Source organism: Ammodytes marinus, assembly GCF_949987685.1.
Source record: "Ammodytes marinus genome assembly, chromosome: 9".
Taxonomy (NCBI): domain Eukaryota; kingdom Metazoa; phylum Chordata; class Actinopteri; order Uranoscopiformes; family Ammodytidae; genus Ammodytes; species Ammodytes marinus.
The window spans coordinates 9571509-9696539 of NC_137213.1; the positions used below are offsets into that span (position 1 = coordinate 9571509).

Here is a 125031-nt window from a genome sequence, read left to right on the forward strand (position 1 = left end):
GGGTAATGTGAGCCACCCCCTGTATCTAGGCAACGGAAAACATTTGTGGTCATGTGAGATATACGTTTTCAAGCCCCTCTCATTTCCCCTTGGACCTGAAAGAGAGGACCTCATGTTGCTGTGGTAAGCATGTTTTTTCACCAAAATAGGTATTTTGCATGTAAAAGTAAATGTTCTTGCTGTCAACTTAATCAACTGTTGTGCCAAAGCAAATGTATTCATGTAGAAAAACTTCTATCATACGTGTTGATGAACTACCAACATATGAAACCATGTGATGCTGATAACTGAAGATTAGCCTGAAATGCTAAGAGAGGTAGTTTTTTCTGTGGTGGTGGGGGAAAGTGAGCCAAATGCTGTCTCACTTTCCCCCACCATGAGGCACAAGTTAAGTTTAGTCTTACAGTTTTTTTCGATCGCTAAACCACAGTGGGCTCAACTGTAGCTCAATGTGCAAAACTCTAACTACAGTCTGCACTACCAACAGTCATTGGAGATGAACAGTTCACTTCACCTGCAAAACAGGTTCAGTGCAGCAAACACTATGAACCAGCCTCATTGAGATAACACACACTGTCACTCAGAACCTGCTCAGAGTACAAACACTAGCATCAAACCCCAATACACAAATTACAAACTTTTAATCTTTTCAGTTTGAATAATATAAGTTATTTCACACAAATTACATAATATTTTCTTTGATGAAAGGGTGAAATTCTTTCTCATGAAATTGTTTATTTTATAACATACCATTTTTTTAGGAAAACAAAAAGAAATGAAAATCAGAAGTTTGCTTCAATAGATACACATTTTGTATACTTTATTGAAAACATTTCCAAATGTAGTATTTATCTGTGTAAATATTCTAAAATTGTAATACAGAAATCAATTCCTGTAATGTTGTCATTTACTGTAAGGATGCAACTCTAAGCTGTTTGTTTGCTGGAAAATTCGTATTACAGATGCAACTTTAGATTTTTGCAGATTGGGTTGCACTCTCAACCCTGCCTCTCTCAAAGAGAGACCATGATTCACAACAGGGTCTATCAGTGTAGCCCTTACTGTATTTCATCAGACATTACAGCTCTATGTCTTCTAGGTCTTCCCCCACACATCCACACTCTCACTGCCACTCTTCTACCTCCAACAACCTGTCTCCCTGGGTCCATTTCCCCAAAAAAAATATATTTTTGAGCTTTCCCTTTATACTGTATATATGTTCACTAACAAGTCTAAACAAGACTTCTTAGTGTTTGAGTTGAAATTGCAATCCGCAGTGTTTGAAAGGGATTAATTCTGTTTTGAATGTGTGGTTTATAGTTGTGGCAGCAGTGTGTTAGCATTTGAAAAAAGTGCTGGAAATCCACAGTGTTGTGCAGGCTGTGGTTAAGCCATGAGATAGGTGTGTAGAGTTTTGAAGGTGTAGTGTAAACAATGTGTTGTCATCGTGGCCGAGGGGGCCATTTGTTCCACTACATTTGATATTACTTGAGAGAGAAGGAGACATCTCACAGGCTTCGAGATAGACACGGAGGAGAAGGAGATCGGTCTAACGGGTACTTTATTGAAGGGTTGACATAACAGGATATCAGCTTAGTAGACAACTTCTACTATAAACACAAAGGTACTTATTCATTACAATAGTTCAGATCTTATCTCACCCTATCCTGGTTCTCTAGCCTCAACTTTGGGGGTAAGGAGTACCCCTCAGCAGTCTTCATTCCCCGGGCGTAAAGGCAAAGGCCAAGGCCAAGGCCAAGGCTTAAATACACTATCTGTCTGTGTGTGTGTGTGTGTCTGTGTACGTGTGCATGTGTGTGTGTGTGTGTGCATGTGTGTGTGTGTGTGTGAGTGAGAGTGTGTGTGTATGTGTGTCTGTGGGTGACTGTGTGAGTGTGTGTGTGTGGGGTGGGGGTGTGTGTGTGTGTGTGTGTATGTTTGTGTGACTGGGAGTGTATTGTATTACATTTCTAATGTCAGATGTGGGCTATTTAGAGTAAGATGTGGCAAGATGTGTCCCTACTTTCTGCTGTGTCTGCAACAGTTGTTGTTGCAGTTCGTGTCCTAAAAGGTCATCCTGTTCTGAGTGCTGCTTGTCTAAGTCAGTCTGACCTGTGTGTGTTGTGGTGCAGTTATTGCTTTTCTGTATTAACTTATCTTTAATATAACATAAATGTTGGAGAACACTACATATTCCCTCCTTGCACCGTAAACACGGTGCACCAAAGAATTTCAACATTTATCCTGCATGAAAAATGCACAACCCTTAAACCCTACCAAAAATCACAAACCAAAAATGATAAACTTTGACAAAATAAAACGACAGTGGCCACTGTTAACTATATAGTATGAAACTTAATAAAACCTATTAGACCCTCTTAAAATTCAACAACAATAACAATAATTGAACAGCATATAATGACTTTCACGATTGTCTTTCATTCTTTGTTCTTCGGATCATTGTCCAGTCCCGCAAATACCCGCGCACTTGCGAGAAACGACACGAGCATATGTTTAGAATTGCTTAAACAGGCAATTCTTTCTGTGCGAAAAGCACAACACAACAGCCTCCCCCCATTTCTGGGGAGGCTGTGGGGAAGCCCAGTGCACCCATGCATTGGTGCCTTAGCTGGGTATTGATGACTGGTGCATGACTCGAACGTTTTGAAGGGGAGACGAGAGCGACCCCTCTCGAATTTCCAGATGACGACATTGACGACTGCATCTCGATTCTCTGTTGTTGGCGACGCTGCCGGTGGTGGAACGGACTTCTCGTCGACCAGTGTCGAGTTGCTCCTCCAAGCGACAGGTGGCACCCTTCTCGCTGGTTGTGAAGATGTCTGGACAGCTGGATGGGACGAGTTGACGACCCCTGGTTTCTGGCTGGGATTGGGTTGGGCTGTGTAGTTGCGAAAACGACCCCCTCTCGGTTTCGGCTGTCAGTTGTCCTGTGACATCACGACTTGGACACGGCAGTGACATCACGCTGATAGCACGAGTTGAGAGCGTAGTTTAGCATCAGATTACAGCACGACATTTCTCCCAATCTGCACAGCAGGAATCAGGTTCTGCACCTTGTTTTTATCGAGGCCATCGGAGAAATAGATATAGACAGAGAAAAACAGATAGGGAAAGAGTCCTACCTGACACAACTTCTAAATAACTTCTGGGGAGTTTGTGTTTGTCTTACTTAATTTTGTTACCTAGGTTTACTGTATCAATACACGTGTAATGTAATCACACTTGATACAAAGCTTTTTTGGAAAGGCTAACTGTGCAGTAATACTTTTTGGAACAGCTATGGATTATGACATTAACAACACACTACAAGTATGTTTCGTTCTTACTTTATTTAATAGAGTGTTGATCCTGAACCCTAAATAAATTACTTATAACTTACTTATTAACTTAAATGGATATTAAGTATTTTGATCATCCTCTCTTCTTAAACTTACTTTGTTGTAGTGTTTTCTCTATGTGGCCTTCTCATAATATTGTAATTATTACCTTTCTTTTTTAAGAACTTCTATTATTTTTAAATTAATGTGCTCTCTCCACCTCTCCCTCCTTTTTCAAATTCCTATTTGAAACACAAAAAGGAAGCATATTAAGTTAAAAATTCAGCTAAAATAAGATTCTCACTTTTTGTGTGAGCAATTGTATTCAAACAGGAACAAACAAACATGTGGCTTTCTCCCAGCCCTCTTATCAACAAAACCCCAAAACGGTTTATAAATTTAGAATGCTAACCCTTTTTCAAAAAATCCAATTTCTTGAATCGGTAAAATGTACAGAGCAACCCTTAAAAACTCAGGTATTCCTGAAAGTGTGAGAATAAGATTGGTTCAAAATCCTACTTAATCAACAATTATTTCATCAATATTTTTAATACCTCTTCACTTGGGAATATCTATTCTTTATTAACTTTAAACTTCTTTACTTGGGAATATCTATAAACACTAAATCTCTGTCTGAAAAATCATTAAAGTGATAATTCTCAGTCATGCTTGCTTTCCTCTTGGCTGAGAAAGCAACAACACAATCTTTTATTGATTTGAAAACGGTAAACACTAGTTGTATTTTTTATTTGGAAACAACCCTAAACATACTTTTCTTCAATGCATAAAAGAGGAAACCTATTAGTTATCAAAATAGTCCTTTAAACTTTTAATCTTACATACTTCTTTTTACAAAATCTTATGTTGTCTTAAAGGCATAACTAGATTAGTTTATGTCCAAAGCAGACCTATTTCATTTGCTTGCACAAATCTAACTTTAAGGGAAACACCATTAATCAGAAAATTGTCACAATTTAAGTACTTGCACTTTTCTTTTTAAGTGGAGCAGTTGAATCCACCCTCCTTTTACAGAAGGAATGTCCACTTTTTCAGTTCAGAAGCAAAGGAAACCCCTCTCATCGGCTCCTTCAATGTCTCTTGCTTTCCTATAACACAAGGCAGAAAGTCAGCAATGTCATTATGGCACATATTTCTTGCCATTCTTGTATTCCCTCCATCCTGTAGTCCCCACACAGGGCATTGAATGTCACTTTTGGCACGGTGTTACTTAGCCACGTGCATACACGCCTCCATCTTTGTAGTTCAGTCTGGCATTGGCAGAGCGTTCTCTGTCGGTATGCGTTGGCTCCAGTCAGACTGTTGGCTCCAGGACCAAAACTGAAACTGGAAACTGCTCTTGAGCTGAGCAGACTTCAGGCTAAGTGTCTTTTTTGCATTTCAGTCCATCTGTTTTTCAAATATTTTTTGTAAATTGTCCTTTTGCGGCATCGGTAATGCCAGGCAACTTGTCTTTTCGTCTTTATACTTTCTTTCCTTCTTTCTTGATATTAAACACATTCTGTGTTCTCCTCTTCTTTTTTGGGCAGAGAAAAGGTATTGTGACTTGTGACAACCTTCGAATTTTAGTGCCCCAAAACCAATTGCAAGCATAATCATTTTTCTTAGAATAGACTTCAGATAATCTTTTATCAATAGTGAATTCTTACTAAAAAGGGGATTTATTTGTTTATCTAACTCTTCAACCCAAATGCTAAACCTTTACATTGCAGTGCACTGTAATCGTTTCTTCCAGTGCACTCTCAGTTAAACAGCTTCTGGAAGAGAAAAAAGAAATGTTACACATTTAAAATAGAACCAAGGGATTCTCAAACCTTCAAAACTGTTGCTCCCAAAATCTCTTACTCTTAAAGCTCCCATATTATACACTTTTCGGTTCTATTATACACCATATTATATGGTCTTAGTGGTCCCTAATACGTTTTTCTTTAATTGTTTGCTGAAAAAAACTTTCAGATAATTTATTGTACTATGCTGATGTTCAGCTAATCTCACAATGGCCTATTTTTTAAAAAAGAGTTGCAGGTCCCCTCGTAAATATACAATCTTTGAGCTCCCCCCGCCCCCTGTCCGGAAGCGAAGCCAGATACGCCTCGCCCTCTGTCTGTCAGGGCCGTGGACCAATAAGAAATAGGGGTGTGGGCTGCACAGTGGAAGCTTCTGGCTTTACGGTTTGTGAGGTCAGAAAAGGGGATAATTCTGACTGGAGTGTTTTTGGGGGGAGGGGTGGGGGTTTCAGAAAAGGGGAGAGTGAGAAAAGGAGAGATTGTTATTTTTTTTGATATTTTGGCAGTCTCTAGGCACACCGTGGACGCATGGATATGTTGGAACACATTTAAAAAGTGCATTTAGCATAATATGGGACCTTTAAATTACTCACGATGTTATTCAAAAGATTTTATTACTTACCCAAAAACCACAAGGTTTACTGTTTTTTACTGTAACTGAGAGCATGCTTTCTAGCCTACTCAGATGTAAAACTTAATTAAAATCACTTATTAACTTAATTTTTTTTTTTTTTTTTGGTTAATCTTAACAGGTCAGTAACCCTTTTCTAACAATTCAATCTAGCTCTTTTTTAGACCTACAAAATCAAAGATTCTGTTTTGGTTCTTTTGGAAATAAATGTGGCAAATCACACTTCAATGATTCTTACTAGATTTAAGAGATCATTTTTACTTAAACTTCAACACTGAACATTTTTACAAACAAAACAGACATTTTCATCCTCTTTCAATCACATGAACAACGTACACTCACGTTTTCACACATGTTTCAGAGAACTATGTTTCAAATAACAGGTGACAATGCAATTTAACGCTTTTAACAGCTCTCAAATCCCAATTGAGAAACAAATGGTTACATATCAGTGGAAAGAACTCCACTGTCTCTATTTTCCGTATATCACTGAAACCCCTGTAAGGTATTTTCACAGTTCCAATAAAACTTATGCTAACTTAGTTTAATTAACACCTGTTCTCACAGAGTTTAATAAACCCAAATCTCTTTCTTAGTTTAATTCTTACTAAACACATGTCACCTCTTCTTTTATTTTTTATTATCTCATATGTCTCTTCAGTGTCTTAAGGGCACAGGCAATTTAACTTAGATGTTTCATTTTATCATATCTCCAGTGTCTTAAAACACAGGCAATTTAACTTAGATGCTTTATTTTCAGTACAAACCCAATTCTTATGTTAAGCCAAATCAACGAATGTACCATTAGATTTTATTTCCTAATCAATTTATTTACTTTAATGCTCTCTTACAGATTTTTAAATGAAAAAATCAGAGCTACTGTTCACTGTCTCTCCCTCCGGCTGCAGGCCGCTAATAATAGCCTGGCCTGCATGTGAATATGATACACAGGCTTCAGCTTGGCCGGCGAGAGCAAGAGGGAGGGGGGCGGGGGTTTTTTAACGAGGAGAGAAGACTGCCAAAAGACTCGGTCCCCTACCCAACACGATGAAATCAACACTTTTGACTGCTCTGTCCTTTAATCTGGCAACCATGCCACATAAATTTTCAGGCTCAACACACAGATTCAGAAACCACTCTTTTGCTTCAACAATATGGCAACACCACAGCTGTATCATAACACAAAATTCAACGCAACAAACAGCATACAATAATTTTACTTGTTATTCCTTTTTCAAATTAAATTATTCTCTTTAATTTTCAACTCTTTATTTTTTATTATTAATCACATTTAAAGCGCAACCCTTCATCTGTCGGTAATCAACGTCCTAGACTCTGTGTAAATGTCTATATGGAGAGAAGACCTTGATCAATTGAAATCTCGATAGACAAGAACCAGATATATGCTGCTTACCTTTAATACGCTAAAGCAATCCCAGACTTTAACTGGAACTACTTTGACGCAGTAACACTGTCATTTATTAGAACAGCAAATGTCTCTCTCCCGAATTGTATAATTTATTTATTTTTAAAGACATTACGGGTGTAATAATGTCTTTCATGACGTACTGTCCACCGTGGAAAACGGATCTCTCTGTACCAGTCAGAGGTTCGTGTGCTCATGGACGGGCCCCAACTTCATCGACAGGTATCTCAGTACTTTTATTATTTTTTTCCTCTTCCTCAACGGGAAGTACATCACACTGCAGCGATATTTATTACGAAATGGAATGTCAAAACACGGAACCAAACAGCAAGAGTGGCCAGTACGGGTAAAACAACACAACCATTTCTTTCTTCCCAACTAAACAAGTTTCTTAACAATTTCCAGAAAAGCCAAGATTCAGTTATAACGACTAGCAGATACTTTATCCTGACAGTCTATGATTCTGCTGGCCTTATACAAGCACGCAAGTTTAACAGACCTTCAAAGAAAAACCACAGACAGGTTGACATTGGTTTAGGGCAAAATATACATTACCCAGATGCCGCCGTTGTCTGTCTGCTGCAACTTCTGAAGGTCTTCCGTTTCGACAACGCCATTTATGTGGTGGAAACAAGGAGGTGTCACCGTGGCCGAGTGGGCCAATTGTTCCACTACATTTGATATTACTTGAGAGAGAAGGAGACATCTCACAGGCTTCGAGATAGACACGGAGGAGAAGGAGATCGGTCTAACGGGTACTTTATTGAAGGGTTGACATAACAGGATATCAGCTTAGTAGACAACTTCTACTATAAACACAAAGGTACTTATTCATTACAATAGTTCAGATCTTATCTCACCCTATCCTGGTTCTCTAGCCTCAACTTTGGGGGTAAGGAGTACCCCTCAGCAGTCTTCATTCCCCGGGCGTAAAGGCAAAGGCCAAGGCCAAGGCCAAGGCTTAAATACACTATCTGTCTGTGTGTGTGTGTGTGTCTGTGTACGTGTGCATGTGTGTGTGTGTGTGTGCGCATGTGTGTGTGTGTGTGTGAGTGAGAGTGTGTGTGTATGTGTGTCTGTGGGTGACTGTGTGAGTGTGTGTGTGTGGGGTGGGGGTGTGTGTGTGTGTGTGTGTGTATGTTTGTGTGACTGGGAGTGTATTGTATTACATTTCTAATGTCAGATGTGGGCTATTTAGAGTAAGATGTGGCAAGATGTGTCCCTACTTTCTGCTGTGTCTGCAACAGTTGTTGTTGCAGTTCGTGTCCTAAAAGGTCATCCTGTTCTGAGTGCTGCTTGTCTAAGTCAGTCTGACCTGTGTGTGTTGTGGTGCAGTTATTGCTTTTCTGTATTAACTTATCTTTAATATAACATAAATGTTGGAGAACACTACAAAGGTTGTGTTAGTATAAGCAATGAAAAACTAGCTAAAATGAGCTACAGTTTGGTCCGAATGAACCGCTGCTCAGCATACTGTTGTTAGAGTTTTGCACTTGTCGTTCCAGTTGTGCCCACTGTGGTTTAGCAATCGTAAAAAACTGTAAACATATTTTAATGTAATATTACATGACATATGTTTTATTTTAATGTCATACACATTGTAGAAAAGCCATCATGCCAAGGAAATACACCAGGAAGACGACCTGGGGCAACCACACGGAAAGAGCACCTTCTCATCTTTCCCTGTAACCTTCAGGGCTGGAATGTAGAGTAGGCCTAGTTGTAGAGTATGACAGGCTGATGTTATAATCCAGTTGGGTCTTCTCCTCTGTTCCGAGTCCCAGGCTGTTCTCGCTGGTTCTGATTTTCCTATGCTTTGACCCCCAGACACTAGCTGGCTCTAAGGGTCCTGTGTTCTGACCCCCAGACTGTGTTCTAATCTAACTGGTTCTATCTTTCATTTGAATCTTATTAAAACATTTTGAATTATAATATGTTGTATTTGATTTTGTTCAGAGTTACTTTCAAGTGTTTAGAAAATGTGCTTTGCTTAATTGACCAAACCCCATCATTCTTTTACTAGTCCGACATTAGTTCTGGAATGTGTGGCTAGCTTTCAGGATTCTTATTGTTACAATATGTGTTGTTATGGTAGTTTCAGAGTGGAAAAAGTAAGTGGATCAGTTTACCCCACAGCTGGGGTAAAGTGAGCCACATGACAACTTTTTTTTAAACAATCATATTTTCACTGCCCTTTGTCTTGAAAAAATTCTGCTAATGCCCATTTCTAGGAAACATCCTGAATTAATGGGAAATGTGTAAATTTGAGTGATAAATCATTTTAGCTCGCTTAGAGGGGAGCAAATGTAAAAAGTGGCTCAGATTACCCCGTTCTCCCCAATATACTGTATATTATATTTTATATATATATATATATATATATATATATATATATATATATATATATATATATATATATATATATATTAGTGGTGGGCCGTTATCGGCGATAACGTGCTGCGTTAACGCAAAACTCTTATCGGCGATAAAAAAAATGTCGCCGTTAATCTCTTATTCCACCTCCTGTTCGGCTCAGGGGAGATACTAATAGCCGGGGGCCGTTGTTGACACTTGAGGAGCCTTTATTCTCTCACACACCCGCCGCTCTCTCTCTCCATCACTTGCCCACGACACAATCGGGTATTGGAACGCAGGGTGGGTGTGTGTGGACACCGGTCGCCACGTGACTATAAGTTTCCAAGTTTTAAACACTTCTATCTCTTCAACGTCAACGTCACCGTACCCGAATCCTAAATATCCCCATAGCAGACGCTATATTTCATCGGGGGGGAAACTTTGTTTTGCGCCACAGTTCGGCCGTAATGCTGCTGCACACACACACACACAGACACAGACACAGGCGCACACACACACGCTGCATGACAGAGACGAGGGGCGCTACCAAAAAGACGAGAGGAGCGGTTGGAGCAGTTGGTGCGTTTAGAGCAGTGGTGTCAAACATACGGCCCGCGGGCCGGATCCGGCCCGCGAGATGATTTAATATGGCCCGCGACTTGTAGAGCACACATTTATGAGCATTTCAAAAAAAAAAGTAAGTCTCTAGAGACACATGCGTGCACATTTATTTACATAAAATCGCAATCGCAGTCATTTGTGCAGTTACGTAAAATGTTTCACTAAGGAAAATTACAGAAAAAGTAACGCACAGTGACTTTGATGAGTAACTTTAATCTGATTACTGGTTTGGAGATAGTAACGCGTTAGATTACTTGTTACTGAAAAAAGAGGTCCGATGCCGGTAACGCGTTACTAAGTAACATCTTGTTGAACATTATTTATTTTCATCACCAATTATCATAGTAGAACAGCTTCCTCAAGCAGTTTGTGATGCATGTTGGAAACAGGAGATGAGCCCCTGGTCTGATGCGCCACCTGGCTTGAGAAACACGTTCTCAAAGACTTACTTTGAGTCATTATTTAGGGAGCACACACATATTATGAATGAATTCAAATGAGCCATTTTAATCTAGATTAATCTAGATTAATTCCAAAATTAATCTAGATTAATCTAGATTAAAAAAATTAATCTATGCCCACCTCTAATATATATATATATATATATATATATATATTCAGATTTTAATGTTTTGGTAAATGGAAATTCATTTTGAAGGACATAGAAACAACTCAACATATAGGGTTGAACTATGAGAGACAATTGGGGCTGAAGCGAATATCTGATTAATTAATTAGTCGATCAGTTATTATTCGGCAACCATTTTGATAACTGTTTAATCTATTTCTTTCAAGCAAAACTGTTGAATATGCTTAAAGAGGATTGTATGATGGAGAAGTTCAAATATACATGAAAGCAACAATTACTGATGATTCTGGTAAATAAGTGGACTTGTGTGTTACCTCAACTTAAGCTTGCCCTGAGCAGATACACACTTCATTCCTACTGTGATGTTGTCTAATTTAGAGTGTTGTATACAGTATGTTTCCCATTCTTTTTGCACTAGCTTTGAACCTCACTGACAATTGTAATGGAACCGTCTTCTTTGTGCTGATGGACTGTCAGAAAAGAGCATGTCTGGAGTAGAGGAAGCAGAGAGAGAGAGAGAGAGAGAGAGAGTAGTCACACACACACACACACACACACACACACACACACACACACACACACACACACACACACACACACACACACACACACACACACACACACACACACACACACACACACACACACACACACACACACACACACACACACCACAAACCTTCAGAAGTATTCTAGTGTATGTAAAGGCAGATGAATCAGTGCGTTGTGGTCGTGTCACAGGGGAATACCGGCCACCCTGCTGGCTGCTGCTGCTGCCATTCTCACACACAGCAAACAATCTGATGTGATCTTGTTCAGCCCTCAAGAGTAGGAACACACCGCTCACAGATGCTTGTGAATGCTATGTTTGATGCATTGATGCAAAGATAGCAACAAAAAAAACAAAAAAAAAAGATTACTACTATATAGACTACTAACCATTTTTTTCTACTGTTTTTACAAGGACACTGAACAGATGTATGTTCTATGGAATACATACACACAGTGATATTGAGATGAATATACTGGCGGTGGTGATACAATATTAACTAAAAGAAGTGTCATAACTGAACAAGGGCTTACTTTTTGAGATCCCTAGAATTCTGCCCCTAGGCATTGTGGTTTTTTTTTTACATTTGGGGCCCTTTTAGTTCTCTGGACATGTATACTGGATCTAAAGTTCACATAGCCTATATTTTCTGCTACCAATAACTAGTTTTGACCGTGTCTTCCTGTCAAACAAAACAACCTGGAGAGAGCTCAATTTGCAATATTTGTGGGACAGGAGTGGGCTGCTCTCACAACACCCACAAGTTTACCCTCTCGTCACTTCTAGTGCGACCAGGTGCCTCCTCAAATAGTAAAACCCCGCAGGTCCAACAGATCGTTGCGCGCGCGTGTGTATGTGAGTTTGTGTGTATATGAGTGAGTGAGTGTGTGTGTGTGAGAGAGAGAGAGAGAGAGAGAGAGAGAGAGAGAGAGGGGGGGGGGTGATGGAGAAGAGACAGAAGAGGAAAAGAGCGGTAAAGAGAGGTGTGCAGTGTGTGTGTGTGTGTTTGTTCGTGTGTGTGTGTGTGTGTGTGTGTGTGTGTGTGTGTGTGTGTGTGTGTGTGTGTGTGTGTGTGTGTGTGTGTGTGTGTGTGTGTGTGTGTGTGTGTCGGATGGAGGTGTGGTAACGGGGTGAAAGAAGGTTTGAGGAGGCGTGGTCCTCTTCGTTGCGCGTTGCTAAACACAAATTTGGCATATAAGCGCAAAATGAGCAGCAGTCCCATACATCCAGTAACTAGCGCACTGAAGCGAGCTGCGGAATTCAACAGCTACCTAGACATTTCTGAGCTCTCTTGTCCTCCAGCGTGGATGCTCAGCCCGAAAGAGAGGACGGCTGCCTGCAGTCACTTTTGTGTGTGTGATGGATGGAATTAAAGGTCGGACAACTGACACTCATCTGCAATAATCTCAAGGCGTTCTGGCATCTGGAGTATTGCACCTGGGACATTTATTATAAGGAGTTTGGCGGAATATAAAGGTACATTTGTATCAAATAATATTTACTTTAAATAATATCCGACTGGTTACAATTTTTTTTTTTTTACTACTTGTAAAAGTATTACCATGGTATCACTAGAATCATTTCACAATATAGCCTATGCTTTATTATCATCACTGCATCATTTTGGTTTTCGAAGTTGTCATTAAAAGTGCATGTCATACTCTATCCTTTGTTGTTGTATATCACAAATATAAATGCTGCAATGCAAGCCTCCCTGCAGTGCATGTTAGTGCTATTAAGAGTAGGCCTATAACCGCTCACGCATGCACATTAAATCTCCCTCTGTGTAACCCTATTATTTGCTATCTATGGTGTAACCCAACGTGCGAAAACTCAGTGAGTTTACACTGGTCCCACTGTGTGTAGGGATGCGGTGACCTGCAGATGCACTCATACTGCTGAAAGCTGTATTGGCCTGACTGCTTGAAGGCAAGTCCCACTACATAATTACCGCATTATTAAACAGGGACAGAGGATAGATTCAAGCAAGGTGCCTTTTGGGCTCTCTAAGATGCTGTAGTGTAAGTACGCTTGCTAAGAAGGGACAAAAATGAATATGCTTGCTGATGTCAATGGTGAGGCTTAGCCTGGATTAGCAAAGTCCATGTTCTTGTTTTATTTTGTTTATTTTATTTTTATAGCAAATAAGATTTTAATGAGCTCTGCATTGGTCCATCACACATTAATCCTCTGCATGGACACATCGTTCTCATAATCAGCAACAGTCTGACTTAAAGGTGCAGTCAGCCATTGTGGAGAAAACCTGTTGTCAAAATCATTTTTTGTCAAAATCAGTGAATATCTCCTCACAATCCGCTATCTGTCTGGTGTTAATTCACAGCCTATAGGCTCTGTAAACCGGTAAGGGTAAACAAAGGAGGCCCTCCGTAGCTAGCAACATGCCCGTTTACAGAGCCCGGGCTGTGTATTAACGCAATTTATCTTCAGCGTGCACACAGTAGGACGAAGTAGATGATTGTTAGGAGATATTCACTGACTTTGACAAAAAGTCATTTTGACAACAAGCGTTCTCCAGCATCACTGACTCCACCTTCACACACATCACACTCTCTTTGTTTTTTTCAGACCACAGAAAGTATTCTTCACTCACTCAGAACGGCAGTATTTCCCCCCCCCTCCTCCCCACATCATGAGGAGCTCCATTCCTTTGCCGGGCTTGGTAAGAGTGGCAAGCCTGTTCCTGTTATTGACCCAGTGCGTTCTATCCGCGGTCCTCACCAACTCCACGCCATTCGAGTCCATCCTGGAGAAGTACACGGACAGGGAGGAGGAGTGGTGGAGAGCCAGGTCCAGAGGGAAGAGGGCTATCAGCCAGGAAGACATGCACCTCATCCTGGACCTTCACAACAAACTGCGGGGTCAGGTCCACCCTCCGGCCTCCAACATGGAGTACATGGTAGGTCCTGAAGTTCACAGCTGTCCGCCATACTATACTCTATAAGTCAGTGGTCTTCAACCTAGGAGTCCACCAACCATACTGCAGAGGGGAAGTTCCCCAAAATAATTAAAAAGGTTCCTGGAAATGTATGGTATCCATTGAAAAAGAAAGCTGAAAAGCAAGGCAAGGCAAGGCAAGGCAAGTTTATTTATATAGCACAATTCAGACACAAGGCCACTCAAAGTGCTTTACAGGGGCAAGATTAGAATACATAAAACACATTATAAAACATTTAAAAGCGAATAAAAGAAGCAAATAATAAAAAAAAAAAATTTAAACTCGAATTAAAAACATAATAAAAGAAGCAAATAAAATGAAAATTGCAAGTTAAAAAGGAAACAAAAAAAAAAAAAAAGCAAGTCATTGACTGTTCTGTTTTTTTCTATCGACCAAGTGGTCCTTGGGCTGAGAAAAAAGGTTGAAGACCCCTGCTAGGTTGAGCTTATCACGCTGGAATACTTCTTGTCATTCGAAAGACTTTAACCAAGCATGCATTTCTGTTATTCAAGTATATCACTTGGACCAGTATTAGTTACAGAGTTTTAATAAAAAGAGTCACTATGAAGTTCCTGGAGAGCTAAGCTGATCCAAAATCAGTTCATTCGGATTGACTGTTTTTGCCAAACCCTGTCCAATCATAGTTTGATTTTAACTAGGCTCGGCAGGCCTTTCAAGCTTTGATTTCTAAGCATGCTGAAGCTATATGCATGGGGCTTCTAGAAACAAGCAATGTCCATGTTTAATGAGTTTTCAGAGTGGTGGCCTCTGTTTTAGCCTTTCAGGGACTAAACCAAAAACACACAAGCAAAAATGCAAGGAATGGATTTAACATGGTCACACACGTCAACCCCGATATGGCATAATGTACGCCAAACCCATGGGATTGACAAAATCCAAAAGGCCTCTTTCGCTTCTTTTTCTCAAAATCAGTGAATATCTCCTTACACTCCGCTACCTGTCGGCTACAAAGGGGCCCCAGCATAGCTAGCAACATGCCCGTTTACAGAGCCTAGGCTGTGTGTTAACTAGGGCTGCAAAGGGGTGGAAAGTTCCCGGTAAATTTACGGAAACTTTCCACGGGAACTTCCGGTCTGGAATTTTGGGAATATTCATAATTGGGAATTATAGGAATTTATTAAATGGCAGTTATTTAAATTATATTTTTTTCATATCCAAAGATAAATCTAAACATATAAACATTATGTTTTGTCATAGGCAGACATCCATGCAAACTAATACAATAAAAAAAAAACATTACATTTGAACAGATTTATTTGTAAGTAGAACTTTATCAAGTTTTGATTATTTTATGAACAATCAATAATTTCACTGAACAACAAAAAGATGAATGTTGAGTAAAATATAACTCATCTGTCTGACCCAACCCATTCAATAAATTAAGTAAATGCCCCCCCATGTGATGGAGGAATGCTCAGTGCATGTAGGGGGCATGCCTTCAGTACCCCTGCAGTAGGATATGTGCTATGTGCAACTTGCCAAGTGTACTTGCATGAAATCTGGTTGTTTTAGTCAAGATTATGCTAAAATATATTTTCCCCACCTAAATGATTATTTTAATTAATTAAAATCACTGTTTAAGCCTCTGTAAACCTGGTCCAGTAAAAAGCAATATATGATATCAAGTTGGGTGTCTCAATAAGCTTTAAAAAAAAACCTGATTTGAAGTTAAATGTTCATAAATATTATACAACGTACTGTAGTTGAAATAACTGCTTTTTATTGTCTAGAACGTTTGCCAGGGCTGAAATAACATAGTTTAGTGCATTTGGGTTGCTTTAAATTAAGTAAATTCCCGTTTTTTCCCGTTAATTCCCAAAATTCCTGTTAACTCCAATAAATTCCCGTTAATTCCCATGGAAAGTTTCCAATTTTGTAAATTCCCGAAATTTTGCAACCCTAGTGTTAACACTGGATATTTTTTCAGCGAACACACCGTATGGACAGGTAGCGGATCGTGAGGAAATATTTGCTGACTTTGACAACAAGCATTCTCCAAAACTGCTGAATTCCACCTTGGAATCAAGGATCCATTGTTTAGAAACGTTTACAATTACAGTTTTGAACGGTAGATCTGCCAACATTTTGACTTTGAAATTGCATTTGTCCCTTGGTAGAACGGAACGCTCGACAGGCATTGGCTATAGGTTTGATAGTAAAGTCATAAGATTCTTCTCATGGGATCGCACTTCCCTGATGCTCTGCCAGGTAAAGACAGTGGAGCAGACAAGGAAAGACCACGGAGAGAATGAGATCTGAAATCCAAAGCCACCATTTGGCAAGCTCCAGCTCCTGCCTCCTCCTTGCCCGCCCTCACTGACCCTGGCACACATCCAGCTTTCACCCCCGCAGTGTTGTCCTCCACTCTACCTCAACCATCCTACCCTCCCTCCCTTCCTGTCCTCTCACTCCATTCCTCCTCCTCCTCCTGCAGACTCTCTCTCTCTCTCTCTCTCTGCGCCTTACTCTTTTGCTTTTTTGTTCTTGCGCCTCACAAGCGTTTCCTCAACCCTCCTGTTATGTTCCTTTGTCAGGAACAGCATGTTTATTATCAAAAAGATGTCCTAAACCAAAAAAAAATCCTAACAAGCAGTGTGAACATGTCATTACCAACTCCATTACTAACTATTCTATCAATATTTAGTGCAATTTAGTGTTCCTTACCTCTAACAATAAGGATGATTCACTCGTTTTTAATTTAAAAAATACATGTTCAAACTTTTTTTTTAATGTTTCATCACTTTATTACTTTTGAAAGACCAACATTACTCTATAACCCAGGCCCTAATATCACAGTGTATGAAATGGTGGCATTCAGAGGTCGCTGCCCATTAAGGCAATACATGCCTTCCAAACCAGCTAAATATGGGATAAAAATGACCACGGCAAACGTTAACTTACCAGTTAACCCCCGCTGGGGCTTAATACGTCACCTTGTTCATTGCTCTGCTTGGTTGTAGTGCTATCCAATTGTGTACAGTGGTATTTGAAATGCACGCGTAGGTGCCGTCCCTTGAGTTGGGAAGGTCTATTGATCGTGGCCAGACCCTATATCGTTCTAGATATGGGTCTGGATTTCCAGGCTAGTAGAATGCTATAAAATAATCTCTAGTTAACACAAAACCGATTTTTCTTTTCAGTTCCATGCTGACTTGGGCTCATGCGGCACACTTATTTTGATTTGTAATGTGTAATTCAAAAATGTTAACAAATATTTAAATAATAAATAATGGATTTCTCTTCAATTGCTTCCACGTTATGCGGTCCAATGTCTGTAAATTATCCCAGAAAATAGTTTCTACACAGGAGGACACATAGGCTGACCTCTTTAAATTGGATTTCAGTGCTTTAAATTGATATTTGTATATCCATTTGTTTTAGGTGATTGTCCATATAAACTATGTACATTTTACAGATATAGCAATGCATGATATATATATTTTTTAAGGTTTTTTTGGGCATTTTTATGCTTTTTATTGATAGTGTAGAGACAGAGTTGAAATGGGGCAGAGAGGGGAGTGACATGCATAGAACGACCGCGGGCTGGAATCGAACCCGGGTCCGCTGCTGGCCGAGGCCCATGGGGGGGACGCCCTACCAACTGAGCCAAGGGCGCCCCTAATGTATGATATCTTGAGCAAGTTTTTTTTTAACCATATACGTATACTATTTAAAGCTTTGGGGTCATAGAAAAGTTGAACTTTTATTTTGAAAGTTCTGAAAAAGTGCTTGAATTGAACTTTAAATGCAGTGTGAACCCTGCCTTAGGCTTTTCTTCACCCTACGCTTTCACTCTCTCCCTTGGCCTCCTCTCTCCCCATCCATCGCTGTTCACTCAAACCCTGGCTGAGGCCAATGTTATCTTTTGTTTGAAACCCCACGCATCTCATTTTGGGTGCCGCAGTGGTCAATCTATTTCAAACGTGTGGAGCCTCGCCTTTTGAAGTGTAGGGCAAGGTAGTATGTTATGTGTACTAATCCAGTGCTTCTATAGCGAGGGATACTATTACTGATGATAATGATGTGGTAAGACCGGCGGGCCTGATGAGGCCCAAGTATTTTTTGGATTGCAGGATTTGGAGGCCATAGGGGCTCCATTTTCATTGGAGATTCGACTCCTTAATTTTATTTAAAAAAAAAAGTAACCCAGCAAATGCCTTTAAAGAACTGTTTACACCTGTTAATCTGAAGCACGTCATTTCATGCCTAACATAAGACCTCTTGAAGGGTTCCCATTATCACAGCCACTTTCCACACTGTAGGTTCTAACAAGCATTTACGCGAAGCATTTTGCATACTTTAAATTCCAAAAGCACTTCGGCTTCTTGATTTCTCCCTCAACGTTTTGTTTTTACAAAGAACTACCTTTAGTGTTTGCAGTAAATCACTTGACGCAAGACTGCACATCTTGCTCCGTAGTAGAGGTGGTCCGGGCAGATGGCTGATCTCAGGTCTATGGTTAGCGTTCTTAATGCTCCTTGGAATGCAAAAGGGGTTTGGAAGTTGTTGCCGTGACCCTTTCTCCAAAGGCTGACGGGCGGTTCATCTCAGCCTCATGCTGGATAATTGAGGTTGAAGAATAACAAGAACATGGAGAGAATAATGATCTAGAAGGGATCATTAGTGTCTGCTGTACTGTAGATTGTTTGCAGTGAAAGCTTCATGCTGCACAGGAATGTCATTATTACCTGCGAAAGTAGTGACACGTGGGCTGTGCAAGTGCTGCCCTATGAGTAGGGTCAAGAGTGCAGTATGCTTCAAACAAACGAGCTGTCCTAATGTGTCTAATGTTAAGCGGGAATATGAGGTGAAAGCTCACCATTGTTGATAAGATGATAACACCTCACATTAATTGCTCCAGTGTATGAATGGAAAAAGAGAGCTTGAGAGATAGGTTCAATTGTTTGACGATCTGTCGAAGTGACATACATTGTCTGATGTAGCTAATTGGTTCGTGTAGTCGTGAATCTAGCCTCATGAGACCAGCCTTATCTCACAAGCGTCACATTAGTCGATCCATGTTGACGTCAATGACTACATGAACCAATCAGCGGTTGTCGTCCACTAACGGACGAATAGTGGTCAGGGCCCAGGTCTGACTGGAGGTTGATGACTACATGAACCAATCAGGGCCTTCTATTCCACTAATGGAGGGTCTTGCCAAGCTACATTTTTGCACCATACGGATGTCTTCAAAACAAAAGTGGCTTGAAGGAAACAAGTAATGCTGCATGAAAATGCTGGTCATCTGACAAAGAAGTTGAACCTGGACTTTTTTTTCCCTTACCTAGTCAAATATGTGCAAATTATGGAGGATTCTATTATTGTCAGCGTGATCACTTTGCCATGATGATGATATTAAAGTTTTACAACTGCTGGCCATCTTGTTTTGACCGTTGTTTTGAAGCCCTCAAATTCATGGATTTTACTCAAACCTGCCTTCATAGATCATATCTTATTGTTCCCTCAAATGTTCGCTCTGTCTCCAATTCACTTCAATTGAATTCCTTATAAGGCTTGATATCAAGCATGAGTTTCTTGTTGTGGTTGACTTTTGCTGCCATTTTTCTTCTGTTTTCCCATAGTATTAGCCTGGAAATCCAGACCCTGATATCTTGAACGATAGAGGGTCTGGCCACGATCAATAGTAATTTCCAACTCAAGGGGCGGCTCCTACTCGTGCATTTCAAATGCCACTGCTCACAGTTGGATACAACCAATCAGAGCGATGCACAAGGTGATGTATTAAGCCCTGTTCGTTTAGCGAACAGCTGTTAAACTGTTAAATTAAACGTTTGCCATGGTCGGTCGGCAAAACAGAACATTCCACTTATTTGCTAATGAAAGATTTGAGTGCCGTCTTCCAAATCGTAAAGGGTCGAGGCCAAAGCAGTCTCAAACTCACACAACATTTCCGCAGCCATCTTTGATGTTTACTATCACGGCTTCGACGTCGCATGCACGTCACTGTCGTCATCCGGTTACGTCCGCCCCAGAGCACCATACAAAGGGCTCTGGCGTGCCCATATTAGATAGAACCAATTGAAACTTGAGTCTGGATTTCTGGACTTTCTGAAAAAGCTTCAATGGAGAGTGTCCAGACCAACAGGCGCAGCAAATTTAATTTACCAGCGCCTAGTGGCAGGTCTGGGAATGCCAGGCTACCATAGTATCAGAAATGCACGCTAAGATAAAATCGGCCACATTGGAATAATGAAAATTCGACTGAACAACAACAAAATGGCAATCGTGCAAGGAGGTCAGAGGAAAATAAATCACCTCAGTGTTGCTATCGCGGCCTCAAGCTGGATCGTGGCCAAAGAAGTGTACAGTCAAAATATCCCTTCTCCAGTCAGGCCTGAACAGTAAGCAGCACCACAGTAGTGAATGGGCAACAGTGGGCACAGTGTATTATACTTACCAAACATATGGAACGCATTATGGTGGTCAATCGGAGCAGTTACAACCCCACACTTAAGCATTATCCTATTAGTTTTGACATGCGATAGCCGTAATGCAACCAAACAGTATGCCAACAGCAGAGCACACTGCACCTATTCTTCTCCCTCAACAAAGTCAACAAGTAAATTAACTACCGCAACGTTTGACTTTGCTCAACCCCTGGACCCCTGGTCTTGCTTTCCTGCTTTGTTCAAAACAAGAGGTGTGTGAAACGTTTTCATGGTATTTGACTGTCAATTTTAGGTTAAAGACTTACAGTAAAGCGTCAAGCATCACACGTCCAAACAGAGACTCTGTTTTGGTTACCATTTTTTTTTTTCTGCTTTTTCTCCCTCCACTTGTTTTATGAGACCAAAACTTACTGGAAACAAGCTATGAAACAACCACATTGAATAGTAGCACAAAGCTGCAAGCGATGTGGTGGTGGCGATACCTCTCTTTTTTTCCCGCCTCTCTTGTGTGTGTGTGTGTGTGTGTGTGTGTGTGTGTGTGTGTGTGTGTGTGTGTGTGTGTGTGTGTGTGTAAGACAGCAAGCGTGTGTGTGTTTAATAGGAGAGGCCTAGTTTTCACTATACTGTGTTAAATTTGCGAGAGGCATGCGTACTGCCATTGCGCTTCAAAGTAAAGTGGAACAGGTTCCGCTTTCGGGTTCACTGTGGCTCAATTGTGCAGGGTTACCTTCGTATGTGTTTCAGTGGAGGGTTTTGGTAGTTTGGTTCCCTCGAAGAGGAGGACGAGATATCTGAATCATGTAATGAGTAGCAGTTAAGAGCCACAAGTGTAGTAAGTGACCACTTAACCCACTTCAATCACCGGGGTTATTCAGAGTGGAGCTTCAGATCTTCAAACATCATTCAGTTTAACCTGGAGGAAACCAATCCTACAAAACCTAATGCTTTAGCTGCCAGCTGAAAAATGACTCTAGCTGACCTTCACAGTTGACCTAAGTTCATTTTCATGCCTGTAGCAAATAACTTTTTTGTGTGTTGTGTGCTGATCTGTGTGTGTGTGTGTGTGTGTGTGTGTGTGTGTGTGTGTGTGTGTTTGTGCATGCGTGCGTGCGTGCGTGCGTGTGTGTGTGTGAGTGTGTGTGTGTGTGTGTGTGTGTGTGTGTGAGTGTGTGTGTGTGTGTGTGTGTGTGTGTGTGTGTGTGTTTGTGCATGCGTGTGTGTGTGTGTTTGTGTGTGTGTGTGTGTGTGTGTGTGTGTGTGTGTGTGTGTGTGTGTGTGTGTGTGTGTGTGTGTGTGTGTGTGTGTGTGCGCTCCCCCAGGTATGGGATTATGAGTTAGAGAGGAGCGCAGAGCACTGGGCACATTCCTGCCGATGGGAACATGGACCGAGCCACATGTTGACACAAATAGGCCAAAACCTTGGAACGCACTATGGAAGGTACGTATGTATGTGCAAACGAGGGTTCTATACAATAATGACTTTATTATGATCATCTCAATAGTGTTCTGTCTATGTAAAATACAAACATCACCCTTCTCCACATTAGTGTGTTCTGTTGTTCTTTGTCTTTCTGAAACATGTGTTCAAAAACCCCTGTCAGATTGTTCTCCCCTTATGACATCATAATGGGAGGAGCCACCTTTTGGCTTTCCAGGAAGCAATTTTCTCAAATCAAATCAGTTTTATTTGTATAGCTCAAAATCACAAATACATTTGTCTCAGTGGGCTTTACATTTCATACAATATGATATATGATACAATATGACACCCTGCCCTTACACCCTTAGCTCGGCTGAGAAAAAACTCCCAGTAAAAACCCTTTACCGGGAATAAAAAAAAATTGAAGAAAGGTCAAAGGTCTTTCAGCAAAAAAAAGCTCTGATAACCCCACTGTATAGCACATGTCGGACACCAAATAGCAGACCATCACAGTTAGCGACTAGCTGGAGAACATAGCAGAGCATTTAGCAGCTAAAGAGCACGATGATTCCATCGGGAGCTGCTTTAAACACAACAGGGCTTAAAGCGGAGTGAATATTGGTCAGGTGGTCAGAAAACACAATTCCAAATTTGGTAATAAACCTTTTTTCTTGCACGTTTTGCCTTTAGAAGGTCAAACTATGCCAGTGTTTTCTTTTTCAGCTGCCTCCCAGGTGTCAAATGATGAATGCCGCTTTAATGACTTACTGTTCACACTTACTGTATGATTTGAAAATGCATTGGTTCTCACAGAGGTTGTGTCGATGATGGCTGTGCTCCATTAAGTTGGTGAACAATTCCAGGAGCCCTTGCTTACCTCATCTGAATTCAGCCATCCTTAATGTTAACAAGAGGTTATATTGAGATGATTACACTTATAAGGCAATGACCTTCAGGAAATGTATTGTCAAATTGTTGTTTGGGCTTAATATGCAAGGATACAAGTGAATACAGTTTCTGTGACTTTAGGGACCGTCCCCCTACCTACCACGTCCAGGCCTGGTATGACGAGGTGAGGTGGTTCAGCTATCCATATTCCCAGGAGTGTAACCCACACTGCCCATTCAGATGTTCAGGACCTGTTTGTACTCACTACACTCAGGTAAGAGCTGGTTGATTTATGTGTCTTAAAAGGTGCAGTGTGTAGAAGGTATTGACATATTGACCTTTAAAAAAATAATAAAGAATCTGCTAAAAGCTCAAGCAAATGTGAGAGTACTGCTGAATGCTTTGTTTTTTGTGCGTGTGCGTATTTACATTTTTCAGTTGGTGTGGGCGACCAGCAATCGCATCGGCTGTGCCATCAACGTGTGTTACAACATGAACGTGTGGGGGATGATCTGGACCAAAGCTGTCTACTTGGTCTGCAACTACTCTCCACCGTGCGTCTTTGCTTGTTCCAATACCGTGTGACACAACTCCTCTCTAAATAACAGAAATCTCAACTAAAATGTATGTCCCGTTTGAACAATGCCCTAATCACATTTGTTTTGTTTTGTTTTTAGGGGCAACTGGTGGGGTCATGCCCCATACAAATATGGAGCTCCTTGTTCTGCCTGCCCCGCGAGCTATGCGGGAGGCTGCAGGGACAATCTCTGCTATAAAGGTACGCTTCCTGCAAAGTCCTACCTACTTTCTGTCTCCTTACAAAACATATGACTACCAAAACGTTATTAATTGTATTACTGAGAGTGAATCGCCCATTGGTATTCAATCGTTCTCAACATTTGTCCAAAAAATAGAAATTCCCCCTCACTATTGTAGTGTATGTGGATTTCCATTGGCATCAATGTACTGTAAATGTAGACGAAAATGATACGAATGGGTAGCCTGGAAATCCAGACCCTGATATCTTGAACGATAGAGGGTCTGGCCACGATCAATAGTAATTTCCAACTCAAGGGGCGGCTCCTACTCGTGCATTTCAAGTGCCACTGCATGCAATTGGATAGCACTACAACCAATCAGAGCAATGAACAAGGTGACGTATTAAGCCCCGTTCGTTTAGCGAACAGCCGTTTAACTGTTAAATTAAACTTTTGCTGTGGTTGGTCAGCAAAACAGAACATTCCAATTACTTGCTAATTAAATATTTGAGTGCCGTCTTCCAAATCGTAAAACGTCGAGGCCAAAGCAGTCTCAAACTCAAACAACATATCCACAGCCATCTTTGATGTTTACTGTCACAGCTTCGACGGCGCATGCACGTCACTGTCGTCATCCAGTTACGTCCGCCCCAGAGCACCATACAAAGGGCTCTGGCCCGCCCATATCAGATAGAACGATTTGATTGGTAGCTCAGGATTTCATGACATATTTAATGAGCTTCAATGGAGAGTGTCCAGACCAACAGGCGCAGCAAATTTAATTTGCCAGCGCCTAGTGGCAGGTCTGGAAATGCCAGGCTAGCGAATGGGTTAAAATGTAGTGAAACAACACAATGAGAGTCTGGTCTCCATGTTTTTTTAGATGGGGGTGTTGACAGGCGTCCTGCTCCGGAGACTGAAGAGACCAACTTCATTGAACCTGAACCAGAGCTGGTCAGGGACAGGGAGCCCCCACCCAGGGCCCAGACTCCAGACCCCTCGCCCAATGACAACCTGGAGAGAAACCAGGTTGTTAGCACAGAGCAGATGTGTAAGGACTCTCTCCCACAGTGCCTGCATAGTATCTCTAAATGGTGCAAGTTTTGAGACTATACATTATTTATCCTATTAAAAATGTGGTTGTGGAAAACTATTGTCTGTTTTGTTACTTTAGGCCAACAGATGGACTGCGAGACAAAGCTGAGGGATCGGTGCAAGGGATCGACCTGTAACAGGTAAATGCAGAGCAATGTGGGAACGTTTGATCGGACAGAATGGGATATTTTGAGGAAAGTTCAGAATATTATGTGCATCTATCATTTTGCTTTGTCGTTGTTCCCCTCCACAGATATGAGTGTCCACCTGGCTGCCTTGACGGCTTAGGAAAAGTGGTTGGGACTGGACACTATGACATGGTAAATGATCCCCCATAACCAATATTGTATGGTATACTCTATAATCCGATTCTGTAATGATAAAAGCCTAGAAAGTAATCTATAAAAACTAGAAGAATGAGCACGAGAGTTAGAGTTAGCTAACTGTCATGTCTTTGTTTGCAGCAATCCAGTTTGTGCGGAGCCGCTTTACACGCAGGTGTTATTGACAATGACGGCGGGTGGCTGGATGTGACCCGACTGGGCAGAAAACAACAATTCACCAAGTCATACAAGAATGGTATTCAATCACTTGGGTATGAATCACTCTCTGTATTTAGTTTCCTTTATTTGAAATAGGTTTAGTGTCATACAGTTTAGATAGATATGTATTCCCTTAACACAGGTTGTTTAACTAAAGATCAGTGGCTATGCAGCAGAGACCTTTAACTTCATGCAGTTTCCTTTTGAATTTACAGAAAAAACAGGAGTGCAAATTCATTCAAAGTAGAGACGGTGCCTGGTAAGGAGCAACAATTTTTTCTTATATTGAGGATACAGATACATGTTACAAATAAATAAGAAAAACCAAGTGGTCTTATTTTGCTGTTCCTTTTTTTGTCTCCCAGTCAAGGCAGTAACATGTGATACTACAGTGGCCCTTTTCTGCCCTTTCAAGAAACCTGTGCGCCACTGTCCCAGGTAAGTCTGCTGAAGAAGTAGTCCCCTAGAGATAGCTGAATATTTGGTGTTGGCTGAAAACATCTTACAAAACATCTTACTTTGAATTAAAACCTAAAAAAAAGTCAAAAAGCCACAGTCATTATAACTAAATGTGTTCAGCCATTTGGTACATGTGACCTTCCAAATTCAAAATAAGGATATTCTTGCCTATAAGCAGAATAGGCTTAGATACCATTAACTACCCAGATAACCTGTCACCAGCATCACTGAAGTAAAATGTATGGGTGTAAATCTGGACAAAGGTTAGCTACCGTGTCATCTATTTTGACAATCCATCAGCCTGTGGTTCTAAAGCTATAGTGCATAACTTATGTTGGGTAATTACAACATTGTCGGCGCATCTACAGTACATAGGTAAGCCTTCGGTGATCACGCATACATTTGATACCTCCTGCTGTCCAGGTTTTTTCTTAGCAGTAGAATTAACAACTGAAACATTTGTTGGGCGCTTCTTTTTTCTGAGCTCCTGCGCCAGTGTTGGGGGGGGGGGGGGGGGGGGTGACACCGGATTTGTGGAGCTGATAGGCTTATCAACTTTGTGTCAACTCGACGACATAAATAGTTTGAACCCAATCAATGAGATCATTTTGCAGTGTATGCGCTGAAAATATCTCGAGTGAGTTTTTGGCTTTCTCTTCAGGCTGTACTGTCCAAGGAACTGTCTACGAGACGGTCAAGCCAGAGTCATCGGGACAAATCACTACGCCGATGTAAGTTCTCGCATTCGTTGTTGTCATAACTTCACCATTACAATCATTGTTTTTACTGGAAACAATAGACCTAGGCCTGCATGCACTTTACTTTAAACAGTAAAACCAAATGAAATCCATCCATAGTTAATGTCATTAGTTGCACACATGGACTGCCTGTCTAGATGTCTGCTGTGAAAATGTCCTTTTTCTGGCTCAGCGGAGGAATTGTCTTTTGGGGTTCAACCAGTAATAGCACCTTTACACACCTACATAAACAGTACTATATAACAACCCATTCTGAAAAAAACGCACAATTCTTCTCTGTTTATCATGCCACCACAATTTAAGGGACAATTGAGATGATTTGATGACTTTATGATAAATGTTGCCAGCAGTCACCAACCAAGCTTGCACATTATTACTACTCGTTATTATTTGAATGCACTTACTGGAAGTGGCTTTGGATAAAATCGTCAGCTCAATAAAATGTAATGTGATGTAATTATTAACACGTATTGGCCGGAATTCTCCTAGAAATCCAGTATCTGCCGAGCAGCCATCCATGCCGGGGTGATCCAGAGTGAGTCAGGGGGTTACCTGGATGTTATGCCTATGGACAAAAGGAGGCAGTACAGTGGCAGTTACCAGAATGGCATCACCTCAGAGAGGTAGGGTTCATTTCTTGAATGTCAGACTGTCTAGAACAAATCAGAAACGTACAGATTTTTTAAATTGATGTATCGAGTTGGAGCTCATTTTGACTTCAAATTCTCATCCATAATTACGTCAGTCAGTGTGATGAGCTGGTGGAAGTGAGTAAGTCAATATTGAAAATACATCTTCACTTCTTTGTGAAAAACAACACTCACATATATACTTAGGGCTTGTTCACACCACACGCATCATTTCACCGTCTTTTGCATTATGTCTTTCATTAAATGCACTTGTTGAGTTATTTAGCACACGTTGTGAGAGCATAAACTCATATGCCTCGCCCGCTACAGTCTGCTGATACTCTAACGTTGGCTGACAAAGGAAAGTAGCACCACATTTAATGGCTGTTACAATATGCGCTGGACATTACGCGTGAAAAACAACCAGCCGATGCTCTGTGATGTAGGTGATGGTAGAAATTTAGAGAGATTTGCATTTTTACTCGCTAAACTGTCTGACAGCATTTCCGTGCGCGTGACTTTTTTTGTACAATGTATAATCTGTTTGAGTTTGAACCGTGAACCGAAACATCTAAAAAGACAAAACAATGTATCCGCTTCTCAACTACAATGCGCACCAAAGAAGTGGACTATTGGGTGCCAACACGACCTTACATGTCTGCTTTCTCCCTGCTCTTTTCTTCATCCAGCCTACTGAGCCCAACAGGTGGGAAGGCCTTCAGAGTGTTTGCAGTCATCTGAAAAACCACTTTCAAAGGACCGAGTACCGTCAAGCATCAATCTAAAAAAAAGGCCATCTCACCCGCTCATTATCAACCTCAACAACTTGTAATTACATTCATTCCTTACGGTCAATAATTGAGCTTTTCGGCCTCTGACACAAAAAGTGTAACATGACTTTCCTCAAGGCTATGTTTGGTCATAAGTGAATCAGTGTCCATTTATAGTTCAGCAAAATCTTGGATGTCAGTTGGCTTACGTTTTTTCTACATTTCTACAGCCGGCCGCGTTGGACTGCCATGCATCTTTAGCTTACATGTTATCATGACATCATGTTTTTCCTAATACTTAAAAAAAAGTTGAATATGCCACCCCAAAATGCCTCCCACAATGTTTTTTATGATCGGTAAAATCATCAGATCTACTTGGAGATTCATCAACTAAATAACAGGGCAGTCAGATTCAGAGTCATAAAATCTATTCTGATGTGTTGTGGGAGCAAGCTTAGTCTACTGTGTGTATGGATGTTTTCCATCCAGGATTATCTCTGACAGTTTTTTTTAAACTTTTAATTACGTAGAATTTTACAAGGATTTTATAACATTACATCAATAACTTTGAACCACCTCTGTAACTAACATTGATTGGCAATCGACTGCAGAATTACATGTTTGAATAGGTAGATTCCTTTTAACATTTAGGGGAAAGAATAAACATCTTGCGAGAGTAAAGTTGAAGAAAATCACAACTTAATACTACAAGAATAAAGCTGTGATTTGGTGAGAACTTTTTTTCGTAATATAACAAGAGTTAAGTCTTTATTTAGATAGTAATGTCAGAATCGTACAAGAATTAAGTAGTAATTTAGGATTACAAAGCCATAATTTTACTAGTAGTAATTCATAAGACTGATTTTTATTCTATAAAACAAGACACAGCCTAAAACTTCGACTTTATTCTTGTTATATTGTCGAGGTCTTCAATTATTTCCCCCCTCAAGGTGGCCCTCTGATCTCCCCAGATTATGTTGACTGACAACATGTCTTGTTTGGTTCGTCACAGTGCTGATATACAGTATAGCAAAAACACATGCAGTGGAAGACAGATTGTATATTTTTGTACATAATAATGTTGTAAATAATATTGAACGCTGTGCTATGAAATGCTTGCTATTGTTCGCTAATGCTACTGTCATTTGCAATATTAACACATTGCCAGCTATACAAAGTCAAACAACCATATAGCTCTCTAGATGCTGACGCAGCTGATGCATGCAAAAATATTTCTCACTTTCTCATATATTCGTGTGTTTGTAAATATTGTGTAATGTAACATATTGTTTTATTATGATGCTGCATTTCCCAGCTTTTGTTTTATAGATTTATATAAATGGATCCTGGCTGGCCAGGAATGTGCATGGCAGAACCACAATTAAAAATACTTGGCGATACAATTGTAAAATGTTTTTGTGTGTGTGACATTTCTTCAGTAAAGAGTCAGTGTTTTTTTCAACAAAACGATATTCGGGGGCACCTTTAGCTCAGTTGGTAAGGCGTCCACCTCCCGGGCCGGGCCCAGCAGCGGTCGTTCTCTGCATGTCACTCCCCTCTCTGCCCCATTTCACCTCTATCTCTCTGCACTATCAATAAAGCATAAAAATGCCCAAAAAATATCTTTAAAAAAAAGAAAAAAACAATATTCTATTGCTCAGGATTAAGGTCTCAGAAAATACCAAAAAATCAAAAATTCTGCAAACCCTATAGTCACGGGTTCTTCGGGTTTACATTGCATTACATTACATTTGTTTTCAGTTATGCAGACATATGGTTTCAGACATATGGTTGGAGTGGCCACCCTATATTAATATCAGTCCCTGCAGCTTTTAGATAGCCCGAGGAATCCGTGCATTAGCATTTCATCGTCTCCTATTCACCTTCCGAGTGAACTTTTCTTTTCTAGGAAATATGTTGATGTTTCCAGGAACTGTGGGGAACACAGAGGAAGAGAAAAGCTGCTGGTTCCTGGTCCAGGGAGGAGATGGTATCTTCCAGTTGGCTTCACATGTTTCAAGTGAAGGGCCAAACAGGTTGTCAGTTCAGTCAAAACAGTAGATTTTACTAACTGAATTAAACACATGGACTATTCACGTACTGTCGATCCAACATACGATTCAATTTCTGTTAAATGCTAGACCCAACTGCCTAAAATAATACATCTCAGCTCAGATTTTGGACACAACATGTTGCATTCTAGAAATAAAGAACTCATATTTCCAAGTTCGATTGAGGAAATTAAGGCAATTTAAGCGCCTCCATCTTGACCTCATTTTGGATCGTGCCCCATCATACCTCGAGGCATTACAGCATTTTTGTGTGTGCCTGCAGTGTGTCGTGTCCCTTCTCATTTCTGGTGAAGAGAGTGAGCTGATGTTGAAATCGCTCAGGCTGCCAGCGGTGCAACACAGAGACCCACTTTGTGTTATTTCTTGATCTCGATCTTTCAACTTCCCCGGACGCATTTTCTATTCCTTCATCCGGATGACTCCGAGGCAGAGATGTGGTTAGTCGTCCCCCCCCAGTCAACTCTTGACACACGCGAGGAACCACACACACTCATAGAACAGTGTAGCATGAATGTAATAAACACATAAGGCAGACACAAGAAAAAAGACACTCGGTGTTGCTTTGACTAAGGTGAAGTCAGTGATTCTGGAGAATGCTTGTCAAATAAAAATTTGGGCAAAATCAGTGAATATCGCCTCGCAATTTGCTACCTGTCTGCACTGTAAGAAAATCCAGTGTTAAAAACACAGCCTAGGTTCTGTAGACGGGCATTTTGCTAGCTGGCCCCATTTGTTTACATTTCCTTTGTTTACATATCATTTCACAGAGCCTAGGTTGTGTATGAACACCAGATTTTTTCTCAGCACACACACAATATCTACAGGTAGTGGTTGGATGGGAGATATTCACTGATTTTGACACAAAGTGATTTTGACAACAAGCATTCTCCAGAATCGCTGACTCCACCTTTATCATACAAAATTGTGAGAATTTGACCACTAGTTGGATGTTTTACACAGTAGAACACCTTCTGAACCAGCATTTGGACCACATGAGACTAATATCAACCAAAGAAACCAACTGCTAAAGGCCATTATTGGTCGATAAGGCCTAAACAACCAGTCTAACCTGATATGGCTCTAGTAGTGGACATGACCCTTTTCCCTCAATGTTTATATCACATGAAAACTATGAGCCGAGACCAAATATGCCAACTGGGTTTGGGCCAGCTCTCCTGGAAGAAAAAAAAGGCAAGCATCGCAGTGCTGTCAAAATTCACAGGAGCCTGTTGCAGAGGCAGCCGCTGGCACAGGACTCCTGTGAACTGCTCCGGTCACTTAGCGAGGCTGTCTGTCAGAAAAACAGTCAGCCAGACATCATGCCAGTCAATAAGGAGGCTTATCCCAAGCATTTTAGAGCAGGCAGGCAGAACAGTCTGTACGTCATACTGTAACTCGATCAGTCAGACAAGCAGCAATTGGTCTGACTAAAAAAACCACCCACTTAGCCAAGTCGTCCATCGCAGCAGAAAGGCACGACTTTTGAGTGAATCATTCATGCTGTCAATCAAGCAAAGGTTTAACGCTGGTTGTCAAGGCTACTGGCTTCCCACTTGGTAGTTTTTTCTACATTTTGGAACGTATGCCTAATGCCTATACATTTTCCTGCTGAGAGTTGACAAATAGCTCTTTAATAATTGTCTGTTACGTGTTAAGTAAGGACCAGGAGAAAGTTGAATTAACTAAGCATAAAAACTGTAAGCAGGGGGAAAGGTAGTTTTGTCTTGACCAAAGGTAATACAAAAAGAATACTATAAGCACAGCTCTCAAGTTCTGGAGATAATGCTTTTTTACACTTCTGTTTTACATTGTACTGACAAACAAGCTATATCCAGTTATTGAACCTGTTCTGTTTTAATGCAGGTCATTAAGTTTCTGTTTTGTGCCTTGGTTTTGAAAGGTGTCCCTATAGCCATGTTTTTCTTTGTGTGGAGCTCACACAGCAACAAAAACCATCATTAAGTGAAATTCCTCAGCAGTTTTTAGTGTACAAAATGTCACCCACACGGTTAATGTTCTCATTAGATTTGAAAACAGTGAAAGTGGTTTATTATAACCCTGAGTAAAGTGGATGTGAAATAATGTGTCTTTGTATATTATGTGAGGTTCATTGTATATTATGTGAGGTTCACCATTGTATCGGGATGGAGCATGAAGCCTGGTGCAACTAAAATGCAAAAAAGTCAATTCCTGAACTTGCGGATGTACTTTTATCATCATAACTTGGTCGTCATCCATATCCGGCTGTCTTGGCTTCTTGGGTGACTGAAGGTAAATTGGGTGATCAATGCTTATGTTTCACTAGCTTATAACACACATACAGTAAATGTTAAGCAGTATCAAACAACGCATAGCGCTTTGAAAATGTTTCAAGTGTTTAAAACAGCCCAGGTGCACTGCTAGTAATTCTGGGCCCCCTGGCGAGAGAGTAAACTTGGCCTTGACCTTGATGTGTTGAAACTTAGCACAGTATAACCTGGCATCTTTGAGAGGGCCCCCACTAGGTTTTTGAGGACATTCTCTCCCCTCCGCGTGCCACCCTTCTCGGCAAGCCACAGCATACATTGAATGCTTTGTTTAATCTGCGTCCGGGCCGAAGCCCTCAAAATGTTCACTCTCAAAACCAAACTAAACTTAAGTCACACTACTTTGGTTCTATATTTTGCACGTACAGTCATAACTGTCATCTCATGATTCTTGAAATTACGCTATAGTTACAGGCCTTGAGCACTTAGTCCAAAACATTAGGGCTGTAGGGTAAGGTTTGAGTCTTTTCATAGCAAATGAATAAATAGTCAGGGCTGGTGTTTGTGTAGGTCTAACAACACACTCCTGCGCTGCCAGTTTTAGCAACAAAACCTTTTTGATTGTGTGTGTTGGTCAGGAAAATACAGAAACGTCGAATGGACGTAGCAATTATGAGGGTTTTTTGAGATATGTTTGAAATTTTGGACACAGCTGGCCGTGCCCGAAACGCACGGGTGTGCGTGCGTATTATGTATAGCGTGTGTTTATGTATGAAAACACCTCGGCGGCTGAATGTGTAGTTCTTCATGTGTCCGGCGTGTGTAGAAGTGAGACACTTTCTAAATATGACTTGTGCAATCACTCTCATGCTTTACGGGCGGTTAGCGCCTGGGCGGACACACACCGTGCATGTGGGCTAACAATCGCTGTGGACAGGACGAGAGGTAATGTAGAGTATGTGTGTGTGTGTGTGTGTGTGTGTGTGTGTGTGTGTGTGTGTGTGTGTGTGTGCCGGTGTTGGAGTGTGTGGTCAGACTTCCTCCTCTCAGCCCTCCACCACTCATAGTTTTAGACGTTGTTATTATTTTAACATAGTTAGCAGCTGTGTTTTGGTGGCAAAACACGGTAATCATCTCCCCATTGCTGGGTTTTCTGTGGGCTGAGGTGTATTTATATCTGGACCGTTTGACTCTTACTTTCTCATGACACAACACAGATCGTTTGGTCCAATTTGGTTAGTCCTTGTGTCAGCCCTGATAAAATCATTTGGTACAACTCAGTTGTAGTGACTAGATTCCTCATTGTTTAGAAACTAACACAGTTCCCCCAAAAATATGTCAGTAATGCATTAATGGCAGGGCAATCTCATAACATGTTCCCATTCCTGTGGAGTAAATTACTGCACTCCTTCAGAACATCTCATACTTCTGCTCCAGTCAAACAAAGCTCTGTGATTGGCCCACTTCTCTTCACTATCAACATGCAACCCCTGTCCAGATCATCCACCAACATGGTCTCAATGACTACGTCGATGACACTCAACTCTTCCTCAGCAACCATCCATCCAGAACACCCATCCAAATCCACCTTCGTCCATCTCAAAAACATCTACTCCTGCATGAGTTACTGTATTTGAAGCTTGTTCGGGGTACCTAATAATGCCCTTAACAGTCTCCAGTCTGTGCAGATTTCTGCTGCCAGGGTCCTCACCTGCATCTGCAAAAGCTGCAAGGTTTCATTAAAAGATATATTAATCCAACGTGAAAGCTTAAAAGTTATTTCATGGTTGTTTTTATTTTACACTTTCTATTTTGTGTGTGTGTGTGTGTGTGTGTGTGTGTGTGTGTGTGTGTGTGTGTGTGTGTGTGTGTTTGTGTGTGTGTGTGTGTGTGTGTGTGTGTGTATTGAGACACCTACTTATTTGAGTAAAAACGGTATCCAAAACACCATGAGTGTTTTCATTTTTTTGCGCCTACAGATCATATAGGAAACAGTGTTGCTGCCAATTCTCTGCCCACTCTGCCGGAAAGTGAGTGGGTGATGACAGGTGACAGAAATATGTCCGAGACAGATATCCCACTCAGTCGCACACTTTCTATACTCCCTTAACAAACACTTATATTGGACTGCATACTGTATACCATTTACTCTCCAGGCTGTGATCCGCCATTATTTTCACCCATTTTGCACTAAAATAGATTAAGACTAGATAAAGCCTGAGCTGACCAAAATCACAGATAGAAAAAGCCTTTGGGCTATTGGACAGATTGGGGTCTTTAGAGTTCTGTCATTTTAGTCATAGTAGTGCGTGTTTGTTTTATAGTACGAAGTACGAACTTGAGGTAGGGTCACCCACTGTCTTGTTTTTATTCCTTATACTACACTATCATCATTCCTCTGACCCAGCTCCATCCTTCAAACCCTTTGCCATTATGTACCCTTATTGTAAAGTGTTACCCATTAACCTAACACTTTAATCCAAAGCGACTTCCAATATGTGCATTCAACCATGAAGGTACAAACTCACAACAGCAGGAATTGTATGTAAGCACATTGTATTCAATAAGCTACTAAGTGTTAGACAGCCTTTGGGTTAAAATGGAACGTTGTCCAGGTTAAGTTTCAAGTTGTGTGCGGATATCCAATGGGAGATTTGTGCTGCTACATGTACTTTTCAGACTGGGGGAAAGAGACAATTATTTGGCTACCTTTGGTAGGAAAAGCCATGTGAGTGAATAGACATAACCAAGAGAGTTGGTGTACAGAGAAAAGAGGAGGGGACCCAGGATGGAACCTTGTGGGACCGCAGTGGTGAGTAGACAAGGTTCTGACACAGATCCTCTCCAAGTGACCTGGTAGGTGCCATCTTTGAGGTAAGATGAGAGCAGGGACAGTGTAGAGACACCCAGACCCTAAAGGGTGGAAATAAGGATCTAGTGAAAGCAGAAAGCAGAAAGCATTTCAGTTTAAAACAAGCTGTATTGCGGAGGAATAATTTAAGTATGAAATGAGGGTAGTGGAGTCATTTGTCTGTTAATTTAAGGAAATTATAGTGATTAGTGTTATTTTAGTGATATTGTATTGTATGTTGTATGTTACTATTGAGAACTCTCTGGTGTCCGCTACACAGACTGCAAGGGGCTTGGGTGTGGAAATGAATGACTTGCTGTCCTCCTCTGCTTTCTTTTTGATGAAACCTTACATCTATCCATCCCTTCTACCCTTCTACCAGGGATGGTGTTCCATATGAGAGAAGGGGTCTGTCACGTCTTCTTAATTAACATTAAGACCATTGACATGATTTCACCCTTTGCAGACAAGTTTGAAGACTTATTTTAGTTTTTTGGGGTTGGTGATTTTTGGCTTCATCTGAGCTGCACACCTCCTGCCTTGCTAAGCCCACTCACACACACATACTGATCCCCAACTCAAATTATGGGCTTGGCAGCTCTCCCTCTTCCCCCCTGTTTTGTTGGTAGGCCACATGCAGACCTCCAGTGCCAGCCGAGTGTGGCAGAGGGTCACCGTTTCCCACAGTCCGACAGACTTTCTTCTCAGCCCATGCTCCTGTGCTGTTGGTCTCCACCACCATAGAATCCCCATCAAAATTTTCCGCTTGTACCCAAAATAGTTGTCTGACTGCCGGGCCGAGCTCGCCTGGTGCCCTCCTGTCGCTTACGGCAGGCTAAGTACACACGCCGACAAGAGACTATTTTCATCTTAATAGAAATGCATTTATTTTTTTGTTTTTGTTTTCTCCCTATGACGAAAGGACAGCTTCTGTAAGACTGTGTTTGTGTGCATGGAAAGGAGTGTGAGAGAGTGAGAGATGAAATAAATGAAAATACTACTGGGTGATCTGGGCATTGCTGTATGAAGAGTGGGCATGTCCCTAAAAAAAGATGAGGGATGGGGACAAAGTATGCACTGTATATGTGCTTCAATGCTACTATACAGGCTACGACTTGGGCAAAATACCCATTTTTCTATTAAGTGAAAAGCTAAAATTGAAAAATAATATGGTTTTAAGATTAAATGCCCACACTGGTTTCTTTGCAGCATTTTTTTCCTCACAAAAGCTACACTCATTGAAATGTTCCCATAAAATGGTATAGTAAGATACCCCATTGGTTCTCATTGCTGACATTTGTCTTGCACCTGAACTGTTTCTTTAGCATGATTATTTGAACAAAACATGTGTACACATTAATCAAATTATGTTACTTGGCCAAATAGCCAAGTTAGGAGAACTGCTAAGTATAGTCAATTATGTTAGCCATAACTGTTAGCTAACCAAGTTACAATCAATGTTGAGCTTCCTGTAACAATAACATAATTTTTGACCAACCCTTTGTTCCTGTTTCTTAGATAAGGTTAGGTTGCTGTTCTATTTACTAAATGCCATATTGCAAACATTTGAAAATAAAACAAATACGCTTTATATTTTACTGCCGGGACCCAAGCTCTACCCCTACATCAACCATGTTTTCATGGCAGGCTACTCATCAAAGTAGCTGCGAATTAAGCAACATGTCCTTAGACTATATTTTTAAATGTGTTAATACTTTTTTAGACTGGAGAAGCTGGGTCATGTGAAATTATTTATGCTTAATTTTCTTGTTCTTAACCAAAAGTATGTTGCTCTTTTAGTGTTTAAAATTTAAATGATCATAGTATGATTATGATTTCTAATCAAAGGAAAACTTTTGTTATGACCTAGTAGAGCCTATTCATACGTAGCCTACTAAGGGGGCATAATAAGCAACATTAAGTTTTACAATGCTTAACATGTGGTCTTAACAAAACACTGCAATGTTGCTTCATCAAGTTGGAAACTGCTTAATTTGCTATCAATACTGATAAAGAGATATTATACTTTCCTTTCTGATGCTTACAGAAAAAAGGGATACCTAAGCCAATCCACTAGCTAAATCAAAATCCCCGGCCCGATAAAACATGGAATTTGCCCTGATATTGCGTTTTGTGTTCTGACAGCACGGTTCAGGCAGTTGAAATTCATCACCCGCTGATGACACAAGAGGTCGTCCAAACCCTCCAGTATGTTTGCGCAGCTACCTGGTTTTGGAGTGGGGGAGTCAGTAAACAGGTAATAACGCTACAAATAGAATCTAGCCACTTAAGAATATAGTCTTGAGGGAGTGCAGCCATGTCCCCGGCTCTGCGTCAGCACTGACCTTTTTGCTGTTTGCTAAAGGGATTCAATTTCACCTCCAACTCTCTCGCTTTTTTTTTTCAACATTCACACTTGAGCCATCAGAGCGGTATAAAATGGCAGTTTTGTCTGAGAGGTTCTTTAGTTCTGTCATGGACCAAGTGCTATCACAACAACGATAAGCCGATGCCAGCAAAATAAATGTTTTGCATTTTTGAGCAAGATAGTTGGAGACTTTGCATGTGCTAAACCTAATTTGTAAATATACATGGTAAATGAACTTGACTTACTGTATATAGCCCTTTTTAGCTGATTTTCTCAGCCCCAAAGCGCTTTACATTTCTCACCACATTCACTCACACACTCATACACCGATGGCAGTAGCTGCCATGCAAGGCGCTCTCTGAACCATCGGGAGCAATTTGGGGTTCAGTGTCTTGCCCAGGGACACTTCGACGTGTGGCGGGTAGGTGGGGGATCAAACCTCCAACCCTGCACTCCAGAGGCGACCTCCCTACCCACCTCACGTGCAAAAACAATCGACGGGTAGGTCCGAGATCATGGGGACCAGCACAAAACATCGATTGAGTGTCTTGCTAATAAGGACAGTTCAACAGTGCATATCGTCCTAAAGCCACTGAAATACATATCTCTACCTCCTGTTGTGAAGCATTTCTAAAAAACTAATTTGCAGTTATCACCACACGGGTTGCTAACCCACTGTAAATATCCTTCCCTGTGAGTTGGACATAGACCTGGCATCTCTAATTTTCTGCTATTCATTGTGAACTGAACAGTTTTAAAAGCCTTCTTAGACCCACAGCACCCTCTGCTGGCTTTACATGGTCTTGTCACAATCCCTTGACACTGTGAGTATGTGATTATATTTTCTTTAAAAACTTAAAAGTTCCGGTTTGAATAAATGTCAATAACATGGGCCACATACTTATACTAAAAACTAAAAACTGAACTATTTAAGTGAAACGAGTATAGCGTGAAAGATCAGCAAGAATAAAAACTAAATGCAGTCCTAAAGCCTAGACATAAAGCCTTGTAAAGCACAGCACTTATTGCCTTTTTATGGTACAGCTTGTAATATAAAGAGAAGGAAAAACAACACAGTTCCAATACATTGCACTTTTTTCGACAAAGCTGAATAAATAGCGGTTTACTTTTGTGTTATCCTGTGTGGCTTTAGTGGTTGGGAGATGATCAGATATCAGGCCCAGCTGTAAGGCGTATCTGCAGGTTAAACATGAGCCATGTTTGCTTTCACTACGGTTTTCAATCCAGTTCTGTTTATTAATGTCTACATTTCACTGCACACTATATTTCATATGGACTATAACATGGTTCAGCAGTTTTGAAATCGGGCCTGGGGACTAAAGCGCAGTTTTCAAAGACACACATCTGGTCAAACATCTGGACAGCCTGAATTTTAAAAAATGCAGCTGAGTTTGTCAAGTTTTTCAAGATCATTCTGCTCTGTTGAGTTTTGTTCAGTCAGGTGAATCTTGGTGAATTGATTGGCGTATGATACAGTTTTAAACTGTGTCGTGATTGGTCAGTTAAACTAATATGGATACAGACAAAATCATTGGGAAGTATTAGAGTTAGGGTAGGACACACACACACAAAAACACACACACACACACACAAACACACACACACACACACACACACACACACACACACACACACACACACACACACACACACACACACACACACGTGTCTGTGAAGGAACAGAGAAAACATCAATCACAGTGGTTCAGGAATGTGGTGAGGTGACACCACTAGAAATATTTGGCCTGGAGTTCTCACTGACTAACTTTACAAAATGGCCACACACACAAAAAGAAAACACAACCAGAATGAGACAAGGACAAACAAGAATATGCATAATCTTGTAGTTTATTCGGAAAATAATGATTTCATGGAAATCCCCTATAAAATAACTGCTTGCTTTCACATTTTCTAAATTGTTAAACATAGGCTACAGATATAAGCTAAATGATAATGAAATGGCTATGGTTTTGCTAAGATCAAATAAGTAGGCAACTGCATGTGTATGTCGAAAGCTAACCCTTTTTCTATTGTATTATTGGGTAAGTTTTAACCAGACACTATAAACAGTGGCAATAAAATGATTCCCACAAACTCTAAACACCATGTTTACTTCTGCCCGCTGTTATTTAAAGCTCAGCCCTTTCCCCCGTGACTTTCCATTGTAATCTTATGCTGGTACTCAGAGAATACAGAGGAAAGTTAAGTGTCCAGGCATTTTCAAGGTGTTTCCTTTGCTGGCACAATGTGTTTCTGTGTGTATGTGTCTGTGTGAGTGTGCGCAATAAGAGCGTGCTGTGCTGTCCTGTCCTATGCCTGAACAGCAGCACTACACTGCTACCCAGAATGCACTGTGGGAAAGGTAACACCCATTTTTATTTACCTGGAGGAAACCAGAGACGACGGACGCTGCCAGACTGCAGGGAGAAGAGGGGAAACAAACCCAGAGTCAAAAGAACTTCAAAGGAATATACTGTTCAGAAGACAAGTTTTTCTCCAGTCAAAGTGGACTTTATAGATATTTTGGATACTTTTCTAAATAAGCTACTTCAGAGATTGTTGTCATTCCTTTTTGGACTTACAAAAGGTGTGAGTGAAAAGAAAGAAGTGGGACAGTCAAGAGAGTAATGGGGAGGAGCTGCAGGCATCTCCATGTATGGACTCTGTTCATATGGTAAATAGAGGGTCACATGGGGCAATAGTCTTCTTGGAGCAGTGTGGGGGGAAAAGGGAGGGAAAGGAACAAGGAGAGAGAGAGATAGAGAGTGTGTGTGTGTGTGTGTGGAGAGATACACTGCAGGACTTTGGCTTGCCTTGTGTGAAGGAGAAGACAGCATTTCAACCTATGATTTCAACCAGAGTTTAAGGGACACCGAATAACACTACAGAGAGAGAGGGAGAGAGAGGTTAACAAAGAAGTTAGAGTGAGTGAGTGCCATGTTGTGCTCAATCTCAATCCCTGGATTTCCTCACTGGGGCCTATATGTCTTGACTTGAATTGAGTTTTCTTCCCTGTGTGTGAGTGTGTGTGTGTGTGTGTGAGTGTGTGGAGAGAGGGGGGTCGTGGGGGGTTGAAAGTTCAACTTCCTGGTTTTTGTTGTGGTCACTGGACAGTGGACACCATATTTCTTCCTACTGTCTTCCGGAGATATTGAAGAGCCAAAAGATGCCCATCAACTTCACTGTGGTGCCAGTGGAGGATGGGGAGGGGAGCGGGGGCGGTGGCGGTGGCAATAGCGCGGCCGCAGCAGACGGAGGCAACAAACCAGCCAGCTTGGGCAAACTTTTTGAGGAGGGAGAGGCCGAGGTCAACGTACAAGGACCCTACGCAGGTAAGAATAAGGTGTAGTGTATATGAGACAATGCTTCTCCTTTGGCTGGCAGACACATTTAGGGAGGTCTGCTTTTCAATGCCCTCTCCTTCCTGTTCCAGGGTCATCATGAGTGGGCTGGAGATATCCCATCATGCACTGGGTGAAGGAGGGCTTAACATAAGTTTTACACATTTGTATGTGTCATTATATAGTTGGGGCAGATGCAAAATAGAAGCACGTCGGCTCAAAATGTCAGATACATGTTACGGCAGGCACGCAGAAAAACTCACGCCGGTGTTAAGTGTGACGTTGTTTCACTCGCTAGAACTTGTAGAGCTGCGTAATCGCTGTGGTAGGCGTGTATAGGTCTGTGTGTTGTTGTTGATGAAGTGCAACTCGGATTTATGGACTATCATAAAAAAACATAACCTGCAGGGCAATGAACCGTAAATACAGAAGCAGTAAAAGAGGAAAATAGTTTCAAGTTTTCAGGCTGGCGACTATATGTGCTATATGGAACAGAATAGACTTTGTTTTAAATCACTTTTTCCTATAAATGAGAACGTCGATTACATTCAAGCCATTGCAACATGAGTTGACACAAAGATCATTGAGCCTATCAGCTCCTCAAAACTCTCTCTGTATTTCTCACTATGGCCGTGTTTACAAACTGGTGTCGCCCCCTGACACTGGTGCAGGAGCTCAAGAAGCGCCCGAGAAATGTTTCAGTTGTTGATTCTCCTGCCAAAGAAAAAACCTGGACATACAGCAGAAGGAATACAATCCATGTGCGACCACCAACGTCTTACCTCGTGTAGATGCGCGAACAATGTTGTTGTAATTACTCAGAATTCATCATGGCGGCGACAAGAGTTACGCATTATAGCTTTAACTCATTCACTACTTCAACCTTCACTATAATGAAGAGTAAATTGAGATTTTGGACACTAATGAATATTCCGTTGTCAATGACGGCTGTAGAAGATGGATAATACATCCATTGCACAGGGGTTGTGTTTGTGTCTGTAATATAAATGTAAATATTTTTGGATATTCAAAGATTTCCCCAGAATCGCTCACTCCACCTTTAATAAATGTGTAATTACCAAACATGACAACAATGAAATTCAGAGTGTTGCAGAGTTTAATCACATTTGTGATTCTCTTGTCTTAGTGTGTTTGTGGTATGTCACATCACATTGTATATGATTCCTTTACCAATGATATAAAAGTGTGTACTTTTTGTAGAAAGCATTAACAATTGCAGACAAATGCAAATGTGCAATTCACCTTACAGAAACAAATTCCCCAAAAAGTCTTACACTGGTGATAATTTGTTCAATATTTCATTTTACAGCACATCTCACACAGAGTATATTGAGGGCCTGTAGCCATCTATTAGCCAGCATACAAGGTTGTCCCCAACGCATTTGGAGTGACTGACTTTATATTATATCAGTAATTACTCTGACATAGAACACAGGAGGGTGTTCAGTTGGGCTGTCGCTGTACCAAGTGAGTTCCATGCCACTGCAACCAAAAGCTTTTGTTTTAAGGCTGAGCATTCTATACTAACACAAAGATTCCAGTAAAGCAGGAAGCTATGGTCCATTCCTCCATTGCAACAGCCTTCCCCCAGGGTGATTTGCCTGGAAATGAAAGCAACACATCAGCAATGTCAAAGACATTAGTATAACAGTTTTAACAGACATTTTACAAAAACACACCTCACAAAAGGCTCTACAAAAGATTAGGGAATTTGAACTGACGTCATTTTTCAGTGTGTGTCGCTCAAATTGTAGGATGTTAATGTCTTTATCTTACCCATGGGTGTGTTATTGTATCTCTCTGCATTTATCTCTCTGTTTGAAGAAGTGAGATTTTGAGAATCATAAAGAAAGACACACACACACACACACACACACACACACACAGAACTTATCCCACAGACCTGCTATCATGGTCAACGTAATTTCAAGGTTCTGCTAACCAGAGACGATCGGCAGAGCTTATGTTTCACTCTTCCATAAAGTCAGTGGACAGGTTGAAAGAAGTCTGCTCACAGTTGTCAGACACATGATGGAGCATTTTTGGCCAATGGATTTGGCAGCGATGAGGAGTGAGCTACAGACGTCTGGTAAACTCACTTCTTTTGAACACTTATTTTCTCAGATTTTAGAAGTCTCATTCAGGGGGAGAGGGGTCATACAACTGTTTTCACAGAGTGATTAATGCCCCTTCTGATGAGTGAACTTGATGTGAAAAATATGTGGTATGCCAACAAGCACACACAAGCATTTCTAAATCCAAAACTGTACGCAGAGTCACAGGAATTATTTCTGTCGCCCTATTTTGAGCCTGGGAGTGAGGCAAACAGCTAAAATAAAAAAAAAAAAAACTATTCCTTTAAAGTCTTATAAGAAAAAATCAAAATACTTTTAATTTTAAATGTGGGTAAATCCCCTCAATCTATTGCTTTCATGTAGAGCGCTGGAAACTATCACAAATCCTTTTATGAGTGTCAGCACCAGTACGTTAGAAGTCACAGAATGTGCAGTGCTCAAAAGGACACACGGCCATGTAGGCACACACGGTGCTGATTAGACAAGATTTCATCGGAATAAACACAAAACATCTCAGTGCCATCACTTTCCATTGTGTTAACCAATGGCCAGTGTCATGTTTCGTATTGTTCCACTCTCTGCTTGTAGTACTACTCATTAGGTTGCACACAGCACACATAGTTGTAGGTGTTGAAGAAGGTCTTGTTGCCAAATGTTTTTATTTATAGATTTAAATCAAAGCCAATGAAACATTAATCTAATTTTTTTTTTAAATGTATGAAGATCAACATAAATGCCGTTAAAACTCAAGATTGAAAGCTTGACGTTGGCCTACCGTTTTCTAAGCCTGTTGTACGGTAAAAAAAAGTTGGTTCCATTCCTTTATCCTCCAGCCCCTAGGGCAGGGCTATTCAATTAGTTTTGAATGGGGGCCGGTTGGTGGAAATGATCCAAAATTAGGGGCCAGAAAAAAATGCCTAAAATTGATGAGCATCACATCAATAGCTATATACTGTAAAACACTACAACGACATAGGAGTGCATATATTGTCTTTATTTTATCAAATAGAGTTCACCAATTTATCAAAAAAAAATCCCTATTTGATTAACATAGGCTGCCTGTTGTTTAAGTGCTTAACAATCTTATCAGTTCAGGAAAACACAATAGGTTAACTCTTCAACAGCTTATCAAAATACATAGAAATAAATGTACTCTAAGTGCAACAGCTTATCAAAATACAGGAAGGCCTAGGTTTACTAAGAGTGCAACAGCTTTTCAAAAAACAGAGAAATAAATGTGGGCTACTCTAACGCGCCCCACACACATCCTACCTCTACTGCGCGTCTACCTCGCGTCTGCGTCTGACTTTTGGTCACAGACTGTGAAATCAACGTAGAGCGAGCACACATCTAACCTCAGACGCACTGCTGAGGCGCGTCGGAGGCACGTCTGCAGCGCCGCTCCCCTTCACCTCAGGAGGCTCGCCTATTTTTTTCTGAGAGCAGCGCGTCTCTCTCGCGTCTCTGTGCTTTAACTGATAGAGAAATACTCTGCTGACAGTCATACCAGCAGCATTCACTCTAGTTACACGTTTACCCGGTGTGTTTATTTCAAAATAAAACATCCCTCAGTCGTATACGCAAATAATCCCTTTATTTCACGATGTAATTGTGCAATCAAAATCCGAGGGATTCAAAACCTAATTTTCAATTAGTTCTGGAATTTCATTTTTGGCTAAATGACACATAGAGATCCAATATAGTGAAGAAATAAAAAAGATCATGATGAGCGCAACAGTTTTTCGTTGCTCTATCTGTGTCTACGGCCTTCTTCTTCCCCGACCACACCCCCCTCTCTCTCTCCCGTATAAATCAGTAAAGTGATTTTTGAAATACTCTGCTGAGAGTCATATTGACTTACTGGCAGCTTTCGCTGTAGTTTCACCATTTCCTGGTGTGTCCCCTTCAAAATAAAACTTCCAACAAGCAGCAGCAGCTGCTGAGACGTTGCATGTGTGTCCGAGAAAAGTCCGAGAGAGGCAGCAGTAAGGTAAGGCGACGCGCTCCAGAGGTAGACGCAGGATGTGTGTGGGGCGCGTAAGTGCAACACGCGCCCCACACACATCCTGCGTCTACCTCTGGAGCGCGTCGCGTTACCTTACTGCTGCCTCTCTCGGACTTTTCTCGGACACACATGCAACGTCTCAGCAGCTGCTGCTGCTGCAGCGCTGCTTCTAAAAGCCCTATCTTTCTACATAGAGTTTTCATAGATAATTCCCATTAAAAATGAAGTTCTTTCATGTCATCTATGATGCATATGATTTATATTGAGTCTGCAGTAATCCGTGCGCCCCATTGCCATTTTTCTTCTTTTCTTTTGCCATATTTTCGCTTGTTGGAAGTTTTATTTTGAAGGGGACACACCAGGAAATGGTGAAACTACAGCGAAAGCTGCCAGTATGAAGTCAATATGACTCTCAGCAGAGTATTTCAAAAATCACTTTACTGATTTATACGGGAGAGAGAGAGGGGGGTGTGGTCGGGGAAGAAGAAGGCCGTAGACACAGATAGAGCAACGGAAAACTGTTGCGCTCATCATGATCTTTTTTATTTCTTCACTATATTGGATCTCTATATGTGTCATTTATCCAAAAATGAAATGCCAGAACTAATTGAAAATTAGGTTTTAAATCCCTCGGATTTTGATTGCACAATTAAATCGTGAAATAAAGGGATTATTCGCGTATACGACTGAGGGATGTTTTATTTTGAAATAAACACACCGGGTAAACGTGTAACTAGAGTGAATGCTGCTGGTATGACTGTCAGCAGAGTATTTCTCTATCAGTTAAAGCACAGAGACGCGAGAGAGACGCGCTGCTCTCAGAAAAAAATAGGCGAGCCTCCTGAGGTGAAGGGGAGCGTCGCTGCAGACGTGCCTCCGACGCGCCTCAGCAGTGCGTCTGAGGTTGGATGTGTGCTCGCTCTACGTTGATTTCACAGTCTGTGACCAAAAGTCAGACGCAGACGCGAGGTAGACGCGCAGTAGAGGTAGGATGTGTGTGGGGCGTACAGTGTTTCCCCCCAAAAACGTGTTTGTCAAGGGGTCACTGTCCAGGATCATGGGAGGCGCGGCGCGGCGAAAATTTTGGCTGTATTTTGCGCAAAGATGCCAATGCACAATACAGAAATAAACAACTGCTTATTTGAATACAAAAAAACTACAGACACTGACTTTACAGTTGTGCAATTTTGTTTGCTATGTGAAGCTACACATTTTGTGCAAACATGCAGACAGTACAAAGTAAAGTTCTACTGGTGCAATATTATGCAGACACTAAATACAAATAATGGACCATACACTTACACTGCGGTACAATCGCGCGCGCAAAGCTGCATACACAGAGCAGCTGATAGAGAAACGCTTGGAGACACATGTGCACATTTATTTACTGCAGATCTCGGCCTTTCGCGCAGTTATGACCACGCAAAAGCACACATCGCGTGTGCTAGTACATTAATTGTGCACCCAAAAAAAAAAAAAAAATTATTATTATTTTTTATTTTTTTGGGTTGGTTGGTAGGCAAGGCGGGGGCCAGTAAATATTCCAGTAAATATTCCGCCTACTGAATAGCCCTGCTGCCCTAGGGTGTTGTGCAGTCACTTCTCACCACTGTACCGCGGAAAGGGATGTTAATCATATGTAGTATTTTTTCCTGTTAACTTGGTGAGTTGGGCAAGCTGCCAACAGACGCCTGCCATCCTACTAAAAAAACTTTTCCTGCAAAATGATTTTTCAAAGGAAGTCCATTTTTAGTTAAGTCCCCCGGGACATTTCTTTATTTGGATTGTCACTTGTAAAGCCTCAACAAGCCGGTTTGACACTCAGTCACTAACTGAACTAAAGAGGGTGTGCATGGGTTGGTCCAAGGGTGGCTTGTACAAACTTTAAGACGTTGAGTCTGATAGCTCAAAAATTGTAGTGATTACTATTGTATTAATAACTACAATACCAAATCCTTAAAGATGTCAGTAGACTAGTAAACATGACAAGCCAACTTTGTCTTTTAAAGCTTTCTACTAAATGACACCATGAAACACAAAATAGCCTATAGGCTACAAGATAACGAACGTTCTCTGGAAGGAAAACATCTTGCCAACACACATATGATTCAAATTCAACTTAATATCCTGTTGTGTGGTAATATTTAGCACCTTGTTTTACAATATTGTATTTAACATTTTGAGATGTATTCTGTGAATTGAGCCTCTAAGCCACCCCACTGGTGTAAATAAAGAAATATGGACATCTCATGGTTGAGACCATTACTGCATGGAGACCTTTTAAAAATTTGGGATTTTGCGGAAATTAGAGAACTGACATGTATTTTTCTAGTTATGTATCATACATGAGGTTATATTAGCTATATTCTGTGTGCTTGTATGTTCAAAAACTATTTTCCTCTGAATGTAATACACATATTCTCTATCTATTCTCTTTCTTTTAAGATTGCAGTTACAGTGAGCAATATTCGGTTTAGGATTAGACTGAAGTTAGAACATACAGTAGCTTTATAACACACTTAGTTTTGAAGCTCTAGAGTTATGGAATAGGCCTAGGCTACATGTTGTGTGTTAGTCTGACTCAAGAGTCCAAAAGACAGCTCAGCAATATTGTGACACTGTTACAAGGAATCATTCCAAAGGACGCCACTGTGTGTGCACTTTACTGTGATTCAGCATTATGTGCACAAAGAGTTATTGGAGGAAGAGAAAGAGAGTATAGGAAGAAAGACAGACAGTACTATAAAGAGAGATTTAGTATAACATCTTGCCACAATTCGGCAATGATTCAAGTGCTAATTGATGTGTGTGTGTGTGTGTGTGTGTGTGTCTATCATTGTGTCCTTAAGCAAGGCACTTAACCCCTGGGCTCTGACCTCCTTCGAAGTGTGCTAACTTGAGAGGGGATATGCGAAAAGACAAATTTCAATGTAGCATTGACTCATAAAGCAACTTCACTTAACGTTCAGTCCTTATCAGACCTATGAGATGTAGAGCAATACTCGACCATCTCTTAATAGCAAGTTAGCTTGTGTACAATTATAAGTGTTGTTTTTTGTACCACATCTGTGTTCCTGTCGATTTTCCCATCACAGAACAATATTGTCTTGTTTGTTCAAAGTATGGCTCCCTCTCGGAGCCCACAGTGGGTATAGACATAAGAACAAACAGCGCTCATAGGCCCTACCCAAATAATCTTCCCAGCTCATTGTTTGCAGGCTACATTTTCTAACAATCCTCACCATGTCATGAGCATCTCTATAGCACACTGTTCTTTGTATTAGTGATCTCTGAGTTGCTGTTAGGCCTCGGGCTCTTCAAGGCAAACATTGTGATGACATACCAAGCCTCATATAGCCTACCGAGACCACTGCATGACAACCAGGGGCAAGACATTTTTTTAATAATGGAACTCTATGCTGCTTTTTCTTTTACTTTGGACTTTACAAAAGCTAACTGTAGTAAAAGGCGGAACTGTGTGGCCTTAATTTGCCTGGCAAAATCTGAAACCCTTTGCGCCTGGCTCTCTATAAACAGTTATGGACCATAGTAGTGACACATAGTATTTGAAGACACAGATCCATACAAAGTGGTTGGCATAGTGCACACAGTCACCCACAGCTAAACATGTGGGTTGGTTCACTGGTACCACTCTCTTGGTGTTTCCAAGACATGACACAGCCTTCTAGCTATCATTTGTGGTGTTTCTCTTTCTACAACACCGTCTCTGTTCTGCCTGAAAGTGCCCTTACCAGCCCAATTATTTTTGCCTGCACGTTTCAACAAGAAGTGGATGTGGTCATTGAGGGAGAGTCAGTGTTTTCAGCTTACAAGTTTGGCAATTTATTCGGCTGACGAATGACACAAACAAAATGCTATTGAGAATCCACAGCAGGAATAGCCAACATAGGGATGTGTGTATCTCCCCTTTACTCCTACACCCACTGCCAATAATGTAACCACTAGGCTAACACTAAGATAACAACTACAGTACATCACTGCTACTTACTGTATATAGTACAACTAGCTTTGCTAATTTTTTTACAGATAGGCCGCATGCTGCCTCTTCTGGCTGCTCTATGTTTTCTTTTTTGCCTGTGTATCACCTCAGATGATGACGGTCAGAGAGAGTCCAGTCTGTTCATCAACCAAGACAATGAACACTACTATGAGGGCAAGAACATGGCCTTGTTTGAGGTGAGACAAACATTTATGCTCCTACATGCAACACTTTTCATGACTTTAAAACATTAGATCAAAATAATAATAAAATAAATAAAAAAGTATACGTCCCGTTCAGCTGATATATTGTATTTAAAGCAATGTTTCATTATAAATAATGGTAGGATAATATCATTATGTTGTGTTATATGGTGCTTATGAATAACATAAGTAAATAACTAGCTAATTAAAAATCATGTGTATGATCAGAAGTTTGCTGATTGTGGAATACAACAGTAAAGAGATTATGTTTATTTGAGTGCTTTTAAAAAAACAGGTGACACAAAAGTCCTTCACACAAATCAATAAATAATACAATCATTAAATTTCAGTTATAGAACAGATCAAACCAATTGCATGCCGCATGCCTTGTCTAATCCATGTCTATATCTCTGTTTGCAGGAGGAAATGGACAGCACCCCCATGGTAGCATCTCTTCTCAACAAGCTGGCCAACTACACCAACCTGACCCAGGGCGTCCGTGAGCACGAGCAGGCCGAGGATGAGGAAGGGGTTAGGAGGGTCACTGTCACGGTACAGACTTCTCTTATTTTTTTTAACCCCAAATACACCGCCCATCTACATACTTCCGCTCAATTTGCATTTCCCTTCAGCAGTCAGTCTGGGTGTGTGGTATATAAGTGTGTTCTATCCAGTCATATTTCTGCCGGTCCAATCAGCGAACAGAAGGAATGCCTCAGAAGCCGGCGCATGACTGATAGGTCACGACCAAACGTTATGCGATTGGTTGGCAGATCCAGAGTGGCACTGGGCAGATCCAATAGTTTTTAAACTTCAACAGACACCCGTCTTCAAATGAGGGAACGTTTGTCAATTGAGCGATTCCAGACCTTCTGTACAGATGATATAAAGTACGGTGGTCTGGTAGGACCAGGCTAATATACAGTGTATATTTGACATAGAAAGTGAAAGATGCAAGTGTTAAGCTTTTACGCACCAGAATGGTCAGCTTGGCTTTTCCAAGCAGCCAGCATACTTGTTGTCCAAACCAATTGTGGCAGGCCTCTAAAGGGAGCTTCATGAATAGAAAATGAAGTACTGCATTGACAATGGAGTCTCTAGTGCCTTGGGCCCTACGTGAGAAGGTGCAACCCTCTTATTCATTTGGGAGTCACAGCATTTGATGACATCACAAAAGTTGAACTTGGCTTTTGCCATAATGCAACACACCACACAATCACTGGGATATAACCATACTATCTATGGAGATAACATTGTAATGGATATGCTGCATGTCTGCTGTTGTGTTGTATTTTCATTTCATTTTTCATGTAACTTTTATTTATCCTCGAGAGACCAATTGAGGGGGGACCCTCATTTACAATGACGTCGAGATCAAACAAATTCAAAGGAAAAACAACAATACATAAACAATATTCAATGCAAATGCATCAAATACACAACAACAGGTGAAGAGAAAAACAATTTAAACATTTACACAGTGGTGAAGAGTGGCAGCAATTAAAATGAAATGGGTGAAAGTACAATATAGCCTAATTAAAACAGTTACAGGTAGAGTTTGGCAGATTTAAGATAGTTTGTTTAAATTGGTTAAAGGATATGAAGTTATTTAGTTTAATTTGTTGCTGTAAGTTGTTCCAGGAGTCATGGGCACTGATGATATGTATATGTATGATAGGTAAATGTCACTCCAACTAGGCATCTTGGGGGGCATTTATTTGTTTCACTTGTGCCTGAAACAATATGCCCCTACCAAAGCGCCCCCCCCTGCATTCCCCAATACTGTCACAATTGTCCTTTTTGTGAGTTGCTTCCTTTCAAACATCAACATAGCAGTATCCTAGGTCAAATATTACCACGTATCTCAAAATCAACTTAATGATGGTGACTATAGTTAATTATTATTTTTTCAGAAAAAAGGCATGCTAGTAAATGGCAGTGTGTCACCTGCATAATGGGTCAAATGGATTCCTGCTTAGAATAGATGACTTGTTAAAGCAACCAGTTGATTACGTAGCACCTCCTGTGGGCCCATAGAACAGTTGCGTGGAACACAAATAACAACCTAACATTGATTCTTTGATAGTGGCTTGATAACTCTTATCGACCTTTAACCAAAGTCAAACGATGAATCTGTTCATTAGCCTGATGTGTGGTGCAAATGGCCTGCCTGGCATGGGGGAAAATACCTCAAACAAGAATAGAAACATCCAAGTTAAAGGATACTTCACCCATACGGAACCGGCGTTCTATCATTATAAAATCGCTATTATAATATAATGAATTAGGTTTTTCTTCTCTCAGTCTTACCCTGGCCCAGCTCTCCTGTTAATCCTAACCCTACATTTTCCCATGTGTGATGTCACACATGGGAAAATGTAGGGTTAGACAGTGGGACCATAAAACACTCTTTCTGCCTTTTCTCAGGCTAGGATGAACCGATTTCTCAAAAATGTTAGCACATTTATACTACATAGCCATCGGTGTATGAGTGTGTGTATGAATGGGTGAATGTGGTAAGATATGTAAAGCGCTTTGGGGCTGAGAAAATCGGCTAGAAAAGCGCTATATAAGTCAAGTCCATTTACCATTTACCATAGGATCTAAGCGTTCAATACACCTTCATATTTCCACCGGTGATGTAGGTCTTTAAGGACACTTTTCTCCTGCTCAAATACAAAGAGCAGCTGTGAGTGCATAGCTGACCCTCTCCTACGCCTGTCACCTGCTGCATGTTGGCTAACAAGCTGGCCAGTGAACGTCCCATGAGTCTCATGACTGTGGTGTGTTTGAGTGCCAGCTAAAGGTGAAGGTTTGAAGGCATTTCCTTTTTTGGTGCCAGCTGGCTCACCTGGCCAATGACTTCAATAATATGTAACCATATAATATGTCACAAGCAGTGGGAGACAGTATTCTGTAACATAGTGGGATTCGTATTTGACCGCCTCTGCTTCTGCGCCAAATAGATAGGAATCCAAAGAATGTCAGATTTTTGAAGGCTTTTATTAGATTCCCTGGCAGTCTGGTGATCCGACCATTTGTCGTATGCTGTCTCTCCGTCCTCATGTCATAATATACTGTAGGTCTGATTTGCTTTAGCACAGATATAGGATCATTTTGTTATTGATTTTTTTTGGTTTTACTAGAAGTCTACGCTCCTTTCCTATCCGCCCATCTTATACTGTATATCTACCCTTTTGATGTGTGTGTGTGTGTCTGTCTGTCTGTCTGTCTGTCTGTCTGTCTGTCTGTCTGTCTGTCTGTCTGTCTGTCTGTCTGTCTGTCTGTCTGTCTGTGTCTATGTGTAGGTGCCCCTGATGGGAACCTTCATTGGAGTGTACCTGCCCTGCATGCAGAACATCCTGGGTGTGATTCTCTTCATTCGTCTCACCTGGATTGTGGGCACGGCGGGGATCCTGGGAACGTTTGCCATCGTCTCCATGTGCTGCATCTGTGTGAGTAAACTGTCACTCAAACAGCTGAAGGTGTTGACTACTAGGTTGGAATTAGGACACCTTAAAGATCTCACTTGATGCCAATTTTGATATCGCACCAATGGCTACAAGTCAAAATGTAGAATTTGTTGTCTCCATTTCTGTTTTATGCTTTTGCCAGTGTGAAGCACATACTGAGTATGCTTGTTGTCAAAACATAAACATTTTTGTCAAAAAAGTGAATATCTCAACACTATCCTCTTCGTGTCTGTACTTTCTGTGCGCTGAAAAGAAAATCCAGTGTTAATACACAGCCTAGGCTCTGTAAACGGGCATGTTGCTTGCTTCGGTGGGGCTCTCTTGTTTTACATACCCTTTGTTTACATACCAGTTTGCAGAACCTAGGCTGTGTACACTGGATTTTTATTTTATTTCAGCGCACACACAGTACAGACAGGTGATCAAAAGTGATTTTGACAACAAGCGTTCACCAGGATCGCTGACTCCACCTTTAAAAGGCGCTGTATAAATAAAAGTTACCTTGGAGATTGAGTGGGTGATTTACAACATGGCAGACACACTGGGGGGGAAATCAGTCCATCTGGATTCACGGTGTGTTGATAAACTACAGCATTAATCCATATGGCCAAGCTCAAAGACCAGTCACCGTAAAACAAGCGTAAAAATTTTCTTATTTGCAGCCGTGGCTCGTACAGTATACGTCAGAGGCTCCGCATGGCCAAACAGAGAGCGGACTGTTTGGAAGGTTTGAACTTAATTGCTCCGCGCTCATGTGATGCGATGTGATTAATCTGCAAGCACCACCCTCTGCCAACACACTGTATGCCCAGAATGTCAGGCTCTATGAGACCAAGGTGGTGGTGCTGTTTATGTTTGGATATGGTATTTCATTAAGTCAAGCTGGATGTTAAACCGCAATATGTGCGCACGTTATGACTAATGATCATTCGTTGACAATGTTGGTAGTTCTTAGTAGCAGCAAAACTCTATCCATCCATCCATCTATCCATCTATCTATCTATCTATCTATCTATCTATCTATCTATCTATCTATCTATCTATCTATCTATCTATCTATCTATCTATCTATCTATCTATCTATCTATCTATCTATCTATCTATCTATCTATCTATCTATCTATCTATCTATCTATCTATCTATCTATCTATCTATCTATCTATCTATCTATCTATCTATCTATCTATCTATCTATCTATCTATCTATCTATCTATCTATCTATCTATCTATCTATCTATCTATCAGGTGAAACACAGCTTTATGAAATTGTATTCTTCTTGCACAAATAACACGCTACAGCCTGCAAACGTTGACATCCATCCTCTCTCTCTCTCTCTCTCTGTCTCTCTCTCTCTCCATGCAGACCTTGCTCACAGCCATATCAATGAGCGCCATAGCAACCAATGGAGTTGTCCCAGGTAGGTCATCGTAAATTGCGTTCGCCATTCATTTGTTCTCATCCACTAACAGTGTTTCTTTGCAATCATCAGGAACATAGGGGCAGAGTTCTAGGACAGCACACTATAGTGAGAGCACACTCATTTATTTAAGTCATTTCTTTTTTAAAGAACCAGGAAATGCTACTTTACATTGTAAAGTAGCATTGTAGAGCAAAGGGTTTTCAGCCTTAGGTCACACATAGACAGAGCTTAATTTGAAGGAATCACAAGCCAAAAAGAAACATGCGATAGGGACTTTTTACACTAGCGTCTCCCTTCTTTCTCAGAAGGGCAGCGTGTGTATAGTGCTCCGGGGGTTAATTACACCCTTGGAAAAAATTTAAATTATTCGAATGAAAGAAAAAAAAATATTTACAAAATAATGTTTAAAATACCAAGAAATCAATGTGGTAGTATTCTTAATGAATATATGTTTTCCTTCCTAAAAGCCGGTGGCGCGTACTACATGATCTCCAGATCGCTGGGTCCAGAGTTTGGAGGAGCGGTGGGTCTCTGCTTCTACCTGGGCACCACCTTCGCTGGATCACTCTACATACTGGGAACCATAGAGATACTGCTGGTATGTTAACAACCTGAGGTCAGCCACAGCCCCAGTCACTGCTCCCAACTGTATACTAATGATACTCTCTGTCTGTCTGTCTGTCTGTCTGTCTGTCTGTCTGTCTGTCTGTCTGTCTGTCTGTCTGTCCGTCCGTCTGTCCTCTCTCTCTCTCTCTCTCTCTCTCTCTCTCTCTCTCTCTATCTCTCTCTCTCTCTCTCTCTCTCTCTGTGCTGTCTCCAGATTTACATCGTTCCAACAGCAACAGTGTTTAAAGAAGGCGATAATGCAGCCATGAAAAACAACATGCGTGTCTACGGCACATGCTGCCTGCTCCTGATGGCGCTGGTGGTGTTCGTAGGAGTAAAGTAATTAACAAACACATTCAAATACGCACACACATGCACACACACACACACACACACACACACACACACACACACACACACACACACACACACACACACACACACAAACATACATACACAGCAGCTCACAAGACATACTGTTTGCCCCTTTTCTCCGACAGATACGTGAACAAACTAGCTCTGGTGTTTCTGTCCTGTGTGGTTCTCTCCATCATGGCCACCTACGCAGGAGTCATCAAGACGCTCATCGAACCGCCAGAGTTTAAGTGAGTAATGCACTCTACATGATCAATTCGCATTAGACATCACCATGTTTCAAGGCTAAAATATGCATATCAACAAAACGTTGCCGAACGTTTGTTAACGTATAGCACCTTGGGATGAACCATCTTGTTTTCAATAGGGTCCACATGAAACGGACAATACAACAGACAAAATCACATCTAGTTGAGATACACATATACAGTCATTTTTTCCATCCACCCACACATTATTCCCATGACCCCATAACATCTGTAAAAGTAAAACAAATCCACAAAAATAAATTAAAGTGAAATTAAATTATTTCTAAAAAGGTCAAATACAGTAGCTTGGATCTAACTATGTGACCCATTCCTCTCTCCTGTGCAGCGTCTGTCTGTTGGGAAACCGATCTCTGAAGAACGAAGGGTTTGAATTGTGCGCAAAGACAATCAAAAACAACACGGTGACCACGGATCTATGGAGCATCTTCTGTCACAGTGAATATCCCAACGCCACCTGCGACGAGTACTTTGAGCTCAACAACCTGACGGAGCTACCGGCCATACCGGGGCTGCTGAGCGGAGTCATTAAAGGTGAGATGGAGGAAGAGGAAGGACCATGACCTTATATGGTATTGGTGAAACTTGGGCTTAATTTAAACTTCAAAGGGATAGTTAAGTATTTTTGAAGTGGGGTTGTCTGAGGTACTTATGCATAGTTAGTATGTTAACTCATGGACATGGTGTTTGGTGCAGTCACTTTAAGGAGTTTGGGGAGACTTTGCTGTAGCAGAAGTCAGCCTTGTACTGTTGGGGAGGGGACCAGCGGAAAGACCATTCAGCTTTTCGCGATTTCAAAAAATAAATATCGGTTCAATTGTGCGCTAAATGTAGGATTTTTTCACTGCTTTAGCTTACCGCAAGACAGCTGTTTATTTTTTATGCTTTTTTTTAGGCATAGTTCAGCCAAGTATTATACACCAGTGCAGCGTATCACTCCACCAATCAGCTGTTCGACTTAGAGCTACCGAGGTTTATTCAAGAGACAGTTCTTCTGTAGGCCTACACTCGGGTTCATGAAGGTTTCCTCATATGTCCACAGTGAATGGTCTAACAGCTGATGGGTGGAGTTATACACTGCACTGCAAGGCACAAGTTGGCGTAGCAATACTGTACATGGTAGCACTACTCTTGAAAGAAAGTGCAAAAATAAGTCTGACAGCAAACCAATGCAGCGAAAAATAAACTATATTTTGACAATGTAACCTACAATTGTACGGCTATTCATTTTTTAGGTAAGCATTTATAGACGTGGCGAAAACACTTTTTTCTGCTGGCCCCTTCTGCAACAGTACAAAACTAACTTCTGCTACAGCGACGTCTCACCCAAACTCATACAACCCCACTTCAAAAAAACTGAACTACCCCTTTAACAATCAACTTGACATCAATTGCTCTACACAGAAGGAATCTGAATGTGCCATCAAGTCCATGATTCTTATTGTTTCCTTTCAGACAACCTGTGGGGCGACTACGGTGAAGCTGGTACATACTTAGAGAAGAAGAGTCAAAACTCAGTCCAAGTCCAGGAGACGCCAATGAACACGCCCATGAACACCTCTATGCCCTACGTCTTCAATGACATCACCACCTACTTCACTCTGCTTGTGGGAATATACTTCCCCTCTGTCACAGGTAGACGCTCTTACACCTGTATTTACCCCAGTGTTTTACCAAATGTACTGTTTTAATATTTTCATTTTGGACAGAAATATATATTTTTTTTATATCCATTAAGTTTATCTGTTTGATTGAGTTAGTTTTTACCTCATATACCAACATACTACTTTAATCAAAAGTCAACCAGCTTTGGTAATTGTCAAGAATAAGGCAAGCTTGTCGATTCTAAAGCCTTCGTTGATTTCCGTCAGAAACTTGTTGAAATAATCGAACTAGATTTTCTTCCCTTTTTTTTGACAAAATACTTTAATGATTCAATAACTGATTCCTGATCAAGTACGCATTCTGCAGTTCAAAACGTTATTTCATTTTCATTTAAAATAGTCGAAGAAACTGCTTAATCTCGATCAGCAAACAGATAACACGTTAATTATAAGATGATTAAAAAAAAATCAATATGTTACAAAATGAAACACTCTGATTTGCTTGTTATACTTACCTACTCTAAATTTAAAAAATGTAAGCACTTTTTATGAACTTTACTTACTCCGTCACTGACATATCACTAATGTCTGCCTTGTGTGTCTATGTGTGTCTTTTTACTTACAGGTATAATGGCTGGTTCTAACAGGTCTGGTGATCTCAGAGATGCCCAGAGGTCCATCCCCATAGGAACCATCATGGCTATTCTCACCACCTCTTTCATCTGTATCCTTCAGACTCATTCTCAGAGTGTGTGCAGCTGACACACCTTACAGTATAAACCTAAAGTTCTTAACGTGCACACACACAGGCATGTGCATGTGTAGGAGGAGGTGTGTGTGTGTCCATGCAAAGGGCAAGCGTGACTGACTTTATCGGATAGGTTTCATTTTAGTTTTTTTTACATCCTAGTGCAGGTATTTCCATCTTAACTTCCCGGTCAGACATCTCCTGTGTGGTCTTGTTCGGGGCCTGTATTGAAGGAGTGGTGCTGAGAGACAAGTGAGTGTGTTTTTAATTGACTTTCTGCTCATTTTAACTCTGAAGATAAACAAATGTGTCTTGCTTTTGTTTTACAGCATATGGTAAAGAATCGGACACAGAATCATTTAATTAAGATTTAGTTTTAAACTGATGTTTGACAGTGAAGAAGAAGATAAATGTACATTGCTCAGTTTCTACAGTCTATTTCCAAAAATGCTGTTTACGGAGCGAGTATAACATAACATATGCAATGATTGTATAGTCAAAGAAGAAGTAAGTGATATGGTCCTTTTAGCTAACTTCATGTCAGTGACTGCAGTTAGCGGTCCCCTCCCTCGTCCCTACGTCACCACCACGTGAACGCGCAGCCGTCTTTGTCAGAAAAGTGTAGTGATGGAGAGCAGCGAGTCATCGTTCACGGGCACAGAGACCCCACTTCTTTATAGCACTCTGTCTCCTGATTGTACAAAAACAAGTGGGATACCCAACATTTTTACTGGCAATTACTGCAAAGCTGACTGGGAGACCTGTGTTATGAACTCTGCCTACTGTTTATGTGACTGCTGTATGAATATAGTGATAGTATATAGTATATTAACAACACACATATCCCTTACTTCTCCTTTAAATATATATTATTTGATTACTGAGAAAGAATTCAGGGTAACGACAGCAGCCGAGTCATTGTAACACTGTACTGTAGAGACCTGGCACACCTAGTCAACTGTGAGATGCTGGTGGTGGGTGTTTTCAGGTTCGGTTACTCTGTGAAGAAGAACCCAGTGATTGGCACACTGGCCTGGCCCTCGCCCTGGGTCATTGTGATTGGATCCTTCTTCTCCTGCTGTGGGGCGGGGCTTCAGAGCCTGACCGGCGCCCCGCGGCTGCTTCAGGCCATCGCTAGAGACGGCATCATACCATTCTTACAGGTCAGTGTTACGCAAAAGGATCTCTGGTATTTCATTTGTTATACTGTAGAACCTGAATATTTTTTTCCTTTGGCATTTTTTTGCATAACATGTGAAATAAATGTATGTGAAAAAAAAACAAAAAAACTCATACATATATTTTAATAATGATACAAAATCATCATACAAAAGTGGTGGCTGATGTGCAACTATGCCATCAAAACCCATCCATTTTTATTTATTGTACAAGAAAAAAAACTGCTTTTTAATAACTGAACACTGTATTGGCCAATTATTTTAATTAAAGGGTTAAATAAAACAAAACTACCCATTTGTACCGCCTCTTTGCCCTTGATCATACGATGTGTGTCTCTATATTTCTGCCCTATTAGCGTAGTACTGTAACAGACCTCTTGTCTCTGTCTCTCTCAGGTCTTTGGTCACGGTAAAGCCAACGGTGAACCCACCTGGGCTCTGCTGCTGACAGTGGGGATCTGTGAGATAGGAATCCTCATTGCTTCCCTGGATGACGTGGCCCCCATCCTCTCCATGTACGCCGTAGAAACACTGTTGAAAAAATACAAAAAAAACACCGGCTTTCCATCTGTGTAGCTTAAGTGACATGTTATCCCTCTCTGTCTCTCTCTCTCTATCAATGTGTGTCTGTTCAGGTTTTTCCTCATGTGCTATCTGTTTGTCAACCTGGCCTGTGCCGTTCAGACTCTGCTCCGTACCCCCAACTGGAGACCTCGCTTCAAGTTCTACCACTGGTAAGAAACGGCTTCCAACTAAACTCTGTGACTAAATGAATCATAGAAATGTTATGACAGATGTAAGCTTCCATTAAATCCACCTTAAACCTGTATTATTGTGTTTGTACATGTGTGTGTGTGTGTGTGTGTGTGTGTGTGTGTGTGTGTGTGTGTGTGTGTGTGTGTGTGTGTGTGTGTGTGTGTGTTGTGTCGTAGGACTCTGTCATTTTTAGGGATGAGTCTGTGCCTCTCCCTCATGTTCATCTCCTCTTGGTACTACGCCCTGGTTGCCATGGTGATAGCCGGCTGCATCTACAAGTACATTGAGTACAGAGGGTGAGTGTGTGTTGGAAGTTTGAGGGTTAACAAATCATCATTCATTCTTTCTTAGAAGTCACAAGGGAAAACACTGAGAGCTTTTTAACTGTGCTCAAAATCAGATCATCGGACCAACTTGCTCCCTGTCACACAAACAATACATGATGTCAACAAGCGTATCATTTATATTGTGTGCTTGGAGACGTGAAGTTGATAACAAAAAATGTTGTCAGTAGAGGAAGGCCCGACCCACTAAAAGCGGACAAAATATTGTAATGTCTTTTAAATTGTGTAACATTCCCATGTGGACCATCTGATTTGGTTGCAGGGCGGTGAAGGAATGGGGAGACGGGATCAGAGGCCTGTCCCTGAACGCAGCACGCTACGCCCTCATCCGGCTGGAGGAAGCACCGCTACACACCAAAAACTGGAGGTGAGGATTTCTGGATTTTACTCATATACACCTGAAATCACACTTTGATGTCTGAAATTGGTGCACTTCCCCTTTAATATATCTTATTTTGAATTTGTATTAAGTGCATTGATGAGCATTGCTTACCATCAATAATTGATAACCACTCTTACACTCCACTCCACATCTGGATTTGTATCATACACTGTTCATATTTGAATTCCTTATGTTCTTGTCCTCAGGCCTCAGCTGTTGGTGTTGTGTAAGCTGGACGCAGACATGTCAGTGAGACACCCTCGTCTCATGTCCTTCAGCACGCAGCTCAAAGCAGGCAGAGGACTGACCATCGTCTGCTCAGTGCTGGAGGGAACATACATGACCAGGGGCAATGACGCCAAGACTGGAGAGCAGGTTTGGCACTGTTTTTATTAGTTATCTTTGCTTCTCTCCTGCCTGTATTAGTCCCCTGTATGGCTTTGCAGAGTTGGCCACGTTATTAGGTACACCTGCACAATTGAATAAAAAGCTAAGCCATAAATTCTACCTTCATGAAGTTTGTAACATTGAGTTTTTGGGGACATTGTTGAAAATGTGTACACTTAAAGCGCTCACATATCCTGTCAACATTCTCTTAATGCTTTTAAAAGATGCATTGTTAGATTTTTTTATTTCTTCTGGATGCAAGCTAAAAAACACAACATTACCATAATATTGTATAACCTTAATAAAATGTGACCTTTCTTACCCCGTATCATCCTTTCCCTCTCCTTCCCCACATTGTATTTGCTCACCTTGTTCCGTGCAGAACCTGAAGGCAGCCATGGTGGCAGAGAAGATGAAGGCCTTCTCCCACGTGGTGGTGGCGTCTAACCTGCGAGACGGTTTCTCTCTGCTCATCCAGTCAGCGGGGCTGGGAGGGATGAAACACAACGCAGTGCTGATGGCCTGGCCCACAGGATGGACCCTGGCCCGCGACACACTGGCAAGGAAGAACTTCATAGGTACATTAAACAGCAACAACATCTCATAATCAAACTAGACAACCAGGCAATTCTCTAGTATCAGTACTTAGTGTGACCATATACCTATAAAGAAATGGACACCGCAGCCTAACACGCGACGTTCCGGATGTAGAAGTATTCTTGTTCTCCAGCATTGTAAGCTAGAAGTCGTAGGCCCCACCCCTCCTCGGGCTAACGGCTAAAACTGAAAATAAAAACGGCTATTAAACGCTTGCGGTGGCGTTTTGAAAAGAGAACACTTCCATTTTATTAGTACATGGTCTAAAGATATTTATAAGCCTTTGATTTAATTTCTTAAAAATTTGGCTCAAACTCGGACTTTGATTTTTGGATGAACTGATTAAGTTTAAGAGGTCAAAGGTCAAGGCCACTGTGAGTGTGACATCGAAGTATTGTGATCGTAATATCTCAAGACGGCTTTGAGGGAGTTTCTTCAAACTTTGCACAAATGTCAACTCTGACTCAAAGATGAACTGAATAGATGTTTGGAAGGTCAAAGGTTGGACCTTGTACCTTATTGTAACGTCTTAGGGGCTTTACCTTCTGGCTGGGGTTTTTCTAGTTTTAGACCAGATTTCAGCGAGGGAATCTTTAACTCTGCTTGGCCCCTACAGAGACGGTGAGGGAGACCACGTCAGCTCAGCAGGCTTTGCTGGTCGCTAAAAATATCGACAATTTCCCCGGCAACCATGATCGTCTGACGGAGGGAGGGACCATCGACGTGTGGTGGATCGTACATGATGGAGGACTGCTCATGCTGCTGCCATTTCTACTCAGCCAACACAAGGTGTGTGTGTGTATAGGTGTGTGTTTCAGTGTATGTGTGTGTGTGTGTGTGTTTCAGTGTGTGTGTGTGTGTGTGTGTGTGTGTGTGTGTGTGTGTGTGTGTGTGTGTGCATGTGTTATTATTGAAGTGGGTTTTACGAATTGAATTACAATTGCTATCAAAGGAAACATGAATCTACACCGTTAAGATTCAATATCACCCATGTTGTAGACTCTATAAAGCATAGAAATAGTCAATGTTTACGTCAAAACAACACACTAAGCAGAACAAATATTATCGGCCCCTACAAGATCATCAAAGGACTGCCAGTCCTTCCCTAACAAGGATAACAAACTGAGATGGTTTTATATCGCTGAGTTTCCTGCTTAAATGTCCCTCATATGATAGGACCACAGCTTTAGGATTTGGTGCTATTTGATTGGCAGTCTGACTGTGTGTAACCAGCAGCTTATATACATATATATACTGATACATCTCCTGTTCCTGCAGGTGTGGAGGAAGTGTCAAATGCGAATCTTCACCGTGGCCCAGATGGACGACAACTCCATCCAGATGAAGAAAGATCTCCAGATGTTCCTCTACCAACTCCGGCTGGACGCCATGGTGGAGGTGGTGGAGATGGTGAGGATATTTTGTGACTCATTTTGTCACTTGTCATTCGATCATTGTATTTAGTTCATTCTCGCCTCTCACCATGGCAGATCCAAGTGGTAGTCTGTGGGGGGACCTACTTGTATGCCTATGTGTCTTAAATGTACAGCACTTTGACCATACACATTTCCCAACTCTGGGATAATAAAGTATACTTTGACCTTAACTTTGAGTAGGATTTGCTGAATCTGAAATTGCTAATATTGTGTGTGTGTCCCTCCCAGCATGACAGCGACATCTCGGCCTTCACCTATGAGAAGACGCTGGTGATGGAGCAGAGGTCTCAGATGCTTAAACAGATGCAGCTTTCCCGAACTGAGAGGGAGAGAGAGGTATACCGTCACACTCACATTACAACATTTAGAAATATTCACATAACGTGCAAAATTTGCTTTATATGGAAGTGTAGACTATTGGGGTCCATGAGAAGAGGATGTTTTTTTTCTCTCTTTATCCACTTTAAAAAGTTAACATTACAATTTAGTGAATAAATTACATTGTTCTCTTTGTGCAGCGGGCTGTGAGACAAAGTGCAGGGGCCGTCTACAGAGGGAAACACTGAAGAGGAACATTTTCAGTAGCTTCACTCTTATACAGTGCAGTTCAGTTAATAGTCGAGCGTGGAGGACGTCTGGTTGTTTAGCCCATTGTTTGCCTGTAGATGATAAATAGGATGAATGATTATTGTGTTTTAATAATGATTTGCTCATGAGCTGACGATCACAGATGTTCCAATCTGTCAATATCTTTTCTATTCTTGAGCAGTCTTGAAATACCGAGTTTATTCTAACATTTTGACTTTATTCACAAAATTGTATTTAAACAGTATTCTGGACATTCTGACTTCTTCCCAACATTTGTACTTCTTTCTTGAAGTGTCTGATGGAATGTATACAGCAAAGCACAGTGTTCATACAATGACACAGCGCGCGCACACACACACACACACACACACACACACACACACACACACACACACACAAACACCCAACCCTGCTCTGTGATTGGACCAACGGTTTCAGATTCAGAGCATCACAGATGTGTCACGTGGCTCCATAAAGAGGAAGAAGGCCCCGTCACTGGACAGCCTGTGCATACCAGAGGAAGAGGTAGCCATGGCTACAGAAAAGCAAGCATGATGTCACCGGTCCATCCATTTATCATGCCATGCCATTCTTTTCTATCATGATCATCCATTCGTCAAAAGATGTTCAACCTCAGTTTTTGCTGTCTTCCCTCCATTCATATTAGAGGAGATGCTTATGGACGATTTTGTACGCAGAGACCAAAAGCTGCCACTAGAGGAAGACAAATCCCTTAGCGAGTGCCTTGAAATGCTCACCACACACTTGGTAGTGGATGTCTACATGAGACTATTTTAAGTCAACCTTGGCAGGGGTTTACTAACCATTCTGTTTATAGTTTAAAGCAACACAATGTTGTTTTGGGTCCTGCACAATTTACTCTGGGATACATAACTTGGAAAATCTTTTTCACTTCACTGTGACCTTTTAAGAGACTGCAGGGAACGTTTCACCATCATCATAATACGATTATTAATCTGACATCTGTCACATATAAATACATTACCTCACCCTGCAGTCTCCCTTTCACTCGCTTCCAAAATAAATGCATTATCTGCCGGAACGCGCGATCAAAGATCTTCAGGGCAACTGGAGCTAGTGTTGTTAAAACACTACCGTGTTTGTCCAAAGAGGCCGCTAGAATCAATACAAACTGAATGCTGCCAGTAATTTAAAGTATATGAAATGAACAGAGCAAGAGTTTCATTGCGGCCACTGTGTGTGTTTCTGTGTTCTTATCCTGCATATCAAGCCATCACCATACACCTGTCTATCACCTGGCTGCCCTTTAAAAAAATAACCATAGCTACATCATTTGTCTTCATTTCCTCCTCATGGTCTTATTTTCATGTCCCTCATCAATGTAAAGCCACAACATTTTTGCACCGACATCCATCTTTGCCACGTTGACTTCTGGTAAAAAAAACATACATTAAAATGACTAATACTGCTGCTAATATTCACTTAAATAAACTTAAACTATATCAAATCAAAAATCAAACTTTAAAAGTCTGTCTTTTTGTTATTGTCTGACATTATTGTGCCCCTTGTGTTTAGGCCCAGTTGATTCACGACCGAAACACAGCGTCTCATTCCACCAATGAGAAAGCTGCAGGCGCCACACCGGACAGGGTCCACATGACCTGGACCAAAGACAAACTGATCCACGAGAGGAACAAACACAGGGACGCCATGGGAGTCAAAGACATGTTCAATATGAAACCGTAAGTAGATCGCGAAGAAACACTACCAGGGTTTACTCATAGTGCCTAACATGCCTAACCAAACGTTATATTTATTTTTAACTCAACATTATTATTATTTTATTATCATCATTAGTGTTATTTTCTGATGTATTTATTCATATGCTGCTGTTGTACTGTACTTTGCTACAAGCAGTTAGTGGTTGTGCATACAGTAATTTTGCTATTGGCTAGTGTGTGCAATTTTAAAGTTATTTTTAAATGGATCATCTCTTAAAATTGACTGATGAACTCACCGAGAAGCTGTTTGATTTATTTTGTTGACATTGGATTTGTTGTGTTTTGCTCCGTTCCTCCAGAGAGTGGGAGAATCTGTAAGTCACTTAACCTTTTTTTTTTTTTTTTTTTCTTTTTTGCATGTGCATGAACTCTGCATGAGTCTCCTGTCACGCTTCGAATGTTACGCCTTGTTTCCACATACAAATGTACACGTTGGAGAGTCAACCAGAGGTTATTAATTAATATGTGAATCTGCGTCAGTGTGCGGGCTAGCCTATTGCTAACATACTAGACTCAGTTCATCTTTATCAGTCTGATATGAAACACATCTCTTTCCTTCTTTAATTCTATTGCTGTGATTTCCCCTTATTATTTGGTTATCAGTTACATATTAATAGAGCTTGCTTTATTGTTGCCTCTTGCATTCATACCACGATGACACAGATGAGAGTGAGAGCCTGCAATTGCCTAGAGCCCTATGGCTACAGTCGTTGTTGTCCTTCCTTAAGGCCTTTGCACACCGGGCGCGTTTTATTCGTGCGATTAATCCGTTTATTAACGAACGTATACAGAGTCAATACAAGCTTCCACACCAGCGCCGTCATTTCGCATCGCGAATTTGCTTTTTTTATTTTTTAGAACTGAGTTCGATTTTTCTGGGACGTTGCTTCTAAAGTGGGACGCGACAAAATTCACATTTCAAAACATTCGCTTTTACGTTGCGTTTAATCGCGTCGTGCCCGGTGTGCAAAGGCCTTTATAGAAATGTACTTCCTTGCATTATACACAAGAGGCACCATCGGTATATTGACGAATAGTACAGACACTGGCCACATACGTAGGCTATGTGGAAACGGCGTAAGGCTGCATGATAAATACGGAAGCTGCATGCATCTCTCATACTTCATTTTCCTACAAAGATAATCAGAATCCCGATCAGCCAAACTGTGATTCCTGTATATTTCATTGATGTTGTGGTAAACTATTGTACTGAAACAACCATCTGACTGTTAGCAACCAGTCCAACGTGCGGAGGATGCATACAGCGGTGAAGCTGAACGAGGTGGTGCGCAAGAAATCCCAGGATTCACAACTAGTTCTGCTCAACATGCCAGGTCCACCGAAGAACAAGAAAGGGGACGCCAACTGTATCCTTTTTTTAAAGCTAATTGGTCACGTACTTAAGATGACATCATAGCAGTGTACACTGTGTAGCCCACCCATGCATTCAATGAAGGGGAATAACTTAAAGCAGTAAACAAAGAGCAAACGATGGAGGGGGTCCATATCATTTGTTAAAAGTTGAAGTGCTAAAAACAAGACATAAAAAAGCGAATAAGTGAGCTTTAGAGGTGACCGTCGGCAGCCGGGTTAGCTATTTTCTTCCCTGCTTGCAGTCTTAATGCTAAACTAAAATTACCGGCTGCTGGCTGTGGCTTTATTTTTACCAAACATGAGAGTGGTATCCATGTTGTCATCTAACACACTTCCATAAAGTGAATGTTGTGGAGTAAAAATCTCCCGTTTCCCGCTGAGGTTTAGTGAATTGCAAGTTGGAAGTAAGTTCAAATGGAAATATTTTAGTAAAGTAGTTTAGTAAGCTGCATTATTTTATGATGGATACATCTGAAAATGCCAGCAGTTGCTTTGATGTACAATAGGTTATTTCCTTAACCAGACTGTGTCTCTCAGATATGGAGTTCCTTGAGGTCCTGATGGATGGCCTAGACCGCGTCCTGTTGGTCCGCGGTGGAGGTCGGGAGGTCATTACCATTTATTCTTAGCACATGGAGGTTATTAATACTATGGAAGGGCGGTGGAAGGACACATTGTTGGACAGTAGGGCCCTGGAGGGTTGTCAGAGGAGGGCATGGATTTGAGATGGGACATGGATAAAAATGTCGGACAGAGGAACTGTCCTGAGAAAAAAAACAACAGTGCCAATTCCGGTTTGGAGGACCAAAGTTGCTGGGAATGACATGGATGTGTACCTGAAGCACAGCCAGAGCTCAGAGCATCGTCTGGGGGTCACAGAGGGCCTTCTACACCCCCCCCCCCCCCACCCCCTCCCCCCCTGGGGCTTCTTAACTCCAGAGATGATGATCTTTCCTCAGATAAACTGTGTCTTCTGAGAGAGCTGTCATTCCAACTTAACGTGTAGTATTTTTAGCATTTCAATTGTTTGTGGAAACTGCCAACTAGCCCATCATAGGTTCGAACGAGGGATGCTATAGCGTAGCTGCCTTTATTTATTGTAGCGTCACTGATATATGACAAACACTGACTTTGGAATCACGAGATGAGTTGAAAATGCTTTTAAGTCATTGTATTTTTAGGAAATGTCATGTTTGCCTCATATCACTGTATCAGTAATTTAAGCCAAAGTACCATTGATTGTTAGGCGAATGCACAAGTGTTGATTGTAATCCAAAGATCACCTTCAACATTGCTTTCTACCGTTTTTTTTGTCACAGAGAACACTAGTGCCTTGAGTGTAATCAAAAAGGAAGATATTGTGAAAATGCAACAGAGGAACTGCAGCTCTTGTGATTTTAACGTTTTTAGCTCATTTTAGTTTAGCAAAATGTCACACTGCATGTGAGAGTCTTTTCATTTAATATTTGTATTTTTTTTAAAGCCCAGCACAGATGGCTTGGCGTACAATGTGTTGTGGGTAAGTTCAACAAAGAAGACACACACATTAAACAAATCACAAAAAAATCTGGAACTTTAGAGTTTTCTTTTGTTACATTGTTTCACATGTACTGTACACTATGTCGCCCTAAGTCTAATCATAAAGGGACTTTCGCCCTGACAAGGTGCAAACTGGCCGCTGCAGCTACGTTACTATGTTGACATCGTAGCAGCGGGACACAGTGTAGCCCGATTAACTGCGTGTAGTTGCCGAGGAGACTACACGCAGCGGTTTAATTTACGGAAATTATTCCGTCGACTATCAACGGACTGCAGTGTGTAGCTCCAGCCCTTTGGGACGGCTTAGTACACCAACCGAAGGGTCCCAAAAATAAGTGCGGTTTGGCTCTCTTATTTTGGGACCCTACCCACCTTTCGACCATGGAAACGCGAAATAAAGTCGCAGAGCCGCACCGAAACACTAATTGGAAACAAGGCTTTAGTGCCTTTTTAAAATCTTTATTCAAACCTGTGTATTTAAGCTAATGGCTAAGGGACTTCAACATTTGCCCTAAGCTCATAGAAAGGTATTTTTGATCGCACAGGTGCCCTACGTTACCACATGGCGGAGGCGCCCTTTTTTTAATTTCTCGCCCCTGCTCCTTAGAGATTGTATGCATGCCACTGGTGCTGGTACACCTTGAAAGTGGAGAAAAACAATGTGAACAGTACTTTTTTCGTCAAGGTTTGACGATCGATCATTTTGGCTCATTGGAGCAATATAATTATAATCCCAAATCTCAACATTCACTTTGGTGAGCATCATCAAATGATGTCCAGTGGTGTATGCCAAAGTCACCTCTACTTCATCCACAACCTACTTCTTCCAGTACAATAAGAGTAGTAGGTAGAGACACTTTGTTTTAAAACTGTAAGAAAATTATAGGATATGCCATATATTAATCTCTATCAGAGTCAATGGGACCATGTGTGCATATAAATTATGAGCTGCCCTCTTTGTTGTTGAGACTTGGAGGGAAACTCCCATAACATGACATGAACCACACGATAGACACCCACAAACAAAGGCAGGAAACAGCAAAGCAGGAAGTGAGTTTACCAATGAAATGGAACCGACTGACAGATGTAGCTGGCTAATTTCATGGATTGCCCTCTTAACATTCCAACTAAATTTTTATTTTGAACAACCCATTGCGTCAAAGTCCAAATCAGTGTGATGTTGTCGGAGAAGGACATGCGTTCTCCTTTGACGGGGACAGTTCCTGTGTGACCCAGATGAGAGCGGAGCTGGAGTGTTGTCATCTCTTACATAACTGGCCTGGGCTCAGTTTCCAAAAAATCTATTTAATCCTGAAACTGTTGTCTCTTGGCTAGATAGCAGAAGAACAAAAGCAATCTTGGGGCTGCACTAGGAAGCTTTCAGGGGGAACTTGGCGTTGGATAAATGGCTTCCTGTTTGTCCCACAATGAGTGGTTAGCTGGGTCAATGCGCACTAGACAACAACAACCATCGCGGTCTGATGCTGCCGTCATTGTCAAACTCTGCTGCATTCGGTGCTGTCTGTAATCTTTGTTTAGTTTAAAGAACAGGCTTTTTCCCACCAAAGTTCAGAACAGTTAACTTACTTTGACACTTTATTGTTTCCCCCAATGGGAGGGAGTCTTTTCTTGGCCAGGGTCCACATTAAACACGAACAATGACCACAAGCTAAGCAGGATTAAAAAAAAAGTTTCAAAGAGCTAATGAAAAACAAGAAGGAAAATGATGGGTTCACTGAGGCTTATCTTCTGCAAATGGGGAAGGTGTTTGTCTGATGGTCCAGCAAGATGTCCCATACTGGCTCACACAGACAGGTTATCCTGTTATATCTCATCACCTCATCCTCTCTTGGATGGAGAAGGAGGTTTCACCATGAAATGTTGTCCAAAGATGTTAATCCTAATGGCCTTGGTGATCACATGAGTACTCCTCTAGTGTCGCTGTTTAAAATGATTGTCTTTCCCATCAGCCTCTAGTCTGGTGAGACTAGCTTGATCTTCTGAACTTCACATTTGTTTCTCTCCCGTAGATCAGTCTGCACTTTCTCCAATCTCTGTGGGGAGGAGTCCGGCCCGTCCTTTAATGGCAGGCAGAACTGATTGGTTCATGAAGTCGTCAATCTATTAGCTCCTGATTGGCTCATGTCTCACAAGGCTAGATTGATGACTTCATGAACCAATGTGAAGCGGCCTTTAACTATAATGGACAAACTTTAGGTCAGAATGTGGGCTCTGATAGGCCCGATTATTTTTCTACCAGACTCCTCCTCAAGGAGAAAGTCCAGACTGTTCTGCAGGAGGGAAACAAATGTGAAGCTCGCAGGATCAGCTCATCAGCCTGAGCTGTGCTTTGTCTTTTGGCAAATGCTACCATGCTAAATTAAGATGGTGAACCAACATGACACCTGCTACACATACTGTAAGCCTGTTAGCATTATAATCTTGAGAATATCAGCATGCCGACCTGAGCAGTAAGCTCAAAGCACTGTGTAGCAGAACAGCCTCACAGAGCTGCTTATGTTGCTGTAACCTCTGTTGACTATAGTACAACATACTTGTATGTGTATTCCTTGTTTATATTTCAAACTTTTTGTAATAACAATTTTTTCATTCGCCCAATTTTTGTCACAGAGGCAGACCATCTGAAGCTTTGCTTGAATGGTATTTTCCTCTTTTTAAAGATCTGAGAGCTTAATGTGAGAGTAAAGGGAAAACACAAGTGGCTCAGAAAGGGAATGTTGTCTGTGTGTGTGTGTGTGTGTGTGTGGGGGTGGAGGGGGGGGGCAAGGAGGAAAAGGGAGGGTGCCTTTCTTTCTCTGTGAGCCATTATCATTCCAGCATCTGCTAATAGTGGGGTGTTAACATCACAACATGGATGATTTCACTGAGACTCCCTCTGACCCTGTTGACCCGCGCAGCTCTGTACCTGAGAAACTCCGACACTAACTGGAGTAGTGGTTGCATTTGTGAAATGTTCATTAAAATAATACAGATAACATTTTTTTCTAATAGTTCCTGGGGACCATCTGTAAGTTTCAATGTCTACTGAACTTGCTAATATACAGGCAGTATGCAGTATTTACCTTTGTACTGACTCCAGAGTGAAGGGGCCTATCTTGTGAAAATCTGTTCAGAAATGAAGTTAAACTCATTTAGCCCGAGACCACAGAGACTAATCAGATGATTGCTATCTGGTAGCCGTCTGCCTTCAAATGTATATCTGCTCGCTGTTGAACGCAGGGCTCAACTTGCATAACCCCCAATTTATGATTGAATGATTATTTAAGCCTGCAGCCTGTCACTACCATTCAGGTACATTTGATTGACTCGTGGGTTTTGCATTTTAAAAAAGAGTGTGTGATCAGAATGATCAGTGTGGAAGTATCATGATGTGACTATAACGGTCAGAGATAAACATTGAAAATACCCTCAACTAAGCTTTTTTTTAGCTCGTAATTTTTTCAGATAACAATGTTTTTATACCATTGCATGTGTTTCCAAATATGGTGCTTTTGAATTTGAACTTTGCTGATAAACTGAAGGATGAAGTGTTCCTTTATGAGTCGAGAAAGTTCTCCTCCTTCTTAAGCTACGTAGATGAACTATTAAAAGCTCCAGCTGGAAAATGCATTGTCACGATGCTGATAACTGGGCTGTTTTTTCTGAGCTCATGAAAAGTTTTACCCTTTTTAGAGATACAATGTTCTCACAGGAGAGCGACGGCTACAAACATATTGATACTATAGAATAAAGGATCAGTTTCTTTTGATTAAACTATCCAACAAGATATTAAGGAGTTAACAATGTGCTCAACCTTTAACAGCCACAGTAGTAAAATGCAACATACTCAAATGCAGCAGGAATAGGAATCTTTAAATATAAAATATAAGTATGAGAAAAAACAACCTTCCTTCTTTTTCTCCACCTCCACTTTTCTGAGAACCTATGTTCAAAAAACCTATATGACAACATAAGTGGTAAACCAAACTCCCCATTACAAACCTAACTTGGCACTACCTCCACCTTTGATAAGCAAACCACCAGATACCTCTGAATCTAACTGACATTTATATTCATTCCAGCAGTTAGGTTCAGGGCCAATCAGAGAAGACTGGGCTTTTTAGAAAGGCGGGGCTTAAAGAGAAAGGCTGCTAAAACTGAGCATTTCAGACAGAGAACGAAAAGAGGAGATTTAGCAATGACACTGTGAGAAATATAAAGGGCATACACCATGACAACTGTTTCTATAAGAAACCCAAATTAAAAAATTTAACCTGAAAATTAGCATCATATCCGACTGTTAATTCTAACATTTCTTTATTTGATTGATTCATTAACACATTTTGAGGAACCTTCCAGCTTTTGTATTATGATGGAATTTTGGATTCTCCAGGATTCCAGATGCAATCAAGAAGACATCAACATATTATTGATATATTCAATGTAATCGATGGCCATAAAGGTACGTAGAGCATTACTTGTGACCTCAAGGGGCATGTTAGGAGAGAGGGTCCACTGAGCGAGTGAGGGGGGAGTTTTTCCTTCTAGGGAGTCAAATTTCCTAACTCCGTGGGTCTGAGAGTCACTCTGAACTGAGAGGGGCTTTGTACTGACAGAGAGAGAGAGAGAGAGAGAGAGTGAGAGAGAGAGAGAGAGAGAGAGAGAGAGAGAGAGAGAGAGAGAGAGAGAGAGAGCAGTAGTGTGACTTCAGGTCTACACAGTGAGGCAGAGGGACCACAGAGTTTTGCCGGAATTCCATCACACACATGCACTTGGAGTTCACTTCCCAACCTGGACTTTTTTTTCCTTTTTTACGCACTAAAATGTTTTACAGGTAAGTCAATTAAATATGACCTTTTAATTTTTTACTACATGTTGATTGTAAGGGACTCAACCAAAACATTTGATTTCTTCACATTGGTGTCATGTCAGAGGAGATATTGGATGTATATAGCAACATGTCTTAAATGTGCAATCATTGAAGTCTACCCACAAAAAGTTTACCAAACGCTACTTATAGGCTATATTGTGTGACTGATGTGTCTCCTCAGGTGGTCTGTGGCCCTTCATCTTGTCCTGCTGTGCTGGCTGGCCACTGCCCTGCAGGTTATAGAAGGTAAGGAGCTTGTAAAGACACACACAGCTGGGATGGATCCTTGAGAGGAGAATATAGGATAATGGCCCTTAACCCAGAATGTGCTATATTGTATATGTTATTATTACAGGAGTGAGGTGGAGGTATTCTTCATGATGATGACGTAGAACATGTTATGACTATGGAAGACAATTAAGGGGCACTTTACACGGTGAAAACGTGAGTTTTCCCGTTTTTGGTTTAAAAAAAAAAAACCCGTTCAGACACAATTTATCTGACATCTTCACCCGTACACAAAGTTTTCAGAGGAAACGGACCGAAATCGCTGAAGTAGCAGCCATGCCAAGCCAATAGTCAGCGGTGACACAGCCTAGTAGATAGCTCTTCCGGTACAATTTGATGCATAAAACCTTACTGTAACCGAAAATTAATGCCACTAACGTTCATAAAGCGGTTGGTGTAAGCTTGGGGTTACAAATATTGTAAAAGACAAGCTTTCTGTCCTCTTATTTCACCGCATTGAACTCGGAAAAACAGCAGACTTGCTGATAGTGAAGGGGCTTCGTGAGCGGATATTTTCCTGTTAGGCGTACTTCAAAATAAAAGTCAACTCACGTGTGTCCAGCGAAATGCTATGAATGTTTAGCCAGTGAAATGCTTTTACTGTGAAGCCGTAGCCTTAATGCTCCTTTTGTTGAACAGTAGCCTAACTTAACCGCTGCACGCTGATTGTGTTTTTTTAATGTAGAGCCGTGTCCCTGGCATATAGAAGTGACACACGTTTATTTAGCTAGAAAAACAGGCAGAGCACAACTCTTTCCCTATTTGCTTGTAGGAGCGATTGGTGGTACGATAACAAATGCATCAGCAACAGCACAACGTCCATGAGCACAACGAATACAGCTCGGTGATCCGCCATTGTTGTTGTTGTTTTCCAACTGGCGCACGTGGACCTACAAAGACGGCGCATGCCTATTTATATCCAAACGCAATGCGCATGTGTGAGGGTGGAGCCGTGACGTCAGCGTTATCAGGGGAAATGGTTTCAGTGTTTACAGGAAACCAAAACCGTTAAGTTTTCCAAAAAATCCTCCCTCGGAGGTGATCTCAAAAATCTGCGGTTCATGCCTGCGTTTGCGTTTGCGTTTGCTGTTTTCCTGTAAATGATATAGTGCAACCGCAGAAATTTTTCTGCGTATGCACCGTTTTGCGTGGCCGTGTAAAGTGCCCCTAAGTATCTGATCATCATACATCTTAAAGTGATTTGTATTTTTATGTTTTTTTGTATGGCAGTGTTAGTGTTTCTAACTGCCCATGTATTATGGTAGGGGCCAGTAAATTATCCAATTTGAGCAAGCTAAATTAAAAATACTTGAATACTTGAATTCAATTTAATGATGAAGTCATATGTGGTTATCATATGGAGTCATTAGACTAAGGCCTTAAAATGCATGTTATAGCTGTTTTATGCGATTGAATGGGCACAGCACACAGCATAACACAGTCAAAGCTATTCTGCAGGCTGTGATTAGATTCTGTCCAAATTACAGATGTACGGAGAGTAGAAGCCATGGAAAAGTGAAAAACAACGTCAAAACAATTAGCATACAGTTTCATTAAAAAGAATATACAACCTATTCATTCATCATGTATGATGTAGGTCGTGATTATGAAGTTGATTCATTATACAGAATTCATAAAGCTGGGACTTGGCCTTAACAGAGCAATAGTCAGAGCAATAGTTTTGTATTGTCTTTAGGGGGTTCTTGCTACAAAAAACTGCTCAGCTTAAAACATTAAGCTATAATGTTAGCCTAAATAGCTAGTTAATACAATCTGTTAGCTTAGCTAAAATTGTAATTTAAGTTAACAGTATTAACTGGCGCTGGCCAGAAATGTGAATCCTGCTTCTTTCTTCCTCTGTGTGAAATCTTGGAGCCGATATTTTTGTTTGCTGACAAAATTCACGAATAATTCCATACAGCAAAAATCTGCCACTGTTATCATAGCAACCTGCGTATTTGCCGTGTGAAAATGGAAAAAGCTGTACAGGCATAACAACAGTGTAGCATCGTGTCTCATTCATTTCCCATATCTTTGTTGCTACTAAGTGATTGTGAATATTTGTGGGATGAGGTGCAAACATTTTGAGAAACACAAAATGCCACGCACTTAAACTGAAGATTCATTCAAGTTATTGGACTTAGATGACTACATTCACATACCCAACTCACTTCTCCAGTCATCTTATACACATTATTCAAGCACTTACAATTAAGTCAATGATAAGCCTTGAGGTTAAGTTTTAGTAGACCTAAATGAATCCCTCACATATCCATTACGAGACGCATAATGTGGGTCAGTCCCCCTTTCATTTCCATTTTCACACCCCAGGCTGTCTGCAGCTGGGGGTAACCTTAAGTTATTCCCTGCAGTGAGGCTTCTCTTATACAGAACAGTAGGAGGTGGGATAGTGTGTTTGTTTGTTTGTTTGTGTGGCAATAGACAGGGCTTCCTCTGCCTTCTGAATCTTGTTTGTGTGTGTGCATGTGTGTGTGTGTGTGTGTGTGTGTGTGTGTGTGTGTGTGTGTGTGTGTGTGTGTGTGTGTGTGTGTGTGTGTGTGTGTGTGTGTGTGTGTGTGTGTGTGTGTGTGTGTGTGTGCATGTGTGTGTAGCTGGTAGTGGCAAACGCAACACCAGGGTGAGATATGTGTTTAGTGTTAAGTAATTGTGCAAAGGGTTTCCTCTGCACTGCACTTGCTGTCTGTGTGTTTGAGAAAAATCAGAGCGGACAGTGTGGACTGCTTCACACTGGGCTTTGATGTGGCGTGCTGAGAAGACGCTTGTCCCCATGCCAGGTTAATGTCAGCATGTGTAGGAATATGGGTGGGCGACTTCGGCGACAATAGCTCCTATTACGGATATTAACAGAAAGTTAAGGGAATGACTAATGCAGGGTTTCCGTAGCCTACGTTCATGTGGTCTCACACGGAAACATTTGAGATGTTATGTGAGAATTATTAATAATTTATACACATGTGATCAAAGCTCAGCACGTTGTGAACGGCCACAGGCTTGGTGGTTACAGACTATCTTGTGACTAAGATAGGAGCGCTTCAAATCCTGCAGCCAGCTTTTAATATCAGAATGAGTGTTTTCTGTCAGTCAGTATACTTAAACTGAAAGAAAAGAAAAAATATGGATTAATATCAGTTTTTAATCGCCAGCATTTAGATAACCTGTTGGTGTTTTCTTTCTTTTTCTAAGATTTTTTTTTTGTGGCATTTGTATGCTTTATTAGACAATTTGGAGAGACAGAGAAGAAATGGGGCAGGGAACAACCCGGGCCGGATTCGAACCTGTGATCTGCTTCTTCTGAGGACTGAGCCTTCATGGGGGGGGGGGGGGGGGGGGGGCTCTAAACACTACACCACAAGCGCCCCAACCTGTTGGCGTTTGATAGTTGGAACTACATGTGTGAAATAATATTTATTCTCTCACTTAAAGATTGAGTCAGCGATTCTAGAGAAAGCTTGTTGTCAAAATCAATTTGACTTTCTCTGTGTGCACAACACGCCCAGCCTCAGCTCTGTGAACAGGTTTGTAAACAGAGGGTATGTAAACAAAGGGGACCCACGGTAGCTAGCATAATGCATGTTTACAGAGCCTAGGCTGTGTATTAACACTGGATTTATTTTCAGCGGGCACACATAGCACATACAGGTAGCGGATCGTGATTTTGACAGCATGCCATTCTCCAGAATCTCTGACTCCACCATTAAACATACAGTGGTGTTTTCTGTTAGTTCACACTGAACATACAGAATGTTTTAGTCAGTCCAGTATCCCTTATGCCCATAAGAAACTTTTCCGCACTTCAAGAGTTATGTCCAAATGCTATACTCAGTGCCTGGGCAGGACGTAGTGTTTCCTTCATGTTGTTACATGAAAAGTGTTAATAGTTGCTCTAAAGTGCCACACTCAAATGTGGCATTCAGAACATGCCTTCATTGAGTTGGTCAAAGCATCATTATATGTGGATATTGCCGAACACTTTTGGCCTAGCTTCCTCCAAGGTATCCATAGTCTATACACATTTGTAGGTACTAAAATTGGCTAAAGTAGATTTTTGTTCAAATCCCAACTTCAAATTTCAACTTTAATTGTCCCCGGTTGGCAATTTGGTTTTGTAGCCAGACATAGGTACGCAGTTGCTGACTCTTTTTGCATAGGCTAGCGTCTCTCAATTTTTTTTAAATTTGAGACTTAGTCCATTTAGTGAGGAAAGTTTCATAGAGGGTCTTTATTATAATTCTCTGACGCACTAAAGCTACATCTGAAAATAGATATTTTACTGTTTTCCACACTCCAGACTTTTTCCCCTGTACCCCCAAAAACACTCTTATTCCTGCCTCCAGGAACCTTCACTTTCCATTTACCGTTGGTTGAGTAGCTCTGAAAGGATTCCATGTTTAGCCAATATAAATGATTGTGAGGTGAGCCCAGTATGGAGTCTGCTTTGGCTGGGAAGTTTCTGTCTGTACAGTAAAACTGCAGTCACTTTACTTTACTGGTGACATTCTCAGACATATTATGGTTACGATCCACAATAACAACCATGTTTTGATTCCATCACTTGTTAAATATTTGCGCTATGAACAATACTGGCCTCCAGAAAATAAGTTTATATTAAAGCTGTAATATGTAAGATTGTCAATTTAAAACACTTTAAAGTCTCAGTCAAAAATGTTTGACTGTGACTAGACTTCTTCTCTTAATACTATTTTGATTCCTTCTGGCCCCTACATTCCCGCCAGAATCACCAAGGCACTCAGGAAGTGACGTGAAATCGAAAATGTATCACTAGCGACCAAAATAAAAACAAAAATATATTACTATTCGACTAATTATTAAAACATGTCTGAGCGGCAAATAAAGAATCCACAAATTCCTGTTACATGTAGTAGAGATTTGATTGTCTCTATTTTATTTATTGTCAGTTGCCCCCTGCCATGTGTTTTTCAGTTGTACCTGTGTGTGCCTTACAGTCATTGCTACCAATTGCTTTATTTGGTGTAAATTCTTACTAGAATAAAACTCCTGACCTTCTGCATTGAGTGTTATTATGTGTCCTGGCAAGCGAGCATGTCAAAGAGCAGTATGAAAAAGCCCCCTACCTAAATGTCTTCAGTATTATAAGGAGAACTGAAAGCTCTCACGGCAGCGGTGTCCTGTCTGGAATGTTCTCATGGAGCCAGTGTGACTTTGATTTGAACACAGTTGGGCACAATGGGCCAACTGTAAAAAGGTGTCATTGCTGAATATGTGTGTGTGTGTGAGTGTGTGTGTATGTGTGTAATGGTCGGCCCTATGGGATTTTAAACAGGGAAAAACCTCAGACGGTTGAAAAACGTTGAAAATAAGAATGGCTTTTTCTTATAGGGTCTTACGACTTTCCGTTGAACATTTCCTGGTCTTTTTTCCATGATGTGATGCCCACTGAGATGATGTAGTTCTCCAACCTCGGTTCCCATTACCACGTACAGGAAAAGAGACTGTGCTTGGGTTGAAAATGAGGAGGGAAAAAGCAGTTAAAATTAAAGTGGGGGTGGAACTACTGCAATAATATTAGAAGCATTTTTTAAATTGATGATTTTTTAGGACAGATTTACAGAGCTTATATGCCTACTGTAATGTAATGGTTTTCAGAAACATTGAAATGACACTAGTTTTCTCTTGTTGTTGTTTGGGTACACCGTTTCCATGGTCACAGTCTAAAAAGTTTGACCATGAATCATTGTCATTGTATGTGTTCTGAGCTATCAATGCTTTGGGGGGGGGGGAAGCAAAGATACAAAGAAAGTCTTTTTACGAAGCGAGGCCAATCTAAAAAACTTCATTTATTCGAGGAGCGTATCTTTATGGCAGTTATTGGAGATATTGACATACATTACAGAGTAAAACTTTTTAAGTCTTGGTTAATAGGTGCACTGTCGAACATTTGGGCGTTTCATTTAGGGCTGCAACTTATTGGATTATCGTTATGATTTTTATTTGTCGATTATTTTCTCGATTCATAAATTAATCCTTTTCTCTTTCGGTGTCAGATCTTGGAGCCCTATTGATTTCTGAATTCTGAATCTATAATTATAAGCGTTTCCGATTAAAGGTCACCAATTATGCATAATGCACTTTTTCATGATTTACAACATTAATATGGGTCCCCAGTGTGTCTTTAGATCCAAAAGAAAAAAAAGTATGAGAAAAAACAACCGTCTCTCTTTTTCTCCACCTCCATCTTTCTGAAAACCTGATGACGTCATAGGGGGAGAAGCCACGCCCACCCAACCAAACTTAGTTAGATTCAGGGCCGATCAGAGCAGACTGGGCTTTTTTGGAAGGCTGGGCTTAAAGAGACAGACTCTAAAACTGAGCGTTTTAGACAGAGGCTCTAAAGAGGAGATTTAGCAATGGCACTTTAAATGGTGTTTTGGACACTGCACCATGAAAACAGTTTCTGGTAGAGACCCACATTAAAATGTTGAACCTTAAAATGAGCATAATATGTGACCTTTAAAGTTGATGACTTAACCCAGTTAACCAATTGTTTCTAGTTCATTGTCGTTTTAGGAAAGTCCAGCATTGCTCATGTTGACACGAGTCATTTACAGTATATATCCCTTATGGAAGTTCAAAATTTAAAAGCAACGATAATCAAGGGAATTCACACTACCAACTACCTAGCGGCAACCTGCCAATCTTATACTGTCCCATTAGAGGATGTCTGTAGGCTACGACATCATGTTCACTTTCTCACTTAGAGGTTACTGCCCTCGTTTAAAGGGAAAGGTTCAAAGTACACTGTTGGTCTGTGTGTGTGTTGATCCTCAGGTAAGCCTTTGCATATTTGGCCACTGAAATTATGGCCATTTGGCTGTTTGTGGATGGAGAGTACTGCACAAACACACCAACACTATCTCCCTGTAAGGGCAAATTTATATGTTAGAACGCAGCGCATAATATCATCGCTTTTCATTGATTCAAACAGTGTTTACACATTTTCTTTGGGGCTCAAAGCTTAAAGGTGGAGTCAGCGATTCTGAAGAATGCTTGTTGTCGAAATCACTTTTTGTCAACAAAACAATGCACCCTCTGTATACATACCCCTGTATAGCGCCTGGGCTGTGTATACACCAGATTTTCTTTCACTATATATTCACTTATTCTGACAAAAAAGTGATTTTGACAACAAGTGAATCGTTGACTCCACCTTTAAGTCCATATTATTTTCCTTTCTTGAAAACTGATATATTTCTATGGAAGCCCTTTCTGCCCATCGGCTCTTCCTCAGGTTCTGCGTTTTGACATTGAGTGTCACAGCTGCTCCTTTCTTCTTATTTACCTTTGGATTAGACGTGGCAGCTCCAGTCCCTCTCCCCCACTTTAGCCTTTGTCCTCCCCTCAGGCTGAGTGGAGGTGCTACTCTTTAGTGACAGCTTTTAAGTCTTCATCTCAACAACCTGGCCATAGGGGTGAAACCATTTAGTGAGAAAGATGTTGTGAAGCATTAATGGATATGTTCAAATCTCAGGTTAAGTTTGACTAGATATGACATGGAAGTAAACTGGATTGTGCAGCAAAACCACCTCACGGGGATGTCAGAGCCTGTACAGTGTTCCTCAAAAAAATCTATCTCTATTTCAGTTTACAACTGAAAAGAAAATAAATAAAACACATTGCTGTTTGCAACACTCCTTGATGGCACACTCCTTCTTTCTGTGGGCAATGTAAGTGCAGATTGGAAGCCTTTTATGTATTGATTAAGTCCCTTCAATGTTTTTACACCTATGATTAAATTATCACAGCATGAACTTGGCCTGATTTAACACTAAAATATGTTGAAAACGTTTTCTTAGATCAATTTAAGGTCTTAAGGCCAGAACACACCAGTCCGACTACCCGAAAATGGTGACTGCCGATTCAGGGAGCTCCAGTCTTCCCGTCGCGGCCGAAAAAGTGCAAAGAACACACCAAACCGACTGTTGCCTTTCCGTACGCTCTGCGCTTGCGCGGGACGTAATGGCTCCATAACAGCAGGCGGCGCTAATCTGTATTGTGGCCCGAAAAAATACGGAAGCCGGAAATGATGGGACGGCTCTCTAGACCATAAACATAGATATAAATACGTATTTATATTTATGGACCATAAAGAGCACCATTTTTAGCAGAGAGTGTCGAGCATGGTGTCGAGCAGTCAACAAGGGTTGAAGCATGTGAGTACTCGCTGAACGAAACAAACAAACATATTAAAACGATGGCTAACTGTTGTTAGCTGTTTGTGCTACCCACCTCACTTCCGGGCTTCACTGATTCGCTAGCCCTCCACAAATCAAATTGCTCCAACTGAAAGACTGTCAAACGAAGCCCGACGACATCAACGTCGACCGATTTCACGGCACACACCAAACAGATTCGTGTCTCCGAGCCCTCCCGACTCTACGACGGCGATTATCGGGCCGGTGTGTCCTGGCCTTTAGAGAGGAAATGTTAAGACGGACCAATTGTAAAAACTAAGCTTTTGGTGAATGAATAGCCTGACGCACATATTAATGAAAGACCTGATCGCTATCTTACAAATAAGACACACATTTTGTTCTACATGTACACCTGTTAACTTCTCCACTTGCACTGGCCCTCAAAATAAAGGCCTCCACAGATCCAATGGACGACTATCACTGCACTGCACAGCATCTCACTTCTGCACCTCAGAAAACAAAAGTGGATGTCATGGTGCGACCTCGGTGGGTGGATGTCTAGCAGATGGTTCTCTGCCAGTGGCCAGTCCATGAGATAATATTTTCCTGTCACATTTTTACTGAAGGTTGTCTTTCATTCCCCAGGGAAGTTCACAAGCAAATGTCTTTGACAATGCACAATGTCTTACACATCCTAAAAACAAGAATGACATCATTGACCCTGCGGGAATTCACTCTGCTTACAGAACGTTCTACTAAACTCCTCAAGAGTGCTATGAAGTCTTTTGTTTTGTTTTTATTTCGGACCAACTGAAGGTAGCTGTGTGGGAATGACACCTTACACAATGATGGGCACTTTGAAAAGGGTCTCGCATGTGTTAATGAATTCTCCATTACTGTGCCTCAGCTTGTGCTTCATTAACATTCGTATTGGAGGAGGAGATGAGCCGACGCGAGAAGCTCTGAGGAGGTTGTTTGCTCTGAGAACGACACTTGCAGCTGAGCAAACACAGGCACCCACAGACACATCCACACACACACACACACACACACACACACACACACACACACACACACACACACACACACACACACACACACACTGAGTGTCACATTCAATGCCCTGTACTATATACATGCATAATCATGACCTAAGCAGATGTAAATAGTCCAGCAGCTTGTATCTATGACACCACATAGTATTTGGAGAAATTGATTAAAAGGTGGAGTCAGAGATTCTGCAGAATGATTGTTGTCTAAATAACTTCAAAACAAAATCAGGGAATACGATACGCTATCCGTACGTACTGCGTGTGGACTTGAATACATACTTTATGCATAAACAAATACTGTAGTTCTTCCAGTTTTTTTTCAGCAAAATGAGATTCTGAAAATATGATCAGAGGACAAGGCACCAATTCAACCAAATGTTATAGTTGTGATCAGTTAAATCTACTCGCATGCCTGTCTAGCTTTTTCACACTGCTCTGTGTCCAGATGTCTCTCTTATCTCAGCAGGATTTTGGATTAAAAAAAACACACAAACAAAAACATGGCTAAACTTCACACTGGATGACCTCTTTCTGTCTGTATGATTGTGTATTTCAGGGGATGAAGTGAGGGAATTGCAGGGGGGGGGGTGAGAGCCGGGGACACTTGATGTAATGGAAACTGTCTCTCTGCAGATGTCCACCTCTGGCCGCCCTACAACTCCAAACAATGCATTCTTTCATCCAAAATATGGTGTAGGCCTTACAGTGTGGCATTGAGCGGACTCTGGGCGCGTGTGTGTGTAATGTGGTCGCTTGCGTGTGCTCAAAGTCAGAAGTTCATCTGTAGCTTTAAGTCAGGCGGCGGTTGTCTTAATAACCTTAGTAACCAGATGGGCGGGCGGTAAAGCATTTTTAAACCAATCAGATATCACGGTGTGGAGCATGTTCTGCAGTCACATGCCACTGAGAGGCTGTCACTTTTGAAAGAAGATAGGAAACTTTTCATTTTACAAATACAAAGTTAAAACCATGAGAGATAACATATTATTTTGCAATGTTCCATACACTCAGATGTTTTGCTACTTATGGTGGCTAACGTTAGCGCTTATCTCAACAAACCATTGTCCTTAGCTGACTCCATGAATCTTCACTTGTGGCCCCTAGTCAGCAAAATGTACTTATTCATGTATCAATGGATTTCTTTGGCCATTTCAGAATGTGGAAAATGCTGTAAACACAACAACATCAGCATTGGCCTATTACCACAAGCTAGAATCCTTTAATGATAATATATTGTAAGTTATATAAACAGAGTTTACCCAACACCACATCCCTGACTTGTCTAGTCAGCTATCTTTTTATCTAAGGTTGTGTTATGTTGGCCCCATGACTTCTCTTATGTGATTAGCTGGATGGCTACAGTCACTACCCAAACATACATCCTAATGTCAGTGATGCAGGCTTTCATCAGACGCATAATCTAGGTCTGAGACTGATTTAATTGTTAAGATAAACAGGGTATAGTTCAGTAATACTTTCCTCCTGATATGCCGGATGAGGGCGTGTTTGTTTGTTTTGTTCAGCGAGTACTCACATGCATCAACCCTTGTTGACTGCTCGACACCATGCTCGACACTCTCAGCTAAAAATGGTGCTCTTTATGGTCCATAAATATAAATACGTATTTCTATCTATGTTTATGGTCTAGAGAGCTGTCCCATCATTTCCGGCTTCCATTCTATTTTTTCGGGCCACAATACAGATTAGCGCCGCCTGCTGTTATGGAGACATTACGTCCCGCGCAAGCGCAGAGCGTACGGAAAGTCAGCAGTCGACTTGGTGTGTTCTTTGCACTTTTTTGGCCGTTACGGGAAGACTGGAGCTGCCTGAATCGGCAGACTCCATTTTCGGGTAGTCGGACTGGTGTGTCCTGGCCTTTACACACACAAACATTCACAAATGCAGGGGGGTTTCCTCAATGCAAGACAAGACCCTGACTACGGAGAGAGATCGGGTACAATATCAAAGTCTTGCTCCATAGACATCCATGTCTTTTGGTGGCTTTTTGTGTGTCCCGGTATGTTTGGATGTGTGTGGGCAGGTCAGTTGTTTGGGGTTAATCCTGCCCTAGGGCCCAACTCTCCTCCTGATAACCTCTCTGACTCCCAGTTTTTTCTTGTATCCTCGTATTACCTCTCCTATTTTCTTTTCTTTTCTTGTTCAAAGAAAGCCCCTGACTGCATCTGCATAATTTTTGTTTCTCTATCATCCCTCTCTTGGCCCTGTCCTCCCCCTCTTTTCCCACGCTTAAAAATAGTTTTTTCACAAATAAGTCTACTAGGCGTACTTAAATAGAAAGTGCTTTAATAGAAAGTCAAATGTCCCTGCAGTCCGGTTTTATTGGGTGTACTCAATACATAAGTGCCTAAAGTCATCGCAGACATTCCAGGCATTTTTTTGATCTCCCACCTGCTGTCCTGGACACAAAGGGGACTAGATCAGACAGACAGGTCCCCGGTCCCACTCCTCCAATCACCAGTGAACCTTAACCGTGTACAGCAGAGCCACGGCTAGACAGTGTTGCTGCCCCTCAGTGACGCATTGGTAAATTACAAGTTGAAGTTGGGAAGACTCAGATCTCCATTTGGACTTTTATGTGACAACATTGTAAAGATATATAGTCATGTGAAACAGTTATTCTGTGATTTAAAATCACACTTATTTTCCATCCTATTCTCCATTCACAATTGTTTCTAATATTTAGTATTATCTCCCTGTTAAACCAAACCCACAAGATCCTTCTATTTGGTATACTTTTTTGAAAAAGCTTATTGAGCCAAACTTTGATTACACATATTGATTTTTATTATTGTGGACATGGTTTTCTTTCAGCATGAATCACAGATCACATCCACTTTGCAGTATTTTTTTTATATGTGGCAGTTTATTTTTATTTTTTAAAGCACCACCTCCAACTAGACTAAATGACTTGTTAATGTTTTACTGGCTTTGTTGGGTTTTGTTATTGATGCCTATCTGGGGCTCAAACGGTTGAATCACTGACTCACCGCTCCACATGACGATAATGTTAGTTTTTAGCAGGCAGGACAGCCTTTTTCTTGGCCCGGTCCCTCCAATAGGAGCTCATAAATGTACTGCGACATTTCCTGACATGAACATGGCCCAGAAATATGAAATGAAAACAAGCCGTATGGAGCGGAAGAAGGGGGGTGCATGAGAAAAACAAGCTTCGCAACACTGGCCTCATTGATTGCTGGCCTAGTGGCCGCAGTGTGCATGTGTCTGGAGGTGTGTGCGTGCGTGGTGTACCATTACCTGAGAACAGGTCCTCTCTGTTGACCTTTGCAGCCCGCCCACGCATGTTTCTGCTTCAGGGGTTGGTTAAAAGGATGTGTCAATCAAACATACTGGGAAATGGGTAAAAGTGCACTCACACACACAAGCAGAAAAAGATAAACAAGGCAACATGTTTGACAGAAGCAGTAATAAACATCCAAAGTCGAATGCTGTTGTCGACCGTATGGCCTACGCTGTCGTTTATTAAACACTCGTTTTCAACTTGCAAATAATTCTTAAATTGTTTACAATTACATTTGAATATTTTGACATTTGAATATTTCAGTAGAGACACATTAAAAACATTGTTAGCATCTGTTCTGTAGTGCCTCACAAATGAGTTGTGTTGTGTTGTTCTGGAACAACAAGCCAGCTGGCCAGTGAGCCAAAAACCTCTTTCGCTCTAATTGGCAGCGGAGATCAACTTGTACACTCAAACCCACACGTAGGACTTACAAACACACTCTCGTGTGACAGCTTTGACCATCATGAGCATAATTTTTGCATTGGACAGTTAGGAAGACTGTTACAGAAATACAACAAGTGGACAGTGTACTTAACCATTGTTGCTTTCATCTCCCACAGTTTATACGCCCTTCCTGTATAAGTGCCCTATGAGCTCTAGCACAGGATTACTTCATTGTTTTTTAAATATATGTTGTTGTTGTTCTGAACATTAGATGTCCATGTACCCCCCAGAACACTGCTGTAGTTAAGTTAATTTGGTTTTGTTTGGCTATTTGGTCCGATTGATCCTTTGCGATGGCCTGCATGCAATACTGATTATGACCACTAAGTAGTGCCACCATGCTGCTAAATTGAACGTGTTACAGCTTCTTTTTTCATTGCCTCTACAATGCTGATTTTGAACATACTGACATGGAACCGTATGTGTTGCATGACTTGCTTTTTCAGGGATAAAAATGACACATATTTAACATAATAATCCGACATAGAACAGTTATCTAGTAAAACTGATTAAGAATTCTTAAAGTCACGTGGTCCTGTGATTTCCCCTTCCTCCCTCCTGAAAACACTCAAATTGTTAATTGTGTGGATAAATTCATAGGGTCCCAGTGCGATTGTCGGTGACAGTAAACCAATTAGAGTTTATTGTTGGGCCGGTTGCTAGGTAGAGGAGGAAGTGAGAGAGGTGAAGGGTGGAGGGGTTGTTACTCTTCCTGGAATCCAGAGGCCCAATATGGGGTCACCGTATAGCCCATCGAATGAAGAGGGTCTGAAAATGCTCATATGAATGTGTAGGCTTTTCAGCAGTCATGGTGCATGAAACTTTCTTTTTGTGATTGGTTGACACCATAATGCTTGATGGAGATTGTGTTAACCCTTACATCAGTTGATTGATTCATATACCCTCAAATCCGGCCTGTGGTCCAAGTTTAGTTGGTAACGGCTCAGTGACCTCTATCTATTGCTGTGCCCCTGATATTCTGCTATTGCCACTTGTGCTTAGAGACAACAGCCTGGTTCAAGCGGATAGTGAGGAGCTAAACACTGATTTTGACAAAAGGGTGACTTTGACACTTTTTGTTCTCAAGAGTTCTCCAGAATCGCTGACTACACCTTTAAAGATTAATATAGCCTTTAGATGAACCCATGTAATTGCTAAATCATTATTGTGAGAAAGGAGCCAGCTTAATGCGACCCTGAGAGGGGTCATCGGTTGTGGTAGGTTAAGGGGCTATGATTATACAGTACATACCAAGGATGCTGTGTGTGTGTGTGTGTGTGTGTGTGTGTGTGTGTGTGTGTGTGTGTGTGTGTGTGTGTGTGTGTGTGTGTGTGTGTGTGTGTGTGTGTGTGTGTGTGTGTGTGTGTTGGTATGACATGCCAGGTTGGGCCCCTGTCTCTCTTCCTGACCCCCTTTAACCTGTCCCCACCCCACCCCATTCCACACCCCTTTAACCCTGGCTAATCCATGACTAATCAAGCTTCTTCCCCTTGGGGGGTTTACCCCCTCACCCTCCTTCTAGATCTTAAACCTTTCATCTGCTCCAAATGAGACCCTCACCACTTTTCCCCCCTCAACTGATAATTCCAGATGAAACCATGTGTTTGCAGTCAACAAGCTTTTTTTTCACACTAAGAAAATACCAAACCGATCTCAGCAAGTCAACGGCAGTCAGCGTTGTTATACACTGATGGTGTTAGATGCTCTGATAGCAACTTTGTGGTGGTTTTATTTTTGCCACGTAGGATTTAGAAAAAGCAAGTGAGGAATATGAAACGTCATTACCAAAAACCCACATTCAGATTTACCTGAAGCCCCTCCTTACCAACCTAATTTAGCACTACCTCCACCTGTGGTAAGGACAGCCACAGATACCCATGGAGTATCTCATCTTAGATTCAAACCAGAAGTAAGGTTCAGAGGAGACTGGGCTTTTTAGAAGGTGGGTCTTAAAGAGACAGGCTTTAAAACTGAGCGTTTCAGACGGATGCTGAAAAGACGAAATTCAGCAAAGGCACTTTGAGAATTATAAAGGTTTTTTTTTTGACATTACACCATGAAAATTATATTTTGAACCTGAAATCAGCACAACCTGTCACCTTTAATAAAGGGTATACTGTTTCATGATTTCACCATTTATATTAATTTTACTGATCGTAAGTTTAACAGAACCAGAGGTAGAAAATATTTTGGTACATTATATTGGCCTAAACATATTTATTTATTTTCATGGTTATCTCTGTTTGACATATACTTGACAGGATAGGCAGAAGACTGTTTCATAAACCATGTATTCTTATTTTCATGTAGGCTATGTAATGTTCATGTTTGGGCATATGTGAACATATCTAAGTAAGATTTCAATAAGTATGACTATAATATTGTTTTTTTTCAACCTCTTATCCTACCTTCCTCTTGCCTCTCTTTTTTTCTTTTTGTTGTGGGCTTCCCTTTATTTTTCAGTCAGTTTTAAAATTAGGGAGGAAACAACTTCTTTGTTCACACCATTTAGCAAATGAAAGGAAAGAAGACTAACTCACACAATAGCTAATCACTTATCACTGTGCTCTTAAGGAATGCTGACGACTACCTCTTAAATCAGTGTAATTATGGCTAAGCTGGAGTTTGATGGTGTTCACTAATCTGCAGCTACCCCTGAATAAGCCTAAAGCCTATAGCCTTCACCAACATTTCTTGATATCTGTAAAACCATATATGCTGATTGGAACCAATCATACATTGAACTGAAATTTCACATATTTTCTAAGCTCAGATTGTTTTTGTTAGAACATATATTTCAATTGAAATGCTTAAACTCTACTATTAGTAGCGAAATAATGCTTGAAATATGTCTAAACAGTTCATACTCTTTTGACACCTGACTGAAATGAAGATCAAACGTCTAAAATACAAGAGGTTGAATGGAAGCGTTTATAAAGTGAGGACTTTCTCTTTGCTGCAGCTCAGTGATCAGGGAGAGAGAGGGAGTGAGGCCCCATGTCAGAGATGACAAAGAGACGCCTGTTCTGTCGTATTGTGCTTCTCTAAATGTTTGCATGGGTCTGGGGATGACGGTTGGAGTGCTGGTGGGGATTCAATGGGTGGAGCTGTTTGTTCAGGCCGATAGCATGGTCGCAATAATAAGCAGTTTTTTAGTGCTCAATTTGGTTGGAAGTGAGCTTGTTTTTAATCAGTTTTGGCCACTAGAGGGACAGAACAAAATCAACATTTTAATTATGAGGAAAATCAGCAACATGTCTGACAATTTGAGCCAACATCTTCTTCCTCCTTTGTAAGTAAGGGGTTACATTGAAATATGAACCAAACACAGAAAATCAACCAGAAAAACACAATGGTGTTAGGAGACAGGTAGAGGAAACATCAGATCTGTGTTGAGCGATGAAGGGGGTTCAATCTTCCCCAAATACATATATATGAAACAAACAGAAATGCCATATTTCATCACATTTCCGCATTGTTTTTGTTTTTTAAAGGTCACATATTATGCTCATTTTCGGATTCGAAATTGTAATTTAGTGTTCTACTAGAAACTGCTTTCATGGTGTCCAAAAAAACCTTTATATTTCTCACATTGCCAATGTTAAATCTCCTGTTTTAAGCCTCTGTCTGAAACACTCCATTTTAGAGCCTGTCTCTTAAGCCCAGTTCAGACCAAAGATTCGCCTTGCAACAAGATGCAACTCGCAACTCCTTGCGACGAGACGGGCTGAAACGTTCTAAAACTGGACCTTGAGATTTGACATGTTGAATCTTCTGGAATCCTTGCAACGGCTTGCGACGCACTGCAACGGGCAGTTCACACTGCTGCGACTTCTCCCCCGCGACGTTCTAAAACCGTCTCGTCGCAAGCAGTTGCAAGGCGAATCTTTGGTCTGAACTGGGCTTTAAAGGCCCGCCTTCCAAAAAGCCCATTCTGCTCTGATTGGCCCTGAATCTAACTGCCAGTTTGAATCTAACTGCCAGTTAGAATTGGGGGGATCTGGTGGTGTGCTTATCACAGGTGTGCTAGAGGGGTTTGTAATTGGGGGATGGGGCTTAGGCTTCTCTCTTATGACATCATACGGGGGGAGAAATCAGACTGGGGTTGTGGAGCACAGGTTTTCAGAAAGATGGAGGTGAAGGAAAATAGAGAAGGTTGTTTTTCTCTCATACTTTGAGAGTCTCAAGTCAGACCGGGAACCCAAATCAATGTTGAAAAAACATGAAATAGTGCATTTTGCATTGAAGGTAGCCTTTGTTATTGCACTGCCAATCTGCACACTCCGGTCACCTCTTCTGAACTGCTTGGTTTGATTTCTTAAAGTAGTTTATCAGCTGTTGCACCACAAGCCCCATCACTGGCAGAAACCTATATGAATGTTTAGATGCAATGATGTTGGCGCCTCTTCAATGAATCAAGGTGTTGGTCCTCAAGGTGCATTTTGGCTGTATTAGCCGGTAAACTACGGAAAACAGAGGTAGAGGTTGCACCGTCAACAAAGGCTTTGCACCTGCAGCATTAGTATGACCCAAAGAACACACACACACACACACACACACACACACCAAGGGAGGAGAGGAGAGAGAAGAAAGGGGGAGGCTGAGGTGGGAGTGGTGAACTAACTAACTCTATAATCTGCCTGTCTGTGAGAGAATAACGAAAAACGGTTGTAGAGTGCCAGGGCAGGAGGAGCTGGTAAGTTGGTAATTACACAGGCAGAGAGGAGGGGGGAAAAAGAGAGATGTCAGGGAGTTACAAACAGTGAAAGAGACAGAAGAGGGACGGAGGAAGGGAGGCCCTAACCAGAGAAGGGACCAAAACAAAAGGACAGCAAGAAGTTGCAGAGGATCATTCCTGGATAAGTTCTTGTGCCGCTGGATCTCCTGGCTGGATTACTGAGTTTTACTTTAACAGACTCTGCAGGATACTACATGTGCAGGCAGCACTGTGTGCATCATTTTAGCACTTGGGTCTTGCCTATATGCCTGCTTGCACGTCTTTCGTATCTTGTAGCTGCAGTTACCAGGACCGGCGTTTTTGTCCATTCATCTGAGGATGGGAGCCCTTAGCCTCTCCCTTGCTCTGCTTCTCCTCCTCTTCTTCTCTCCTGTTCGAGCCCAGTGGTGGAGTTTGATCTGGGCAAACCCCAAAAAAGCTTCTCCTACCTCTATCACTTCTCCACCTGTTACCTCCCTGGGCCCAACTACTACGACCGGCACCCCAGGGACCACAGTGTGGATGCGAAGTGAGGATGGTGTGACGGTGAGAGCTCCAGAGGGTATCACTCAAACAGAGGGGTCTGTGGTGGCCCCTACACCCAGCCCGGGAGTGTCGGTCTTTGGCCACAGCAGCACCGCACGATCTGGGACTTTACCTCCAGAGGACAAGCCAGGTGGAAGCAGCAAAGCCCAAAACAAAGCACTGAAACACTGGAAGAGTGGTGAGTGTTCCGAGGTTGTTGAAGAGAAAGATGAGCATAATTGGGTCTGAAATGATCACTTCAGAACATCTTTCCCACATTTTCTAATTGGAGTTCTAGCTCAGCCCAGTTTGCAAATGCTTCATATTGTTTTATAGATTACAATGGTTGGGTTTCCACCGTGGTAAGGCTAGGAGCTCCAAAACGTTTTGGCTCTTCTTGACCCTTTACAGAGAAGCAGTTTGTACATGCAAACACTTGATGGAAGGTAGTGTGTGTAGGAGTTACAAAAAGTTAACCCAAAAAAATTGTAGTTTTCTGATGTAAACAATCCAAAAACGCAGAGATTAATGAAAGGTCCTACATCTTGTTCATCTTCTACCACGCTTGAAACTGACTAGAACTGAATAAACCACTCTGTAACACAACTGTATATCTGTTCAAGCAAATGTGAAATATAAGGAAATGGTTAAATAAGAGCTACTTTGTCCTTAAGGCTGCACTTGTTATGCTTTTTCTGGCCATTGTGGGGCAGTAGGTACAAGTTGTAAACACAACATTGACATGTTAGCGTAGACTATTTACACATTCAGCAGCTAAAACATTGATTTGTAGTTGTGTTTGTGTCCAACTGACAAATGAAATGATCGATTAGTGCACCTCTAAGCAAGATCCTGTCTGCTCACAAGCTGCAAGATTGCCCGAATGGGAGCAGCAGGCAATTTTACTTATTTGTAAAGATAATAAACCAATGTCAACACGTGATTATAGGGAGACTGTATGACAAAACAGAGCTTTCACTCGGGAACATCCTATTTCTAAGAGTAGATAATCCATCATCAGAGCCGGCCCAAGCCTTCATGGGGCCCTAAGTGAAATATGATTAGGGGGCCCCTCTCCAATGTTAGCGCTGCTGAAACTATAGATCTTTGTTAAATATCATTCACACACCCCGGACCCTCGTAGGGGGATCCGGGGGTATCCCCCACGGGAGATTTTTTTAACCTTTTTAAAGTGAAATGCATGAATCTGGTGCACTTTGAGAGGAAAATTAAGAGGCTAAATCTGAGAAGTTTTGTGTGAACAAATAATTTGGAGACACTGGGTCAGGTGAATTAGAAGCTATTGAAGAAGGACACATGGATTTTCCATAAAAATATTACTATAAAATAAAATATTATGGAGGGTCCTCTGGGTTGGGCTTGGAGCTCTTTTTCTTTTATGGGACATATTTCTCTGTAATATGATGAATGCATTTAAATGCAGTGAGAGGAACGAAGCAGAAGAACTCTGTTGTCCAGCTACTGTATCTTTTTTCCACAGACGAGGCTGAAATAGGCTATAGACTATACAAAGTGCATGGACAACTGAGGGCAGCCCCATTTCCAATAGTTTTTAAATAAACTCAATACACACTGTGCATGGATGTGAACGTGACATGATCAGATAATTTCGGATTACCTCCCAGATGAACTGATTACATTTTTAGGCTATTAATTATCTAGACCAAAACATTTTATTCCTTTTTTTGTATGATAACTTACATTTGCATAATATGATGTTAATATCAAACACACAAACTAAAAAAAATAAATAATTTTATTTATTTTTTTGGAGAGGGCCCCCCTGTCGGGGGCCCTAAGCGACCGCTTAGTTCGCTTATGCCTCGGGCCGGCTCTGTCCATCATACTTTCTAAATTCAATATGTCATGTTGATGGGCTTATGGTTCAGTCCCCAACTTTACATTTGCTAATCTTGCATCTCACAAAACAGAACAGAAGCCCCACTTGTTACTGTATAGTAGTGTGCTGCTGGTATGTGACACAGTTGGTGCCTGATGGAGTCTGCCTTAAATCTTTTAGAGTGTGAGGAAAATAGAGAAAGCGGGCTGAGCAGCGGGATGCTTTTGTGTGGCATAGCAGGGTCAAGGTGGGTTTAAAAGGTTATACGTGGCAACGTGAAGGGGGTTGGTAATATTGGTTTCCTAAGTCTGCACAAGCTGATCAGGAGTCCAAGTGGCCAACATGACCAGGATTAGGTTCAGAAGGTAAGAGCTGGAGTGGAAAAACTTGATTCAAAATGAGTGTTTAGATGACTTGATGAGTCTTTTACTCAAGACTTGAATACAATGGACTGGATGAATGATTACAGTTTGATTGGCTGACTGACCAACATCTGTTATTGATAGAAATAAGTTGATAAATAATGGACTCATTTTTTGCACATATTACCAGGAGTGTTTCAATTTAATAAGAAATAAATCATGAAACATATATGATCATAATGTTTGTAAAATACATTTGTGTTTAATAATGTTTTTATTGCAAAGAAAATCCGGTCAAAGTATCTGCTAAGCCTATATCACATGATGTCGTTACAATGGGATTTGACCACATACCTTTCCAGCATTCTCATTTGACCAAGGCATTTCACACGTGTTTATTTTCAATTTGTGGCCACTCTTAAACTGAAAATACAACAATGATGGATTATTGACACCATACAAAGTTAATAGGACTGTAAGCAAACCAGTTTCACTGGTAAGTTTGGTGTTTTTACTTAGAAATGTGCAGTTGTTCTGCCCTTTCTCACAGCCCCATATGATTCACCCCCCTCAATTTTTTTTGGGCTTGCTTGGACCTTGAGACCCCTCACAGCGGTAATAGTGTGAATATGAAAATGGCTGCCGTCCAAGTTATGACTGGTAATCACTACTAGCTCCCTGCTGCCAAGTCAAAGTCAAAGACCAGATTCTGATCCGAAAAAACCTCCGTTGCTTTAATATGTTCTGTCTAACAGTGCGGGAATACAAAGCTAACCTCCATGCAGTCAGTGCACTGGCTGAGTGCAGTGTCTGTCTGTTCTTCTCGCTCATTACAGAGTACTAATGACTTCACATCTGGACTGGAGGTGTGAGGGCTTTGGTGTGTCTGTGTGTATGTAGTTTGTTTGCCATTTGAATCCCACCTCACCACCTGTGTTTACTACAATAAATATTTAAATGTGTATAAATGTCCTCCCCCCCAACACACACACTCTCCTTAAACCCTATAATCAGGTGGGCTATGTTTCCAGTTGGTCAGGCTGATGAATTAGAGACCCCCAGAACTTTGGACTGTCTGGTCTGGGTTTTTATGTTGAGTTCACGTGGGTGATAAGATGTGTGTTTGATGTGTGCACCATGTCCATGCAAAGGCCTTTCTATCTGTGTGTGAGTGTGAGTGTATACGTGCATGACAGAGATATTAAGTATCAGGGGTGAGCCTGGCTGGAATGCTGAGGAGAGAGTTTGTCGCCACGGGGGACATGGTCCACGGTGGGGGAGAATCAAGGGAATGTGAAGCCATCTCTTTGCATACTCACTGAATACTCTTAATTGCCGGACACTGTGTGCACATTTTTTCTGTTGCGGAGGATTATGCCCATGTGAGGCAGAGCAGTGGAGGCGGGGGTCAAAGATCAAATCAAGTCAAATTAACACCAAGTCAAGATGATCCTCGTACCTATCTTCTCCCCTCTGATGTGCTATATGAACCTGCAACACCCTGGTAGCATGCAAAGGAATGGGGGGCGGTGAGGAAATCTCGGAAGGGGATGTTCAAGTACAACTGGATGTCATAGTCAATACTAATCGATGAAAACCAGCTCATTGAATCAGTGAAGTTCTTGACACTGTCTCTGTCTCTCAGAGCGAGGGTCAGGAGGTCATCTGGACTTGACGGAGTTGATAGGCGTGCCCCTCCCTCCCTCCGTCTCCTTCACACCGGGCTACGAGGGCTTTCCAGCCTACAACTTTGGCCCCGAGGCCAACATCGGCCGGCTCACCAAGACCTTCGTGCCGGGGGCTTTCTACAGGGACTTTGCCATCATCGTCACGGTAACACTAGATAATCGAATAATACAAAATACTGTTTATTGCACGGAGTCAGCAATTCTGGGGAATCACTGACTTTTAAGCGCCAATCTTCATGGTCAGTTAAGGTCACTTTATGTTGCCCCCTTGTGGAATTTGGATCTTAAGACTAAAAAAGTTATTTATTTGTTCCATGATACCCATTGCAATTGTGCTGGGACCTTTGTGGCCCTCAGTATTGTACATTACTGTGTTTATATGGTAAGCTTTTACTGACTTCTGATGTCGTCCACCTTGCCTTCCTTCCAGGTGCGTCCGGCCAGTGCGAGAGGAGGGGTGCTCTTTGCCATCACAGATGCCCGTCAGAAGGTGGTGGAGCTGGGTTTGGCCCTCACCCGGGTGCGGGGGGGGCTTCAGAGCATCTTGCTGTACTACACTGACGGAGAGGTAGCTTCACACAGCCACAAAGCTGCTGCCTTCACTGTCCCAGATATGACCGCCCAATGGACACGCTTCACGGTGAGCTTTATATACTGTTTGCAGTGACAAATTATAGGATTAGATAGAGATCTTTATTAAAAAGGTAGGATGTTTTACAAAAAAAAGTACTGCCACATGCCATGTCAAAATGTGATTTTCTTCTTTGTTATTTAAGAAAAAATTGAAATCTAGCTTGTTCACCATACGATGTCTAAGCCCATGTTCAGTATTAATGTGCTACTTTACCATTTATTTAAATGGAAAGCATATTAGTGTCACCCAAGTGATTATTTTTCTGACCAATGTAGCCACCAAGGTATTAGAAAAAACGCATAGAAGGAAGGTACATTGTCTGAATAGTGTTGGCATAGAGCATGCAATATGATTGCAAAAGGTGTTTTGATGAGCTGTCTCTGACCCTGACCTAGGACATCTCAGGAAAGACAACATTAATTTGTTGCTAATTAATATACACGAATAATGGCATCGATTCAACTGAATCCTAGCATTAGTCTTTTTAATACAAGGGAAAAGTCAATTTAAAAAAATAAAAAATAGGACACTCAATGATACTACACACTAAAATAAATGGGTGCATTTGATCTGTCCGTCAGTTGGTGGTGGAGCATGACGAGGTGCGTCTCTACATGGACTGCGGAGAGGCCGAGAGGACCACTTTCCATCGGAGGTCAGAGAGGCTCACCTTCTCACACAATTCCGGCATTTTCGTAGCTAACGCAGGAAGCACGGGGCTTGACAAGTTTGAGGTAAGTGAAGACATCCTCTAAATGCGAGTAGATGTGTTTGAGGGTGTATTTGTATCTTGAGGAAGATGAGGAGTTTCGCCCAGAGAAAAGGGAGAATGAAAGGCGAAGGAAGGAGGCCTGTGTCAATATCACAGTGCAGTTTGTCTGTCTCAGTATTACATTTGTGTGTGTGTGTGTGTGTGTGTGTGTGTGTGTGTGTGTGTGTGTGTGTGTGTGTGTGTGTGTGTGTGTGTGTGTGTGTGTGTGTGTGTGTGTGTGTGTGTGTGTGTGTGTGTGTTGTGTGTTTGTGTAGGTGTGTGGTTGTGTGTTCTGGCCTCTCATTACCATGTAAAAGAGCCCAAATGACTTCTGCCCTGAGTCCGTCTCCTCTGGAAACTTCCCAGTATTCAGCCTACTGACACAATTTATGTTTTTGACAAGATGCTTTCACAAAATGCTGACCTTTGAATATCTTGCTGTGTGTGCAACAAGCAGAATGTTACAAAAGAAAACCTTGTTGTCTGAGAAAATGCTATTCAGGCCTTTCAACCAAGTCATGACCAACGAAAGCTACTAAAAGGAGCGTGTGAATATGTGTAATTAACCATTAAACAGTTTGAATGTATGAGATTGTATGCACTGAAATGTCGGAAATCTACAGTAAATGTACAGATATAAATATCAAAAATATAAAAGGAGTCTAATCACCCAACCAGCATTCAGAAGTAAACATGGACTTTTGGTATCTAAATAAACTGAAAGTCACAACCAATCCAGCTCCCAATCCAATCTGGCAAATTGTGACGCGTGGTGACTCTCCAATCTAGTGTGTATCCATCCCAGTCTGCTTCATGATACAGCCAGGTCAAACACAGGGTCAACATTTGCCTGGTGAGACCAGCCTGATCTTGCAAGCTTCACATTCATTTCTCGCCTGCAGATCAGTCTAGACTTTCATAAATCTCCATGGGGAAGAGCCTGGTCCGTTAGTGGAAAGCAGCTTGTGATTGGTTCATGTAGTCGTCAATCTAGCCTCCAATCAGATCGGCTCCTCCCCACTTTCCGTCAATTAGTGTAAGGCAGTCCCTGATTGGCTCAGTTGTTGACCTCAAAATGGATCGATGAATAAGCCTTTGAGATATGGCTGGTCTCACGAGGCTAGTTTGATGTTTACATGAACCAATCAGAAGCTGCCTTCCAGTATAAGGGACGTACGTTAGGTCAGAATGAGGGTCCTTGATTGGCCATGTCATTTTTTGACTGGACTCCTCCCCACGGAGATTGGAGAAAGTCCAGACTAATCTGCGGGCGAGAAACAAATGTGAATCTTGGGCAAGATCAAGCGGGTTCTAACCAGGCTAGGTCAACATGTCATGACCACCTCTGGAACTACTTCCCTAGCTGGCTCTGTTTCAGATTTTACTGGATGAAACTATGAAGATCAGATGAAAGAGGGTACGGAAGAAGGGAGGAAAGGGAGGGGATGGCGGGGGAGTGAGTGGACGGAAGATGAGGGGAACTCAAGAGATGTCAACAAAGCTTGGTTCTGGTGAGCTCAAGGGGCTTGACTCAGGCCTTTCGAAGGGTAGTAATTAAATATGCAGAAATATTCCAATCAGGAAAAAACAAACTATTTAAATGGGGCTGATTTAATGTCACTTTGTCAATAGGAATGACAACATACTCTATATACTATGTTGGTCACAGAGTAACGACTCTGCAACTAGAAGCTTCCTTACACTGTCCGCTAATTACTGGAATCACTAACAGTCCATTTTCAATTCAGCGATGCTCACGAAAGATAAATACGTGCTCACTCCTCGTTGCCATGGGGAGTGGACGCTGCCGTTCCCCACTGTATTCTGCTCTGTGCAGTGTAGCTTGACTTTCTGAACGGGTGATCCCAAGCATGACGCCAGCAGAAGTGCATGCTGGGAAGCAGGTAGGACATATCTGGGTCACACTGTGTGTGTGTGTGTGTGTATGTATGTGTGTGTGTGTGTGTGTGTGTGTGTGTGTGTGTGTGTGTGTGTGTGTGTGTGTGTGTGTGTGTGTGTGTGTGTGTGTGTGTGTGTGTGTGTGTGTGTGTGTGTGTGTGTGTGTGTGCATACATGTTAATCCAGTTTTGTGAGGACCAACATGAGTTTTTGACCTAGGGTATGAGGATTTTTGGAAATGAGGACATTTGAATTGAGGACCGGGTCTAGCCCGGTCCTCAATTCAAATGGCTGTTTGAAGGGTAAGACTTGGCTTTAATGTTCAGGTTAGAATTAGTTTTAAATTAGGATTAGTGTGAGGGTTGGGGTTAGGCATTCAGTTGTGATGGTGAAGGTTAGGATAAGATAAGACTATTGAATGCATTATGTCAATGAGATGGTAGAAGTGTGTGTATGTGGTTGTGTGTGTGTGTGTGTGTGTGTGTGTGTGTGTGTGTGTGTGTGTGTGTGTGTGTGTGTGTGTGTGTCCTTGTTTTTTGTTGTCTTGGCCTTAAAAGGAAAGCATTTCATGGTCTCTATTAATTGATTTAAGGGAATTATGATATCTGTCCATTTTCCCATTGAGCGATATTACTGTAACCCTTTTCACTAGCATGCTGTGAATGTGAGTTTGTCTTTGGATAATCATGGTGATGAGGGGCAAGTGGACCGTACTCTACAGTGTAGTTACTCCTGTTTAGATATGTCTCATGATGAGCAGTCTTTCTCAATCTCAAATCCCCTAACCCAGCACAGTATAGATCTTCCATATAATAAACAAAAGATATGTCAAATATGGCCAGGTCTTAAAATATGTAAATAAAATATGTAATGACAAGTTTTTCCTACTTCTCCTCTCTCTTTCTAGGGATCCATTCAGCAGCTGGTGATAAAGAATGATCCCAGAGCAGCCGAGGAGCAGTGTGAAGATGACGATCCTTATGTGAGAAACACACACACATAAATGCAGGGGATGTGGTTAACACATAGTAAGCTGCAATTTAAGACAAAATTTGAGTTTCAGCATTAACAGTTCTGTACAAATAAATCAACAGTTCCCCCTAGTGGCCAAGGGGCTTCACTACACAAACACACCTCGTTAACAGGGATTTGGCCTTTAAAGCGGCAACGAGTAACTTTTAAATATCTTTTACACAGCCTCATGTTTCCTCTCATAATCATAAATTACCTTTAACAGCAAACGAGACCATCAGTGCAAAGAAAGACGTTTTTATATAGTTTTTATTACTGCATTTGATCTGGTCGTACACCCAGTCCGATTTTCGGTTCACGCGTGCATGCTCTATGGTCACATATCCGTATTGGTCACAGATTTCAGTGTTGCGCAGTTACGCGATTTGAGAAGCCTATCCCTCCAGGTGAGGGAAGGGGAGCGGGAGCCTTGTTTGAGACAGTTGTTTGTCGTCATAATGACTGATAACGGGGCTGAACCATAAAAGAAAAAAAAGAAAATGCAATGAAGAAAAGCGAAAAGGGAGAGTGATAGTCGGGCGGGAGGGCGTTGCCAAGCAACGTATACACAATTTCACGCAGCGAACGTAGACTGCAGTGTTTACTCCTAAATGAATGAGCGGTAGCCTACTAAAACAAAGTTTACTTTGCCTCACCAGCATCATCAGATGAACATTATTCATCTGAAATAGTCATTATTTACAACATAAACACATTACCTCATCGTGATCCATAACTAACTGTCATCTCTCGTTCATTCGCTTTGTGTGGGGACACGGACTCGTTCAGCTCCGTGAGAGGTGACAATGCATCAACTCATTGCAATCAGGTGTGTTTAGCACTTACTGGCATTAGTTGATGCTGTGTCACCCATAGACTCACGGAGCCGAAAAGAGTCCGGTGCCCTCACACTTTGCTTTCAACACACGGACACGCACCATATTGCTTCCTGATTATTTGAATCTGAACGCCCTGCACGAGCTAGAAAACAGCTTCACGACAGCTGGCGTCGTAATAATACTACCGCTTTTGTTCAAAGGTGTCGCCAACGTGCCGACTTACTCGTAGTGGCTTTAATGGAACAAATGATAAAAATAAACTTTAGCAGTAACTGACAACTTGTTCCTGCCCTCTGTAAGGGACATATAATGTACTTAATATAATTGATACAATGAATACAGGATTTCAGGAGAGAAAAAACTAAAATTAAATAGTTGTAGTTTACTCTCATTCTCATTCCCTCAATTCATCATCATTGTTTGACATACTCTTTTGCCACAAGCTTGTTACCTCGAACTAACATATGATGTGATTTCTGATGAAGGCCTCGGGATACCCCAGTGGAGATGACTCTCTGGATGACAGGGAGACAGATGAGGAAATGATGAAGAACACAAAGGGGAGAAAACATGGCACAGCACAGGTAAGCTGACTGGGTGGAAGGGCTCGGGGATATTTGGAATATTTGTTAGGTTTGGGATATCCATATACGTTAACATACATACATACGATAGGCTTGCAAACATTTTTTCAAGAAAAGTTGTGTTTTCTTTACATGAGGCACTCAAAGGCATCTGCAAGGCCTCCACATGCAGTAATGCCAGTCTGTTTGATACATGCAATTAATCTGTTTAGGGTGTGGAAGTGTGAGTGTGTGTGTGTGTGTGTGTGTGTGTGTGTGTGGCAGTTTGTTGTGTCTTTTGTTGTGAATGATGCACCCTGGTCCCATCCCCCTTTTTATCATCAAGACCCTAAAACAGAACTCATTGAGGGTGTGTGTGTTCGTGTGTGAATGTGGGTGTTTCCTCTCTGTTCCGGTTCCATCTTTCATTCTCCCACAACAACCAGGAAGTCGGCCTGACCCCAAACATCCCATAATCAACACTGACTTTGATGCTTCAAAGGGAAACTGTCCTTTAGAAGTTGAATAACTGTTAGCGGATATTACAGTCACGGCAGTCACGGTTCATGAGCCATGATACAACACTAAGCAAAATCAGGCCTTTCACGGGAAACAAATCATTTGTATTTGCGTGACCCTTTGACCAATTCTAATCCCTTATGTTTTTCTTTGAGGAGGAGGACAGTATTCCAGTCAGAGCTCCACCCACCGAGGCTCCAGAGGTGGACATTGATGAGTACTCCGGTCAACAGACCCCAACAGATGCCAGTGAGGAAATGCTGCTAAGTGGTCAGAATTAATTCATTCATTCTATCTGTCCTAACAAGTTAATTTATCGTCTGTGATTTTATCAATGTGGTCCCCTTTTGGGATCAGAGTGCCTGGCAGTGTGCAAACTAATACCATTATGGCTTACGAAGGAACACATTTCCAGGGTTTGCATATCTACAAGAGTGGACTGACTTTTCATACATACTGTATATAGCTGTTAGTGTCCACATCAAACCTTAACACAGGTCAAAACTAAACATCACAGTATGGTACAAACGGCTCCAGAGCAATGTATTTAGTGACTAGTCATCATACAGTACATCAATGATGACTGGTCATCCTTGGTATGCCTTGATGTAAAGTTGAAAATCAAGTTCCCTCTGTATGCCTTATGCATGATCCACGATGATGAAGATTCAGAAAAATAAAATTATATGGCAAAAGTGACACACACACACACACACACACACACACACACACACACACACACAATTTTACAAATAATTTTTCAGCAGAGCCATTCTTGGCTCCCCCTTCTCCTGTATCACCTATACACGTGTTAAAGAGCATCAACAGAATACTCTGATTGGTGAAACCTGTTGATGCTATTAATGTAATGCGTTGTGTACAGGGCCGCACCAGACGGAGGAGCCAGGGGAGGGATCCGGAAACGTGAGTTCAGTCGAGTTGTTTTGCACTCCATGTTGTTCGAAGCATTAAGACATATTCTTAATATTTTTTATTTGGTATTACACACAGAAGTGATAGGAGAGTTTTTCTTAAATGTCTAGGGACATAGGAGGCACGGAATCAAAGGAGAGCGTGGAGAACCTGGACCCAGAGGCCCAGCTGGTCCCCCAGGCCCCACACCTCATCCTGGGCGAACTCAGCCTGGACCAAGAGGGACCCAAGGACCACCAGGAATCCCCGGATCCCCAGGAGTGCCAGGGAGAGATGCACCCCAGGTGTGTGTGCTGAAGAGATAGAGTGTGTGTGTGTTGGTTTATGTGTATTAAGGGGACATTTGATATTTATATGCACCGACACTATCAGGACATTTTGGATTGGCTGGACAGGAGGTGAAAAGAGCTAAATTTCAAAATGTCAGTAAAAAATAGATGCTTGATACTCATATCATCTATGAGTGGAAAGGGGTGTTCCCCTTATGCAGAAAAGTAAATAAAGCCCTGTTTGGGCATAAGTGTCCTAAGTACATATAGACGTGTGTGTGTGTTAATGTTTTTGGGTCACATAAAAACCTCTAAAAACCTAAATCCCTCTCTCTCCTCACAGGGACATAAGGGTGAAAAAGGAGATGCAGTAAGTTAATCATCTGTTCTTCCATCTTTCTCGGGTGCTTTATATCACATGCAATAACTACACTGACTTTTCTACACCCAGGGTCAGAGAGGACATCCAGGAATTCCAGGTTTGGATGGAAAAGCTGGACCTACAGGAGAGAAGGTACAGCTAAATGGAATAACGTATCACGAGCGGTTGAGTCCTTATTCAACAATAAATCTCACCTTTATGGAACGTCCCCAAATGCTGTTAAAGACAGATCTTTTCTCTTGCCTTCCCTATCTATAGGGAGACACAGGAGTTGGTTCACCGGGCCCTCCTGGCCTCCCTGGGCCACCTGGACCCCCCAGATCACGCAGTGTACCAGTGAGTATGAGACTTTGTGGGTTTATTGTGTGTGTTTTTGTTTGTACATATCTCTTTTATCCTACATTTTTAAGTGATGGAATAAGCATGTAGTACATATAGATGAGGGTCAAGTCTAATTGGCCGTAGGGTCAAAATGTCTCAGCTATGAGTCAGACTCTGTGTCTGTCTTTGTTACAGTATGGAGCAGATGCCCTAGGCTCTGGGTTTGAAGATCTGGACAGCGACACTGAACTTATCAGGGTAAGAGAAAGGCCATTTTATTTTAGTGCTACCTGTATCATATCGTCAACTCCACAAATCGATATTTTGAAAATAAATTTACATTTTAAACGGGTTGTGTGTTGATGTCGCAGTTCGGCTCGTTGACTCGAATTACCAGGTTTTTTGTGGTAAATTGAGATGCGTATTTTATCGTAAAGTCCTTGGCAATACCCACCCCAGAGAGATATTAGCAGTGAAAAATGAATTAATCTCCACCAACTTTCCACCAGGGTCCTCCTGGTCTACCAGGGCCTCCAGGACCTCCTGGGCCTTCTGGACCCAACACGTCATCCTCTGGCTCAGGTGAAGGCTCTGCTGGTGCACCTGGACAAGACGGGCCCCAAGGAAGACCCGGAATAACAGTGAGTTACCCAGATAGAAAGTTACCCAGTTAGAAGACATACAGTATAGTATTCAACTTCAGAACTGTCTTATCAAGCCTAATAGAGCCCAGAAGAACGTACGTTAACTTCCATGCTTTTGGGACTGTGAAAGGCGTTATGATTACAATGCAAAGACGCGGACATTTCATAAAGAGACTTTTTTTTAAAAACTGCTCCACATCCATTTTGCTGATTCTGTCAAATATGTTGTTGCATGCTTTGCAATGTCTGCTATGTTTTGAATGGCATGATGGCTATGTGAATAATTTACCCTTCCCTTAATGATTTTCTTATGGTGTTGGTGTATGTTTGTCTTTATTATCATCTCGTATTGTCTGTCTCTCTTCTTTTCCAACGTTTCGTTTCTACTATGATCAGAATCCAGTTTTAGTTTGTGTTTCTTCTCAAATCATATTGTAGTGAATTAATATCTATATGTGTCATTGTCTTCTATCCTCCCTCTACCTCTATTCCCATTTGTCATCCTTCTCCACTTGTTCTTCCTCCATCTCCTCACCAATCATTTATTCTTTCCATCTACACCTCCTGCCTTCTCCTATTCCTCCTATACCCGATTGTGTTTCAGATGTTTGAGGATTGGTTTAGTGGTTCTGGGTCTGGCAGTTCAGGTTTGAGCTCAGAGATCTCCTCTGTCCTGGGCTCGGACCTCGGCTCTGGTTTCAGTTCTGGGTTCAGTTCCGAGTCCGGTTTTGCCTCTGGTTCTGGGCTTGACTTTGAGTCGGCTTGGGTCTTGGGCGAGGTATATTGTCCTATATGGTTTGCTTTGGTATAATCCAAGCAATCAATAAAAGGCAGAGTCACAGCCAGAAGCCTGAGTATTGGGGACACTAATAACTCTAAACCATCGATTAATATTTAATGTAAATCTGATACAGTGATAGTGGTTTATATCAATTGTGCTTTAGCCTTGTTTTGTTTTGTTAGAAAAAAACAATTTCAGCTGACAGCCCCAATGCTCAGGCTAATGGCTGTACATTAGCTCCAACCATGTTGTCATATTTGCTGTTAAGTGCACTTGTTTCTACCTGGCTGTCTGAAGTGCCTTCACTGCTGAAATGCCATATGACCCGCTTGGAATACTGTCTATTAGTTTTGGTTCATTTCCTCTCAGTTCAAATGTCGTCATTACCAAATGAAACGTGGCTATCGGCATGAAGTTTTAAAGTTTCCACGGCGAAGTAAATTAACTGAAAGGAACTGACCTCAAACTTGCTGTACGACCGCAGTACGAGCTGCCGTTTTTGTCTTTTTTCATACAACATGGTAAAGGAACATATCTGCCTTTTTAAATTACGTTGTTTTCTTCTACTTTATCGCTGTATATTGCCTGTTCTCTTTCTGTGCAAAGTACCAAGGCATACTGATGTACATTTGTGACTCAAACTAACAAGGCTGAATCACTGTATTTAAGCACACAATCTGATATCAATTTTGTTGAGGGCCTTACCAGTACTGACACAAAGTCAGTTGAAAAAGTCCCTCATTTGACCAAACAGTTAAGAAAATATGTTGACAGTGCTACTTCAAACCACCCTATGAACATTACAAATATCTATAAAAGAAGTGATAGCATGTTGGTTAGTAGTATTTAAACATATCCTGGTTTTGATAAAAGTGCTTACAGCCAGACCAATATCGATCACTTAGGCCCAGCCAGTAGGTCCATGTAAGTTCAGACTGTAATGCTTCAGTGTGCCTTTGTGTTTACTCAAAAAGTAAAGCCGAGTCCTCTTCTACACTATGTTGTCTGTTTGTACGAAAAGATTCCGCACAATCATGGCTGTTCTTCGGTCAGATGCTGCCTGCTTAAAGGAATATGCAGATTTTTTAATGACTCACTGTTGAGTGATGGTAACAAAGACGAGCAAGCTTCAGCTTTGTCTCTTTTTTTTCTGGAATTATAATAAATTAAGTTGGTCTTACTCGACTGGTAACCCTATTTTAAAATCAATTATTAGTGTAATCTAAAGTGTGAGCATGACATTCTTGTGCTTTATCAGAAAAGTGTTAGCATGGATGACCTCATAATTTGAGGAAACTAAGGACCCAGTTTTCCGCCTAGAAATCTGAGTATTCCTTTTAAATTGACCTTTGGGTTTGGTGTTGGTCCCTGTTGGAATGGCTGAAGGGTCAACACACTGCTTCACATCGAATTGCTATGTTTTGCTTAAGTAGCATATGTTCTGTAACTTAACGCTGTTGTATTTGTCTACCTTTACTTGTGGTCCGTCTGTATTTGTATGTCCAGGGTCTAGCAGGAAAAGATGGGGATTCAGGTCTACCAGGAGCTGTGGGAGAGAAGGTAAGATGATGAAGAAGTGCCCAACATCAAATTCATAGGAAAAAAGTAAAACTATCCTTAATTGATTTGCTACACAGTTGTTGAATGCCCACATTTTTGGCACCACTGCTGAGTGCAAGCAGTTTTCTCTTAGTAATTTATACTATTCAAACATACAATCACATTTGATTTCCATGTTCCATCGACCCCCTCCGGAGTGTGGTAACTTGAAAGGGGATATGCGAAAAGAGAAATACCATTGACTAATAAAGTAACTTAACTTAATATTGTATCGGACTTCACTACTGCAAAATAAAAGTCTCTAGGTTCTGTAATACTTCTTTCTTCCTTCCTGAACATCTGTAGGGTGACCAAGGGTTACCGGGGCAACCTGGACCAAAGGTAATATACAACTCAACATAGACAATGCTATTAATCTTGTAGTACTAGACCCTTTTAAATCTACACAATGTGCTAGTGTATATTTCTATTTTATCAAGATAATAACGACATTTAAGCTTGTTTTTCAAGTTAGGAAGAAGGACAAATCAATATTCTCTTTGTGTCTGCAGGGTGAATGTGGGTCTGTAGGTACATCAGGGCAGCCAGGGCCACCAGGGCCAGGTGGTCCACAGGGGAAGAGAGGCCCTGCAGGTCTCCCAGGACCACCCGGACCTCCAGGAACCAAATTCTTTGTAGAGGTGAACTCAATTCTGCAAACACACATCAGAGCTGTGAACCCATATACTGTAGACCTTATAGATGAATTGATAATTCAGGAAGGAGACATAGGGTGGATTTAGACCAAAGGATGACCCCTTCAGGGCCCTGTTCAATGTGTAACATCAGACTTTGTTTTCAGGATATGGAGGGATCTGGGAAGAGTGACATGCTGATTGGAGCTGGATCCAGAGGGCCTCAGGTGAGTGCAAGAACACGTGTGGTTTTATGTAATCTGTATACTGTATATTGTATATATCATATACAGTTAATATATGTGTTTGGTTTCTTTCAGGGTCCCCCTGGCAAACCTGGTCATCGGGGACCTAAGGTAATCTATTTGTGAAAGTTCTTTAATGGTCACATATTGTGCTCATTTTCAGGTTCAAAATTGTGATTTGGGTTTCTACTAGAAACTGGTTTCAGGGTGTAGTGTCCAAAGTCCTTTTATATATTTCCACAGTGCCATTGCTAGATCTCTTCTTTTCAACCTCTGTCTGAAATGCTCTGTTTTAGCTAAGCCCCACCTTCCAAAAAGCCCCCTCTGCTGTGACTGGCCAGGTCATTTAAAGGTGCATTTTGCATAATATGTATGGTTTATGCTTGTAGAAGGTTGCTAATATTCTATCTTGAACCGCTAATAATAGTGTTTGTACGATATATGTTCCCTCATGTCCTCTGTAGGGTGAGGATGGAACCCCAGGCACGCCAGGACTCTCTGTAAAGGTAAGCTGATCTGAAATCAAGCTGTGTTGGATTTATTTGTCATTTAGCCTAGTTTATGATCCTCTCTCCTCTCTGTTACTGTCAGTCTTTACTGTCTGTATTTCGTGGCCGGTTGATGTTAAATTTCAAGGTATTTTCTTAATTTTGAGAGACACCCTTGAAAAGCATTGCTCAATATTGATGAAACACCATTGTGCAATGGCTGTGTGTGACTGCAGGGTGAGCCAGGAGACCCAGGATCAGAGGGTCTTCAGGGTCTTGCCGGACTACCAGGTGCCAGGGTAAGTAGTAGGCGTTTACATGGTTAATGTTTTTATGATTTGATGATTCGATTCAACATTGACGATTATTGGTTGAAAAGTAGCTTGTTCAGACTTTCATATCGTGCTGATTCTAGCGGCCCCTTTGAACAAAAGCAGTACTGTTAGTAATTTGATTATGATCATCAGAGGAAAAATTAGATATATTTATATTCTAACATATTTAATAGCTACTGTAAATAAACTCCTCTTTTCAGATCACCGTTAATATTAATATGGTTTCCTTATAATGTTAAGAATCACATTAATTACTTTTTGTTTCTCTTTACTCTACAAACAGGGGGCTAAAGGCGAAAAAGGCAGTCTAGGATCCAAGGTAGGGTTGCTGAACAAAGCATTTATGTGTGGATTTGAAGGTACAGTGCGTAAAATGTATTGGCATATTTTAGAACAGACTTGGTAGAAATGGAATACAATATACATAAGTATGTTTTAATTAGTGTATAATTGCTTGAAAATAAGTGTTTTTTTCTAGTACCTTAGAGTGAGCCTTTAATGTAGCCTGTAATAGGTGCAGGGTGCGTAGCCATGTTGCACCACCATGTTTCTACAGTAGCTCAGAATGGATAAACTTAATCAGAGTCAGCGATAACTTCCTGGTTGTATCATACAGTATCATACAGCAGCTGCCTCCTCCACCTTAGCTGGCTGAACTACATTTTTATCTTATTCATTCAGACAAAATCATTATTTGATTTTTTTTTTGTATGTGTGAAGGGTGACCGAGGCCTTGATGGCAGCACTATCCCGGGACCACCTGGACCGCCTGGACCTCCTGGATCCATCATTAATCTGCATGATGTACGTATACACAAGCACGCACGCACGCGCACACACACACACACACACACACACACACACACACACACACACACACACACACACACACACACACACACACACACCGATAGAGAGACTTTATAGTTCTTTAGAGGATAGAGCATCTCCAATGGAATCTAAAAAGTATAGTTTTTTCCAGTGCAAAACAAAACAGAACTAAAACTCCAAATTGTTCAACATAATGAAGTCATCCTCTGGCTTAACAAACTGGCTAAATTCACACACTAATGTTTGAACAATTTAGATTGTTAAATATGTGTATTGCCTCAATTAAAATTATGTAGAAAATCTAAGCTAATACAGGGTCTTCACACTTCGTCAGCTTTTGATTTTAAGACTGTCCTGAAGTGCCCCCTGCATTTCCAAGCCATTTGCAGTGAATTTGAAAAAATATGTATAACATGCTAACAGTGCCTAAAGTTACTCACCACATATTCTGTCAACAGCTGCTGCTCAATGTTACGGACGGTGTGTTCAACTTCACGGACATCAGAGGACCAGCAGGGCCCATGGTGCGTTGTAATGCAAAGTGACAATGTCTGCACACAAACAGACAACAGTTGAACATAAGCATGGCAGTAGGGTAATACACACCACACCACTACTTACATTCACAGTGCAGAAAGCTATGTCACTTACATCACCACAGATTTGAACTACAATACAAGGAGCCTTGTATCACTCTGCTATACTTAAGTATATTTTTGAAGTGCTTTGGCTGCAGTTGTGTTTGATGATGCTGTGAATGAGCTTGTCATCTTGGCTTAGGGTTAAAAGAAAATAATATTTACCCAGCCTTACTGCTTTTGCTTCCATCTGTCTTAATGCCTGCGCATGCATGCTTGCTAATGTGTGTGTGTTTTGTGTATTGTGTGCATGTCACAGGGCCCTGAAGGCTTGCCCGGCAGAGCTGGATTTCCTGTAAGAGCATTTTGCAACTCCACTTTAATGCTGAGATTTGTATAACTGAATTCAGGGAATACTTTGAATTTTGACATTAGTGTGCACATGAGTATATACTGTATGTATACTCATCTGCGCACTAATCATGTATTGCAGTTAATCAGCTGTGACACTATCCTTATTTGAAAGCAATGTAACATTGTTTCTGTTCTTGCTGTCTTTTGGCTAATAACTGTTACCATGCCATGTTTGATGTTTTTCTCCTTTTACTTAAAAATAGTTATTAGCCCTCCGTATATCCAGCAACCCTGAGGATAAATGTATAGGATTCCTTTGAAATGTTATCAGCTCTGCCTCACTACACTTTCCTCCCTCCCCAGGGCCCAAGGGGACCAAAGGGAGACATTGGCCCTGCAGGTATCGGGGGGCTAGCAGGGCTCAAGGTGAGACCTAGATCCAAGAGCAGTGACATAGATTCAAAGCATTATGTGAATTATAAAAGATATCAAGTCCCTTTTATCACAAAAAAAATAATATTTTAATTGTATTGTTGAGACAAGGAGCCCCCACTGTGTATGCAGAAAAAATGTAAACATTCATTTTCTGTTTCTTTGCATTCACAGGGAGAGAAGGGAGAGGCGGGGGTGACCATTGCTGCTGACGGATCCATCTTATCATCGCCTAGAGGCCCCCAGGGGCTGAAGGGCCTCAAGGTACCACACAAGTCACCTCTGACCCCTACCTGACTCTCCAGTTCCAGTACCTTACCTAGTGCTTAATACAGTAGTCAGGATGATATTAATGTCATCCCTGAAACATACTTATGCCTTAGCAGTGTATCCATGTCATGTATGCAATACAAATATCAGTCAAAGACTCAGATTACTTTGAGATAGTAGACAGAAGGAAAAGGAGAATTTAAAGATTGTCTGTAAATATTTTCTAAACTACTGTCCATGCAGAAGGAAAGTTCACAGACAATTTCATAATACCTCATAATGTCCCCATAATTATTTTCCTAAGCCCTTGTAATTCAACTTGGATATGGGCTAAATCTGGGTATAAACCGTCAGTTATTCTAAAGCAGGGGTGTCAAACATACGGCCCACGGGCCGGATCCGGCCCGCGAGATGATTTGATCAGGCCCGCGACCTGTAGAGCATAAATTTCTGAGTATGTCAAAAAAAAAGTAAGTCTCTAGCCCATTCCTGTGAGGAGTTATGAATTTTTAAAGAAATAACCGAAATGCTCACTCCTGCCGCTAGGGGGCAGCCTAAATAAAAAAAGCACATTTTAGCAACGTGGTAAATGGCAATCCTGCTTCACCGCTATTAATGTTTCCTCCAGTGCTTTATGGCAAAGTAAAAACCAAAAAAAAAAAAACATTTTACTATTTTTATTTTTAGTGCTGAACAATTAATGTACTAGCAAGCGTGGTGTGTCTGCGGCTCTGTGTGCGCAAAACGAGCAGGAGCATGCTAGTGTAGGCCTACAAGATTTATTTCCTAATTTTCAATGCTGCTTTATTTTTATGTTTTAAATTGGGAAAAACAAATTCCAAAACAACCAATAACCTCTGTATTTAAAAATAAATCAAAACAGTAGAAGTTGCACTTTTATTTAATTGTATTTTGTACAGTCTGCATGTTTGCACAAAATGTGTACCTGTACATATAATAAACAAAATTGGACAACTGTAAGGTCAGTGCCTGTTGTATTTGTGTATTCAAATAAACAGTTGTTTATTTCATTAGTGCACATTGGCATCTTTGAGCAAAATACCCCCAAAATTTTTGCTGCGGCGCTTCGCGCCGCACCTCCTATTCCCATGGCCAGCAGCAACCTTTACTAAGACATTTCCTGGGGGGTACAGAGATCCCTTGTGATCCGTGATAATGTAGGTTGCAAATGTAGGCTGAGTGATAAAGCATATTACTGAAAAACAAAGTTAGGGATTTGGAGTTATTTTGCCATTATTTTACTAGTCCGGCCCACCTGAGATCAGAGAGGCTGTATGTGGCCCTCGAACCAAAATGAGTTTGACACCCCTGTTCTAAAGGAAGAAACTAATGTACATCTGCAGCCAGAGAAACAAGCCGTCTTTGAAAACACTGTTTGTTGCCGCCATTAATGCAGACATCTCAACCTGTTATCCCATAGGGTGACCGTGGGTTCCCTGGACCTACTGGACTAATGGTGAGGTCATTTTAAATAAAGCATTAATACCTACAAAGGTTTTGTATAAATTCAAATGTTTCTATGTAAACACCACTGTCTTTTCTGTTTCTTTCAGGGCCCAATAGGACCAACAGGTCAGAAAGGAGAGTATGGCTTCCCGGGTCGCGCAGTGAGTACATAGTAACTGTTACATATTACAGAGATCTCAGTGCAGAGAGAAATGTGCTAATTAATTTCCATTCACTTATTAATTCTCTCTCTCTCTCTCTCTCTCTCTCTAGGGACGGCCTGGTATGCCTGGGAGGAAAGGTGACAGAGGAGATTCTATCGGCCAACCAGTAAGACAAAATATTTTTTTCCCCCGTTGTTAAAGCCCTGATCAATATGCGTATTTGACCATTTCAGATATTCTCATATTCAGTACCTATAATACAACTTAAGCAATGCTTATGTATATTAAATGACGGCCGGCTGTGAGAGCATGGTTTAGTCTGGACACTTCTGTTTAAGGATTATGGATCTTCTCTTAACTTCATTTTCCCCTTAACTAATGTGATGCCATTCTCCCAGGGACCTCCAGGCCCTCCTGGCCAACCGGGACATCCAGGAAGAATTATTGGGCTGAAAGGAGTGAGTTTTAATTTCTTTTTTTATGTCTCTAATTTATCATTTTTATTCTGTCGAAATGTATGATGATGATGACAGAAGTATGTTAGGCATAGCTTCAAACAAGTCCATAAAAATGCAGACAAGAATGACAGAAAAACAGAAAACATATTTGTAGTGATAATCTTCATTATAACAACAGATTCCATTATAGAATATATTGACATCAATTAAGACACTTAAAGGTGGAGTCAGTGATTCTGGAGAATGTTTGTTGTGAAAATCACTTTTTGTCAAAATGAGTGAATATCTGCTACCTGTCTGTATTGTGTGTAGTTAAAAAACAGATCCAGTGTTAACATACGGATTAGACTTTGCAAACGGATATGTAAAAAAAAGTGTCTTGGTATGCCTGCTGAAGCAAGTGTGACAATAAGCCGGTCGATATTTAAATAGGTGTTGAAGCCGAATACTTATCAAAGCCAAAGTGTTAGTCGATCTGGAGCTTAGCATATACAGTAGACAGCATTGTCGCTAGCTACGCTGGGTCAGTCTGAGCCACTTTGTTTACATACTGTACCTATCTACAGAGCCTAGGCTGTGTGTGCTATTAACGCCAGATTGCTTTGGACAAAAAGTGATTTTGACAACAAGCGTTCTCCGGAATTGCTGACTCCACCTTTAAAGCTGCAATGTGTACTAGGAAAAAAAATCCGACTTTGGCCTCATTTAAATGAAGATTGTCTAACTTTTTAAAGATGCTGTGATCACAAAAATCAGAACACTGCACACTTTGACTTTAGAACAGTGATTTTCAGTCTGTGGTGGCCCGCTATCAATGGGGAGCCACCTTGTGAGTGTGTTTTTGTGTGTCTCATATACAGTACTGTGTTTGACCAGCAAATAGTTGATACATCGTTTAGTCTGATCACGCTGCTCTTCTTTGAATTTCAAAGACAGTGTTCCCGGTGCGCCCCCGACCGCACTGCAAAAAGGGACGAGTAAGTCTGAGTCGGACCATCTGATTGGTCGGTTTCAGTTCGAAATGGGACCATCCGGTGGTTCTGTTGTGGTGTGTGGGTGTGGCAGCATGGCAAACCTCTGGTGTGGGTTACAAACAGCAACCTGTCTCACCCTGCTTTCTTACCTACCCTCCCTCTTGGCCCTCCCAGTCTTAATCACCTTAAAAAAAACATGGTTGTGGGTCCAACCTCGTGTCATCGTGGCATTAACATTCCTCTTGTATGCAGGTTGTATTTCATCATTTCAAACATCACAAGCTTAAAGCTATAGTGCCTAACTTTTTCATATCAATGAATGATGGTTACATTCAAGCCATCGCCAAACAAGTTCACACAAAGTTGATGTCCATCAGCTCCATTTCTGGCCAATATTGTCATTGTACTTTGCGACACAAAACCTCTCTGTATTTCTCAGTATGGCAGCATTAACAAACTGGTGTCGCCGCCAAAATGTTTTAGTTGTTGATTCTGATGCTAAAAAAAAATGTATGTACAGCAGAAGGGATAAAATCCAATGCGCGATCATCGAAGGCTTACCTCGTGTAGATGCGCCGACATTGTTGTTGTTATAACTCAGAAAACCTCATGGCGGCGACAAAGGTTACGCACTATATCTTTAAGATGTAGTTGGTGCATCTGTTTATTTATATCCAATCCGATCAGAGTGGCACACATGTTAATGCCAGGTGATTGAGGGGTTTTCTGTCTGAATCCTGCTTGCCTCATTTCTCCCTAACCGAGGAAGAGATAGAGTGAGAAAAAATGAATGTTGATTCTACTGTACTTAGGCCTACATCAGAGCTCTGTCCCAAATCACTTTCAGTTCAATCACTTCAAAAAAAGGAATCCAAGTTGTATCCATGAGCGGCATTTAATTTAATTTAATTTATTTATTATTAAGCTCATTCCTTTATTGATTGTATTTAAAGTGAAATGTACCAAACTCTGGTCTGCCTTTCCTAGTAGATAGAACAAGGTTTAAGGGAACTGCAGTCTGATCTCACGGTGCATGGGTTTGTGGGTTCTGCCTCCTGTGGTGGTGCTGCAGTTTCTGCTTGGCTGACCTGGTGAAGGGGTTCTATATGCGGGGATTAGACACACAAGTTTCTTATCAGTATTAAAGGAGCAGTACCTGTGCAAATTGTAATGTAACCGTTAAATTCCAAATAGTTTCAGGTCATAACTGGATTAATATGGAGTTTGTATTTAAATCTCCTTATCGAAATGGATATTTATTAAAAAAAAAATATATATATATATTATTTTTCTTAAAATCCACTTACCAGGGGGAGTGATATAACTTAACTATGCAATGGGACATCTTCAAATAAAAAAAGGGAAGTGTAGTGTCAAGTTGTGGTCTGACAGGGGCCTATAGGAGTCACCAACTGTGACTTACTGTTAAACTCCCCACAAGAAAATAGGAACACTTTAAAATCACAATCATAACTAAACCCGGATCTGTTTTGTAAAAAAACATTTCGAACCCCAGCTCCCCATCCTGTTGTATTGTCAGCACTACAGCCAGGAGAGGCCTGTATACATGTTGCTATTCTAAGCATGTCTCCCTTGTATTTAACAGGTGTTTTTGCAGACAGCTGACTGCAATGTCTTAACTATGATTACCATCAACCTTTTTTATATTATAACCCGAGTTTTAACATGTCCTTTACAAATGTTTAACTCAGAACAATCTCTGTGTCCAGCAGTCTTTGCATTTTTGTTAATATGTCTGCTGGTATCCATGTGATGTTGATAGATGTGTGTATGTTTGTGCTTGTGAAGGAGTCAGTAACACGGGGAGATTCCTTTGGAGCTAAAGGCGACAAAGGAGAAGTTGGAGTGACAGGAGAGCCAGGCACATCTGGTCAGAACTTGACTCTTTTTTTAATTTATTTTCATTAAAACACGAATTCATTTGAATTGTGAATGACAGCAGAGACTTCTATCATTTACCTGGTGTCATTTTTCTTTCTCAGCGCCCGAGTTTCCTGATGGAGTCGTGGTGAGTACTGAGGCCTGTTTCAGGTAGCTGGTTTTACATACTCTGAGTTTAATCCTGCGCTCTGAGTTGGTCAAATCAGAGCGCAGGGTTGAGAAGCAACTCCGGGTTTTCGGTTTCAGAACAGTGGATCACCGTTGGGTCAATCAACTCTGAGCGTGTTCACTCTGGGTGGAGCGTGTGCGTAAAAGCCATCGTCAATGGATCGCTGATAACATGATTCACCATGGAAACAGGAGAAACAAATGATTGATCCTCCCACTTCTCCTCCCACTAGAGTTAGAAATATTAACGAATGAGCATATGGTATGGAGAAGAATTAACGGGGATATTGTCTCATAACTCTGATCTAATCTCCTCTGCAATTCAGAAAAAAACAGAGCAAACATGTTTTGTCAAGAGAATCATTTCGCTTCTGTATGAGAAGCCATAGTCTATATTAAAAAGTTACGCATATCAGCAGTAAAGTATTAAGCTGGCGCGGCACAGCATTGCTGACAGTGTTTTATCGCTGTATAATATGTTGGCAAGCTATAGCCTAATACTGTGCAGTAAACAGACACATTAGGTGACAGTTTCCATTTAAGAGCCTGAATTATTACCAGATCCATTTTCCTCAAGTGATAACAGTTTGAATTATTATATAATTTTATATTCATATTAGGCTATTTAACGAGGCTCGTCTGTGACTTTAGGATTGCACAAGTGAACTGTAACGATACAACCATACAATACAAATAGGTTTACTAATCTGAATGTAGAGCATGTCACGATGTGTAAAGTGGCCGCCTATATGAACGGACCGAGGGCTGAGAACAAGGCCACTGATCAGATAAATGATCGGTCAAACGTAAAATCATCAGTACATGATAAAAACATCCCGATGGAGATTTCTATGGAGTGATTTTGCTTCAAACTGTACAGGGACGCGTGTGACAGTGACACTCTTTCTTCAGTCGGAGCTGCAGCGTAAAGTGAAAACAAACTCAGGGTAGGTCTAACCACCTCCCAAGCAGGTTAGACCCATGGCGTATGTTGCCGCAGTAACTGACTCTCAGTTGCGCTGAACCTGCTACCTGAAATGGAAAACCCAGAGTTTCCACTAACTCAGAGCGAACAAACTCTGGGTTGCCTCAAAACCAGCTACCTGAAACAGGCCTCTGATCAGTCAGACACATGTAGGTGAAGTCCAAAGAAATGTTCTGCAGTGGCGAAAAAAAACTAAACTAAAAACAATTTAAATACATAAAAACAATACTGTAACATGAGCATCAAAATAAAATAAGAGATAAGAAAACTTAAATCCCAGTGAGTGAGTCAGTCAAATTTCTCTTTAAAACCCGCTGCAGCAACATCTTAAAATAAAGGCCTTTCTTGTTTGTTTGTTTTGTATCCAGGAGTTGAGGATCAGCGATTGTGGATGAAGTTTGTTATCCAATTTACTTTTTTGTTAAAATCAGTGCTATCAAAATGCAGGTAGCATGTGTTTTTAGTAGTGTAGCAAGTGTGACAATAAGCCGGTGATGAATAATGCTGCAAATTTTCACAACCTGAAAGCCGATTAAAAAGAACTATTAATTTTGGTCAATCACCCATGAGTGAAACTGTGATCTTCACAAACAAAAAGGAGAAAGGCTCCTGTATTCTCCTGAATGTATCTTTCAATGGCTTATGCTTGATCTCCTGACGTCTTTTTTGTTTGTGGCTATCCCAGGGTGCTAGAGGAGATCAGGGGTACCAAGGTCAGAAGGGAGACAAGGGCGAGGACGGTCTGCCTGGTCCTCCTGGACTGCCTGGGAGGTCAGGACTTGTGGTGAGTTCCATTAACAATGTGCTTCATGCTGTTTTAAAAGGAAACACCAACGCTTTCTATGATGTATGGCAACCCTTTCTTGATTATCTTCCTAATTATCTTGCTGAGCTACACCTTGTTTTCACAAATAAATTGTTTGTATAATCTCTTCCTTTGACACGACTCCACTGTAAACAATGCTTATATGATCCAAATATGTATTTATGTAACCTTTATACTTCATTAATCTTTTGTAACTTGGCAAGATCTGTGCTGTGTTGTTCTATGTTTGATTACAGAAAATCAATAAAACATAATTGAAATGTGCTACAATACTTAAAAATACCTAGGAATAATCAATCTGAGTCACTTTGAAAAAATGCATCAAGGTGTGTTTAGATGAATTGTTCTATTGATGTGTTCCTATAGGGTCCAAAGGGTGAGACTGTCGTGGGTCCACCAGGACCTGTTGGTTCTACTGGCAATCCTGGAGCTCCTGGGGTGGGACGATCCGGTCCCCGAGGGCCCCGTGGACCTGCTGGCCCCCCGGGACCTGTACCTGAATATGGATCAGGTATGTGTGTGCGTATGACAGAGATGGAGACGTCACCTGAGCGTATATCCATAAAAGTTACAAAGCTTAATGTAGATTGTCCCCCAACAGGCACTGTTCCCCTTTCAGTTCCTTACTTTACACCCTTCTCTCTATATATCTCTTGAATTATATGCTTCAAAAAAGCAATAAAACTAAACTAAAAAAAAAACTAAAAAGAAAAAGTTCCAGAACTTGTGTATGCCTGAGGTTGACTGGTCTTATCTGTTGTGTCTTCATCAGCTGTCAGTAGCCCCGGCCCCCCTGGTCCTCCCGGCCCACCAGGATACGCTAACCCGGTAAGATACCAGCCGCTTGAGCAAGGCACTTTATCACTAAAACCCCATTCACTGGTCTAGACAAAGCACTGATACTGAGGTTGTGTACCTTCAGGTGACCACGTACAAGACCACCCACGCCCTGAGCCGAGAGACTCACCAGGCCGCTGAGGGAACCATGGCCTACGTGTCGGAGAAGGGAGGAGAGCTGTACATCAGGACACGCAACGGCTGGCGCAAGGTCCAGGTGTGTATAGGTGTACTGTATGTCTGCTGTGAAGTATGCACTTTCAAATCCATATTCATTCTTTTTATGTCTTTTGTTATCAGTGAGGAAAAAGAATGGAATATGAAATTATTTTTCAAGGAGATCAAATTTGTAAAAAAGAATCATCATCTTCCGGTTTGGTTTACAAGTTCTGAATGAATTTCCAGCCACTTGAAACACAATGCAAATGTAATAATATTATATATATTATAATATACTCAATATCCCATTATTAAGTTCAAACCTGATTGCTGTAAAATAACTACAGTATTATAGCCATTACCTGGACTTTGAATGTGTGTCCGTCTTTCAGCTGGGAGAGTTGATCAATGGACCGTCCTCCTCAGAAGCGTCTCAGGCCCTCAGCAGACCTGGAGAATGGAGCAGACCACACAGAACCCCCAACCAGGTTCACACATGCGCTCAAACACTTGTGTTTTTGTTAGGACACTAATTACGTAATGCATTCATAGCCCCTTACCCTTACCTTAACCATCACAACAGAATGCCTAACCCCAACCCTCACACCAACCCTAATCTAAACCTTATTATAACTTGAACCTGCAAAGAGCCACTTGAAGACGTGAAGACCAGGCAAAATGTCCTCACTTTGCAAAAATGTACACACTCCGATGGTTAAAGCAATGGCCCTAACAACGCCACATAAACAAGTATACTGTACATACACACACACAGCATGAAATGATAATAACACACATGCCAAATGTTTAGTTTCTCGATGCGATGTAAAACCATCTTAAGGTATGCATAACTCTTTCAAAACACCTTTAAACTTTATTCTTACATTCAGAACTCTAATTACACATTTGTTTTTGTTGGATAGGAGCTTCAAGAGGGCAGTCGAGGATATCAGCCCAGCTATAATGTCCTACCACAGACCTTCCACGATATACCGGGGGTGAGTGTAACACACACACCTACTGAGGAATGGACTCTGTACCAGCTGAAATGACTTATAGCCAACAGTAGCTTAACTCCTGCAAGCCTGGCTCATCTGTGTGTGTGTGTGTGTGTGTGTGTGTGTGTGTGTGTGTGTGTGTGTGTGTGTGTTTTTCTCTGTCCCTAGCTCCACCTGGTAGCCCTGAACAGCCCTTTGAAGGGGGACATGCGGGGTATCCGGGGGGCAGACTTCCAGTGCTACCAGCAGGCTCGCTCCATGGGGCTCACAGCCACCTACAGGGCCTTCCTCTCCTCACACCTCCAGGACCTGGCCACCATCGTGAGGAAGGCAGACCGCAACAACATGCCTGTGGTTAATCTCAGGGTGAGGAGAATTTTTATTTAATTTTTTTATATATATTTTTTTACTGTTTGCGGTTCTTTTCTCAGTCAGGATTGTTGGAAACATATCGTTGGGCTTTGCTCCTTTCCTCAGGGGGAAGTGTTGTTCGATAGTTGGATGTCCATCTTCTCCGGGAATGGAGGCACATTTAACTCGGGAACGCCCATCTACTCCTTTGATGGACGCAACGTGATGACCGACTCAGCATGGTGAGGGATATTGTGCTTGTGGTTGTGTTGTGTATTATGAGGAAAGACTCCTATGCTAAGGCTAGAGGGCGGTGTTGACCCTGTTGCCATAAAAGGTATGACCCATGTTCATACCTTTTATGCCCACAGTGATTGGCTGAGAGGGAATGAGAACTAAGAGTGAATTTATGATAGAAACACTGTGGGAGATATCCATATTGTGTCGCTGTATTAAAGTAAATAGTTTTTATATACAATTAATGACAAGTGACACTGATTTAACATGAAACCAAGATACTGCAGGGTTTCCCACACATTTGTTCACAATCAGCCTATAGCGCCACATAGGTCTATTAATTTTAAATTTTACAATGATTTGATTCGGAAAAAATATCCTCATTGAACAGCTGCGCGCCATGCACTCTCACTATATTTCTCTCAACGGTGAACTATGCAGCACTAACTAGACAGCGACAAACCAGTAAATTCACCATTTAGAAACAACAGCTAGCGAAATCGTGAAGTGCATGCGGAAGGAAAAAGGCGAGACGTGCAACTATACAATAGCGGACCTGTGGAACGGAGGAGATGCTGCGAAGCCCCACATATAGGCCTACTCTAGTAACAAATTAAACCCAAACGTGACACCAACAGTAACTTTCAGTGCATCGTAAACCCAAAGCAACTGCAGGAAAAGGAACTTAATAAATTTTCATTTCATTTCATTTAACTTTTATTTATCCTCGAGAGACCAATTGAGGGGTGACCCTCATTTTCAATGACGTCGAGTTCAAACAAATTCCAAGGAAAAACAACAATGCATACACAATAATTTTTTATATAAATTTAATAAATATAAATGTGTCTATACTTTCTAAATATAGCTTTACTAAGATCATTAAACCCTTTCAGCTATAAAGGTACCCTTTGTAAAGCTCACTAGCATTACATCTCTCCAAAACACCATCAAATGGTTGTCTGTGATTTACTCTTAGTGACTTAGCTTTTCATAGATTTAGGAGCTAGTTTTAGCGCTAAAATGCTTTGTTAATTACACTTATCTTAAAAAGCTAGGAGTCCTAAAATTAGGAGTGAAACGCCCCTTATTTTTGAGAGTTAAATCAGCACGTTAGGACCTACTCTTAGCCTTAAAATGTTTCGTGAATACGGCCCCAGAACTGTAAAAAAGTGACGTGAGTACACCAACATGACATTAGAGAAAATTAATTTGTTGTGTTAGTATGACTGAAACCAGATTTTTTAAATACATGTAAACATACTGTATCAGTCTGACTGAAATCGCTCTAAATCGATTTTCTCAAAGTGGAGCTAACATACGTACCCAGATAATAACTAGGCACTCTATCCACAGTGTCTCACAGTGTCCCACCCGGGGCTTTGACCAGGAGGTCAAGGAATAATAACCACACGACATGTACAAAGCTGTAAAGTTATCCATATATGACGTGGAACAAATTAGCTGATTGCTAACCGTAGCAAACTTGTTTGGCGATCGTTTGGTCTATGACATAATAGATCAACTGGGAAAGGGTCCAATACCAACAAGCTGAACGCATCTGAAAGGGGGTATATCACCACCTATTGTAGCGCAGTCGGACCTACTTTGGTCAATGAAATACCGATTCCCCTTCATGTGCTTTCAAACTGGTACAAGGACAGTAATCTAATTAAACTGCCTACTAGCTCAACTTAACTGAGCATGTCAACATACTGAGTGTCTCTCTCTCTCTCTCTCTCTCTCTCTCTCTCTCTCTCTCTCTCTCTTTCTCTCTCTCTCCTCTCCCCCAGGCCAGAGAAGTTGGTGTGGCATGGCTCCAGTGCGGTGGGTATTCGTCTGACCACTAACTACTGCGAGGCGTGGAGGACCGGGGACATGGCTGTGACGGGCCAGGCCGCACTGCTGCAGACGGGACGCCTGTTGGGACAGCACACACGCTCCTGCTCTAACCACTACATAGTGCTGTGTATAGAGAACACATATGTGGGCAAAACACAGCAAAGGAGGACCTGAAGAGACTGAGGAAAACAAGCGTGCACGCGCACACACACACACACACACACACACACACACACACACACACATGCAGGCATGTTGAAAGTGCAGAAAAAAGAAATGTGACAAATCTATTTCCATTTGAATAGTAAGCACATGCAGGCACATACGAGACATATCATTGCGTAGACATGACATCGGAGCACACAGACAAAAGGCACTTGTGTTCAAACAAGCAGATAAGACACACGCCTGTGAAAAAAAAATACAAAGTTTGCGCATCATAAACACACATTTCAGTTCCTTATACTTTGTTTAGTTTTCATCTTCAGTGTCAATGTGTTATCCAGCAGCACGCCTCCGTCCCAGTCTAGATTTGAAATGGTTTGTATTCACTGAATGTGTGACAGCGCAGCATATCAACAGAGGAGTTGTGTACTTAAAGGTTTGTGTTGTTGAACTGGGGAGCTGAATAACTTGACAGACCATACCAGTGTTCTATCTCCTAACTAACAAAATCCTTTATACATTACGTTTCTTACAGTACCACGCTGTCATGAGTCCCCTTCTTTCAGTGTTATACAACTTTTTCTGTGCGGTGTGTAGTTTAGGTGTGAATTGGTTTTGAAAGTAAATATTCTGACCAAGGTAAATGTTGACCGGGATGGATTTAAACACCTTAAACAAATATAACAAATAATTTTTTTACATTGGGAAATAAATGAAAAGCATTGGCTGTTCGAACTCTAGGAAAAATACATTACACAACAGCAATGCGTAGCTGTGCTGTAAAATATATACAGTGTGCTTTATGATAAGTAGTAAATGGGTTTAAAAACTTTGGTATAAATCCTGCATTGTATTCTTGTGGAACAGAATTTGGGCGCCAAAATGGTCTATTTACACATCTCAACATTTGTTTTGAACATGAAATAATTGCTGGTTAGACCAGTGCAGAATAGTGACTAACAGTTTTCTGGTTATGAAATCAATTTGAAAAAAATCAGTTGTGAGTCATTTAGGATGGTGGGATAAGGCTGGCTGCTTCCCATAGTTCTGTTACTGTCAATAACCGTCATGAAAAGATCAAAACCAACAATGTGTTACTCCATCAGTTACTACTATCCAACCCCTGTCTGTGGCTGGTGGTTTACAAGCAGGTCACCAATTTATACTAAACTTTGAGAGTCTAATCATGTCTTAAACAGCTTGATTTAAGTGTTGTACCTTGGTTTTTATCGGTTGTTGTTCAAAAAAGGGGGAGCAGTGCATTTAGGGGGAACTATTTTTAGCGGCGGATGGATCCACATTCGATGCTCTGCTGAGTATTTACAGCAGTCAGGGCGTTGGATGTGGGATCAACTTCAAATAAACTACAGTGTGTGTGGGTGTGTGTGTGTGTGTCTGTGTTCATAGTGATGAGGGAACTATGGTTCTATGGCTCAGCGAAGGTTTGGCTCTTTTCATGGGTTTTGTTGTGTCTGATTTTAGATGTAAATACACTGTACGTTGAATACTTCCTCCTAGCAAAGTCGACCGATCACAGCATCACTTATGTTTCAATAGTTTTTTCCCCCCCAGGCCACTGTAAAGCCAAAAAAAACTGTCTGGATTTTTACCCAAAAAAAAACATATTACCACTAAGATCATCTCTCAAATAGTTTAAATTACAGACATTAAACAAAAAATCATGCAGTCATGACATATAAAAAAACTAAATCAATGAATCAAGGCATGTTCACCAAGAAGCTCGGCTTTGAAGGCTTAGTTCATAATCGCAATATGCTGCCCTCCTGTGGAGAACACCTGACTCACCAGCTTTGTGAAGCATTTATCTATCATCACAACGCATTACTGTTTGGCATTCCAAAATCCAGTATTAAAAATAATTTTTTTGCTACAATGCTAAATGAGAATAAGAAAGCTATCTTTACCCCGTTTTCTGCCGAATTCCTGCGTTTAAAGTGATTTTAACTACTCCCGACATTAACATCAGTCTGTTAGATGTAGTATTAGAGTTGAAATCAACATGTGATTTTTTTAAATTAATTTATACAGTAGTAGGACATAGTGTGAAAATGTAGTGAGTTAATTTTTATGATTTTGATGAAGTTGGAACATGTGTGTGTATATATATGTGTATTGTTATTGTCCAAAAGTATTTGTTTTTTACTCTGTAGAGGTAGATTTTGTACGACACACACACTAAATGACTGAAGATATTCTCTCACCGAGCATTGACCGAGATGTAGTTTTTGCCCGTAAGATGATGTAGATGGCTGCACGGCACAAAATGTTTCGATGTTAGTTTTACCTGATTGTGATGTTACTGTTAAAAAAAAAGAAAAGAAAAACGTTTGTACTGACTGGCTGGTGCTCACTGAATAAATTTCCTATTTTGTGTTTGTTTTTTAAATGAGGTGTCTCCTTCACTGTGTGTCCGTGTAAAACCTGTAAATGTTATTCCCAAAGTTTGGTTTTAAAGGTCAGATATATTATTCAAATTTTCAGGTTAAAATGTATTATTTGGGGGTTTCTACTAGAAACTATTTTCATGGTGTAATGTCCAAAAGACCCCGTCATATTTCTCAATGCTGAATGTCCTATTTTCAGCCTCTGTCTGAAATGGTTCGTTTTAAAGCCTGTCCCTTTAAAGCCCCGCCATGCCGGTTTGAATCTTACTGCCAGTTATTCAGGGGTATCTGGTGGGTGTGCTTATCACAGGTAGTGCTAAGTTAGGTTAGTAATGAGGGGATAAACCTTTATCAGAAAAGGTATGGTGGAGATTTATTTGAAATAAAATCTTT

At 41.3% G+C, this 125031-nt stretch overlaps 3 protein-coding genes across 4 annotated transcripts; all 3 read left to right on the forward strand.

Moving 5' to 3' along the window:
- Positions 1 to 13965: 13965 nt before the first annotated feature.
- LOC307255691 (cysteine-rich secretory protein LCCL domain-containing 1-like) lies at positions 13966 to 27995 on the forward strand (the record flags this gene model as incomplete). The annotated part of the gene is made up of 14 exons (XM_080034439.1): positions 13966 to 14232; positions 22025 to 22143; positions 23155 to 23287; positions 23452 to 23567; positions 23691 to 23791; positions 24655 to 24822; positions 24946 to 25006; positions 25120 to 25186; positions 25331 to 25461; positions 25624 to 25667; positions 25774 to 25846; positions 26529 to 26598; positions 27115 to 27248; positions 27944 to 27995. 14 exons carry the CDS (start codon positions 13966 to 13968, stop codon positions 27993 to 27995), a joined length of 1536 nt encoding a protein of 511 aa, XP_079890565.1.
- Positions 27996 to 39982: 11987 nt separating this feature from the next.
- Positions 39983 to 68077, forward strand: LOC307255989 (solute carrier family 12 member 7-like). Of its 2 annotated transcripts, XM_080034827.1 has the most exons (28): positions 39983 to 40256; positions 40697 to 40914; positions 49136 to 49221; positions 49648 to 49779; positions 52536 to 52682; positions 54066 to 54120; positions 54591 to 54721; positions 54944 to 55068; positions 55230 to 55334; positions 55699 to 55904; positions 56826 to 57005; positions 57600 to 57698; positions 57917 to 57974; positions 58711 to 58885; positions 59297 to 59415; positions 59536 to 59634; positions 59833 to 59952; positions 60263 to 60367; positions 60589 to 60757; positions 61152 to 61347; positions 61983 to 62155; positions 62645 to 62776; positions 63031 to 63138; positions 63829 to 63915; positions 64948 to 65114; positions 65453 to 65467; positions 66387 to 66520; positions 67065 to 68077. In XM_080034827.1, the coding sequence occupies exons 1-28, from the start codon at positions 40210 to 40212 to the stop codon at positions 67154 to 67156; spliced, it is 3480 nt and encodes a 1159-aa protein (XP_079890953.1). In that variant the 5' UTR covers positions 39983 to 40209; the 3' UTR covers positions 67157 to 68077. The 2 variants fall into 2 exon arrangements, with proteins under 2 accessions (XP_079890953.1, XP_079890954.1); XM_080034828.1 differs by lacking the exon at positions 63829 to 63915.
- Positions 68078 to 72889: 4812 nt separating this feature from the next.
- Positions 72890 to 122429, forward strand: col15a1b (collagen, type XV, alpha 1b; the record flags this gene model as incomplete). Its single annotated transcript, XM_080034012.1, has 45 exons — positions 72890 to 72900; positions 73118 to 73182; positions 95345 to 95532; positions 95818 to 96027; positions 96603 to 96755; positions 99579 to 99653; positions 101007 to 101105; positions 101759 to 101873; positions 102487 to 102527; positions 102647 to 102820; positions 103149 to 103175; positions 103257 to 103319; positions 103446 to 103523; positions 103704 to 103766; positions 104018 to 104149; positions 104757 to 104930; positions 106440 to 106493; positions 106839 to 106874; positions 107045 to 107173; positions 107335 to 107394; positions 107488 to 107523; positions 107877 to 107918; positions 108137 to 108199; positions 108519 to 108554; positions 108956 to 109039; positions 109525 to 109590; positions 109964 to 109999; positions 110362 to 110424; positions 110605 to 110694; positions 112142 to 112177; positions 112275 to 112328; positions 112441 to 112497; positions 112730 to 112789; positions 113722 to 113766; positions 115573 to 115654; positions 115767 to 115792; positions 117504 to 117602; positions 118011 to 118161; positions 118417 to 118472; positions 118567 to 118698; positions 119033 to 119128; positions 119564 to 119638; positions 119807 to 120004; positions 120116 to 120231; positions 122020 to 122429. 45 exons carry the CDS (start codon positions 72890 to 72892, stop codon positions 122240 to 122242), a joined length of 3969 nt encoding a protein of 1322 aa, XP_079890138.1. The 3' UTR covers positions 122243 to 122429.
- Positions 122430 to 125031: the final 2602 nt, after the last annotated feature.

Excerpts from the sequence above, each read along its gene's own strand:
- LOC307255989 (XM_080034827.1), top strand. The coding sequence starts at position 40,210 with ATGGGGAGGAGCTGCAGGCATCTCCATGTATGGACTCTGTTCATATG. Across the intron at positions 57,975-58,710 it reads GGAGTGGTGCTGAGAGACAA|GTTCGGTTACTCTGTGAAGA; the intron begins GTGAGTGTGTTT and ends GGGTGTTTTCAG. Across the intron at positions 59,953-60,262 it reads AAGTACATTGAGTACAGAGG|GGCGGTGAAGGAATGGGGAG; the intron begins GTGAGTGTGTGT and ends ATTTGGTTGCAG.